At 42.4% G+C, this 121896-nt stretch overlaps 1 protein-coding gene across 1 annotated transcript; it reads right to left on the bottom strand.

Annotated features, from left to right (window-relative positions):
- Positions 1 to 4056: 4056 nt before the first annotated feature.
- LOC120064038 (E3 ubiquitin-protein ligase MYCBP2-like) lies at positions 4057 to 111233 on the bottom strand. The gene is made up of 27 exons (XM_039014348.1): positions 110632 to 111233; positions 107812 to 107887; positions 90277 to 90489; positions 84470 to 84623; positions 81427 to 81623; positions 76374 to 76616; positions 64325 to 64424; positions 63469 to 63542; positions 52835 to 52973; positions 52355 to 52431; positions 42178 to 42382; positions 36028 to 36192; positions 35500 to 35658; positions 35058 to 35262; positions 33069 to 33214; positions 27405 to 27491; positions 22267 to 22386; positions 18150 to 18231; positions 17868 to 17985; positions 17253 to 17457; positions 16686 to 16839; positions 15564 to 15736; positions 7647 to 7772; positions 6802 to 6929; positions 4394 to 4620; positions 4219 to 4302; positions 4057 to 4066 (listed from the first exon to the last, which is right to left on the bottom strand). The coding sequence occupies exons 1-27, from the start codon at positions 110895 to 110897 to the stop codon at positions 4057 to 4059; spliced, it is 3933 nt and encodes a 1310-aa protein (XP_038870276.1). The 5' UTR covers positions 110898 to 111233.
- Positions 111234 to 121896: the final 10663 nt, after the last annotated feature.

Here is a 121896-nt window from a genome sequence, read left to right as displayed (position 1 = left end):
AGTCGCAGAGGCAGGCCCACTGCAGAGCAGGCTTGGGGTAGAAGGAGTGGAAGCAGGAGGTAAAGGTGTTGTGGCACTCCTGCAGCACGGCCTCCAGCAGGGTGAGGGGCTGGGACAGGTAGCCCTGAGGGTCGTTGTCCAGCTTGGTCAGGCAGTTGTCCATGCCCTCCGAGAGGATCTTCTTGAGCAGGCTACGGGTGTTGCCGACGCACTCCACCAGCTTGCTGGACTCTTCCACCACCGCCTTGGCACTGGCTGCAGAGGAGGGAAGAACAGTAATAGGACAGAGGCCTGGGGGTTTAGCCATGCTGTTACATTCAGTTGACAAGAAACTTTACTTAACACTAGAACCGCTGGGACTTGAGGGACCCCCCTTAAAACTAATGAGCAGTCATTCTGATTTCATGTATGCCATCGCAAAAATAATTTGGTTGTGTTTATGAAGGCCTTTGGAAACAGAATACAATTTGATTTTGTATTTTAAATAACAGAATAGCATTTTATTTTGTATTTTAAATAACAGAATAGCATTTTCATTCATTTATGCTATTGTAGGCTACATGTAAAAGCAAAAAAACTAAAATTCAAGTGTTCAATCAATTTTTATTCATGGCGTGCCATTGTTATAACTATGAAACAGAAAGCATGTGTGTTGGAACACGGTAACAGCTTATTTTTAAAACGACAAAATAAAAAAATACCCCAACCACCAAGACGCACGGTCAAGATTCATCAAATGATGAAAACATCAGTAGCCTTAAACTCTTATAAGCGCCAAGTGGCCTTGATAAATAGTTAAACACAGCACAAAAGCAAATCAAATGTTATTGGTCACGTACACATATTTAGCATATGTTATTGCAGGTGTAGCGAAATGCTTGTGTTCCTAGCTCCAACAGCGCAGTAATATCTAACAATTCACAACAATACACAAATCTAAAAGTAAAAGAATGAAAGAAATATAAATATTAGGACAAGCAAAAATAGAGTAGAATAGAATACACTATATACATGAGATGAGTAAAGCAGTATGTAAACATTATTAAAGTGAATAGGGTTCCATTATTAAAGTGGCCAGTGATTCCATGTCTATGTACAGTACCAGTCAAACGTGTGGACACACCTACTCATTCAATGGTTTTTCTTTATTTTTACTATTTTCTACATTGTAGAACAGTGAAGACATCAAAACTACGAAATAACACATGGAATCATTTAAGTTACCTGCACCTCAGACTGCATCCCAAATAAATGCTTCACCGAGTTCAAGTAACATCTCAACATCAACTGTTCAGAGGAGACTCAAATTGCTGCAAAGAAACCACTACGAAAGGACACCAATAAGAAGAGACTTGCTTGGGCAAAGAAACACGAGCAATGGACATTAGACCGGTGGAAATCTGTCCTTTGGTCTGATGAGTCCAAATTGGAGATTTGTGGTTCCAACCGCCGTGTCTTTGTGAGACGCAGAGTAGGTGAACGGATGATTTCCGCATGTGTGGTTCCCACCGTGAAGCATGGAGGAGGTAGTGTGATGGTGCTTTACAAATTTCTTCAGCTTCCTGAGGTTGAAGAGGCGCTGTTGCACCTTCTTCACCACAGTGTGTGGTTGGACCATTTCAGATTGTCAGTGATGTGTACGCCGAGGAACTTGAAGCTTTCCTCCTTCTCTACTGCTGTCCCGTCGATGTGGATAGGTGCGTGCTCCCTCTGCTGTTTACTGAAGTCCACCATCAGCTCTTTCGTTTGGTTGACGTTGAGGGAGAGGTTATTTTTCTGGCACCACTCTTCCAGGGCCCTCACCTCCTCCCTGTAGGCTGTCTCGTCATTGTTGGTAATCAGGCCTACTACTGTTGTGTTGTCTGCAAACTTGATGATTGAGTTGGAGGTGTGCATGGCCACGCAGTCATGGGTGAACAGGGAAACAGGAGGGGGCTGAGCACGCACCCATTTGTAATTCATGATTGGCTGTAGACCCTGCCACATACGTCTAGTGTCTGGGCCGTTGAATTGCGACTCCACTTTATCTCTGTACTGACGTTTCACCTGTTTAATGGCCTTACAGAAGGAATAACTACACTATTTGTATCCAACAATATTCCCAGACACCTTGCCATGGTTAAATGTGGTGGTTTGCGCTTTCAGTTTTGCGCGAATGCTGCCATCTATCCACGGTTTCTGGTTTTAATAGATACCCCTATACACTTCCTGATGATCGCAGGCACCGTGTCCGTGTAAACGTCAATGTTATTCTCTGAGGCTACACGGAACATATCCCAGTCCGCGTGATCAAAACAATCTTGAAGCATGGATTCCCGACCGATCGGCGTTGAGACCTTAGCACAGGTACTTCCTGTTTGAGTTTTCGACTATAGGAAGGGAGGAGCAAAAGGGAGTGCTAATCTGATTTGCCGAAGGGAGGGCGGGGTAAGCCCTTGTAGGTGTCTCGAAAAGGGTGAGTAGCAGCTGATAATGTTTTTCCAAAGCGTTATGTCATTATAATGCAGTGAAAAATAGTTACTTATTGTCAGCTCGTGCGCGTCTTCATGCAGTTGCATTTCATTTAGCTCTTATCCCTTGTGCTAGCTGTTGACCATTTTTGTTACTTTCACTTGATTGACACACTTTGGTTGTAATGCCTAATAGTCTCCGGTTTTCACATTGTGTCCCGTCCTCTTGTCATCCTTCAGCACCGTTGTGGAGTACAACAGCTGCGCCGGTGCCTTGTTTTGCGCAGATGGAGGGAGCTCACATCTCACTTTGTTCTTGGTGCCGGCCAGACTTGTTTTCTTCGCAAAAAACTTGTTTGCCAATTACAGTGAAGTGAAGAAATTGGCCCATGGTGAAATTTCTCCCCTTGCCAAGGTAAGGTTCCACAAGCCTCATCACCACATTGTCCGACACTAGCTCACCTGCTGCCCAATGTGGATATTTTCCCAGATATTGAAAGTCGTTCAGCATGTACAATTATGCACGCTCTCACTGTGTAGCCTACTCTAAAAGTTGGACAGAGTAGGCATGACTTAAAAAATGGCAGTCAAAATTACTGTTTTAGCGGTTCTATTGTTAAAGCTGACAGGTATAATGGTTTTATTGCTTGCTATAAGCCTTTAAAATGTAAGGCTAATAATGTGTTAGGTCTCTCTACGTAGTAAAATCCTTGGCATCAACTTAGATATTTGTGTGTGTGTGTGTGTGTGTGTGTGTGTGTGTGTGTGTGTGTGTGTGTGTGTGTGTGTGTGTTCGTGCATGCTTCCGTGCCTGCCGCATATGTGTGCGCGTTTGTGCACGTGCATCTTTGTAACCCTACCAGATATGGGGAAGATCTCACAGATGTAGACGCGGAGCAAGCGCAGGCAGCAGGTCCCTACGAAGCGCAGGCGCTCCAGGTCCAGCAGGGTGGCCGTGTACTGGAAGCCTTTCAGGCCCCTCAGTTCCTCCACCCCCAGCACCAGGGTGGTCCAGCTCCAGTGGAGGATCCTCAGCAGGGACTCAAAACACTCCTACAGGGAGAGGAGGGGAGGACAACTTTGCTGCAGTTTTATTAAATGTTTACTACAGCTTTACAACCTATTCATGAAATCTTCACCAGCAACATCCTAACTACTATTGTATTACACTCCAGGGTGATGTTCATTATGGCATGCAATGGAAAATGTTTTAAAACATTTTGCAACTGAAAACTAAAACGAGTGTTTCTTATTGAACAAGTCCAGGTAGTCCCTCCCTGTTTAACTACATTTTATTCTGTTTGGTGACTGATGAACACAATCCAGGAGTTAAATTGGTAATTCCTAAATAAGACAGGCCTGTGTATTGTTTCTGGGGTCTCTGTGGCCTTCCTGGGAACAAGTCTAGCTAGGGGAAACACAGGCGTACGGTACGTACCACTGAGACGGTCCTGGCGAAAGAGCGTTTGAGGATGTGAACCGGCTCACTGTTCTGCTGTTTCCCTTTGGCTGTTTTGCCATCGTTCGACGGAAGCCTGGAATAGTAAAACAACCACATCACATTCCCATTACAAAGCTGGTTTCTTGAAGTTCATCAATATACATTTCATGGGTCACTATTTCAGACAACATGAGAATAATGGTGCCGACAGACATGGCAGCTCTGCTTCTATTCTCCTAAGCAACTTTTGCTACACCCGCAATAACATCTGCTAAATATGTCTATGTTACCAATAAAATGTGATTTGCATGTAGGAAAATGACTTGCCTGTACAAGAGGTGAGCTATTTGACCTGCGTTCACATCGGTACCGTTGTTTGACTTCTTGGAGCTCTTGAACTGAAAGACCACACTGCAAAAGGGTGTAGGTTGACATTATTCACAATGACAATGAGGATATCTTTTGAAGTAATATATGTATTTCTACGAACTACAATAGTTACCTGTCATCTGTGGTGATGGTGGCCTGTCCGTGGGAGCCACAGTCTGAGCTGGGCCCAGAGACCTGGGCCCAGGCCACGTACCACCAGCCCAGCTGCAGCTGTACCGGTTCGTCAAACATCATGGCGTACTTCTCCCTGGCAGCGCAGTCATAGGCCAGGACGTCAGTCTCAGCCAGGAGGTCCCCATCCGTCTCATGGTCTCCACCATCAGGCCCCAGCTCTAACAACTGCACAGTAACAACACAACAGTCAGCAATGACACACAACAGTCAACCTTACCAGCAGAACTTGAATAGACCTCTATTCGGGCTGTGGTATGATTTAAACTATTTGCTAATGTGTTCAATATCACAGAACCTAGCAATATAAAGGTTACATTAATACATTGATAAATAAACAAACAGTTGACGCTAGAATACCTACTAACCTTGATATTTGAAGTGTACTCAAACAACTGAGATTATAGGTTAAATATACAGGTATTGTAACTACCAAAATAAAGGAAACACATAAGTCAGGGTTCGTACAGAATGTGGCACGTTAAATTCAAGGACTTTCAAGTACTTTTCAAGCACTAATATTTATTTTCAAGGACCATCAATTTTTTAGTAGGTCATATTATGAAATTGTTTCTAGTCGCCACCAGATGGCAGTATATCTCCACAACCGCATGAAAAAAATAACTTAGTATTTATCACTACCTTACCTTACAAGTTATCCTCCATAATAGGTCATTTAACTACTTATTTAATACGAGTGGTAAGTCGGTACTGATCATTTGGTAATTTGAGTAGTGATGAGCAGAGTTTTGGGACATGCCTACTGATGAACACACATTTCCTATTTGCATTACAACACAATTCCTATTCGTATTACTACACAATTCCAGCTTAATGACTGTTTTTATTGGGCATTTGGGAATCTACTACTTAACAGCCACGAAAAATCTTCTTACTTCCGACTGGCAGCTTTAGTGTCGGCGGTCGTGAAAAGAGCGGGTGGGCTGTATTTGTATTTAATGGGATCCCCATTAGCTGCTCTCTTCCTGGGGTCCAAACACACCAAAGCACCCACATTACATATAAAACAAAATATAAAACAGTGAACTACGTTTGTACTGAATGAGCTAAAGATAAAACAGTACATCATATAACATCCCTACACCACCACATATCCACAACACAATGTTCAATACCACCATACAACAATATCACAATGTGTGCGTATGCATGCGTCTGTACCTTTGTGTGTGTGTCTCTTCACAGTCCCTGTTGTTACATAAGGTGTTTTTTTAGCTGCATTTCAAATCTGATTCTACTGCTTGCATAAGTTACCTGATGTGGAATTGAGTTCCATGTGGTCATGGCTCTATGTAGTACTGTGCACTTCCCATAGTCTGTTCAGGACTTGGGGACTGTGAAGAGACCACAGGTGGCATGTCTTTTGGAGTATGCATGGGTGTCAGATGTGTGTGTATTTTAAAACAGACAGCTTGGTACATTCAACACCTCTTACAAAAACAAGTAATGATTGAATTCATCTGTCTTTCACTTTGAGCCAGGAGAGATTGACATGCATGTCATTAATGTTAGCTCTCCGTGTACTTTTAAAGGGCCAGCTGTTGCTGTAATAGCTGACGTGTTGAGTCATCCGCGTACATAGACACACTGGCCTTACGCAAAGCCAGTGGCATATCGTTAGTTAAGATTGAAAAAAGCAAGGGGCCTAAACAGTTACCCTGGGGAATTCCTGATTCTACCAAGATTATGTTTGAGATGCTTCCATTACAGAACACCCTCTGTGTTTTGTTAGACAAGTAACTCTTTATCCACATTATAGCAAGGGGTGTAAAGCCATAACACATACGTTTTTCCAGCAGCAGACTATGATAGATCATGTCAAAAGCTGCACTAAAGTCTAACAAGACAGCCCCCACAATCTTTTTATCATCAATTTCTCTCAGCCAATCATAAGTCATTTGTATAAGTGCTGTGCTTGTTGTGTGTCCTTCCTTATAAGCGTGCTGAAAGTCTGTTGTCAATTTGTTTACTGTGAAATAGCATGGTATCTGATAAAATACAATGTTTTCCAGAAGTTTACTAAGGGTTGGTAACATGCTGATTGGTTGGCTATTTGAGCCAGTAAAGGGGGCTTTACTATTCTTGGGTAGTGGAATGACTTTAGCTTCCCTCCAGGGCCTATTAAGACACTGTGTTGGTGTTTCCTTTATTTTGGCAGTTACATTTACATTGGTGATAGCTTTTGGGTGTGAGAACTGTGTGGCAGCCGTCAGTGCTGTGGGTACACACATTGGTGGTAAATGGGATAAATTACCGTCAAACATGTATAGACCTAGCAAAAAGAGCTAGAGGAAATGCAGTCCATTTGCTAGTGTCCCTGCCACTGACCTTGAGCTTAGCGGTGTACTCCCCACGGCCCCCGAACAGGCCCAGTCCCCCCAGCAGGATGTCCGCATCAGAACAGAAGCGGATGGCCTCCACCGAGTGGGCCGAGTAACCCCAGCCACCCCCGTGACCTATGACATTACACATGAAGTTGCGATGACTCAGGCTCTGCAGCATCATCATCTGTGCTCATAACAATACAATGAGGTTAGTTTTACTAGAAGTGCCCAGTCACTGCAATATGATATAGTGGAACACAAGGTACTCTGCTGTTGAAATAATTTTGAATGCATCCTTGAATAATAATATGGGTTAACATTTTTTGTAGTAATTCTTGAATTTGAATTTATGTATTATTGGTGATAAAGTATATGTAATGTTGTCTCTGGCTGGAATATAATGTCATAAATCAATCAAACCAAAATCAGGAAAAAAGGATATGAGGAATAGCTGTGTGTGTGACAAATACTGTAGAACAGGGATCAACTAGATTTAGCCGCGGGCAGATTTTTTGTTGAGCGGCTGGTCGGGGGGCCAGAACATAATTACAAATGATGTGTAGACTGCAAATTGAATGCAAGAAGCCCAAACAGATAATGTTTTAATAAAACAATCATTTTAACTATTGCTTACATTTGCATTTGAGGGAATACTAGGGAACAGATTACTTAAATAAAAATCAATTGGAGCTGATTTCCTGGTGTTTTTAGAGTCTTATGTCGAACAATGACATTTTCAGAAAACTTGGGGGGCCAAATGAAACCACCCGCGGGTGTCCCGCCAGTTAGGGAACCTTGCTGTAGAAGATGAGAACTGAAACACATGAATGACTGAGTGTGTGGACTCACTCTCGAAGCGGTTGACCACGCTGTAGTCCTCCTTGGAGTAGACCTTCATAACGGCCTGAGTCTCCTCCTCTGTGCCGGCCACGCCCATCTTCAGCTCTGGCATGGCCGCCAGCGTATCCAGGCAACCTGGTCACAACACAGTTCGTGCTTAACATTATCATCAAACGAATTGACATACCTCTGTTTATCGTTTTGTCTGTTTTTGGTGTGCCTTTGTAAGTGCTTGACAGTACTTCTGTAAAAGCACTGTGCTAACGTGGTACACTGTGCTAACGTGGTACACTGTGCTAACGTGGTACACTGTGCTAACGTGGTACACTGTGCTAACGTGGTACACTGTGCTAAATTAGTACAGAAAAATAAATGTTCTTATTAGCTAGGCCTTTCTGCAAATACAGAGATGAATAATTCATTTTTGAAGGGGAAAAACAAGGACAAAGAGTGCAGCAAAATAGCCTCGAACATTTAGATAATGGCTGCCGTTTTACAAGCTCCTAACCAATTGTTTTTTCGCAATGTTTGTAACTTATTTGGAAACATAATGTTGCTGCTACCGTCTCTTACGGCTGAAGAGAGCTTCTGGACATCAGAACAGCAATAACACACCTCGAACTGGACAAAGATTTTTTCTTTAATGAGTCCGACGTGAAGGATATACTGCTTCCCCGAGACCAGGTCCAAATCCCCGTCATTCGCGTGAAGACGGAAAGACGGGGAGGAGATCGGGGTGCCTTGTGAGAATTCGTCGGCGAATGGGTAACCAGCCTCTATCATCCGTTCTATTGGCCGATCTCCATTCAAAATTATCCTACCAACGGGACATTAAAAACTGTAATATCTTATGTTTCACTGAGTCGTGGCTGAACGACAACACGGATAAAATAGAGCTGGCTGGCTTTTACGTGCATCGGTAGGACAGCTATGTCTGGTAAGACGAGGGGTGGGGGTGTGTCGAGGAAATGCTCGTCTGAGGTAGAGTACCTCATGATAAGCTGTAGACCACACTATCTACCAAGAGAGTTTCCATTTATATTATTCGTAGCCGTCTATTTACCACCACAAACCGATAATGGCACGAAGACCGCACTCAACACCACTCAAAGGCCATAAGCAAACAAGAAAATGCTCATCCAGAAGCGGCGCTCCTGCTGGCCGGGGATTTAAATGCAGGCAAACTTAAATCTGTTCTACCTCATTTCTACCAGCATGTCACATGTGCAACCAGAGGAAAAACATCTCTAGACCACCTTTACTCTACACACAGAGACGCATACAAAGGTCTCTCTCGCCCTCCATTTGGTAAATCTGACCATAATTATATCCTACTGATTCCTGCTTACAAGCAAAAACTAAAGCAGGACGTACCAGTGACTCGCTCAATACAGAAGTGGTCAGATGGCACGGATGCTAAGCTACAGGATTTTTTTGCTAGCCAGACTGGATTATGTTCCGGGATTCATCCAATGGCATTAAATGAGTATACCACCTCAGTCACCGGCTTCATCAATAAGTGCATTGACGACGTCGTCTCCACAGTGATCGTACGTACATTTGCCAACTAGGGCTATTGCGGTGAACGTATTACCACCACACCGGCGGTCACGAGTCTCGACCATAGTCAAATTCCACGTGACAGTTCAATCACGGTAATTATGGTTCGCCAAACTCTGATGCTGCTGATGGTCATTGGTATGCCTACCAAACTTGCTAACTGCCTGGTACTCAGCACTCTACTGTCCCTCTAATCACTCTTGACATAAAAACAAATGTATTTGAAAATCTAATCAAACACTTCATGAGAGCACATGAGCTCATGTTGCGCAACATTTCAATAGGCTATGCAATTGCGTGGGAAAAGAGTTTTGGCTTCTACTGAAAAAAGGAGGATCCGCTTCTATAGGCTAGTTCTACTTTATTTATCAACATTACTAATATTAAGCACATTGCTTATATTTACAACAGGAGTATAGCCTACCTGGCTAGCATGAAAACAAACCACAGGGAAAAGCGTCCTCCATTCGCTATTTAAGTGCATAGATGACATGTATTCTTTCCCCTGCCCCTGTTTCGATACAGGTGCATGATAATGGTCCATTCTAAATCAAAACAAATTTCACACACATATTATTTAGTATATGTAAATATAAGATTATATCAAGAATAGTCTGATGGGTGACAATATTAGCCTGTGGATTATGTATCACTTGTGAATGATGCCCAGCATAAGAAACAATTACTTTCGAATCATAGTCCATAGGCCTATATGTTTTAATAAGGTTTTTATGACAATTAAAGTGGCCAAATAACTCCTTAAAATGAAGCACATAAATCCACTTTACAAGGGGTGTAGAGCCTAACTGGCATACATACACGGCACGTGAGTTTCAAGTTTGGGGAAGATCATTTTCACCATAAAAATGCACCTTTATAATAAAAGCATTACAAGTCCAACGCTCTAACCACTAGGCTACCTGCCGCCCAATTTGCGCTTATAGCCTACTACCATGTGTGCATTGCTGCACTTATAATGTGAAGAAATAGCCTAATAGTTTATCAACATTTTAAGCTAAACGTTTTGATCTGCTGCATCAGTCACATAGTGTAAAAAAGTTTTTTTGTTGCTAGTGGTTGTATTTATTTGGGATCTTTCACATCCAACAACTGTCCCAGACTATGTTTGGAATATTTCTTCCTCACACAGAATAGGTCAACCTTTGTACCATGGGGGATAGTAGATTGATATAGGCTAGTGCTTTTGCTGTTCGTTGGCTGACAAAAAGTAAATGTGGACAGATCTTCCAATATCTTGAATATGCACCTCGGAATTGGATTAGGACGCGTGCAGTTGCATCCCTGATGTGTCTTCACTTGTTGCCTGTGAGAAAGACCCGGTCACGTGATGGGCCGCGCAGCACTCAGCGAGATTGGCACAACGGCCACTGGTAGCAAAAGGCATGGATTTTTTTAGGGTGCGTTACGGCCACACAAAGGGGATGCCGCCGTGAAATTCTCGGCATTATCAAGTGCTTGTCAAATTGTGAATGAAAGACTGTGCAGCCTGCTTAAAAATCAAAGCAAAGATCATGCCTTTCAAGCAACTTTTTTCAAAATCATCATTAGAGTTGCATCATGCAGCCTTACAATGCATTAGAAATCAAAACATATAGCCCAACATTTGTAGAACTAAATTTACATTATTAACTCTAAATGAAGTTAACCACTCAACTAGGGTTGCAAAGGGTCGGAAACGTTCTGGTAAATTTCCTGAAACCTATAGCAGTAGCCATTGCACGGATTGAGGGAGACAATGCCACCCTGTCTGATGTTCAGACTCTGCTTGCAGAGGAAATCCGTACTGCCCTGCTCACTTCACTGTTGCTCCATGCAGAGGAAACTGCAGTTCTGAAATGCATCCGAAAACGTGAAGACCACAGCCTGAAGTCCATACGTACATGTTGGACCCCAAGAATCCTGGCAAGAGCATCCTGTCTGGTGCAGAGATCAACAAGGCCTATGGTGTCATCATTACCATGTCTCACCACCTTGGCCTGGATGAGGGCAAGGTTCTTGGCAGTCTGGCAAAGTACACTTCCAAGCAAGGGCTTTGGGATAGAGATGCAACATGGCAGTCGTGCCAATATATCTCACCAGCCACTTGGTGGAAGGGACTTTGTGGATCTGAGGCTCTTTCCCCTGTTGCCTCCATCATCCTCCAAATCCCACCAACATCAGCCGCCTCAGAGAGCAACTGGTCCTTGTTTGGGAACACACACCAACGAACGCAACAGGCTGATCAATACAAGGGTTGAAAAATTGGTGGTTCTCCTGGTAAATTTGAGGCTTTCTGAGCCTGAAAACAAGCGATCCTCAACAAGGTTGGAAAGTGACAGTGAAGATGAGGCCTCAGAGCCTGATGTTCAAGAGGTGGACAATAAGGTCCAGGGAGAAGCCATGGAAGCCTGAGAGAAGGACAACCAAAGTTTTAGTTTCTAGACTATCATTTTACAGATGTATGTTGAAAACGTTTTTGGGAGACGCGATGGATCATTGGGAATCATTAAATATTCCCTTTCTTTTGTTGTTCAGTGAAATCATCCCATGTGAAGAGTCAACTCAATTAAAGTTCAATTCGTAACTAAATTGTATTTTTTATTTATATTGGAAGGATTTAATAATTTGCAATTATTTTACTTATGATAAGGTGAAAGGTTTATGTTTCTGTCGCCATATGATATGGTAAATATATCCAATGCAAAAAACATCTACATTTAAATGGTATTAATATTAATTTGCATATCTTCCCGTTAATTCCCATATATTACCGTTAATTCCCACCGAAAATGTCCAACTATGAATATTCCCCAAAATGTGCAACCCTATGCTCAACACAATGGCCGTGTGTGGCACTCCCTCAAATCGTTTGGAGGAAATATCCTTTCCATTTTATTCAGCTTTGTTCAATTGTATTCTTTATACTATAAAATAATGCCACGGAATTATCAGGCCCTAACATGAGGACAACTCAGAGTACGCTATTGTGTTCTTATGAAATAGACTACATTATCTTAATATCATGCTTCTTTAGACTTGTCTAAAATAAATAGTGGATTTACTGTGAAGGTGTAGGCTGTATTACATGGACTTATTACACTTATTAAAATGTAGATGCTCCAAAGGCCAGCATCAGTGGCTTGTAGGCTATGTGTGGAAGCCAGGAGATGCTAAGTGTGTTGATGTTAATTAACGGTCAATTACCGTGAGACCGACAATCACCGGGCTGACAACATTTTGTGACCGCCACAGCCCTAATCCCAACCAGAAGGATTACAGGCAACATCCGCACCGAGCTAAAGCTGACAATTTCAAGGAGCGGGCCACTAATCCTACTACACCGGCTCTTACGCTCGTCGGATGTGGCAGGGCTTGCAAACTATTACGGACTACAAAAAGGGAAGCACAGCCGCGAGCTGCCCAGTGACGCAAGCCTACCAGACGAGCTAAATTACATCTATGCTTTCTTCGAGGCAAGCAACACTGAAGCATGCATGAGAGCATAAGCTGTTCCGGGCAACTGTGTGATCATGCTCTCCGTAGCTGATGTGAGCAAGACCTATAAACAGCTCAACATTCACAAAGCCGTGGGGCCAGATGTATTACCAGGTTGTGTACTCGAAGCATGCGTGAACCAACTGGAACGTGTCTTCACTGACATTTTCATGATGATGAGCTAAATGCCTTCTATGCTCGCATCGAGGAAAGCAACACTGAAGCACGCATGAGAGCACCAGCTCTTCCAGACGACTGTATGATCACGGTCTCAACACCATAGTGCCCACAAAGCTCATCACTAAGCTAAGGACCCTGGGACTAAACACCACCCTCTGCAACTGGATCCTGAACTTCCTGACGGGCAGTCAACAGCTGTAGCGGAGCGGGTCGAGAGTTTAAAGTTACTTGGTGTCCACATCACCAACAAACTATCATGGTCCTAACACACCAAATAAGTCGAGAAGATGTAAAGACAAAATATTTTCCCCCTCAGGAGACTGAAAAGATTTGGCATGGGTCCCTAGATCCTCAAAAAGTTCTACAGCTGCACCACCGAGAGCATCCTGACTGAGCATCCTCACCGCCTGGTAAGGCAACTGCTCGGCATCCGACCGTAAGGTGCTATAGAGGGTAGTGCGTACGGCCCAGTGCCTCACCCAACTCAGACTGTTCTCTCTGCTACCGCACAGCAAACGGTACCGGAGCGCCAAGTCTAGGTCCAAAAGGTTTCTTAACAGCTTCTACAAAGCTAACTCTCTCTCCTCTGCTCTCATCCTTCTAGACCTATCGGCTGCCTTTGATACTGTGAACCATCAGATCCTCCTCTCCACCCTCTCCGAGTTGGGCATCTCCGGCGCGGCCCACGCTTGGATTGCGTCCTACCTGACAGGTCGCTCCTACCAGGTGGCGTGGCGAGAATCTGTCTCCGCACCACGTGCTCTCACCACTGGTGTCCCCCAGGGCTCTGTTCTAGGCCCTCTCCTATTCTCGCTATACACCAAGTCACTTGGCTCTGTCCATATCCTCACATGGTCTCTCCTATCATTGCTATGCAGACGACACACAATTAATCTTCTCCTTTCCCCCTTCTGATAACCAGGTGGCGAATCGCATCTCTGCATGTCTGGCAGACATATCAGTGTGGATGACGGATCACCACCTCAAGCTGAACCTCGGCAAGACGGAGCTGCTCTTCCTCCCGGGGAAGGACTGCCCGTTCCATGATCTCGCCATCACGGTTGACAACTCCATTGTGTCCTCCTCCCAGAGTGCTAAGAACCTTGGCGTGATCCTGGACAACACCCTGTCGTTCTCAACTAACATCAAGGCGGTGACCCGTTCCTGTAGGTTCATGCTCTACAACATTCGCAGAGTACGACCCTGCCTCACACAGGAAGCGGCGCAGGTCCTAATCCAGGCACTTGTCATCTCCCGTCTGGATTACTGCAACTCGCTGTTGGCTGGGCTCCCTGCCTGTGCCATTAAACCCCTACAACTCATCCAGAACGCCGCAGCCCGTCTGGTGTTCAACCTTCCCAAGTTCTCTCACGTCACCCCGCTCCTCCGCTCTCTCCACTGGCTTCCAGTTGAAGCTCGCATCCGCTACAAGACCATGGTGCTTGCCTACGGAGCTGTGAGGGGAACGGCACCTCCGTACCTTCAGGCTCTGATCAGGCCCTACACCCAAACAAGGGCACTGCGTTCATCCACCTCTGGCCTGCTCGCCTCCCTACCTCTGAGGAAGTACAGCTCCCGCTCAGCCCAGTCAAAACTGTTCGCTGCTCTGGCACCCCAATGGTGGAACAAACTCCCTCACGACGCCAGGTCAGCGGAGTCAATCACCACCTTCCGGAGACACCTGAAACCCCACCTCTTTAAGGAATACCTAGGATAGGATAAAGTAATCCTTCTAACCCCCCCCCCCCCCCCCCCCCCCCCTAAAAGATTTAGATGCACTATTGTAAAGTGGTTGTTCCACTGGATATCATAAGGTGAATGCACCAATTTGTAAGTCGCTCTGGATAAGAGCGTCTGCTAAATGACTTAAATGTAAATGTACCCCCAAGCCATAAGACTGCTGAACAATTAATAAAATGGCCAACCGGACTATTTACATTTGACATCCCCCCCTTTGTTTTTACACTGCTGATACTCGCTGTTTATTATCTATGCATAGTCACTTTACCCCCTACAAGTACATATTAACTACACTAACCTGTACCCCCACACATTGACTCAGTACCGGTCCCCCATGTATATAGCATCGTTGGTTATTTAATTGTGTTACATTTTTTAATTTAGTTTATTACTTTAGTTTATTTATTTACTTAACTAATTTCTTGTACTACATTGTTGGTTAAGGGCTTGTAAGTAAGCATTTCACGGTAAGGTTGTATTCGGCACATGAGACAAATTAATTTGATTTGAAAATTTGATTTGAATAGCCTAGCGATCAAGCTGGCTATCTTAGCTAGCTTCTTTACATCGATTTGATGCAGTAAAGACAGGCACTGCCAGATGGGATGATAACCTATGGCATTTACAGGTTTGTCTAACTGAAGTAAATAGTAACAGTATGAATCAAATAGCCGACTGTAATTCCTAGCCAACATGGCAAAAATACGGGTTAACTAAATCGCTAAATTGCTTATATTCATTAGTGCTCACCATAGCAAATCATAAGAATTCATTTTGCAACGGAAAACAAAAAAAGATAACCTTAATGGACAAGTTCAGGTAGTCCCTCCCCGTTTCAGCCTGACTGCTTCCGTTTCGTTCCTAGTGAATATGTACTTTCTACCATACGATTCCTCAGTAAATACCAGCAGAAACAGGTCCATAATATTAATATTATCATTGTGGTTATACCTAGTATGTGCAGGGCTACGTGGGAGCGGGTGGTGCGGGCATGGTCTCCATCGGGCAGTGCCAGCTCTGGGCTGAGGATGCTGCAGCGGGCCTCTAGGTTCGTGGCCGATGGCACACGGCCATCTGCTATAATGGCATTGTAGCACCACATCTCCTTTGACGCCGGCTGAAACCTACAGGTGAGAGATCAGGGAAGAGTTGAAAGGTCAATTAGAGGGTATTAAAGGATGTGTGTGCGTGTGAGGTTAAAAAGTTAGTGCATTCGGAAAGTATTCAGACCCCTTCCCTTCTTTCACATTTTGTTACGTTACAGCCTTATTCTAAAATTGATTGAATACAACATTATACTCATCAATCTACACACAATACCCAATAATGACAAAGTAAAAACAGGTTTAAACATATTTTTTGGGAAAATAAAAAAAATCGTATTAACATAACTATTCAGAGCCTTTGCTATGAGACTTCAAATTGAGCTCAGGTAAAACCCTGTTTCCATTTATCATCCGTAGAGCTCCGAGATAGGATTGTGTTGAGGCACATATCGGGGGAAGGGTACCAACAGTTCTGTAGCATTTAAGGTCCCCAAGAACACAGTGGCCTCCATCATCCTACAGCCCAGCTCTACAATTCTCTGTGTTAAAGTGTGTTAAACGTTGAAAAATAAGACCCTGATCAATTATATTCTTGTATTTTTGAATCAAAGAACAAACTACCTCTCACTGTTTGAAACTCCCTCCAGTACTATTCTTTACAGAGGGAAAAGAGAAAAAAAAAGGTAAAAGCGCTTATGAATATGGGTTTTGAAATTCCTGTCTGTTACATTTTAAAGGAGATTCAGTGAGCCTCAAACGATACCATACTCCCCATATAGTTCATGCTAGATTCACCCTATAGGGCCGACCCTAACCGTACTGATCTGGCTCTACTTTATATTTTCCCATTGTGCTTTACAGCAATTATGGTAACCAGGTTACGTTTCAGCTCGGTAGTGTGAAAACGGTAATAGTGCACTATATTTGCTACAAAGACGCAGCTAAACTCAGATAGGGAAAGAGGGAGGGAGGGAGAGGGAGTGTGCGCGAGAGTGAGTGTTAAAGATTGAAATAAAGAGAGTCTGACCTCCAGATGACGTTGTAGACGGGGTCGAGACAGAGGCCGAAGCCCCGCAGGTCCTCCTGCTCGGAGTCGTTGAAGGTGCGGCAGCTGCCATCTAGCTTGTTGATGAGCAGGCATTTAAAGGGAGGAGGCTCCGATACAGAGGTGGGGACTAAGCCTGGTCGGACACAAAGAAGAAAGGTTCAGGCTAATGCACTATTTTCGTTGGGTGGAATCTTTTGGCTAAAATGGCATTGTACATTTTTTATTATTAAATCTAAATATTATATCATATTTTGTGTAATACCTTCATAAGACATTTCCACATAGAGGTTTTGAGTGAAGGACCAATCCTAACTTGCATGGGAATCATACATTTATGTCAATGGAAGTTTTGCATGAAAGTTTGCTTTCACCAAGCATCTCAAGAGTAGCAGCGCTATTCTAGGATCAGGTCCCACCTGTCCATGTAATATAATCCATTAAGATCTACACCTCTAGATCAGCATTACTAATTTGAGACGCTTTATTAATGTGAGTCCTGATCTCAGGTTAAGGTTAGGACCTTAGAGCAGAAGGTGTGCAACTTACCGATGATGTCTTTGCTAGCGAAGATCTCGGAGGTAGCCAGGACGTGCGAGTTGATCAGGGCCTCGTCTATTCTCAGGAAGGTCTGGTCGCCGCTGGCCCCAATCCAAGTGGCCTTGCGGCCGTACTTGGCACCAATGTTGTGCATGGGGGAGGGCTTGGCGTTCCAGTAGGGCATGTCCAGGATTGGCCGACCCAGCTGCCCTTTCTGCGGAGACATTTATTTAATTTCAGTCCATAACGTTTCAGTCATTTTAGCAATTTTGTCATGTCAGTCATCTTATTTAGAATGACTTCCAAATCACTGCATTCAACAAAAGTAGGTAAAACAACCATGATCAGACAAGAGAGAGAAGTCAGTATCCTCAGTATGTGGTCCCCCACATTTCAAATACGATACAATATTCATCTCTACGCATTCAATAAAATTTTCAGCAATGGAAAAAGTAACATTGCAAAGATTTGACCAGTACAACAAGGTCAATAAGGAACATTTGGGATTCGGGTTCGGGGTTAGATACAATTCAATGGTTCTAGTTAAATCAGGAAAACAAAGTCAGAGAAAAATCACATCTGTGTAAAAAAAAAAGACATTGAACCCGTAGGGGCGTGGCGTACCGAGAAGCTGCCGAAGGTGAAGACCTGTCCGTCCATGAGGAGCACTGCCGTGTGGTTACTGCCAGCTGTCACCTGGACACACGGACCTGGGAGAGCCTGCACCAGTGTAGGAGATCCCCTACACAGACACAGAGAGAGGGGGGAAAGAGAGGGCGTTAAAACCCAGATTCATGGACAGCCTTTACCCCCAAACATCAAGGGACTAAATGATTGTACTGCATTACATGCATTTCTTTATCGTCTGTTTACTAATCATTTGTGTGCGTGCATGTCAGTGGGTACCTTGAGTTGACATCTCCGTGTCCAAGCTGGCCATGCTGACCGTAGCCAAATGTATAGACATCCCCATTCTCCAACAGCACCACTACAGGACAGGACCAGAGAAAAAAACATTTCATAACGTCATCATGACATATTAAATACCACATAATATCACTTATCGCAATGTGTTGTGTACATTCAGCATATTCAGATGCCCATCAACCTGAAGGTGCCCAAACATAGGCAACAACGCTTGATACTGAATAAACTATTGTAAAGGATTAATTGTATGTAGAAATATTTGTGGAAATATGATGAACAAAAATAAACGCAAACGTGTAAAGTGTTGGTTCCATGTGCTGAAATAAAAGATCCCAGAAATTCTCCATACGCACAAATGGCTATCTCTCCGATTTCTTTAATAAAATTTGATTACAGTCCTTTTAGTGAGCATTTCTCCTTCGCCAAGATAATCCATCCACCTGACAGGTGTGGCATATCAAAAAGCTGATTAAACAGCATGATCATTACACAATAAAAGTCCACTTTAAATGTGCAGTTTTGTCAAACACCAAAATGCCAGTTTTGAGGGAGCGTGCAATTGACATGCTGACTGCAGAAATTTCCACCAGAGCTGTTGCCAGATAATTTAATGTTAATTTCTCTACCATAAGCCACCTCCAACGTAGTTTTAGAGAATTTGGCAGCACATCTAACCGGCCTCACGACCGCAGGAACACAACCACAGGAACTCTACATCTGGCTTCTTCACATGCGGGATTGTCTGTGACCAGCCACCCGGGACAGCTGATGAAACTCTGGGGCTGCACAACTGTTGGTTTTTGCACAACATAACTTCTGCAAATTGTCAGAAACCGTCTCAGGGAGTGCTCGTCGTCCTCACCAGGGCCTTGACCGACTTTAGTGGGCAAATGCTCACCTTCAATGGCAATTGACACGCGGGAGAAGTGTGCTCTTCACGGATGAATCCCGGTTTCAACTGTACCGGGCAGATAGCGTGTATGGTGTCGTGTGAGCGAGCGGTTTGCTGATGTCTACGTTGTGAACAGAGTGCCCCCATGGTGGGGTTACGGCATAGGCAGGTCAATGAACACAATTGCATTTTATCGATGGCAATTTGAATGCACAAAGATACCGTGATGAAATCCTGAGGCCCATTGTCGTGCCATTCATCCGCCGCCATCCCCTCATGTTTCAGAATGATCATGCACAGCCCCATGTCACAAGGATCTGTACACAATTCCTGGAAGCTGAAAATGTCCCAGTTCTTCCATGGCTGCATACTCAGACATGTCATCCATTGAGCATGTTTGGGATGCTCTGGATTGACATGTACGACAGCATGTTCCAGTTCCCGCCAATATCCAACAACTACGCACAGCCATTGAAGAGGAGTGGGACAACATTCCACATGCTACAATCAACAGCCTGATCAACTCTATGCACTGCATGAGGCAAATGGTGTTCACACCAGATAGACTGGTTTTCTGATCCACGCCCCTACTTTATTTTTATCTGTGACCAACAGAGCAATCAAACTAGAGCCTAATGGATTTATTTAAATTGACGGATTTCCTTATTTGAAATGTAACTCAGTCAAATCTTTGAAATTGTTGCATGTTGCATTTATTGTTAGTCAGTGTATATCAAATGGAAAAAAATAAGTTATTTGCTTAGATCGAGTCAAGGATATGTTTTGAATAATTCCTAGAAAAAAACATATCCTATTTTCGTTTCCCTTACAATAAAGACATTACAGTATAATCCATTTGATCAACTTTATTTGTAGATTTGATTAGTAATAGAATTATAGTAATTTAGTCCAGTTACAGCTTCTTTAGACAAAGTAGAAACGGAAAAGATAATAATAGAACCAGCCAGGTCACAGGTCAAATTGTGAGCCGTATTCCTAAACAAAAGCACCAGTTCATTAATTATAAAAGATAAATTGCATAAATAAATATTTGTGGAAATATATTCATGACAACATACAATATAAAACAGACTTATTGATCCGTTGGCTCTGTTCTGGCTTTTCTGCGGTGAGGCTCAGGCATCGGAGGCAGAGGCTCGAAGTCAAGACTCTTATATCCAATCCTCCATCCGACTCAAACTCATCTAAAATCTGCCAGTGCGTCCATTCGTTTGGTTGATTTGATTGACATTGTGAACTACAAACATTGTATGTTGTACTTGGTTTCTGATTTGACTCATTTTCCAGCCTTTCATAATACAATAGTTAGTGTTCTAAATTCAATCAATCACTCTTCACCCTCATCATTCAGTTCATTGAAGTCACATGCGCCATAATCAATTTATATCTGCTTTCCATCGCCATTCATCCACTGACGACAGAATAACAGAATAGCCTATTTTAATTTGATTGCGTTACTAGTTTTTGCTTAGAAACCAGGGCAATGCTGCCGCGGAAGTTGTCATGTGCTGGATGCATGGACAGTATGGTTATTTTTGAAAAAGTGACATTTGGAAATAGAGCTGCACCTCTTGAACTTTGAGAGCTATTTGACAAAGGTAAGTGTCAATGAACCTGCAGAATATGCTCTTTCGGATACTATATAGAAATCAAAATGTTTACCTGCTTGTGACTCTGAAGGAGGATTTGATAAAGTGATGCTCTATTCCCTGCATCTGTCAATTACAAGATGCACCCATGTCTTCATGCACAACTTGACAACTGATAGGCCTAATTATTAATTTGACAATTGATGGGCCTCAGATTATTAGGCTAACTCGTATTATGTGTGAAGTTAGTTTTGGTATAGTTTCGATGGTCCGGCTGTGCAGGCTGACGGGGATCGTTTGTTTCCTGCTCATCAACTTGGATAGAGTCCAAGGATATGTTTTGCATTATTCTAAAGGCTTAATGCAACAAATTGAATGTTTCATTTCCCTTATATTACATTCAATTAGTCATAGAGCTACAGTCAATAAAACAGTCCTGTAATAGCTTATTGTTACAAATTAAAACGTAAAAGACTATCTAAAGTGGAGTATATATACTGGTAGTGGTGGAGAGAAGGAGGGGTGTCTAAAGTAGAGTATATATACTGGTAGCGGTGGAGAGAAGGTGGGGTGTCTAAAGTGGAGAGAACGAGGGGTTTCTAGAGTGTAGTATATATACTGGTAGCGGTGGAGAGAAGGAGGGGTGTCTAAAGTGGAGTATATATACTGGTAGCGGTGGAGAGAAGGAGGGGTGTCTAAAGTGGAGAGAAGGAGGGGTGTCTAGAGTGGAGTATATATACTGGTAGCGGTGGAGAGAAGGAGGGGTGTCTAAAGTGGAGAGAAGGAGGGGTGTCTAAAGTGGAGTATATATACTGGTAGCGGTGGAGAGAAGGTGGGGTGTCTAAAGTGGAGAGAAGGAGGGGTGTCTAGAGTGGAGTATATATACTGGTAGCGGTGGAGAGAAGGAGGGGTGTCTAGAGTGTAGTATATATACTGGTAGCGGTGGAGAGAAGGAGGGGTGTCTAAAGTGGAGTATATATACTGGTAGCGGTGGAGAGAAGGAGGGGTGTCTAAAGTGGAGTATATATACTGGTAGCGGTGGAGAGAAGGAGGGGTGTCTAAAGTGGAGTATATATACTGGTAGCGGTGGAAACATGTCTTGGTCTGAATACAGCTGTGTCGACCCTTTGGGAAGAATTAAACCTCCGTGAGTTATTTACTCTGAAAAATTAGAACCTAACACTAGGCACACCACAAACTTCATTTTACCAAGTTCCTGTGAAGCAATTGTAATCAGTCTGCCACAACATGCCCAAGAGTCTTCTCATTAGCAATGGTTAGTTTGTGTTTCATTTCATTGTGTATTAAAACACAATTTGATATCATTGTCAGGGGTTTTCTCAAATAGTTTGAATGGGGAATTGAGCTTCCCGGGAAAATGTTGACCAAGGAAGCAACCGTAACAAAAGGGGTGGGGCTTAGTGAAGGGTCAATTCCTTTCTATTGAAATACTTTTATGACCTGTGGCTATTTGATATGTGGCCAGAAGACACTCATCAACACAAATAGTCTTCCTCTTGTGATCAAACACCACCAAAAAAGAGATCAAAAAAGAAGCAAGAAGTGAATGACAGGAAGTGGCCAGGGGACCTACCTGAATGGTGGAGGCCGCAGCTGACCTGCACAGCTGTCATCTCGCAGTCGAAACGCACCGCCCCCGGAGGGTAAGTGGTGATCTTACTGACGTCCTTCTCCCCTCGCTCGTTGCTCCCTTCTGCAAAGGTGAACAGGCCGTCAGATAGGTGGAGAGAGGGAAGGATGGAGCAGGTAGGAGAGACAGAGGGGGTAGGGGTTAAGAAAGAGGGAGAGAACTCTGTTTGCAGCTTCAGAGATGGGTGTCTCAGGATCGGAACACCGACAGTCCTGGGGAAGCTGAAATGAGCAAGTGATTCCGAGAAAAAAAAGGAGAGAAGGAAGAAAAGGCAATGAAGGCATGCGAAAAGGTAAAAAAAGGTAAAAACTCTCAAAATCACAAACAGAGCAGGACTCTGGGGGTTGTTAACATTGCTCCATGTTCAATTTCAATGTGATGTATCGCTTGTAGGTGCTTGTGACACCTAACTACACAGCAACAGAATCCAGGGCTTAGTCCAGTTCTTTCCAGCATCCTTTTAAAACGTTCAGGAAAATACTGTCATACGTGTTCTGTATAAAAGTTTAAACTAACGTTACTTAAGTTTCAAGAGGAGTGCAAAATAGGGGTACAAGAACACACCCTCTCCCCTTGATGCTTTACCTCTATAGTAGCATAATATCCTATATTTGACCTTCAAAAACAAATGATATCAAATGTTAATTATGTCACGTGCCGAACACAACATCCGTAAAATTTACAGTGAAATGCTCACTTATAAGCCCTTAAACAACAAAGCAGTTAGGAAAAATAAGTAAAAAGTAGATAAGTAAAACATAATTAAAGAGCAGCAGTAAAATAACAGTAATGAGGCTACATACAGGGGGCACCGGTACTGAGTCAATGTGCGGGAGCACAGGTTAGTTGAGGTAATATGTACATGTAAATCAAATCATGATGATGATGTGGACGCCAAGGAACTTGAAACTCTCAACCAGCTCCACTACAGCCCCGTCGATGAGAATGGGGTAGTGCTCGGTCCTCATTTTCATTTAGTCCACTTTCATCTCCTTTGTCTTGATCACGTTGCGGGAGAGGTTGTTGTCCTTGCACCACACGGTCAGGTCTCTGATCTCCTCCCTAAAGGCTGTCTCATCGTTGTCGGTGATCAGGCCTACCACTGTTGTGTCATCAGCAAACTTAATGATGGTGTTGGAGTCATGCCTGGTCGTGCAGTCATGAGTGAACAGGGAGTACAGGAGGGGACTGAGAACGCACCCCTGAGGGGCCCCCGTGTTGAGGATCAGTGTGGCGGATGTGTTGTTACCTACCCTTACCACCTGGGGGCGGCCTGTCAGGAATTCCAGGATCCAGTTGCAGAGGGAGGTGTTTAGTCCCATGGTCCTTAGCTTATTGATGAGCTTTGAGGGCACTATGGGTTGAACGCTGAGCTGTAGTCAATGACCAGCATTCTCACGTATGTGTTCCTTTTGGCCAGGTGGGAAAGGGCAGTGTGGAGTGCAATAGAGATTGCATCTGTGGATCTGTTGGGGCATTATACAAATTTGAGTGGGTCTAGGGTTTCTGGGATAATGGTGTTGATGTGGGCCATGACCAGCCTTTCAAAGCACTTCATGGCGACACACTTGAGTACTACGGGTCGGTAGTCATTTAGGCAGGTTACCTTAGTGTTCTTGGGCACAGGGACTATGGTGGTCTGCTTGAAACATGTTGGTATTAAAGACTCAGACAGGGACAGGTTTAAAATGTCAGTGAAGACACTTGCCAGTTGGTCAGCGCATGCTCGGAGTACACGTTCTGGTAATCCGTCTGGCCCTAAGGCCTTGTGAATGTTGACCTGTTTAAAGGTCTTACATCGGCTACGGAGAGCGTGATCATACAGTAGTCCAGAACAGCTGATGCTCTCATGCATGCTTCAGTGTTGCTTGCCTCGAAAAGAGCATAGAAGTAATTCAGCTCGTCTGGAAGGCTCATGTCACTGGGCAGCTCGCGGCTGTGCTTCCCTTTGTAATCTGTAATAGTTTGCAAGCCCTGCTGCATCCGACGAGCGTCGGAACCGGTGTAGTACAATTCAATCTTAAGTGACATGCTTTAGAAAATCCATCCTCCCTTAGAATTTTTTTCTATCCAAAGTCAATACCTAGACATTCCCCTCGTCTCAACCTCAGAAACATCAATTGAGGGGGAGAAATTCGGGTAGAAGAGGGAAAGATCTTAGAATAGAATTATCTTAATGGGTAAACCAGTTTGACATATTATTAATCCTGATTAGAATAGTGGGATGGTTCTCTTTTACATCTTCTATCTGCATTTTCCTCTACAACATCTTAAAGCTGCAATGTGTAACTTTTTAGGCTACCCGACCAAATTCACATAGAAATGTGAGATATATATTTGTCACTCTCATTGAAAGCAAGTCTAAGGACCGGTGGATCTATTCTATGTGCACTATTTCTATGTTTCCAGTTACAGGTAGTTTTTGCGTCTTTTACGTTTGGTTTTGTACACCAGCTTCAAACAGCTGAAAACACAAAATATTTAGTTATTGAAAATATACAGTATTTTCCAACCTCCCGGGTGGCGCAGTGGTCTAGGGCACTGCATCGCAGTGCTAGCTGTGCCACCAGAGTCTCTGGGTTCGCGCCCAGGCTGGGCTGGGTTCGCGCCCAGGCTCTGTCGCAGCCGGCCGCAACCGGGAGGTCCGTGGGGCGACGCACAATTGGCATAGCGTCGTCCGGGTTAGGGAGGGTTTGGCCGGTAGGGATATCCTTGTCTCAGTATGTAAAAATGTAATATGTAAAAATGTAATAAAATGTATGCACTCTACTGTAAGTCGCTCTGGATAAGAGCGTCTGCTAAATGACTAAAATGTAAAATGTATTTCACAGGGGTTTAGCTGATACAATGTTTATCTACACTATAGATTGCTTGTTTTGTCAAACTGAAATTAGGAGAAATACTAGAATTTTAACAACCAGGAAATGGTGGAGCATATTGCACCTTTAATTTGTTGCTTCCAAATATAACCACAGGGAACAGACACAATCTATTTATACCAATTAGTTATTATCCATGAAGGATATTTTAAAATGTGCCCTGTTCAGATAAAAAAAAAAATATTGAATTATTTAATTTGTTACTATAAATACTAATTTGAAAGCCTGCACCGATGTCTAGGGTAACATAAAATAGGCGCAATTGGTGTCGGAAGTCTAGCCGTCACAACTTCCCTCCTCTCTGATCTATCCCATAATAATCTGCTTGTTAGTTGAGGCTAGGCACTTTGACAACGCCTGATGTTTCACATGCATCTAATTCTGCTGTATAAGTCGACGGCCACTGTAAGAAATCTACTCTGCTGTGCTTAGAGAGTTGTTCAATCGAGTTGGACTGTGATATAGATTTTTCTTTAACAAAAGTAGTGTCGCCGTCCAAGGACTCGAGTGCCAAAGCAGAAGAAGAATTAACATAGACTCCCAATTGTTTCTTATTCTCCGCACCAGAGATGCCCTAGAGAGAGGAAACCAATTTAGAATGGGTCTTTAATTAAAAGGGGAAGATCAAAAAAGTGCAAAGCTGTCACCACCCCACTGTTTCAGGAAACAGCTGGGGATGGGGCTGGAGAAATGTAACCACTGTCAAATTCATAGACAGAGCTATGGATGCATGGACTGACCATCCCTGAGATCAAAATTATAGTCCTAACCATGTTTTGAAGCTATATGGTGTTTGTTTACAATTGCATCGTTTACAAACGAGTAGAAAAAGCTTATATTTTCGGTTCTGATGGGGTTAGATAAATTATGCATTTATAAGTTATATTCTTCAAGAATCAATGGCTATACACCGTATATCATGAATATTTTTTTTTATTTTTTTGTAGCAATCGCATTGTTGCAATCACATTTAAAGGAGCTGTCCTAAAGAGGGAATGCACATTTAGGTTCCAACTCCAAAGAATGATGAAGGCATCTTGTACATATTCACGAATTGGGTGTGGGAATTTCCACGTGGCGTTGATAAACATCAACAAATAGGGCACTGACAGGTGTCAGCGTGGCTAACTGGCATGCTAACCTTATCTACATTCGGGAAGTATTCAGACACCTTGACTTTTTCCACATTTTGTTACATTACAACCTTATTCTGAAATTGCTTAAATTGTTTCCCCCCCTCATCAATCTACACACAATACCCCATAATGACAATGCATTTTTTTTTTTTACATGTATAAAAAAAAAAATGATATACCACATTCAGAACTTTGTTGAAACACCTTCAGCAGCGATTACAGCCTCGAGTCTTCTTGGCACAAGAGGTCGACCGATTAATCGGAATGGCCGATTAATTAGGGCCGATTTCAAGTTTTCATAACAATCGGAAATCTATTTTTGGACACCGATTTGGCAGATAATTTTTTTTTTTACACCTTTATTTAATCTATTTAACTAGGCAAATCAGTTAAGAACACATTCTTTTTTTCAATGACGGCCTAGGAACGGTGGGTTAACTGCCTCGTTCAGGGGAAGAACGACAGATTTTTACCTTGTCAGCTCGGGGGATTCAATCTTGCAACCTTACAGTTAACTAGTCCAACGCTCTAACCACCTGATTACATTGCACTCCATGAGGAGCCTTCCTGGTACGCGAATGCAGTAGAAGCCAAGGTAAGTTGCTAGCTAGCATTAAACTTATCTTATAAAAAACAATCAATCAATCATAATCACTAGTTAACTACACATGGTTGATTATATTACTAGGTTATCTAGCGTGTCCTGAGTTGCATATAATCGATGCGGTGCGTATCGTTGCGCCAATGTGTACCTAACCATAAACATCAATGCCTTTCTTAAAATCAATACACAGCAGTATATATTTTTTAACCTGCATATTTAGCTAAAAGAAATCCAGTTTAGCAGGCCATATTAACCAGGTGAAATTGTGTCACTTCTCTCACGTTCATTGCATGCAGTCAGTGTATATGCAACAGTTTGGGCTTACCAAACCCTTACCTGCCGACATCCACAAACCCACACCCACCACTGTAACCATGCTCAATATTTGATCCTCTGCCTTTTCTGCTCTCCAAACAAAAACACACAAACACAGATCTTCCCCTAACCCCTCCTAGCCCATACCTTGTCCCTCCTCCAGCCGGTGTCGGCGGTTGATCCGCTGGCGTTTCTCCTCCTGCCGGATCTGGATGTGCTCCTGGATGTTGACTCCTGGTGGGGGAGGGACAGGCACAGCTGAAACACACACCAAAGAGAGAACCAGGTGGAGGAGACAACACATAACATGGATGAATGATAGCAGGAGGAGACATGGAGAAGCGATGCGTCTATACATTTGCCTTGAAACTGATATGAGGTAATTTTACTGTTTCACTAGACTCAAAATTCTAACCAAATCCCACTTTCTCACTATTGTTTCACATTACTAATTCCTCCTAATAGAAAGGCATCTGGCCTGGTTAAAAAATCCTCTCAGAAATAATTTCAATTTAGCATTAACACTGGAGTGATAGATGTGCAGATGATGTGCAAGTAGAGATACTGGGGTGCAAAAAAACAAAAAATAAATAATATGGGGATGAGGTAGGTTGGGTGGGCTATTTACCGATGTGCTGTGTACAGGTGCAGTGATCGGTGAACTGCTCTGACAGCTGATGCTTAAAGTTAGTGAGGGAGATATGAGTCTCCAGCTTCAGTGATTTTTGCAATTCTTTCCAGTCATTGGCAGTAGAGAGCTGGAAGGAAAGGAGGTGTTGGCTTTGGGGATGACCAGTGAAATATACCTGCTGGAGTGCGTGCTACGGGTGGGTGTTGCTATGGTGACCAGTGAGCTGAAATTAGGCAAGACTTTACCTAGCAGAGACTTATAGATGACCTAGAGCCAGTGGGTTTGGCGACAAATATGAAGCAAGGGCCAGCCAACGAGAACATACAGATCCCAGTGGTGGGTAGAATATGGGGCTTTGGTGAAAAAACGGATGGCACTGTGATAGACTACATCCAGTTTGCTGAGTAGAGTGTTGGAGGCTATTTTGTAAATGACATCGCCGAAGTCAAGGAACAGTAGGATAGTCAGTTTGACGAGGGTATGTTTGGCAGCTTGAGTGAAGGAGGCTTTGTTGCGAAATAGGAAGCCGATTCTAGATTTAATTTTGGATTGAAGACGGCTTAATGTGAGTCTGGAAGGAGAGTTTACAGTCTAACCAGACACCTAGGTATTTGTAGTTGTTCACATATTCTAAGTCATAGCCGTCCAGAGTAGTGATGCTAGTCAGGCGGGCGGGTGCGGGCAGCGATCGGTTGAAGAGCATGCATTTCATTTTACTAGCATTTAAGAGCAGTTGGAGGCCACAGAAGGAGAGCTGTATGGCATTGAAGCTCGTTTGGAGGTCAGTTAACACAGTGTCCAAAGAAGGGCCAGATGTATACAGAATGGTATCGTCTGCGTAGAGGTGGATCAGAGAATCAGCAGCAGCAAGAGCGACATTGATATATACAGAGAAAAGAGTAGGTCCGAGAATTGAACCCTGTGGCACCCCCATAGAGGTCAGAAGAAAAGGCCTTCCGATTTGACACACTGAACTCTGTCTGATAAGTAGTTGGTGAACCAGGCGAGGCAGTAATTTGAGAAACCAAGGCTATTGAGTCTGCCGATAAGAATGCATTGATTGACAGAGTCGAAAGCCTTGGCCAGCTCAATGAAGACAGCTGCACAGTATTGTATTTTATCGATGGCGGTTATGATATCGTTTAGGACCTTGAGCATGGCTGAGGTGCACCCATGACCAGCTCGGAAACCAGATTGCATAGCGGAGAAGGTACGGTGGGATTCGAAATGGTCAGTGATCTGCTTGTTCACTTGGCTTTTGAAGACATAAGGCAGGGCAGAATTGACATGAGTTTGTAACAGTTTGGGTCTAGAGTGTCTCCCGCTTTGAAGAGGGGGATGACCGAGGCAGCTTTCCAATCTTTAGGGATCTCAGACGATACGAAAGAGAGGTTGAACAGGGGTTGCAACAATTGCAGCGGAGAATTTTAGAAAGAGGGTCCAGATAGTCTAGCCTGGCTGATTTGTAGGGGTCCAGATTTTGCAGCTCTTTCAGAACATCAGCTATCTAGATTTGGGTGAAGGAGAAGCGGAGGGGGCTTGGGCAAGTTCCTGTGGGGGGTGCAGAGCTGTTGGCCGGGGTAGGGGAAGCAAGGTGGAAAGCATGACCAGCCGTAGAAAAATGCTTTATCATAGATTAATTGGTGGTTACAGTGTTTCCTATCCTCAGTGCAGTGGGCAGCTGGGAGGAAGTGCTCTTATTCTCCATAGACTATACAGTGCCCCAAAACTTTTGGGAATTTGTGCTACAGGAAGCAAATTTCTGTTTGAAAAAGCTAGCCTTAGCTTTCCTAAATGACTGCGTATATTGGTTCCTAACTTCCCTGAAAAGTTGCATATCGCGGGGAATATTCGATGCTAATGCATTACACTACAGGATGTTTTTGTACTGATCAAGGGCAGTCAAGTCTGGAGTGAACCAAGGGCTTCATCTGTTCTTAGTTCTACATTTTTTGAATGGGGCATGCTTATTTAAGATGGTGAGGAAAGCACTTTTAAAGAATAACCAGGCATCCTCTACTGACGGGATGAGGTCAATATTTTTCCAGGACACCCGGGCCAGGTCGATTAGAAAGGCCTGCTCGCTGAAGTGTTTTAGGGAGCGTTTGACAGTGATGAGGGGTGGTCGTTTGACCGCGGACCCGTTACGGGCGCAGGCAATGAGGCAGTGATCACTGAGCTCCTGGTTGAAGACAGCAGAGGGCAAATTGGTCAGGATGATATCTATGAGGGAGCCCGTGTTTACGGATTTAGGGTTGTACCTGGTAGGTTCCTTGATAATTTGAGCTTGAGGGCATCTAGCTTAGATTGTAGGATGGACGGGGTGTTAAGCATATCCCCGTTTCGGTCACCTAACAGTATGAACTCTGAAGATAAATGGGGGGCAATCAATTCACATATGGTGTCCAGGTTTTTTTTTTAAAGTAGAAGCTCTTACTGTTTGGGCACAGACCTGGCGAGTATGACAGAACTCTGCAGACTATCTCTGCAGTAGATTGCAACTCCGCCCCCTTTGGCAGTTCTATCTTGACGGAAAATGTTGTAGTTGGGGATGGAAAATTTCATAATTTTTCGTGGCCTTCCTAAGCCAGGATTCAGGCGGCACGGCTAGGACATCAGGGTTGGCGGAGTGTGCTAAAGCAGTGAATAAAACAAACTTAGGGAGGAGGCTTCTGATGTTAACATGCATGAAATCAAGGCTTTTACGGTTACAGAAGTCATCAAATGAGAGCGCCTGGGGAATAGGTGTGGTACTGGGGAATACAGGGCCTGGATTAAAAACTCTACATCACCAGAAAAACAGAGGAGGAGTAGGATAAGGGTACGGCTAAAGGCTATAAGAACTGGTTGTCTAGTGCGTTGGGAACAGAGTAAAAGGAGCCGATTTCTGGGCGTGGTAGAATAGATTCAAGGCACAATGTACAGACAGAGTATGGTAGAATGTGAGTACAGTAGAGGTAAACCTAGGCGTTGAGTGACGATGAGAGAGGTTGCGTCTCTGGGGACACTAGTTAAGCCAGGTGAGGTCTCCGCATGTGTGGGGGGTGGGACAAAAGAGCTATCTAAGGCATGTTGAGCGGGACAGTGGGTTCTACAGTGAAATAAAACAATGAGAACTAACCGAGAAAGCGCTAGACAAGGAATATTGACATTAGAGACGGGCATAAAGCAATCACGGGTGGTGATCGGGAGAGCTAAGACAACAACGGGAAAATGGCGATGAATGGACAGAGCGTGTCATTTGGTACACACAGGGCCTGAGTTCGAGGCTGAGGCCGACAGATAAACCAAAAGAGGTACCCCTTTAGTGAACAGTCCAGCAGGCATCAGCAGTGTAGCCGAGTGATCATAGGGTCTAATGAGCAGCAATAGGGGAGTCAGGGAGCAGTTCAGTAGTCACTACTACGCTAGGCGAGCAGGACACACAGCGTTCAGAAAGCTAGCGGGCCGGGGATAGCGGATGGGTCTTCTGCGGAACCGCAACGGAAAAGCCTGTTGAAACCACATCAGATGATTACGTCGGCAGACCAGTCGTGATGGATCGGCGGGGCTCCGTGTCGACAATGAAGGGTCCAGGCCAATTGGCAAAATAGGTATTGTAGCCCAATAATTAGCTGGTCTATGGGCCTAGCTCAAATCTAACTCAAGGCTAACTAGTGCTTGCTTCGGGACAGAGGCGTTAGCTAACAGTAGCCACTCGGTTGCAGCTAGCTAGCTGCGATGATCCGGTGTAACGGCCCAGAGCTTGCGGCAGGAATCCGGTGATGTGGCAGGGAGAAGCAGTCCGATATGCTCTGGGTTGATATCGCGCTGTGCAGACTGGCAGGTATTGTCCGAGCTCAAGCTGGCAGGTGTCCGAGCTAAAGGTGAAGACCGCTAGCCATGGCTAACAACGACTGATCGCTAGTAGCTAGTTAGCTCCAGATGGAGGTTCCAGTTATAAGGAATAAAAATAGCAGATCCGTACCACATTGGGTGAGGCGGGTTGCAGGAAAGTATATTTAGTTCGTAGATAGAAAGTGAGATTAAAATATATACGACAAAAAAAAAAACGACTATTTACACAGGATGAGACAAAGACAAACACACTGCTACGCCATCTTGGATACAAATGTAGGAATTATATGATGAGAACATTACAATATTTTTATAGTCAATAATTCCCTTTTGCCCATACTTTTGATTAAGAATATTAATAAGCTCACCGTTTTGACACCACAAAATCAAACAAATTTGCTAAATAGCGCTGCTAATAGCTGAATTGAAAATACTGCGATGGAAGAAATTCCTTTATAACTTTCTACCACTTCCTGGATTTAGTCATTTAAGTTCAGACTGAACTATATTATCAATCAATAAAAAAAATATATCGTCTATGAACTAAGCAACTGACTACATGTTCTTTAACTAACCCACTCCTGGTCTAGGGAAAACACTGTGTGAGACATGTAGCAATGTTTAAGCAATGTGCTGACATGGAATGACTGAGACAAAAGATAAATAAAAGAAGCAGACAACATTGATGCCTTGTGGGTCATGACTGTTTGCAAATGAATACATCAAACCGGAACATGCAGATAGACTACATATGCAAATGTATATGGACACCTCTACAAATTAGTGGATTCTGTTATGCCAGGAGAACGCTACCTGCCCCAATGCATAATGCCAATTGTAAGGTTTGGTGGAAGAGGAATAATGGTCAGGGACAGTTTTTCATGGTTCGAGCTAGGCCCCTTAGTTCCAGTGAAGGGAAATCTTAACGCTACAGCATACAATGACATTCTAGACGATTCTGTGCGTCCAACTTTGTGGGAACAGTTTGAGGGAAGGCCCTTTCATGACAATGTCCCTGAGCACAAAGCCAGGTCTATACAGAAAGGTTTGTCGAGATCAGAGATCAGTGGATAAATTGGAACGCCGACTGCGAGCCAGGCCTAATCGCCCAACATCAGTGCCCGACCTCACTAATGCTCGTGGCTCAATGGAAGCCAGTCCCTGCAGCAATGTTCCAACATCTAGTGGAAAGCCTTCCCAGAAGAGTGGAGGCTGTTCAAGCTGCAAAGGGGGGACCAATTCCCTATTAATGCCCAAGACTTTGGAATAAGATTTGACAAACAGGTGTCCAAATAATTTTGGTCATGTAATGTATATTGAGCAACTGTTATTGTGTGTTATACCTAGTAGTAGGTCTAGTGGTATCATCTCCTTGACAGCGTCAAAGATGCCCCTCTGTCTGGCCTCCTGTCCATCCAGCTCCCTGGCGCAGGCCTTACAGCAGCCACACGCGGAGCAGCCAGACTCCCCCGAACCACAGCCACAGATACTGAGAGGGAGAGAGAGATACACACACACAACAAATTACACAAGTAGACACACACACATACAGAGAGACAAACATCAAAATAAACACGAGCAAACGCAGACATCCACAAAGACACAAGACAAACAAAATCACACAAACACATAGAGAAACAAATATTAGTGCATCTGATCAGCATTCTGACTCTGCAATAGTGATTAGTAAAGACAGATCACTGAGCACACTAGAAATAGCAAATAGACTTAACCATTTCCCCGACAACAACAAAAAAATCTTAGTCGAAATTTTAAAACGTGTATTTTCCCATATATATATATATATATATATATATATATATATATATATATATATATATATATATATATAGACACGATATGTTTGAATAAAATCAACTATATGTAGGCTACTGAGCTTGTCTGATGCTTTAAGCACTGCGATAAAAAATGAAGACAAATGACTAAAGAGGGAGCCAGAGATAGCCTAACCAGAAGAACCTGTTCCCGACCTTCATCCCTCTGCTGCTGGCCTTCGCAGATTCTGCCATTATGCTCCTGAAGTTGCCAGTAATAGGCTACACCGGCAGTCGGCAACCTTTTCCATTTGGAGTGCCAAGTTATCGTACCATTTCTACTGCCAGTTAAGATTTTCATATGCACAATCATTTATAATAACGTCTTCATATCTCAAAACCAATGTCATGTGGTTAATCAAAATTCTATCTAAATGAAATTGATACAAATCTAAAAGTAACTTCTATTGCCATTGCCAATATGTAAAAATAGCCTCAATACATGAAGCCAACAAATAAAAACATTGCAGCCCGCAGGTAGAAAATATCCTGCTAAAAACAAATATCCTATTAATGACATTGCATGGCCTGTCTGCAAGAAACTGGAAATTCTGCATCATCTATTGTATTAACTTGGTCGGGCCCGAAACTCCTGCTAGCAAACTTGCAACATTGTATAAAATATTCTAGGCCCTCAGAGTTTCGCGCCAGTGAATCTCGGTCGAACAACAGCCTATCGACCAAACAGTCGACCAGTCGACTAAATGGGGTAACTTAGACCCAAACATAAATGTACGTTCTCTTAACAAAGATACCGCAACTAGTGAATGGTGTGTGTGTTCTCATGTGGCTTGCTTGTGTGTGTGTGTGTGTGTGTGTGTGTGTGTGTGTGTGTGTGTGTGTGTGTGTGTGTGTGAGAGAGTGAATGTGAATGTGTGCGTATATGTCCCACTTCGTCAAGTTTTCCCAGACTAATTTTCATGATCGGAGTGGAATCCTATTAGCTTTTGCTAGGATCAGTATGCCGGGACTCGCATAGCTTGAGTGGGTCAAGGACACGCAGCTGTTTCGTTCTCCAGACCCTTGTCCGATGACTGGCTATGTCATAGATTTTGGTCGTGCATCTTGTAGTATAAGCAAAGTTATGACATTATTGGGAAAGGCTTGCCAATAGCCAGTGAGCTCTCAGCATGTGAGACTAAAACAATGATGGCGAAGAGGAAAGCAACAGCACACACTGTGTGGACCGAGGTGATGGAGAACAGATTGGTGGAGCTGTGGCCTTTTCAAAATTACCTCTGCGTCGTACCATGACACCAAAAAGATCATTTTATAAAATCATATTATATCCATATTCTGCGCCTCCGTCTCTTGACGTTTCTGCACATAATAATATTAGCTCGCTGTTTGCGCGTCTGCATTTCCTTCCTACGACAACCGAGAAACCTGGGGTTGAGGATGGACGGAATGAAAGATGTGTGACAAGGACATCCGGAAATGTGAGCATGTCCAAGTTGTTAAGGTTTTAGAAGTCATGTAGTGTATGCCCAGCATTACCCTCCGGGTACTCTGTCGGGCCGTCCGCTGCTGACACAGCTGGCTCCGTAGCCGGTGCAGTCTCCACACACAGTGCACACCATGCACTGGTCCAGCTTCCACTTGTGCATGCCCGGCTGGCACATCATGCTCTTCTCCTCCTTCTCCTCCAGCTCATCCTCCAGGTCCTCTTCCATGGCCGTCGCCATGCTCTCAATGCCAAATGCTACAGGGTGTAGAGAAGACATGTTTATTATATTTAAAGTGCGTTTTTCACACATGGGTGATACATGCAAAATACAGTAAATATACATGCCCACCCAAAAAATGTGGGTCTGTGTTTATGTGTGCATATGGTATAATAAAGTATGTTTGCGTTGGGGTGGTAATTGGTGTGCTCATGCGTGCATCTGTGTATGCGTGTGTATGTGCATAGTGTATGTGCGTCCATCATGCATGTTACCTTTCCCTGCCTGGTTCATGGCCCCGGTTTCTCGGCCACACTGGCCCTTGTTGTTTACCCCAAACGTCCAGACCTCTCCGATCTTGGTCAGGACACAGGTGTGGGCCTTCCCCATGGCTACCTGGGTTACAATGTGACCCTTCAGGTCTGAAACCTGGCCTGGAAGGGGCACAAGAGAGACGGCAGAACACATTGATACTGTATAGTGACTGTTGAAGACCGAGCCTCATCCCAACTGAATCATGCTACGTTCCACTTAACGGAGCAGAATTCAGTCTGAATTTCCAGGCTACAAAAGACCATTATCAAACCAACAAGGCTTTTAATAAAGCTGTCTTTGATAGCCACATTGTAACATGTCAGTCTAATATTTTTCATTTGTGAACATGTGCACGAATGAACACTACCCAGATAAAGCCCCTCTGTCCCAATCAAGCTCATCAGCATCGCTAACGCACATTAACAATTGTGAACATTTGCCAAACGCAACCCAAAATAAACCTGTTCCCCTGTCTCTACCCCACTCACAGGTGCTGTCGCTGTAGATGGCGTCCTTGCCGAACATGTAGAGCTCTCCGTCTTTGGTGACGATGCCGCTGCTGCCGTTGTTGCAGGCTGTGTTCACCGCCGTCTTGGTCTCCAGCTTCATCATCTTCTTGGGCTTGTAGGGCTTCGGTTGGCGCCGGCTTTTGGCTGGAGAGTAGACCGTAGAGATAAAACAGATGTCTCCGTGCAAAAGACAACACTGGTGAAGTGGTAGATAAATGTGATAGTGATAGGTCAAAGTTCGTTGGAATTTATTCTGAATAAAATGCTTTTCTCATTGAAGACCGTCATCCTTACCAAAAGACACAGAATGTTATTTTTTGTTGTTGTGTGTGTGTGTGAAAGCGATGTCTGTTCTCATCCATGTGTGTTCTCGTCTGTGTAGGTGTGAAATATATTTATCCCATGAGCCGAATACAAGGGCTGTAGACTTCACCGTGAAATGCTTGCTTTACGAGCCCTTACCAACAAAACAAATAGTAACACAAGAGGAATAAAATATTCCAGAATTAAGCTGTATACGGGGACTTTAATGAACCTTTATTTTAACGGGGTGTCATATTGAGCCCAAGCCTCTTTTTCAAATGAACCCTGCACAATACAAACACACAATTACTAAACTACATAAAAGACTAAATTACGAAACATGATCATAAAAAATAAATCTTCACTTAGAGCAATCCCCACTAATGTTTTAAAATCCCGAAAGGCCAACAGGCATTCAAGCCTGATCCTCCCTGCAACATTTGTGGAATATAAAAACCAAAAGCAGCTCTACCCAGATCAGAAGCCACCCTTGGAACCTCTAGCACTATCTTGTGCTCTTGTACTGTATTCTATTGTTTTGATCTTCACGAGTGTTTCTGCAGGAGCGCTTTGTAAATAAACTAAGCAACCTTTTTGAAACAATACACAATGGTGAGTTCTACAATTATCACCAGTAATGAATCAAAGGGCACAATGGAAAACAGCAGGTTTAAGTGTGGAAGCTTTTGCGGCCTATTGAGTACCAGTACCAGATCGATGTGCAGGGGTATGAGGTATTTGTGGTAGATATGCACATGAAGGCAGGGTAAAGTGACTAGCCATCAGGATATATAATAATACGAGTAAAATAAAGAACAGAGCATCAGCTTATAAAGAGTGTAAAAGTGTGTTTGTACACTACCGGTCAAAAGTTTTAGAACACCTACTCATTCAAGGGTTTTTCTTTATTTGTACAATTTTTAAACATTGTAGAATAATAGTGAAGACATCAAAACTATGAAATAAAACATATGGACTCAAAAAGTGTTAAACAAATCAAAATATATTTTATATTTGAGATTCTTCAAAGTAGCCACCCTTTGCCTTGATGACCGCTTTGCACACTCCCTTGGCATTCTCTCAACCAGCTTCACCTGAAATGCTTTTCCAACAGTCTTGAAGGAGTTCCCACATATGCTGAGCACTTGTTGGCTGCTTATCCTTCACTCCGCGGTCTGACTCATCCCAAACCATCTCAAATTGGTTGAGGTCGGGTGATTGTGGAGGGCAGGTCATCTGCTGCAGCACTCCATCACTCTCCTTCTTGGTTAAATAGCCCTTACACAGCCTGGGGGTGTGTTGGGTCATTGTCCTGTTGAAAAACAAATGATAGTCCCACTAAGCGCAAACCAGATGCGATGGCGTATCGCTGCAGAATGCTGTGGTAGCCATGCTGGTTAAGTATGCCTTGAATTCTAAATAAATCAAAGCGTCACCTGCAAAGCACCCCCACACCATAACACCTCCTCCTCCATGCGGGAAATACACATGCAGAGATCATCCATTCACCCACACCGCATCTCACAAAGACACGGAGGTTGGAACAAAAAATCTCCAAAGGACAGATTTCCACCGGTCTAATGTCCATGCTTGTGTTTCTTGGCCCAAGCAAGTCTCTTCTTCTTATTGGTGTCCTTTAGTAGTGATTTCTTTGCAGCAATTCGACCATGAATGCCTGATTCACGCCGTCTCCTCTGAACAGTTGATGTTGATGTCTGTTACTTGAACTCTGAAGCATTTATTTGGGCTGCAATTTCTGAGACTGGTAACTCTAATGAACTTATCCTCTGCAGCAGAGGTAACTCTGGTCTTCCTTTCCTGTTGCGGTCCTCATGAGAGACAGTTTCAGAGTGCCTGGTTTTTGTTACTGCAATTGAAGAAACTATCAAAGTTTTAGAAATTTTGCAGATTGTCTGACCTTCATGTCTTAAAATAATGGACTCATTTCTCTTTGCTTATTTGAGCTGTTCTTGCTATAACATGGACTTGGTCTTTTACCAAATAGGGCTATCTTCTGTATACACCCCCCCCCCCACCACCTTGTCACAACACAAATGATTGGCTCAAACGCATTAAGAAGGAAATAAATACTTTTAAGGAGACACACCTGTTAATTGAAATGCATTCCAGGTGACTACCTTATGAAGCTGGATAAGAGAATGCCAAGAGTGTGCAAAGCTGTCATCAAGGCAAAGGGTGGCTATTTGAAGAATCTCAAACATAAAATATTTTTTTGATTTAACATTTTTTGGGTTACTACATGATTACATGTGTTATTTCATCGTTTAATGTCTTCACTATTATTCTACAATGTAGAAAATAGTAAAAAATAAAGAAAACCCCTTGAGTGAGTTCTAAAACTTCTGACTGGTAGTGTATGTGTGTGTGCATTTGTGTTGTGTCGGTATAAAGTGCATTCGGAAAGTATTCAGACCCGTTGACTTTTTCCACATTGTTACGTTACAGCCTTAGTGTAAAATGTATTAAGTTTTTTTTTTTTTGTCTCTCATCAATCTACACACAATACCCAATAATGACAAAGAGAAAAGAGGTTTTGGAATATTTTGCAAAATAAACAAAAATACCTTATTTACATAAGTATTCAGACCTTATCTATTTGTACTCTTCCTGGGGTCCAGGAAAAATTAAGGCAGTTTATACAATTTTAAAACTTTACAATACAGTCACAGATTTCACAACACAGTGTGCCCTCAGGCCCCTACTCCACCACTACCACATATCTACAGTACTAAATCCATGTGTATGTATAGTGCGTGTGCCTGTGTGTCTGTGTGAGTGTCAATGTTTGTGTTGCTTCACAGTCCCCGCGTAGTCTGTTCTGGACTTGGGGACTGTGAAGAGACCTCAAGTGGCATGTCTTGTGGGGAATGCATGGGTGTCCGAGATGTGTGCCAGTAGTTTATACAGACATCTCGGTGCATTCAACATGTCAATACCTCTCATAAATAAAAGCAGTGATGAAGTCAGTCTCTCCTCCACTTTCAGCCAGGAGAGATTGACATGCATATTGTTAATATTAGCTCTCTGTGCACATCCAAGTGAGCTAATTGCAATTTTGCTAAGTCTTTTTTTGTGGCAAACTAGGGCCTGTAGGACCTTCCTTGTTGATAGGGTTGTTAAGAAGGCAGAGCAGCGCTTTATTATAGACAGACTTCTCTCCATCTTAGCTACTACTGCATCAATATGTTTTGACCATGACAGTTCAATTTAGTGTTACTCCAAGCAGTTTAGTCATCTCAACTTGCTAAATTTCCACATTATTTATTACAATATTTAGTTGAGGTTTAGGGTTTAGTGAGGGTTTTGTTCCAAATACAATGCTTTTAGTTTTAGAAATATTTAGGGCTGACTTACTCCTTGCCACCCACCCTGAAACGAACACATAACAAATACATCTTTCCAGCAGCAGACTATGATCAATAATGTTAAAAGCCGCACAGAAGTCTAACAAGACAGCCCCCACAATCATTTTTTCATCAATTTCTCTCAGACAATCAGTCATTTATGTAAGTGCTGTGCTTGTTGAGTGTCCTTCCCTATAAGCATGCTGAAATTGTCAATTTATTTACTGTAAAATAGCATTGTATCTGGCCAAACACCATTTTTCCCAGAAGTTTACTAAGGGTTGGTCACAGGCTGATTGGTCGGCTATTTGAGACAGAAAAAGGTGCTTTTCTATTCTTGGGTAGCGGAATGACTTTAGCTTCACACTTTAGCTTCACATCGTTTTATGTTGTTGTTATCCTGGCACCATACTGCTAAGTCTCCAACCTCCTCCCTGTAGACCGTCTCATAGCCGTCGGTGATTTGGCCTACCAAATTTGTGTCGTCAGCAAACTTGATGGTGTTGGAGTCATGCGTGACCATGCACCGAGCTTTAGTCTGTAAATAGCATTCTCACATAGTTATTTTCCCGCTTGTCCAAATGGGAGAGGGCAGTGTTAAATGCAATTGAGATTGTGTCATCTGTGGATCTGTTGGGGCGGTATGTGAATTGGAGTGGGTCCAGGTTGTCTGGGATGATGATGTTGATTGTGTCATCTGTGGATCTGTTGGGGCGGTATGTGAATTGGAGTGGGTCCAGGTTGTCTGGGATGATGATGTTGATTGTGTCATGTCCAGCTTTTCAAAGCACTTCATAATTACAGATGTGAGTGCTACAGGGTGAGTCATTTAGGCAGGTTGTTATTGTGAACAGTTTGAAACATGTTGGGTTTACAGACTGGAACAAGGAGAGATTGAAAACGTCAGTGAAGACACTCACCAGCTGGTCTGCCAATGCTTTGAGAATGTGCCCTGGTATTCCGTCTGACCCGGTGGCCTTGCGAGCGTTGTACTCACATTGGCCACGGAGAGCGGGATCATACAGTCATTTGGAAAAAGGGCTTTCACACAAGACTCAATGTTTTATGGCACTTAGCTCGTTTGGGAGTTCTCCATCACTGGACATGTCACGACTGGGTTTCCCTTTGTAATCCGATAGAACCTGCAAGCTCTGCGTCAGAGCCGGTGTAATTAGATTCCACCTTCCTCCAATATTGTCCTTTAGCATGTTTGATGTCTCGGAGGTCGGAGCGGGCTTTCTTGCATGTGTCCATGTCCCGTTTCTTGTAAGCAGTAGCTCTAGCCTTTGGCCCAGCGCGGATATTGCCTGTAATCCATGGTTTTTGGTTTGGATATGTTTGTATAGTCACAGTGGGGACGACATTGTCTATGCACTTATTAATGAAGCCCGTGACTGGTAAAGTGGTAAACTCCTCAATGCTATTGGGTGAATTTTGGAACATATCCCAGTCTGTCCTAGCAAAACAGTATTGTAGCCTTGCGTCTGCTACATCGGACCACTTCTGTATTGAGCGCATCACTGGTACATCCTGTTTGAGCTTTTGGTGTTTGCTGAGATTTGCTGAAAGGAGGGCCTTGTATGCGTTTCTGTGGGTAGAATAAAAATGGTCTAGAGTTTTAGTACCCCTAGTGGCTCAGGAGACGTGTTGGTAAATGTGAGGTACAACGGTTTTAAGTCTCCCAGCTTTAAAGTCTCCGCCCACCAGAAACATTGCCTCTGGGTGAGTGGTTTTCTTGTTTTTTTATGGCCCTATATATAGTTTGTTGAGTGCCTTAGCGGTGTAGGTTCTATGAGGGATTTAGACATTCGTGAAAATTACGGATGACAACTCTTGGTAGATTATGCAGCTTACCTAGAGGTATTCTTTATCAGGTGAGCAAAAGCTTAAGATTTTTCACAACGGAAGCAGCGCACTAGTTGTTTATGAAGAGGCACACCCCTCCCCTTTGGACTTGCCCGAGGCCGCCTTTGTCCAATCATGCCGCTGCATGGAGAAACCCCTGAGTTCTAGGTATAGTCATCCATCCACATCTCTGCAAGACATACAATATTGCAGCTTTTCAAGTTTGTCTGATGGAAGAGCTTTGTTCGAGAGTCTCTCATCTTATTCTCGATTGACTGGACATTTGCCAAAAAGAACAGAGGGGAGTGCCAGTCGATTTTCTCTTCGTCTCAGTCTCACAAGGAAGCCAGGTCGTCGACACCTGCAGCGTTTTGGTAGCCCACAAAACAAAGGCATGAACAAGGGAACAACTGAGTCGATGTTGAATTCGAAATCAAGGTTACCAACTGTCGATCTGATGTCCAGAAGTACTTGGCGGTCATGTGATAATAGTATGAACTTTCTGTACGAAAAAAATTAAGATAAACATGAAAAAAAAGTCACTAAATATCCGTCAGTGGCATCTTGAATCACATCCTTCCCGTCTGTGTAGGTGTGTGTTATCATCCATACTTACTGGACTCTCCATCCTCTCCCTTGCTGGCAGAGCCGGTGAAGAACACGCTGCCATCCTCGGCCACAAGCAGGGCGTGTGAGCCGTCATGGCCCACCGAGAACTGGATGATCTTAGGGGACTTGGTGACAGGCAGCTCCACCCATTTACCTGCCGACGGACCACCTTGCTTGATGCCAAGGCTCTGATACTTCCCTGTGTAGTAGATCTGAGGGAGGGAGGGGCAGGGTGGAGAGGGAGAGAGAGAAAATATTTTTTAAAGGAACTGTTATGAAAAACTAACTTTAACGGTTGAAAACCTCTAACTTTACCATGGTCTCACGCCGGACGCTTCGGCTGAAAAAGAGTTTTCTTATTATCACAACATCAGTGAAGCACAAAAGCTAATTGGCTCAAGTACCACCTCCAGACACAAATGAGAGCAAACCTCACTGGACCACTTTAGAGCTGCTTAGACTGTTTTCAAGTTGTTTAGACCGGTGAGTGTTTCCAGAAAGAATGTACATACACATCCCACGTGCGAAGACACACAAGAAACACTCACACCAAAGCATGCCTCCAAGTATCAAATCTCGTCTTTTCAGATGCATTTCTTAATGAGGAGGAAAACTGAGGCAAAAATCAGCCAATTCAGCCTCTCTAAAAAATTTGGCCAAATCACAACACTTGTGGGATGTTAAGGCCTATTTGGATAGGGCTAAATTGAAATGTTTCTTGCAGAAAATAAATGAAGAGCATATGCACAACCATTGTAGCAATTGAAAGGGAACAGTTTGGAAATAATGGGGAAATTATTAGACCAAAGTTTGACATAACAGTTCACCTGACACAAGACAATCCAAATATTACACTGTTGATTTTTTTTAAAGACTACTCCTGGAAAATGTGGGGTAGGTGCAAGTGGCCACACACCTCACTAAAGTGGGCATAGTTCCCTAAGCAATTTTAATGCACTTTTATGACTCAAAGAAGTCTTCAACTATAAGGTACTTTCAGCTCTACTAGCTGTGCCGTTGAGGAACTAGAGCAGGCACACAGTGCTTGGTAACACTTTGTCATAACCATGTCATAACAGCTAATATAACGTGTCATAACCTTTCATAATATGGTCAGAAAACTGTCATGACATATTTAGACCCTGTTGTGACACATATTTCCTTATTTTATGGCTGGTTATGATACCTACAAAAGAGTGTCAAAACCCACAAAACATTCCATTACACCATAGCCTACTTGTCAACAGGATGTTCATGTTACATAACATTTTATGAAACATAAGACAATATTACATTATCATTGTAATTGTGCACACATCGATGTCAGACATCTACCCCAATGCTCTATTGCTGATGACTAGGATGAATGAAGGAGAAGATTTAAGGAGCAGGACAAGACACCCTCTTTTTGACTGATGACTGACATAAGGGCATCTACGTGATGGGCCCATCTGGCTTATATGATTATGGTGGTCATAATGCTTCTTGACAGAGTCATAAGGTGTATTTTCTTAGTCCAAGTAAAGTGACAGGACGGTCATCATTTTTTAGGACAGTGTAATAAAGGGTATTTTCTACAAGTTATTTAAAATATGCTGAAAAAAATACATAAAGTAAATGTTAAGTTGTTTTTTCGTTTGGAACACAACCCTGCATCCCCCATCACACAATTACTGTAGTCAAAAAAAGTTCCATTATAAATCACAATCTGGGTCAGGTGGGCATGATTTGAAAGCCTGTTCCATTTCCAACATGACTAGCTAAGTTATGAAATACCATCTTGCAACGTTTTAGGCTTTCACAAAGCAACTCGGAGAAATGGATCGACATGTTGGCGCACATAGAAAGGAGTCACGAGTGCGTTCACGTGCGTGTGCAGCGGCTCATTTTCTTATAAGCAATAAACAAACATAGGCCCATTCTGTTCAAAACAAACCAGGGTATGACCACATACAAACATTGTGATCATAAAAGTTGACACTTTATAACATGAGGTTTATGATCTGGAAACGTGAAGTGCACATTTGGATTCACAGAGGTTTGGTTTATAACATCAAAGTGGTATTAATTATAATCCTCAACGTCTCATCATTCAGAATACATTGAGTGCTCTTAATTTACAGGATTTCCCTCACTCAGACATAATTTTTTTGCAAAAGTTGCCCGATTACCCGGGAGGGATGGGACTTGAAAGTAACTGTGAATTCAATGTTGCATGTGGGCCAATACCCCCCCGCCACATCTGGATGACATTTTTGCTGCACTAGCTGGTGGGAAACACTTCAGTAAAATTGACCTGAAACAGGCTTACCTGCAGCTACCTGTTGAAAAGAGCACCAAACAGTACCTGACAAACACACACAAAGGTCTATACAGGAAATACCGCCTGGTTTTTGGCATTTCATCAGCCCCAGCCATTTGGCAACAAACTATTGACCACATCTTTCAAGAAATCCCAGGAACCCAATGTGTCCTGGATGACATGATCATAACAGGATGCAGACACAAAGATCACATGGCTAACCTGGAAAAGGTCCTGAGAAGACTGAAAGAGTATGGACTACATGCAAACTTACAGAAGTGTGAGTTCTTAACAAGACATTTGTGGAGTGGTTGAAAAACGATTTTTAAATGACTCCAACCTAAGTGTATGTAAACTTCGACTTCAACTATATATGGAAAATAGTCCTATTAGATAATTACGGTGTGATAACTCTGTTTTGTATACATCTTTTTTTTAATGCTTAAATTCCTTTTCGTTTCATTTTCTTTGACACTTATTAGGAAGTGATAAAGCCATAAACAAGTTCCCCATACAACCATCAGTTAGTGCCACAACGCTGCTCATTTGTGAAGTAATTAAATATCTTGTGAGTGTGTGTACGTTGTTGACATCTGCCTAAGTTACTGCGCAGAGCTACCAGCCTGGACGTGCAGACGGCGTGTCCGGAACGGCCATCCGCTGCCCATTCTGGTGTTGGACTGCTCCGTTGGCAGAAAGCCTACCAGGGTAAACCACCAGAGGGGGACCGCAACATCAATCCCCAACCAGGACATCCCCTGGCCATTCTGGTGGTGGTTTGCAGCTTTTAGAAAGCCTACCAGGGTAAACCACCAGAGGGGGAACGCAACGAAAATCCACAACAAGGACATCCTGGTTATGGTGGTGTGCAACTTGCAGGATAATTACAAGACTGAAACCACCAGAGGGGGACGGTCATGACTCTCGTTCCTGGGTGAGGACTCTGGCTCCTGGGTGAGGAGGGGGTTGGGGCAATGTTATGACTTAACAACCGGTCGTAAAATTTCTCTCTTGCACTGCAGTATGGAGAAGTCAAAAATTGTGTGTGTGTAGAGAGAAACACTGCCAAAACATTATCAAAAGATTGGACATTGAAACAATATTTCTAACAAAAAATGTGGGAAATGGTTGGTGGGGATCCAAACAATAATCATGTCACATTATTTAGCATTTTGTGATGTCATTACAGATGGTATAACAAGATAACTAACTCTGAAAGCAGACATGTTCGCGTTACCAGGTTTGCATCTAAATGTTGTAATCATATACGTTTTAAGTTTTAGAACACTTTTGTGAAGATGAAATGTGATTTTAGCCTTCTAAATGAGAATTGTTTTTCATATAAACTTTTGCCAAGTCAGTAACCACGCCCACGTGAGCATAGACTTTGTGGCAACGTGATGGAGCCGCCCTCCAAGGCGAGTGCATAAAAGGAATGCTAACTAAATTTACATTAGACCAGCGTGACAGACAGCGTGAACTGAACGTTATAAAATGGTGGGAACCTCTGAAAACTAGACCAGAGAACATGAGGACGCAGTCCACACGCTGAAATGGTTGCAATTTAAATACAGACCAAGCAGGTGGACGGTGTAAGCCGGACGTCACGAATGGTTAGACTCTACCAGACCTAAGTGCAGCGCAAGCTGAATGTGACCAATGGTTTAAAACTACTACACCAGAAAATGGTAAGACCCTCTGAAACTCTTGACAAGTGAAGAAGATGAAGACTAGACTTTCACAGTCTGCAGCTGTATATGTAAAATAGTCTAGGAAACTCGACCAAAGACGGACGGCAAAGAACAGTTTCCTCTCCTCACCATCGGTACCTTTGAGGTATCTATTCTGATGAACAGGAGGAATAACAGACCCCTCAACACCGTGTGGTACGTTGGATGTAACTATTCTAACAAACACTCCAGAACAAAGAAGCCTACAACTACTAAGGACATTGTGACCTCTGGTGGACAAACCAGAGACTTTTGTCGAACTACTCCCCATAGAAGGACAGAGACATACATTGCAATTATTTTCAAATGAGCGGTCATTCATGTACAAAGTATTCATTCTCATGAGCATAGCTTCCACATGTATGTACAATAAGCCCACTGTCTATCCCGCTCTTTCTTTCCCCACCCCTTTCATTGTGTAACAAGCGGTCATATCGGGTTAGTCCACTATAGACTGTTTCATTGCATTATGTTAATAATCAATCATCTATACTGTGTGTGTGTGTGTGTTTATGTAATTCTGTGTGATTATTTAGTTAGTAAATAAATAATTAAGCAATTTGTGTATCGCTGATTCTACATTTAGGTTAGGGGTCGTGCAGATTTACGGTGTCAACGACGTTCAGAATGAAACTGATGAGGTAATGATACATTAATTGATGGCTGGTATGATAATGCTATATCCTGATATATTCTTGAGTTAATTCGGGAAACGGTAACTCATTAAACAAACTTTTCCCGGGGTGCCCCAAGTTAGTACTGAGTTAATTGTTACATGATTAATTGAATCACATAATAATTAAACATAGTTAATTGGTTTGATAAAATAACAGTCATCACATTAATGGTTGTCACGTCACGACAGTATTGTAATCTCCTGGCCCAAACTACTGTAATTTTAGACCCTGTTAAATCTAAAATACTGAACATATTTGTTAAGAAACTGAACCAAGCACTAGCAGTCATTTTGGCTCTGGCAACATTGGCTCGTCGATTTTGACTGGCACCATATGGGTGGGCCCAAAGCCATAGGGTATGGCAAGGGCTGGATCCCTGTGACAATATGTAGCATTTACAACTGTATAGGCACAGATAGATGCGTAGAACATCTTTGGTATCGGTTTGTTCCAATCATTTAATATCTATGAATTAGAATGGTGCTGGAGGGAATTGCAGCCGTTTTATGGGCTCCTAACCAATTGTGCTATTTTTTGTGTTTTTCCCTCGCTGATCAACTTTTTTTTGTACATAATGTTTCTATCCATTATTTCCTATGACTGAAAATAGCTTCTGCACATCAAAACAGCAATCACTAACCTCGAAAGGTATGAATAGTTTCAATGATTTGCCGGCGAAGGACATACTGTTCATCCGGACCAGGCCCAAATCCCCAAAACTCGAAAAGAGGCAGCGTTATAGAGGCCGTGCGTGATACCTGAGGTGGCTACATCGCCATGTGAATAAACAGCCTTTACCCCCCGTTATATTGACAAATTTGTTATAACTGGAGAATAAACTGGACGAGCTTCGCTCGAGACTATCCTATCGACGTGATCTGAAGAACTGTAATATCCTGAGTCGTGGTTGAACAACGGCACGACAGAATGGCAGCATATGGTAAACTCACTTCATTAACTTCTTGATGCACGGATCCCTTTAGCGGGATCATTTTCGTAAACAACCGCTGAATTGCAGAGCGCCAAATTAAAAAAAAAAAAATACCAAAAATATTTATAATCATGAAATCACAAGTGAAATATACCAAAACACAGCTTAGCTTGTTGTTAATCCACCTATCATGTCAGATTTTGAAAATATGCTTTACAGCGAAAGCAATCCAAGCGTTTGTGAGTTGATCAATCACTAGACAAAACAGTAAGAACAGCTAGCCGCAAATTAGCTTGGTCAGAAAAGCAATCAAATTAATCGCTTACCTTTGATGATCTTCGGATGTTTGCACTCACGAGACTCCCAGTCACACAATAAATGTTATTTTTGTTCGATAAAGATTAGTTTCATAACCAAAAACCGCCATTTGGTTTGCACGTTATGTTCAGAAAACCACAGGCTCGTTCCGGTCCTGAAGGGCAGACGAAAATTCCAAAAAGTATCCGTAATGTTCGTAGAAACATGTCAAATGTTTTTTTATAATCAATCCTCAGGTTATTTTTAACACACATAATCGATCATATTTCAACCGGACGGTAAACTATTCAATATTACAGAGAAAGAAAATGTCGAGCTACAACTCTCGGGCGCATGAACTAATCAAAGGACACCTGACGCGTTTTGATAAATCTCGCTCATTTTTCAAAATAAAAGCTTGAAACTATGTCTAAAGCCCGGTCACAGCCTGAGGAAGCCATTGGAAAAGGAATCTGTTTGATACCCCTTTAAATGGAGGGGCAGGCAATGGAACAGGGATTTTTCCAAATAAAAGCACTTCCGGGTTGGAGTTCCTCAGGTTTTCGCCTGCAAAATCAGTTCTGTTATACTCAGACAATATTTTGACAGTTTTGGAAACTTTAGAGTGTTTTCTATCCTAATCTGTCAATTATATGCATATTCTAGCATCTGGACCTGAGAAATAGTCCGTTTACCTTGGGAACGTTATTTTTCCAAACATAAAAATAGTGCCCCCTAGCTGAAAGAGGTTAATTAGTGCATCGATGACATCGTCCCCACTGTATATTTTCTGGGTGATTTAAATATTGACCGACTTTCATCAAGCTGCCCACTCAAGAAAACGCTTCAAACTGTAACCAGTACCTACAACCTGGTTCAAGTTATGAGTCAACCTACCAAGGTAGTTACAAAAAGGACAGGAATGAAATCAACATCTATTTACTAACGCTGCAGAAATTTGCTTTAAAGCAGTATCCAAATCCATCATATGTAGTGATCCCAATATAGTAGCCATATCTAGGAAAACCAAAGTTCCAAAGATTTTTTTGTTTGTTGCAGATTTACTTTAGTGCCTTATTGCAAACAGGATGCATTTTTATTCTGTACAGGCTTCCTTCTTTTCACTCTGTCATTTAGGTTAGTATTCTGGAGTAACTACAATGTTGATGATCCATCCTCAGTTTTCTATCACAGCCATTAAACTAACTGTTTTAAAGTCACCATTGGCCTCATGGTGAAATCCATGAGCGGTTTCCTTTTTCTCTGGACGCCTGTATCTTTGTAGTGACTGGGTATATTGATACATCATCCAAAGAGTAACTAATAACTCACTAATCACTAACAACTAACTAACTAACTAACTAATCACCATGCTCAAAGGGATATTCAATGTCTGCTTTTCTTATTTTTACCCATCTACCAATAGGTGCCCTCCTTGGCGAGGCATTGGAAAACCTTATTTGTCTTTGTGGTTTAATCTGTGTTTGAAATTCTCTCCTTGACTCTGGGACCTTACAGATAATTGTGTTAAGCACTATTATTGCACATAGAGTGATTGCATGTACTTATGTGACTTTCTCGCATATTTTTACTCCTGAACTTATTTGGGCTTGCCATAACAAAGGGGTTGAATACTTATTGACTTAAGACTTTTCAGATTTACATTTTTAATTACATTTGTCAATATTTCTAAAAACATAATTCCCCTTGACATTATGGGGTATTGTGTCTAGGCCAGTGACAAAATCAGAATTTAATCAATTTTAAATTCAGGCTTCCTGAAGGCACGAATACATCCACACTGAGCTTAAGGCTAGAGCTGCTGCTTTCAAGGAGCGTGACACTAATCCGGAGGCTTACAAGAAATCCCGCTACGCCCTCCGTCAAACCATCAAAAAGGCAATTCGTCAATACAGGACTAAGATCGAATCCTACTACACCGGCTCCGACAATTGTGGGATGTGACAGGGCATGCTAACTATCACAGATTAAAAAAGAAACACAGCCGTGAGCTGTCCAGTGACGCGTGCATACCAGACGAGCTACACTGAACAAAAATATAAATGCAACATCTAAATTGTTGGTCCTTTGTGTCATAAGGTGAAATAAAGCATTCCAGAAACATTCCATATGTACAAAAAGCTTATTTTACGCTCATGTTGGTGCACAAATTTGTTTACATCCCTGTTAGTGAGCATGTCTCCTTTGCCAAGATAATCCATCTACCTGACAGGTGTGGCATATCAAGAAGCTGATTAAAACAGCATGATCGTTACACAGGTGCACCTTGTGCTGGGGACAATAAAAGGCCACTCTAAAATGTGCAGTTTTGTCACACAACACAATTCCACAAATGTCTCAAGTTGAGGGAGCGTGCAATTGGCATGCTGACTGCAGGAATTTAATGTTAATTTAAACTAATCTGCGTGCTCGTCGTCTTCACCAGGGTCTTGACCTGACTGCAGTTCGGAGTCGTAGCCAACTTCAGTTGGAAAATTCTCACTTTAGATGGCCACTGGCACACTGGAGAAGTGTGCTCTTCACAGATTAAATCTCGGTTTCAACTGTAACGGGGAGATGGCAGACGTGTGGGTGAGCGGTTTACTTATGTCAACATTATAAAAAAAGTCTCCAATGGTGGTGGTGGGGTTAAGGTATGGGCAGGCATAAGCTACGGACAACGAACACAATTGCATTTTATCGACTGCAATTTGAATGCACAGAGATACCCGTGACGAGGTCGTGTCATTCATCCGCTGCCATCACCTCATGTTTCAGCATGATAATACACAGCCCCATGTCACAAGGATCTGTACACAATTCCTGGAAGCTGAAAATGTCCAAATTCTCCCATGGCCTGTATTACTCACCTTCCCGGCAATATCCATCTACTTTGCACAGCCATTGAAGAAGTGGGACAACATTCCACAGGCAGCAATCAACAGCATAATCAACTCTATGTGAAGGAGATGTGTCACGCTGCATGAGGCAAATTGTGGTCACACCAGATACTGACTAGTTTTTGGCTCCACGCCCCTACCTTTTTATTTAAGGTATCTGTGACCAACAGATGCATATCTGTATTCCCAGTCATGTTAAATTGACTGACTTCCTTATATGAACTTTAACTCAATAACATCTTAGAAATGTTTGCATGTAGCGTTTATATTTTTGCATTTTTGTCCTGCACTTGGCAAGTGTCCTGCACTGTTTAGAATAATGGTCTTTTGGGGCCTCCCGAGTGGCACCGCGGTTTAAGGCACTGCATCGCAGTACTAGAGGCGTCACTACAGACCGGGGTTCGATCCCAGGCTATATCACAACCGGACGTGATCGGGAGTCCTGGGCGGCGCGCAATTGGCCCAGCGTCGCCCGTGTTAGGGGAGGGTTCGGCCAGGGGGGGGCTTCACTTAGCTCATCGCTCTAGCGACTCTAGCAATCTCCCTTGTACCATACATAGTGAAGTGTCCAGAAGAGAAATGTGCTCTGAGCCAGAGCAATTCACACATCAACATATTTGAAAATGCCAATAAACACAAAGCTCTAACGGAAATGCGAGTCGTTTACTGTCATTCCAGGTGCTGAAGTTGGTTTGCTAGCTAGCAAGTGAAATTAACTTTACTCAGCCTACATAGCAACCACTCGTGAGAACAGACGACTAGACCTTTTGCATAACATAATTAATGACTGGTCGCGTCTGTGACAACATGACTAAAAGAACCAACAACCAGATTTTTTTATCAGACTATTTCCTCTAGAAGAAGAATGAAATAGTGTGAATTTACTTATCGAAATAATGGTTTTAGTCAAATTTGAACTGAATGTTGAGCCATGTGTCTATGTGTTCGTTTAAGAAAATAAGCATAGGAGGCAGTGCACCAAAAATATATAGCAACGGGTAACGCTTTGCAACGGAAAACTATTGGACAATTCCATGTTAGTCTATTCCCGTTTCGCCTCCATTTGGTTCTTAGTATATACACACTGGTGGTCACGTGACTGAAGTAGCTCAAATGTGTTAACTTCAAGCAGATGTTGTTGTGTTAGGGAGCTTTAATGGACTTGTGTGAGGCAGAAGGAGTGTGTGTTTGTGTGTGTATATAATGAGGAAGAACAGACCGAGCAGAGCCCTTGTGTCGCTGGTCACATCAGATTAGAATGACGATTGCCTGCTTCTCGAATTCAATCTTCTTTGCACCCACAGTAACACACATGCATCTCAGTTTGTACAGTTCTGGTGATCTTACCTTTCCTGAGGCCGTTTTCATCAAAGCAAACTCCCTGCCTGCTCCCAGCAATGCTGCCTCCTCGTCAAACCCTGTACCTTGAAAACGCAAAAACACATTTTGATATGAGAAACACAGACGCACAAATTCACACACCCAGAAATATATTACAGAAACTCACACGTGGAGACCGGTGCATTGCAATCCCTGGAATGGAATGAATCGAAAGGTATGGTGGTTTGTGTTTATTCCATTCCAGACATTACAATAAGTCCATCCTCTGATTCAGTGACAACAGTCTCTACCTAAAAACACACATATGATTTTGCCTCATGCCAATATTTGACAGAGTGAGATGGTGAAGTTTCCCTAGACACTGATCTTGGTTGAGACTAGCATTTCCCCCGCTAATGGTTAAGGTTAGGATTGGGGGAAGGGAAGCTGACCATAGATCTGTACCTAGGGGAAACTTTACCCGAGAGCATAGTCAGTAGGACTCACTGATGATGTGAAGGTCTTTCTCCAGGTCAAACAGAGAGATACCGCAGGCATGGAGACACTTCCTGGCCAGTTTCAGCTGAAGCTCCTGCTGCAGTGCTGGGTCTGTACTGGTCGCGTAGATCCGCACCACAAACCCATCCTGAGGGAAACATGGCAATTTCAGTAACTTTATCTCAAAATGTCCTGGTTTTTCAGAAATCCTGGTTGGAAGATTCCTAGAATCAGGAGAGAATAAGCAGGAAATCCAGAATCCGCCCACCCAGGATTTCTGGAATACCTGAGAGTTTTAAGGAACATTACTGGAATTTTGAAAACCTAGTCCTGAGTAACACACATAGAAACACGCAAAGTCAGGTATTCCTGACATGCAAAGAGATTTGGATATGACGATTTTGACAACCATACACTGTGTGTGTTCGTGCATGGAGACACACCCCTAGCTAGCTAGCTATGGCATCAGGTCACAACATACCAGTTGGGTTGGACCCTGGCTTAGGTTTGTGAAATATTGTATGTTTTGAGAGCAATGCATGGCCGTTGCTGTGGGGAGAGAAAAGTGTGTGCTTGAGATTCTATTTTTATGATGTCTCTCCCACTCTGCTCTGATAGCCTTGCAGGCTCATGTCTATCTCCATTATTGCACTTCATTACTTATTCAAAAGTATTTCGTATTTAAGTATACCATTAGTAGCCGTCTATTTACCACCACCAAACCGATGCTGGCACTAAGACCGCACTCAACGAGCTGTATAAGGCCATAAGCAAAGAAGAAAATGCTCATCCAGAAGCGGCGCTCCTAGTGGCCGGGGACATTAATGCAGCCAAACTTAAATCCATTTCACCTCATTTCTACCAGCAAGTCACATGTGCAACCAGAGCGGGAAAAAAAAACTCTATACCATCTTTACTTCGCACACAGAGATGCATACAAAGCTCTCCCTCGCCCTCCATTTGGCAACTCTGACTATAATTATATCCTCATTCCTGCTTACAAGCAAAAACTAAAACAGGAAGAAACCAGAGACTCGCTCAATACGAAAGTGGTCAGCTGACATGGATGCTACGCTACAGGACTGTTGTGCAAGCACAAAATTGGAATATGTTCCAGTCCGGGATTCATCCAATGGCATTGAGGAGTACACCATCTCCGTCACCGGCTTCATCAATGACGTCGTTCCCACAGTGACCGTACCTATATTTCCCAACCAGAAGCCATGGATTACAGGCAACATCTGCACCGAGCAAGAGGTTAGAGCTGTCGCTTTCAAGGAGCAGGACACTAATCCGGTCGCTTAAAAAAAAAAAAAACACTCGTCGGATGTGGCAGGGCTCCAAAAATATTACGGACTACAAATGGAAACCCAGCCACGAGCTACCCAGTGACGTGAGTCTATCAGACGAGCTAAATGCCTTTTATGCTCGCTTCAAGGCAAACTTCAGCATGCAAGAGAGCACAAGCTGTTCCGGACAACTGTGATCATGCTCTCCGTAGTCGATGTGAGCAAAACCTTTAAACAGCTCAACATTCACAAAGCCGTGGGGCCAGATGGATTACCAGGATGTGTACTCAAAGCCTGCGTGAACCAACTGGAACGTGTCTTCACTGACATTTTCAAGCTCTCCCTGACCGAATCTGTAATACCCACGTTTCAAACAGACCACCATAGTCCCTGTGCCCAAGAAAGTGAAGGTAACCTGCCTAAATGATTACCGCCCTGTAGCGCTCACGTTGTTAGCCATGAAGTGCTTTGAAAGGCTGGTCAAGGCTCACAACACCATCATGCCAGAAACCCACTCCTATTCGCATACCGCCCCAACCGATCAACAGATGACGCAATCTCAATCACACTCCACACTGCCCTTTCCCACCTGGACAAAAGGAACACCTATGTGAGAATGCTATTCATTGATTACAGCTCAGCATTCAAAACCATAGTGCCATCAAAGCTCATCACCAAGCTAAGGACCCTGGGACTAAACACCTCCCTCTGCAACTGGATCCTGGACTTTCTGATGGGACGTCCCCAGGTCGTAAGGGCAGGCAACAACACATCTGCCATGCTGATCTTCAACACTGGGACCCCTCAGGGGTGCGTGCTTAGTCCCCTCCTGTACTCCCAAGACTGTGTGGCCAAGCATGACTCCAACACCGCCATTAAGATTGCTGACGACACAACGGCGGTAGGCCTGATCACCGACAATGATGAGACAGCCTATAGGGAGGTCATCAGACACCTGGCAGTGTGGTGCCAGGACAACAACCTCTCCCTCAATGTGAGCAAGACAAAGGAGCGGATCGTGGACAACAGGAGAAGGAGGGCTGAACAGGCCCCCTTTAACATTGACGAGGCTGAAGTGGAGCGGGTCTAGAGTGTCCACATCACCAACGAACTATCATGGTCCAAACACACCAAGACGGTCCTGAAGAGGGCATGACAACACCGTTTCCCCCTCAGGAGACTGAAAAGATTTGGCATGGGTCCCATATCCTTAAAAAGTTATACAGCTGAACAATTGAGAGCATCCTCACCCCCCGGTATAGAAACTGCTCGGCATCTGACCGTAAAGCACTACAGAGGGTACATCACTGGGGCCAAGCTTCCTGACATCCAGGACCTATATACTAGTCGGTGTCAGCGCAAGGCCCAAAAAATGGTCAAAGACTCCAGTCACCCAAGTCACAGACTGTTCTCTCTGCTACCGCACTGCAAGCAGTACCAGAGCGCCATGTCTGGGACCAAAATGCTCTTTAACAGCTTCTACCCCCAAGCCATAAGACTGCTGAACAGTTAATCAAATGGCCACCCGAAATATTTGCATTGACACCCCCTGCTACTCACTGTTTATTATCTATGCATAGTCACTTTACAAATTACCTCTACAAACCTGTACCCCCCCGCACATTTACTCGGTACCAGTACCCCCCTATACAGCCTTGTTATTGTTACGTAATTTTATTGTGTTTCTTTTATTTACATTTTTTCGTTCACTTTAGTGTATTGAGTAAATATTTTCTTAACTCTATTGAACTTTATTGTTGGTTAAGGGCTTGTAAGTAAGCATTTCACAGTAAGGTTTACACCGGTTCTATTCGGCGCAAGTGACAAATAAAATTCAATTTGCATAGTGCCAACTGTAAAGTTTGGTGGAGGACGCATAATGGTCTGGGGCTATTTTTCATGGTTTGGGCTAGGCCCCTTAGTTCCAAGGAAGGGAAATATCGTTAAAGCATAGAGTACAATGACATTCTAGACAATTCTGTGCTTCCAACTTTATGGCAACAGTTTGAGTGTGGGACCTTTCCTGTTTCAGCATGACGATGCTCCCGATCACAAAGCGAAGTCCATACAGAAATGGTTCGTCGAGATTGGTGTGGAAAAACTTGACTGGCCTGCACAGAGCCCTGACCTCAACCCCATTCATCCTTAGGGATGAACTGAACGCAGACTGTGAGCCAGGCCTAATCACCCAACATCAGTGCCTGACCTCACTAATGCTCGTGGCTGAATGGAAGCAACTCTCTGAGCAATGTTCCAACATTTAGTTGGAAGCCTTCCCAGAAGGTTGGAGGCTGTAATATCAGCAAAGAGGGGACCAACTCCATATTAATGCCCATGATTTTGGAATGAGATGTTCGAGCAGTTGTCCACATACTTTTGGTCATGTAGTCTATGTGCGGTTGAATATATGAAACGTGGTTGCAGGTAGCCTACCTAAATGCATTATCAGGCTGGGCGATGTTATTCAGCAGCAGGGACTGGGAGACTAGTCAGGATCGAGGGAAAGATTAAAAGCGCAAAGTACAGAGACATGCTTGATGAAAACCTGCTCTAGAGCGCTCAGGACCTCAGACTGGGGCGAAGGTTCACCTTCCAACAGGACAACGACCCTAAGCACACAGCCAAGACAACGCAGGAGTGGCTTCTGGACAACTCAATGTTCTTGAGTGGCCGAGCCAGAGCCGGGACTTGAACCCGGTCAAACATCTCTGGAGAGACCTGAAAATAGCTGTGCAGTGACGCTCCCCATCCAACCTGACAGAGCTTGAGAGGATCTGCAGAGAAGAACGGGAGAAACTCCCCAAATACAGGTGTGCCAAGCTTGTAGCGTCATACCCGAAGACTTGCAGTTGTAATCGATGCCAAAGGTGTTTCAACAAAGTACTAAGTAACGGGTCTGAATACTTATGTAAATGTGATTCATTTTTTATTTATTTAAACATTTGCAAAAAAAATCTAAAAACCCATTTTTGCTTTGTCGTTATGAGGTATTGTGTGTTGATTGATGAGGGGGAAAAAACGATTTAATCCATTTTAGGATAAGGTTATAACGTAACAAAATGTGTGAAAAGTCAAGGGGTCTGAATACTTTCCGAATGCACTGTGTGTCATCCCCAACAGTGTTTGGGATTAGTTACTAGAAAAATCTAATTCATTCAAAAATAATCTTCAATCTGATCAGAAACATCTTGGTCACGGCTTAAATTTCCTAAATGGTTTGCAGTAAAAATAAGAGAGCAGGCTACACCATAGCCTGGCCCCTCTGCGACACGACAACATTTTATGCACTTGTGAAATGTAGGCTAAGCACCATTGTTTTCATCCACTTACGACTAGGAGAAAATAAAATATCAGCCTACCATTCTGTAATGTCAACCAATGAAATCAATAATTTGTCCCAATTGATAATCGAACACACTGCGGCCATGTGCCAGCGCATTGATCAAGAAATGTAAATCCTGCCTCTATACAATGCGTTATGAAAATGCATAATCTATATGAATATGCATACACAATTATGAGTAGGCCTAGACAAGGCTATTTGATTAATAATTTCATGATCATGGATCATCTGGAATGGGGAAATTATTTTCAAAGGGTCTGCTGTCAGAAATTCCCTTACGGTAGGAAAGGTAAACTAATGAATAATAAAGGTAGGGAACAGATTTGTTTCTATAAGTAGAGAATCCCTTTAGCCTATACTAATGTGTCATCCTGTGAAAGTGACATTGCTGCACAGCCTCATACAAATTTATTTTATTTTCATTCAAAATCTTTTCAGCTGCCAGTGTGACCCCGGCATAGAGATGAATAGCTAGATGGCACACTTGTCACTAGACAGTGGGCTTTGCTATCACAGAAGATATCAATGGCAAAGATCAGATGGGAACCCTCTACTCATTTTTATGGACAGCTGTCATGACAATTCTCCAAAACAGCTTTCTTCGCTCGCTCGAGAACTAAATGAGGAAATAAGTTGCTTCATTTCATAACGGGATGCTATCTGAAATAAAGTTCATAATGGGAGGATATTCATTCAACTTCGGCAACAAGTTTGCACGTTTGTCGTAATTAAAATGACTTCAGAAACTATTGTCAACTTTGATTTTTTTTTTTGTGCAATCCTAAAACGCTATTTTCCTACTTAGTTATTTTCCTGGCCCCTTGGTTATGCCCTGTTTACCTCCCGAATTTGTAGTCTGTTGCGTTTCTGCGAAAGTAGATAATTTCAATAGGAACCGTCTACAACGAAGTGGCATCGCAGGGCCACCTAGCATCCGAGGCTCCATTGAGAAAAGCATGCCGCATACATAGCATTTCTTCAAACTCTGCATCGTCTTCAGTCTGGCCAGAGTCCGTCAATAGGACAGGAAGTTACCAAAGCACAGAATGAGGTACTATAAACGAGTAGTCTTAATAGTAATGTTGAACAACGCAATGACAAGCCAATTACACTGAACAAAAATATAAACACAACATGTAAAGTGTTGGGTCCCAGGTTTCATGAGTTGAAATAAAACATCCCAGAAATGTTCCATACGCACAAAAAGCTTTGTGAAAATGCATCCCTGTTGATTAGCATTTCTCCTTTGCCAAGATAATCCATCTACCTGACAGGTGTGACAGAGAAGCTGATTAAACCCCATGATCATTACACAGGTGCACCTTGTAATGGGGACAATAAAAGTCCACAAAAATGTGCAGTTTTGTCACACAACAATGCCGCAGATGGCTCAAGTTGAGGAAATGTGCAATTGGCATGCTGACTGCAGGAATGTCCACCAGAGCTGTTGCCAGAGAATGAAATGATAATTTCTCTACCATAAGCTGCCTCCAATGTCATTTTAGAGAATTTGGCAGTACGTCCAACCGGCCTCACAACCGCAGACCACATGTAACCACACCAGCCCAGGACCTCCACATCCAGCTTCTTACCCCTGCGAGATCATTTGAGCTGAGGCGCATTTATGTCTGTAATAAAGCCACTTTGTGGGTAAAAACTCATTCTGATAGGCTGGGCCTGGCTGCCAAGTGGGTGGGCCTATGCCCTTCAAGTCCACCCATGGAACAACAACAAAAATGGGTGCACCCCTGCCCAGTCATGTGAAATCCATAGATTAAGAAGGATAAGGCCTGTGTGCGGAGATGGGATGACTGATAACGCTCGTAGAAGGGACTTTTCCGGACCATGGCTGATGTGTGGTGTGCTTTGCCGCCTCAGCTGCCAAGGCATCACCCAGCTGGATGCTACACTTAGGCCATTGAGGACTAGATACCTATGGAGCTGTTACTACAGAGGAACTGTGCACCGAGACAGCAAGGTGCCCGATGAAGACTAGAGCCCCTGACCTGTCTGTAAGACTGACCGTTTCTCTTGGCCATAACATCAATGCCCTCCCTCCCATTCAAGCCAACTGCCCAACAGCTCCACTCAGGCCAACAGCTGATGAACATTACCAGCCATTGTCATTGCTTATGACCGGTCGTTTTCTGTGTGGAATATAGTCACAATTCAGCTTGTTGTTGCCAGTTGTACAATGTATTTGTATTTATTATGGATCCCCATTAGCTGTTGCCAAGGCAGCAGCTAATCTTTCTGGGGTCCAGCAAAATTAAGGCAGTTACACAATAAAATGTAGGCCTTGAAGTAAATAAAACATTCTCATAGATAGTAGCTTAGGCTACCTGTTTGATTTGTCCGGCTACGCTGGTGTCTTGTGTTTTCTCATGCGTTCCGTTACCTCAGAGTCGCCCAGGTCACTCCCCAACCACCTCCCCCCTCTTGCGATCACTTTGCGTTTCGGTACCTCCCGATCTACAAATCAAGCAGTGGGAATAGGGATGGAGGCTAGCCTAGGGCTAGCGCTGGGGCTGAGCCATGATAGACAGCAGCTGGGCGGGGCCCACGACGGTGTGATGCTGCACTGTGTGATGATTTCACACTTTGATTCCTGCTGAGCACATGATCCTCTCTCCCTCCCCCTTCTCCCATTTCCGTAGCCTATCCACTGCCTAGCACCTCCTCTCCCCACCTCCCCTCTCTTTGTCAATACCATTCCCCCTCCCTCTGTCTCTCTCCTCCGCGGGAGGCAGGTTGCCGGCACTCGACAGGCTGCTCCTTGCCAGTACTGCTGATGCAGGGAGCATCTCAATTCAAAAGGGCTTTATTGACAGAGGAAACATATGTTTACATTGCCAAAGCAAGTGAAATAGATCAAACAAACGTGAAATAAGCAATCAAATTAACAGTAAGCATTAAAGTTTCAAAGAAATAGAAACATTTCAAATGTCATTATGGCTATGTACAGTGTTATAACAACGTGCAAATAGATAAAGTACAGAAGGGAAAATAAATCAACATAAACATGGATTAAATTTACAATGGTGTTTGCTCTTCACTGGTTGCCCTTTTCTTGTGGCAACGGGTCACAAATCTTACTGCTGTGACAGCAGTATTTCACCTAATAGATATGGAAGTTTATCAAAATTGCTTTACAAAAATAATCTTTGTGGGTATGAGTAATCTGAGGGAAATATGTCTCTCTAATATGGTCATACCTTTGGCAGGAGGTTAGGAAGTGCAGCTCAGTTTCCAACTCATTTTGTGGGCAGTGTGCACATAGCCTGTCTACCCATGAGAGCCAGGTCTGCCTCCCTCAATAGCAAGGCTATGCTTACGAAGCTAGTACATAGTCAAAGCATTCCTCAATTTTGGGTCAGTCACAGTGGTCAAGTATTCTTCCCACTGTGTACTCTCTGTTTAGGGCCAAACAGCATTCCTGTTTGCTCAGTTTTTTGGTAATCATGTGTCAAATAATAATATTTCTGTTTTCTCATGATTTGGTTGGGTCTAATTGTCTTGCTGTTGCTGTCCAGGGGCTTTGTGGAGTCTGTTTGTGAACAGAGCCCCAGGACAAGCTTTCTTAGGGAACTCTTCTCTAGCTCCGTAGGTGATGGCTTTGTTATGGAAGGTTATGAAATCACTTCCTTTTAGATGGTTGTAGAATTGAATGGCTATTTTCTGGATTTTGATAATTAGCGGGTATCTACCCAATTCTGCTCTGCATACTTTATTTGGTGTTTTACGCTGTACACAGAGGATATTTTTGCGGAATTCTGCATGAAGAGTCAATTTGGTGTTTGTCCCATTTTGTGAATACTTGGTTGGTGAGCGGACCCCAGATCTCACAACTATAAAGGGGAACGAGTTCTATAACTGATTCAAGTATTTTTTTGCCAGATCCTAATTGGTATTTCAAATTGTATGTTCCTTTTGATGGCATAGAAAGCCCTTCTTGCCTCGTCTCTCAGATCGTTCACAGCTTTGTAGAAGTTATCTGTCGTGCTGATGTTTAGGCAGAGGTATGTATAGTTTTTTGTGTGCTGTTGGGCAACAGTGTCTAGATGGAATTTGTATTTGTGGTCCTGGCAACTGAACCTTTTTTGGGACACGATTATTTTTTATTTTACTGTGATTTACTGTCAGGGCCCAGGTCTGATGGAATCTGTGCAGAAGATCTAGGTGGTGCTTTCGGACCTTCTTGGTTGGGGACAGAAGCACCAGATCATCAGCAAACAGATTCTAGTAGGGTGAGGCCAGGTGCAGACTGTTCGAGTGCCCTCGCCAATTCGTTTATATATATATGTTGAAGAGGGTGGGGCTTAAGCCGCATCCAAGGCTCAATCCACGGCCATGTGGAAAGAACAGTGTTTTGCCAATTTTAACCACAAACTTAGTTTGTGTACATGGATTTTATAATGTATGTTTTTCCCCCATCACCACTTTCTATCAATTTGTATAGCAGACCCATGCCAAATTGAGTCAAAAGCTATTTTGAAATCAATAAAGCATAAGACCGCCTTTGTTTTGGTTTGTTTCTTTGTCAATTAGGGTGTGCAGGGTGAATACGTGGTCTGTCGTACTGTAATTTGGTAAAAAGCCAATTTGACATTCTCTCTGTCCCACACCTCTCTCTACAACCCTACCTCCCACTTTTATCCAGGGACTGATCTGATACATCTGCCTCTGAAGCCTTACGGACATGTATGGCTGGCTGCCTGAGAAGGTGGCTGGCATACATCACCGTACCGGACTGAAGATTGTTTAAATAACTAAGGGTTTGTGATTTACAGGGCGAGTAGGTGTGTGTGTGTGTGTGTGTGTGTGTGTGTGTGTGTGTGTGTGTGTGTGTGTGTGTGTGTGTGTGTGTGTGTGTGTGTGTGTGTGTGAGCGAGAGAGAAATAGCAAGAGAGCGCAAGAGCGAGAATATTCTGCCCTGTGAATTTGAACAAAGTAGCCACCATCACTCCTGAATGACAAATAGTATTGTATATAGAAAAGCTAAACAATAGATTTAGGGGAACAAGTACAGTATGTGAAAGTCCCACAATATTATTTTAGGTGTATGTGACGTAGCTCGCTTTGCAGCCCCTGTCCCAGCTATTTTGCTGCTCTATGCAAGATACACATTCCCATAAATAGCTTAAGAAATCGGTTAAAATGCCAGAGAATCTCATGTGGCCCATTAGGCTGTATTATGTTATCGGTAGACTATTGTTGGGCCATATCAGCCAATTGACTGGATGTAGTTTGAAAGAGCCAGAGTGGAACAGGAGAGCAGGCACTTGACTTGAGCTACGTTTTGCTTTACTTTTAGGAGCAGGACAATTTGCAGGCAAAGACGGATAAATGTGTTATCAATATTTATTTCCAGTCAATGTAGCAGCCTAAACTATAGACTATCATATTTAGGAAGTTAATTTCCTTGAAAAGACAACTGCCTTGTGCTTCTCTGCCCATGCATACTATAGCCTACATGCTAATTAATTATAGACCACACATATGGCGCACTTGATGTTGCGAGCCCAACAAAAGAGACGAGAGGTAAACTACTGAACTTGAAGCAGTAAGAATTTCAAACGCACCTATTAGTGTGTTTGAATAAGGCGACAAAGAGGTGCCTTTAATATAATAGATAATCCATACGATACAAAAAGAATACAAATAATCTGAGGAATAAAAAAAACGTTTTTATCCTGAAATAGACTGTCACCCGCCCGTTCCCGCCAGCAGCATGAAAAATGCAGACCGTGCATCGGGGTCTGCAGGTCCGGCGGGAATGACTCTCTACATTATAGTATAATAGCAATCTCTCCCCTACATTAGGCACAGGACTACAGGACTTCAGTCTGTACCCATCCACTCCTCTCTCTCAAGAAAAAAAACAAATAAAATAATAATTTTAGCGCCATTGCAGCAGATTAATGTATGTGTGTGTGTGTGTGTGTGTGTGTGTGTGTGTGTGTGCGTGTGTGTGTGTGTGTGTGTGTGTGTGTGTGTGAATGGAGACTCACGTCTTTGCAGGCAGCGATTTGGTTGATGTACTCTCCGTCAGTGAAGACTACACTCTGGCCGTCTGCCTGTAGACCTGTGAAAAGGACAGAGTTCAAAAGAGAAGTGCATTTATAATATCCAAAGAATAGGGAGATGAATTTGTCCTGCTTTTGACAAAGAAATTCAGCCGAAACATTGTGCATTGGCCTCTGTTGAAGTTAATATAACATTATTCTCTATTAAATGCAAGTGTGTCCGTCCATGATATGGTACATTTTACTTATATTTTTGAAATGAATATTAACATAGCATACTGTAAAACAACAGGGCTAGCTAGACAGAGATTTAGTTCTCAATATCCTGAGGAAGTGCGTAAGTGTCTGCACATTGAATCGATAAAGCTATGTAGCCATCTTTGTCCTGTGGCCATTTGGTTCTGTTTCAATCCTTTCCTAGTTTAAATCAGGATTAATTCCTGGATTTCTGGATGCGGAATCCATTATTTATGATTATATCGAAATATGAATATTGAAAACATTGTAGTTACAAGCCTTAGTGTAGAGTATATTAATGATATGGCTGGCTAAAAGGTTTGGTCTATTGTCAATCACCGGGCGAGCGGTTTAAAAGCACCCAGAAGTTTTTTACGAGGATTAAATATGAATTATTAAATGTGTCCAAGTTAATCTAAAAAATAAAAAATGTATTTTCAGAGGCCAGGTTATTCGGTTCAAGACAACAGTAAGTAAACGGGTGATTACAAAAATATAAAAAACACACTAGCTTACAAACAGGTACATGAAAAAAATCCATGCATTGTTTATTATAACACACACTATTGGGAAGAAGGAGATGTTACTGTGTGTTATCATGTACCTGGCATAGTGATGGTTCCCTCATGCTCCAGAGTCTCTGGGTCGATCTTGATGGCCGACATACTGTGGTTGTTACTCATATCCCGGTACAACAGGCAGCCCTGCGCGCAAAAGCATCAATTTATCAATATTTGTACAACACTTTTAGGACTGCATTTGTCACAACTCACAAAAGCAACCCAGCCATTAGAGAGTTTGAATGTGTAGCACATTGGAAAGGAATACAAACAAGGCCAAGGCTGCAAATCCATAGGTAACCGCCCTGTCCCGCCACCTTGGATCACTTTTCCCCAGAGCTGAAGATCTGAATAACGTACTGCGCGAGTTTCTTTACCTTTACGCTGCACAATATGGGCAAATAATATGACTGCAATTTTTTTAAACAAATATTCCAAATGCAATTTTACTTGTGATTTAGATCAAAACACTTTCTCTGTTGGAATCATTTAAATAAAATGTGTATCCTGATTCTATGATTGGTGTTTGGCATGACAACGAATGAAAAAGCCAGATACAGTAGAAGTTGTGACAGGGTAGGAATCAAAGTGTTGGTCAGAGTTTCACAGGGGACCCTTATTACATTTGAATGTTACATTCATGGCATTTAAAAAAAATGTGCAGCCTCTTGTGATATGGATATTGCACATGACAATTGTGCAGACCTACTTTACGCACAAACCTTTGTGGTCACTCTCCCTTCACATTTCTCACTGACAATCGTGAGTTATAATTCAAGTTTCACCAGTGAAACATTCATGCATCATCTCCATGCCAACCATTTGATCTCAATCAGTTTCATGGGGATATGCGTTTAGATCTTCTTGAGTTATACAGTGTTGTTTGGAAGTAGCTTACAGTGTTTGTATTTATTATGGATCCCCATTACTGGGGTCCAGCAAAATTAAGGCAGTTATACATTTTTTAAAACATTACAATACACTTACAACAGCTTTCACAAAATATTAAGTGTGTACCCTCAGGCCCCTACTCTACTACCAAATATCTACAACACAAAATCCAGGTGTACGTGTGTGTATAGTGCATATGTGTTTGTATGCATGTGTCAGTGCCTGTTTGTGTTGCATCACAGTCCCTGCTGTTCCATGAAGTGTATTTTTATGTTTTTTTAAATCTAATTTTACTGTTTGCATGAGTTGCTAGATGTGGAACAGAGCTCCATGTAGTCATGGCTCTATCTAGTACTGTGCGCCTCCAACAGTCTGTTCTGGTGGCATATGCATGTGGGTCCGAGCTGTGTGCTAGTAGTTCAAACAGACAGCTCGGTGCATTCAACATGTCAATACTTCTCACAAATACAAGTAGTGATGAAGTCAATCTCTCCTCCACTTTGAGCCAGGAGAGATTGACATGGATATTATTAATGTTAGCTCTCTGTGTACATCCAAGGGCCAGCCGTGCTGCACTGTTCTGAGCAAATTGCAATTTTCCTAAGTCCCTTTTTGTGGCACCTGACCACACTACTGAACAGTAGTCTCGGTGCGACAAAACTAGGGCCTGTAGGACCTGCCTTGTTGATAGTGCTGTTATGAAACCAGAGCAGCGCTTGATTATGGACAGACTTCTCCCCATCCTAGCTACTGTTCTATAAATATGTTTTGAACATTAGTTTACAATCCAGGGTTACTCCAAGCAGTTTATCTCCTCAACTTGCTCAATTACCACATTCATTACAATATTTAGCTGAGGTTTAGGGTTTAGTGAATGATTTGTTCCGAAAACAATGCTTTTAGTTTTATAAATATTTAGGACTAACTTATTCCTTGCCACCCATTCTGAAACTAACTGCAGCTCTTTGTTAAGTGTTGCAGTCATTTCAGTTGCTGTGGTAGCTGACGTGTATAGTGCTGAGTCATCCGCATACAAAGACACACTGGCTATACTCAAGGCCAGTGGCATGTTGTTAGTAAAGATTGAAAAAAGCAAGGGGCCTAGACATCTGCCCTGGGGAATTCCTGATTCTACCTCGATTTTGTTGGAGATGCTTCCAATAAAGAATATCCTCTGTGTTATGTTATACAGGTAACTCTATCCACAATTAGCAGGGGGTGTAAAGCCATAACACACACATTTTTACAGCAATAGACTATGATTGATAACATCAAGTCACACAGAAGTCTAATAAAACAGCCCCCACAATCTTATCATCAATTTCTCACAGCCAACCATCAGTCATTTGTGTAAGTGCCTTGCTTGTTGAATGTCCTTACCTATAAGCGTGCTGAAAGTCTTGTCAATTTGTTTACTGTAAAGTAGCATTGTATCTGGACAACAACAAAAAATCCAAAAGTGTATTTTTTTTTAATTTATTGAATATCCAAAACATACAATATACTTGCAGTGAAGCCACTCAACAACATCATACCAGTCATCCAACAGATTCCCATTCAGAGCGACACAGAAGCATCCAGGGTCAATGGACAGATCTACCACCAGGCCAAAAAACGTGAACCCGACCCTCCAAGATCCCCCCCAACATTCCCCTATAGGTGTCCCTCAACCATTCGAGACACCTCCCACAGCCACCCCCAAGAAAAAAAATACAATGAATTCCATTCCCCACCCCCAATGCACCATCAACCAAGAGAATGGACTAGAGAGAAAAAAGGAAAAGACAGAAGAAAACAGCAAACAATGCAAAAAAAATAAAAAATGTAAAACAAAGGACATCAAGGACAACTATAATCATAACAGCAATGCCAACTGTATATGTTTGTGTGCATGTCTGGCACTATTACATGCATGTGTGTGTGTGTGTGTTCTTGTATGTGTTTATTTGAATGAGAGTGTGTGTGTATATGCATGTGTACAAACACCTGCACGGCATCAGCCTCAGGCAAACTGGCATTAGTTGTAAAAACACTGCCCCTCCGTGTCATTCAAACTGACTTATGTTTTATTTAGACTTTTTTTAAAAATTATTATTATCTTTGACCATCATTCTCTCCGCCACACAGCAACTCCACTCCCACTTGTCTCCAATTCCACATCCCAAACCTCATCCCATCCATCTCTGCTGGCCACCCACTTCAGGTTTCTACGCAACACATATCGATGACTTTATGCCCCAAATATTCCACATTAGCGGGTACCCTTGTTTAACTCCTCTTGACACTGAGAAGTAGCCGTTTACTATTTTACACCTGGGGTTGCTATACATTATTTTTACCCATTTTACCGAAATTGAAAAAATCCAGGCATTTATAAATAAAATCCAGCCTTACTTTATCAAATGCGTTTTCAAAATACGCTATAAATACCATTCCTGGCTTCTTATGTTTCATCATGTTATATTATTTCTAGTCTTTGTCGTATATTATCTCCAATGTATTGTCCATGTAAAAAACCTGTCTGATCAGGATGAACAATACCTGGTAAAAACCCTTTTAATTCTAAGTGTTATGCATTTCGCTAGTCTTTTTGCATCACAACATTGAAGTGTAAGGGGCCTCCAGTTTTTTAGATGGTCTGGATCTTTATATTTGCCATCTGGGTCTTGTTTTAATAATAGAGAAATCAGACCTCCCTGCTGAGTACCTGACAGACTACCATTTCTACAGGAGTAGTTAAGACAATCTAACAATGGAGCTTTTAGTATATCAAAAAAATACTTGATATACTTCTACCGGTATGCCATCAAGCCCTGGGGTTTTTCCAGACTGAAAGGATTTAATAGCCTATTCCTCTATAATTTGACCTTCGCACTGATCTTTCTGTACATTTATTATTTATTTTATTATTATTTGGAAAGAATTCCTCACCACCATCGTCATTCAGTGGGAGAGGATGAGATGGAAAAGAGAACATCTGCCTAAAATAATTAGCTTCCGCTTAAAATATCATTCGGAGAATCATAGATGACTCCGTCTTCAGTAACGAGTTTCTGTTAGCGTTCCTGTGTTGGAGATTCAGGAAGAATTTGGTGCATTTCTCCATTCAGTTTGCTTTATTTTTGTAATAGATTACATTAGATCGTTCTTGAATAAGTTCAAGTTCTTTTTGTTTTCCCTCTAACCTATTTTGTATCTCTGTAGTGTCGTTTTTATTGCTATCTACCTGTACTATTAGTTAATATATTTCCCTTGTTAGTCTTGTCTCTTTAGCCAGAAACTCTTTTTTATTATTGATGAATATTGAATTGAATGACCTCTGAAGGTACTTTTAAAGGTATCCCAAACAATAAGGGGACTTGCTGAACCTATTTTTTTATACTGGAAAAATTCAGATATTTTTAACTAAGACAAAATAAATTAAGTTGTCCTCCAGTAAACTTTGATTAAATTTCCAATATCCCCGTCCACGTGGAAAATCTATAAGAGTTATGTGAATGCCAATTAGATGATGATCCGATCGCATTCGGTCTCCTATTAAAACTTTTTTAACCTTTGATGCAAGAAAGAGACAAGAAAGTAGTCAAGACGACTAGCTTGATTAAGTCTCATCCATGTATATCTCACTAGGTCAGTGTTTTTTTTAGTGTCCAAATATACACTATTTCTAATGTGTCCATAATTTTGTGAATTCCTTAAAGGGCACGGTGATGATAGTTTGTAGAGTTATTACCTTTACGGTCCATTGAGGTACTTAACACGGTGTTATAGTCTCCTACCATAATGATTAGATCATTTGTTGCCTGTAAGTTCAATAAATTGGTATAAATGTCTTAGAAGTATGGATCATCCTGATTTCGACCATATAGATTAATAAGCCAAATCACTTTTTCATCCACTTTCATATTCAAAAGGATCCATCTTCCTTGCGAATCAATCCTGATTATTTGCACATTCAGATCGAAATTTTTGTTAATATCATCACACCCTTTGAGTTCCTTTGTCCATGACAGAAAATTATTTCACCACCCCGTTCCTTTTTCCATGAACTTTATCTAAGGATGTAGAGTGACTTTCCTGTAAACAGTATATGTTATATTCCTTTTTTTTTTGCCATGTAAAGACTGATCTTTTTTTATAATCTGCTAAACCATTACAATTATAACTAGCTAGTTTACTCAGAGTTGGTAACAGGTTGATTGGTCGGCTATTTGAGCCAGTAAAGGGGGCTTTACTATTCTTAGGTAGGGGAATAACTTTTGCTTCCCTCCAGGCCTGGGGGCCCACACTTTCTAGTAGGCTTCAATTGAAGACATGGCAAATAGGAGTGCCAATATCAGCCGCTAGTATCCTCAGTAATTTTCCATTCAAGTTGTCAGACCCTGGTGGCTTGTCCTTGTTGATAGACAATTTTTTCACCACTTCCACACTTACTTTACAGAATTCAAAATTGCAATGCTTGTCTTTCATAATTTGGTCAGATATACTTGGATGTGTAGTGTCAGCGTTTGTTGCTGGCATGATATGCCTAAGTTTGCTAATATTGCCAATTATAAAAAATAATAAAAATAGTTTGCAATATCAACTTTTATTTAACCAGGGAAAAACACATTTAGACCTAGGTCTCATTTGCAAATGTGACCTGGGAACAAAACAGAAAATACAATTATACACAATTTAAAACAAAATTAAGTAAAATAGCAAATATTAAATACACAATAAACAAACAAAAATGTATCAATATAAAAATACCTTTCTCCTAAATTGACCCAGAGACAACTATTTTTTTTAAATAATGTCAGAGTTCAGTAGAACTTCCTTGGGTAGGGAAGGAGTGGAATTTCCACGCTTCAGCAGAGAGGTTTGATTTAGCCTTTTTAACTAAAGAAGTGCATTTATTTCTCAGCTGCCTGAAAAGCTGCCAGTCCAAAACAGCATCAGTTAGTATAGCTTTGGCCCAGGCATGATTTCATGTTCTAAATATATCTGAAAGTGCAGTAGAAAAACAATGTTTCAGTCTATAGCAGTTTTAAAGAAGCGTGTTTATCTGCCAGTGATATAAAAATAGATAAATGCTCAAGAGCTAGTTCAGTGTCAGGTATACACTTGATGGAGGAAAGTTCAGAAAAGATGAAGTCATGCATAAACGCTTGGGGAGAAAAGTTGTTAAAATGTATCTTCCTAATACAAATATCAGAACTATGCTGTCTCTAATGCAGGCTATGGGACAATGATCACACCAAAATGCATATACTTATGGGGGTTATTTGTGAAAATTACATCTAATAATGAGGATCTATCTAGATTTTTCACATTTAACCGAATGGGTTTTGTGATTAGCTGGGTTAGATTAAGATCAAGACAAATGTCCTGAAAGTTATCTGAGATAGGTGCCTTTAACCTGGACTGGCTGGCACCGAAGACCACCAGTTCAGATGATAGAAAAGGTTTGAAATGCTCAGCTATGATACTAAATCACATCAACTAAAGCAGCAGGAGGCCTACACACTCCAGCAACAAATACATGCATGTTTTCACTCATGGTCACATCTAAAACCAGGATTTCACATTTCTGGGGTATAGTGATATTAAAAGCACATGATGCTACAAAAGTAGATGTCACATACATCGCCACCCCTCCACCTTTTCTCTGCCTATTACATCTAAAAATGCTGTAATTAGCTATGTCAATGTCCTTATCCACAATCGAATCGTTTAACCAAGTCTCTGAAAACAAGAATGTCTGTGTTTGTGTCATGCATCCAGATATCGATAAAGTCCATATTTAACATCATACTTCGCACAATTAAATGTAACAAACCCAGCCCTTTGCAAGACGTAAAAACAGCAGGGGTGTCCATATTTACCCTAAATAGGTCGTTATAAACTTAATCATTAAGTCAGGAGATTTCAAAGGAATAGAAATTAGGTTATCAAAGCCCCGATGGGCCTGTGGCTGCATCTATTTGGTTGCGGTTTAAATCTCAATTAAATTAAGACAGGGGTAATGTAGATTTCCTTGACTAGTCTTTAACATCAGAAACAGTTTGATGTGTGATGATGGTTGGGATAACCTGGGTAGAATGAGGGTTATATCCGTCAGTTTCTCAGAGCAGCCTTAAAATGGCCTTGCAATGTATAAGCCCTGAGACAGTTTTGGTGAATTCCATCTTCTTTGCAGAATATTTTCTCCCTCCAAAAAGTGTAAAAGTTAACAATAAAGACAACATTGACAGAGTTACAATAACTCTTTTGCCAGTAATTACTATTTTTTTAAGCTGCCAGTTGAGAACTTGTGAGGCATCTGTTTCTCAAACTAGACACTAATGTACTTGTCCTCTTGATCAGTTGTGCACCGGGGCCGCCCACTCTTTCTATTCTGGTTAGAGCCATTTTGCGTTGTTCTGTGAAGGGAGTAGTACACAGAGTTGTACGAGATCTTCAGTTTCTTGGCAATTACTTGCATGGAATAGCTTTCATAAGAAAGGTCTTTGTTTCTTACCATATTGAGCCTGTAATCGAACCCACAATTGCTGATGCTCCAGATACTCTAGTATCTAGTCTAAAGAAGGGCAGTTTAATTGCTTCTTTTATCAGACCAACAGTTTTCAGCTGTGATAACTGCAAAAGGGTTTTCTAATGATCAATTAGCTTGTTAAAATGATTAACTTGAATTAGCTAACAACGTGCCATTGGAACACAGGAGTGATGGTTGTTGATAATGGGTCTCTGTACACCTAAAATGAACAATATCTACACTATGATAAATTTGGTGTTATTTAATGGACAAAATTGCGCTTTCTTTTTTTTTTAAGGACATTGCTAAGTGACCCCAAACTTTTGAACGGTAGTGTACATTATCAAGCATTTCACACGTTATCCAGATACTTACTGTTAGGTCTACAGCAGCTTCCCACCAGAATAGGCTTTAGGTGAGGTAGATAAACCTGCAGCCATATTACGTCAACATCATTACAAGAAAGTGGTTCTCAATATAAACAGCCACACCTCCACCTTTGACATTTCTGTACGTTCTGTTGATCTTATGACCATGTATTGCTACCACTGTATCAAAGGTACTATCCAAGTTACTTTCAGAGAGTGTCCGAAAATATCATCTGTTAAGCTACAGTGGTATACGTGTGATATTTTTTACACTTTTCTGGGATGCTTGAATGTTTTTCTTGCTTTACTGGAAAGCTTAGCAGAGGTAGAGATGCTTGGGTTATTTATGTTAGTGCAGGGTGATCTGCACACTGGACATCCTGCTTGGGCACACCACCCCAGTGCCCCAGTATAACTCAGCTTCATAGGCATATGACTACTGCATACAATAGCTGTAGGGTCAGCAGAGGCATTCAGGGCAGTAAGCGGGACATAAATGAGGTTACTTACATTGTGTCTTCCAACGCCACTGGGATAATGTGCATTTGCTGAAGCATTATGACAACTCAGCGACACAATGCTAGGGATTAGATGAGCTGGGCGTGGGTCATTGATAAGTCTTTGTCTCAACGCAGCCTTATAATGCCGAGAAAGGATCAAGGAACGCAAATGATTTGGGTGGATCCCAGTGTTTTGAATGAAGTACAGTGAGGGAATTTTAGAGCAGATGTTGCTCAACTGTAGCATACCTGTGTTTAGTTTACATAAAAGCAAATGGTTTGCCTCGTAGTGCGCCCTGTTGAGTTATGGCCACCTGAGACAAAAGCGATCATTTGCACAATCATCCTCATAAGAAATGAGGTGGTGTTTGTCTTACCGTAACGGTACACTACGCTATTATATTCAGTTCTGTTACAGATGTAGGATCTTCATTTGGAAACTGTTGTTTCTGAGAAATGTCCTGTGCTGCAGGAAATGCAGATGAGTGTCGTGATTTACATTATTTCACAGAAAACCTGCACTAACACATGGTTATATAAACAGTATTGCACTTTTCATTTTCATGTAACCAAATTCTGGCCAGCTAATAGCCTAACCACCGATCAAGCAACATTAGGAACTAAACGTTCAAATCCTGATGCTGCAGGACTATTTGGCTGCGATAATACTGGTCAAATTAACATCCTACATCTGTATATAGAATACTATAATTATGTGATCTTGCAGACATTGATCCAAATCTGATCTAACTTTACTAAACGAGCACCATTAACCAGAGTCGCCTGTTCTCTGAGCAGCCGAACACGTAAAGAGGCGTAAAGTAGAGAATCTCGCACGAGCACAAACTTCGGACCTTCAGCTGTTGGGAAAAGAGATCCAGAAGTTGGATCCGCAGGAACTCCATAGAAACAAACAGTGACTCTCAATAGATGTTATTTTGGGGGTAAAAATATATTCCTTCCTAACCCCCTAAAGGGATTCAGTAGGAGCAGAATCGTTATCAACTTAAGCATTTACTGCATACAGATCAGCAACCATGTATATTGGGTCAAATAGGGGGTGATCCAAATCTATGCAGTGATGAAATAGAATTCCAAGTTCCCTATAGTCTTTATTGTTTTCGTAATGTGGAATCAAAATTAAGATTAACACAAAAATTGAAGTTAAATTACCTGAGCGAAGCCCAACCATGATCTCTTCTCCATCCGATTCCTGAAGCATGATGTGGAATTATACACATGGCCCTGGAATACACACACACTGATCCAATGTTAGAGTGCAATCCCAAACGCACAGCCAAATGTTCCCTTTCCAGATGATTCGATATATGTACAGTGCATTCAAATACAAAGTATTTAGGCTCCTTTACTTTTTTCACGTTTTACGTTACATTCTTTTTTTCACCTTTATTTAACCAGGTAGGCCAGTTGAGAACAAGTTCTCATTTAGAACTGCGACCTGGCCAAGATAAAGCAAAGCAGTGCGACACAAACACATGGAATAAACAAGCGTACAGTCAATAATAAAATAGGGGGAAAAAGAGTCTATATACAGTGTGTGCAAATGGCGTGAGGTGGTAAGGCAATAAATAAGCCATAGTAGCGAAGTAACTACAATTTTAAAAATTAACACTGGAGTGATAGATGTGCAGATGATGATGTGCAAGTAGAAATACTTGTGTGTAAAAGAGCAGAAAAGTAAATAAAAACAATATGGGGATGAGGTAGGTAGATTGGATGGGCTATTTACAGATGGGCTGTGTACAGCTGCAGCGATCGGTTAGCTGCTCAGATAGCTGATGTTTAAAGGTAGTGAGGGAGATACAAGTCTCCAACTTCAGTAATTTTTGCAATTCGTTCCAGTCATTGGCAGCAGAGAACTGGAAGGAAAGGCAGCCAAAGTAGGTGTTGGCTTTGGGGATGACCAGCGTGTGCTACGGGTGGGTGTTGTTATCGTGACCAGTGAGCTGATATAAGGCGGAGCTTTACCTAGCAAAGACTTATGACCTGGAGCCAGTGGGTCTGGTGACGAATATGTAGCGAGAGCCAGCCGACTAGAGCATACAGGTCGCAGTGGTGGGTGGTATATGGGGCTTTGGTGACAAAACGGATGGCACTGTGATATAATTTTGTCTATCACAGTATTATTCTAAAATTGATTAAATCGTCGTCGTCGTCCCCCCCCCCCCATCAATCTACACACAATACCCCATATTGACAAAGCACAAACTATTTCAACGTTTAACTTTTTTTATAAAATAGTATTCAGAGCCTTCGCTCAGTAAATTATTGAAGCATCTCTGCCAGCGATTACAGCCTCGAGTCTTCTTGCGTATGACGCTACAAGCTTGGCACACCTGTATTTTGGGGAGCTTCTCCCATTCTTCTCTGCAGATCCTCTCAAGCTCAGTCAGGTTGGATGGGGACCGTCGCTGCATAGCTATTTTCAGGTCTCTTCAGAGATGTTCGATCGGGTTCGAGCTCTGGCTGGGTCACTCAAGGACATTCAGAGACTTGTCCCGAAGCCACTCCTGCGTTGTCATTAAGGATCTCTGTACTTTGCTCCATTCATCGTTCCCTCAATCATGACTAGTCTCCCAGTCCCTGCTGCTGAAAAACATCCCCACAGCATGATGCTGCCACCAACATGTTTCACCGTAAGGATGGTGCCAGGTTTCCTCCAGAAGTGACGCTTGGCATTCAGGCCAAAGAGTTCAATCTTGGTTTCATCAGACCAGAGAGTCTTGTTTGTCATGGTCTGAGAGTCCTTTAGGTGCCTTTTGGAAAACTCCAAGCGGGCTGTCATGTGCCTTTTACTGAGGAGTGGATTCCACCTGGCCACTTCAATGAAGGCCTGATTGGTAGAGTGCTGCAAAGATGGTTGTCATGGAAGGTTCTCCCATCTCCGAGCTCTGTCAGAGGGACCATCGGGTTCTGGGGCCAGCTCAAGAGCGGGTGGACCCCGTAAAAACACTACACTCATGGAAATGCTTATACTTTGAACATGAACAACTGCTCAATCGACAATAAATTGCAATTTACTTTTTTTGTATTACTTTCAACCCTTTTTCTCCCCAATTTCATGGTATCCAATTGGTAGTTACAGTCTTGGAACCCCTGACCGAATCACAGTGACAAGCAGGAACACCAGTAGCCAAAACAAACCGACTACACCAAAGTCTAGAACTGAACGGTAAAGGAGGTCACCAATGCCATATTTCTGCTCATTCATTAATGAGTAGCTTTAAGACCGCAGGACATTATTGATTAACATCCATACACATATACACATTTATACACACACAAATAATATATACACACACACACACAGTTGAAGTCGGAGGTTTACATACACTTACGTTGGAGTCATTAAAACTCATTTTTCAACCACTCCACAAATTTCTTGTTAACAAACTATAGTTTTGGAAAGTCGGTTAGGGCATCTACTTTGTGCATGACAAGTAATTTTTCCAACAATTGTTTACAGACAGATAATTTCACTGTATCACAATTCCAGTGGGTCAGAAGTTTACATACACTAAGTTGACTGTGCCTTTAAACAGCTTGGAAAATTCCAGAAAATTATGTCATGGCTTTAGAAGCTTCTGATAGGCTCATAGACATCATGTTAGTTAATTGGCGGTGTACCTGTGGATGTATTTCAAGGCCTACCTTCAAACGCAGTGCCTCTTTGCTTGACATCATGTGTATCTTGCTCATGGATTAGTTGTATTGACTGCTATATGAGTGTAATAAATCACACTTGAAAAAAGTACTCTCTCAAGTAGACACCCACACGTCATCCCACCCTACCTACCCTGACGGTGCCATTGTAGCCGGAGCCCACTTTGTAGAGGCCATCCTTGCAGAGCAGGTAGAGGAAAGAGCCGTCGGTCTGCAGCAGGCAGCGCTCATCCTCATTGACGGTCACCTCCTTCAGTACCCACTTGTTCATCAGTGCCGCCCGCTTGATGCCGTTGCCGAACCAATCTTGGATCTGGATCTTGCCCACCAGCACGGCCTGCACGCTCCTCTGCAGCGCGTTCAGAATGGTCGGCACCTGGGACGAAGGTGAGGGAAGAATAAAGATTAAGAATGAAGAATTAATGGAAATTAACTAGAAGAGAAAATGAAAGGACCGTTTTGGCTGGACCGTGTGGAGTGTTTTGTAGAAAGGTCTGGTTTGAAATCAGGGCTCCAGAGTGCGACCATTTTAGGGCTGTCCCCCCCAAAAAATGTACTCTTGGTAGATCAAGAGTTGTCTGTTCTTTCGATTGCTCTGCATTTTTAAGCGTGTATTTTCCCACATCCTATGTGTTTTAATCAATTCAACTAAACTCAGCAACAACAAAAAAGTTCCACAGACATGCGACTAACATAAATGGAATAATGTGTCCCTAAACAAATGGGAGGGTCAAAACCAAAAATAACAGTCAGCATCTGGTGTGGCCACCAGCTGCATTAAGTACTGCAGTGCTCCTCCTCATGGACTGCACCATATTTGCCAGTTCTTACTGTGAGATGTTACCCCACTCTTCCACCAAGGCCCCTGCAAGTTCCCGGACATTTCTGGGGGGAATGGCCCTAGCCCTCACATCCAACAGGTCCCAGACGTGCTCAGGTGATTGCGATCTGGGCTCTTTGCTGGTCATGGCAGAACACTGACATTCCTGTCTTGCAGGAAATCACACACAGAACGAGCAGTATGGCTGGTGGCATTGTCATTCTGTAGGGTCAAGTCAGGATGAGCCTGCAGGAAGGGTACCACATGAGGGAGGAGGTCTTCCCTGTAACGCACAGCGTTGAGATTGCCTGCAATGACAAGTTCAGTCCGATGATGCTGTGACACACCGCCCCAGACCATGACGGACCTTCCACCTCCAAATCGATCCCACTACAGAGTACAGGCCTCGGTGTAACGCTCATTCCTTCGACGATAAACGCGAATCTGACCATCACCCCCGGTGAGACAAAGACGCGACTCATCAGTGAAGAGCACTTTTTGCCAGTCCTGTCTGGTCCAGCGACGGTGGGTTTGTGCCCATAGGGGGTGATGTCTGGTGAGGACCTGCCTTTACAACAGGCCTACAAGCCCTCAGTCCAGCCTCTCTCAGCTTATTGCGGACAGTCTGAGCACTGATAGAGGGATTGTGCATTCCTGCTGTAACTCGGGCAGTTGTTGCCATCCTGTACCTGTCCCACAGGTGTGATGTTCAGATGTACCGATCCTGTGCAGGTGTTACATGTGGTCTGCCACTGCAAAGACAGTCAGCTGTCAGTCCTGTCTCCCTGTAGCGCTGTCTTAGGCATCTCACAGTACGGCATTGCAATTTATTGCCCTGGCCACATCTGCAGTCCTCATGCCTCCTTGCAGCATGCCTAAGGCACGTTACATTCACGCAGGTAATCAGGGACCCTGGGCATCTTTCTTTTGGTGTTTTTCAGAGCCAGTAGAAAGGCCTCCTTAGTGTCCTAAGATTTCATAACTATGAACTTTATTGCCTATGTTTGGTGAGGACCTGCCTTATAACAGGCCTACAAGCCCTCAGTTCAGCCTTTCTCAGCCTATTGCGGACAGTCTGAGCACTGATGGAGGGATTGTGCGTTTCTGGTGTAACTGGGGCAGTTGTTGTTGCCATCCTGTACCTGTCCTGCAGGTGTGATGTTCGGATGTACCGATCCTGTGCAGGTGTTGTTACACGTGGTCTGCCACTGTGAGGATGATCAACTGTCCATCCTGTCTCCTCCCTGTCTTAGGCGTCTCACAGTACGGACATTGCAACATCTGCAGTCCTCATGCCTCCGTGCAGCATGCCTAAGGCACATTCACGCAGATGAGCAGGGACCCTGGGCATCTTTCTTTTGGTGTTTTTCAGAGTCAGTAGAAAGGCCTCTTTAGTGTCCTAAGTTTTCATAAGTGACCTTAATTTCCTACCGTCTAAGCTGTTAGCGTCTTAACGACCGTTCCACAGGTGCATGTTCATTAATTGTTTATGGTTCATTGAACAAGCATGGGAAACCATCTTTAAACCCTTTACAATGAAGATCTGAAGTTACTTGGATTTTTACAAATTATCTTTGAAAGACATGGTCCTGAATAAGTTTACTTTTTTTTGCTGAGTTTATAATCACTGAGCTTGTCTAATGCTTTAAGCACACGGTTTGATTAAATAATTAAGACACACAAATGACTAGAGGGACTCCGACCAGAAATTAAGTTGATTGTGCAGGGCCAGACTTGCACTTTGTGCGCTGTGTAAAAATAAATAAGACAGCGAGTGACTGACTAGCACCCGTTGTCACTCTCTCCTCCCTGCTGCAGCAACCACCACAGATCAAAGTGTTTATTCCTCTGTCCGTGTTACTGAAGCTACAACATAATTACAGCCATTTAACTTATTTTTCCCCCCTTATTTTACCAGGTAAGTTGACTGTGGACACATTCTCATTTACAGCAACGACCTGGGGAATAGTTACATGGGAGAGGAGGGTAGATGAACGATCCAATTTTAAGCTGGGGATGATTAGGTGACCGTGATGGTATGAGGGACATATTTTGTAATTTAGCCAGGACACCGGGGTTAACACCTCTACTCTTACGATAAGTGCCATGGGATCTTTAGTTACCACAGAGAGTTCGGACACCCGTTTAACGTCCCATCGGAAAGACGGCACCCTACACAAGGCAATGTCCCCAATCACTGCCCTGGGGCATTGGGATATATATATATATATCTTTTTTTTTTAATTGACCAGAGGAAAGGGTGCCTCCTACTGGCCCTACAACACCACTTCCCACAGCATCTGATCTCCCATCCAGGGACTGACCAGGACCAACCAAGCTTAGCTTCAGAGGCAAGCCAGCAGGTGGATGCAGGGTGGTACGAAGCTGACTGAAAAGTTCTGTAACCAAAATCCTTAATTTGTTTAGGAAAAACATTCCATATTCCTTTTAACCCTTGATCTCTTTAAATGTACAGTGGTTTTTCCTTTAAAGGTTGTGTCATACTGCAGCACAACTTGCGGCGTAATTGTATGGCATGTTAGCGTGGTTGGCGTCATTTTACAGTCAGCAATTGTTGCCATTAATGCTAGTTTGAACACCAGAGGACATCTTTGAGAAGTTATTGAAGTGACACGGAGCTGTAGGCCTAAGAGTCCTGTTTACTGTAGCTGTTTTAGCTTAACTTATTGGCATAAAGAACTACTACAATATACAGTAAGTATATCAATCAATGATTCATCTGTGCATGTCATCACACAGCATACAAATCATCCATGTCTTTAAATACAGTCAAGCATTTGTTAAAAAACGAAATAAAGGAAGCATTTAATTAAACAATGAATAAACCGCAACATCTCGGCTACAGCGATTGAATTCACAAATGCAGTTGACTGTTTTAAATATTGGCTGTACTAGAGACTAAAACTTTTGGTATTAATGTTCGTTAATATTATGGTGTTTCTATTCCAATAAAAACAAAAATGCATTTTACAGTAGCCTATGTAGGCCTCAGGGCTCTCTGTGTATTTTTAAGGGCCAGCCATGCTGCCCTGTTCGGAGCCAATAGCTATTTCCCAAGTCCCTTTTGTGGCACCTGACCACACTACTGAACAGTAGTCTAGGTGCAACAAAACTAGGGCCTATAGGACCTGCCTTGCTGATAGTGTTGTTAATAAGGCAGAGCAGCGCTTTATTATGGATAGACTTCTCCCCATCGTAGCTACTGTTGTATCAATATGTTTTGACCATGACATTGACCTCAACTTGCTAAATTTCCACATTATTCATTATAAGATGTCGTTGAGGTTTAGGGTTTAGTGAATGAATGGTCCCAAATACAATGCTTTAGTTTTGGTGACCGTGATAAATATTAAATAATATATATATTTTTAACCCCTTTTTCGTTGTATCCAATTGGTAGTTACACTCTTGTCCCACCTCTGAAACTCCCGTACGGACTCGTGAGAGGCGAAGGTCAAGAGCAGTGCGTCCTCAGAAACACAACCCAGCCAAGCCACACTGCTTCTTGACGCAATGCCCACTTAACCCGGAAGCCAGGCGCACCAATGTGTTGGAGGAAACACAGTACACCTGGCGACCGTGTCAGTGGTTTGGGCTTAGTGGGGCTATCGTTTGTTTTCAACAGGACAATGACACAACACACCTCCAGGCTGTGTAAGGGCTATAAGTAGAGTGATGGAGTGCTGCATCAGATGACCTGGCCTCCACAATCCCCCGACCTCAACTCAATTGAGATGGTTTGGGATGATTTGGACCGCAGAGTGAAGGAAAAGCAGCCAACAAGTGCTCAGCATATGTGAGAACTCCTTCAAGACTGTTGGAAAGCATTCCAAGCTAAGCTGGTTGAGAGAATGCCAAGAGTGTGCAAAGCTGTCAAGGCAAATGGTGGTTATTTGAAGAATCTCAAATATAAACTACATTTTGATATGCTTAACACTTTTTTGGTTACTAAATGATTCCATGTGTGTTATTTCATAGTTTTGATGCCTTCACTATTATTCTACAATGTAGAAAATAGTAAAAAGAAAAGAAAAACACTTGGAGTAGGTGTTCTAAAACTTTTGATCGGTAGTGTAGGTTGCCTAATCTATCTGGATGAGGAGGCGGGGTCGTACTTCTAGGATGTGTGTGTTGTCTCACCTATATGGGGTGCTATGGGGAGGTATAGTCTATGTCTAACCTGTGTGAGTTGGGTTGTACGTATAGGATGTGTGTTGTGTTAACTTAAAATGCATGGAGATGTATGGGGCAGGTCTAACCTGTGTCTAACCAAGTCTAACCTGAGTGGGGTTGTATAGGAAGTGTGTTGTGTCGTTTAGTGTTGTGTTGCGCCACGTTGTCTCACCTGGATAGTTTGGCAGGTGTGACTGCCGTTGTAAGTGAGGATGGCGGAGACGGCCTGCAGGGTCTTGCCTGTGTCTCCCCAGGACACCACCAGGCTGAAGAGGCAGGCGCAGGAGAGGGCGGTGAGGGCCTGCCCCATGGGGTCATTCATCCCTGTGCTGCGCACCGTTGTCTCCAGCAGCAGGTGGAACAGAGACTCTGTAGTGAGGAGACGGAGGGTTAGAAAAGGCTGTGTGTGCGTCTGCATACCTGTGTCTGCACAAGTGCGTGCGAGTGGGTGTCTATTTAGTAGTAAAACATGGTATTTCCCATGTCCCCATGAGGAAAAAGGCTATTTTTTAAGCTTATGGGTTACAATTAGCATAAGGAGTTAGGTTTAGGGGTTGGGGTACGGATTATGTTTATGGAAAATAGGATTTTGATAGGAAATTAATTTTAGGCCCTCACGAGGATTGAAAAACATACCATGTGTGTGTTCGTAAATATAAGCCTTCTACAACCCTAAGGCCCACTAATAATACAAGTTTTTCATAAAAATAACCTGCCTTTTTGCAGCAATCACTGATCTGGCTTTCAAGTCATTCTATGAAAATACCACTTTTGTTACAAATGTAACCAGAACCATGCATAATACACATCCACTAATAAATGACCAAACTCTACTGTAACCAGAACCATGCCTAATACACATCCACTAATAATGACCAAACCCTAATGTAACCAGAACCATGCATAATACACATCCACTAATAATGACCAAACTCTACTGTAACCAGAACCATGCATAATACACATCCACTAATAATGACCCAACTCTACTGTAACCAGAACCATGCATAATACACATCCACTAATAATGACCCAACTCTACTGTAACCAAAACCATGCATAATACACATCCACTAATAATGACCCAACTCTACTGTAACCAGAACCATGCCTAATACACATCCACTAATAATGACCAAACCCTACTGTAACCAGAACCATGCCTAATACACATCCACTAATAATGACCAAACCCTACTGTAACCAGAACCATGCATAATACACATCCACTAATAATGACCAAACTCTACTGTAACCAGAACCATGCATAATACACATCCACTAATAATGACCAAACTCTAATGTAACCAGAACCATGCCTAATCCACATCCACTAATAATGACCCAACTCTACTGTAACCAGAACCATGCATAATCCACATCCACTAATAATGACCCAACTCTACTGTAACCAGAACCATGCATAATCCACATCCACTAATAATGACCAAACTCTACTGTAACCAGAACCATGCATAATACACATCCACTAATAATGACCAAACTCTACTGTAACCAGAACCATGCATAATACACATCCACTAATAATGACCAAACTCTACTGTAACCAGAACCATGCCTAATACACATCCACTAATAATGACCAAACCCTAATGTAACCAGAACCATGCATAATACACATCCACTAATAATGACCAAACTCTACTGTAACCAGAACCATGCATAATACACATCCACTAATAATGACCCAACTCTACTGTAACCAGAACCATGCATAATACACATCCACTAATAATGACCAAACTCTACTGTAACCAGAACCATGCATAATACACATCCACTAATAATGACCCAACTCTACTGTAACCAGAACCATGCATAATACACATCCACTAATAATGACCCAACCCTAATGTAACCAGAACCATGCATAATACACATCCACTAATAATGACCAAACCCTAATGTAACCAGAACCATGCATAATACACATCCACTAATAATGACCAAACCCTAATGTAACCAGAACCATGCATAATACACATCCACTAATAATGACCCAACTCTACTGTAACCAGAACCATGCCTAATACACATCCACTAATAATGACCAAACTCTACTGTAACCAGAACCATGCATAATACACATCCACTAATAATGACCAAACTCTACTGTAACCAGAACAATGCATAATACACATCCACTAATAATGACCAAACTCTAATGTAACCAGAACCATGCATAATACACATCCACTAATAATGACCAAACTCTACTGTAACCAGAACCATGCATAATACACATCCACTAATAATGACCAAACTCTACTGTAACCAGAACCATGCCTAATACACATCCACTAATAATGACCAAACCCTAATGTAACCAAAACCATGCATAATACACATCCACTAATAATGACCAAACTCTACTGTAACCAGAACCATGCCTAATACACATCCACTAATAATGACCAAACCCTAATGTAACCAGAACCATGCATAATACACATCCACTAATAATGACCAAACCCTAATGTAACCAGAACCATGCATAATACACATCCACTAATAATGACCAAACTCTTTCAACAACTGAATACAGAAAATTAACAAAGATCTCAAACTCTCTCTCAAGCACAAGCTCACATGCTAGCGAGTTGCCATTTAGTCTTCATATTTCAAGTCTTGGCAACTTGGCTCTATTAGCTAGATAACAAGGTAGAATAGTTGAACTGTTATGAACACACTCCTGTTTGAACAAAGAAAAGGGTGCGCTCTTGAGGCTCATTAGCCGTTCTCAGCTGTTAGAAGTCTCGTACTGGCGTTAACAGACGATTGCGATACTTGTTCCATCTCTCAGGTATTACATTCAACAAAGCAAACATTGAAATACCGTTATAGAATGTAAAGTAGAAAATCCAAACTGGTACGTGCGTCAATACCGGTATAAAGTAAAATACAGTTTACCACCTAACCCTAGCATTGGGCTCCCGAGTGGCGCAGCGGTCTAAGGCACTGCACCTCAATGCCAGAGGCATCACTACAGAGACCCTGGTTCGAATCCAGGCTGTATCACAACCGGCTGTGATTGGGAGTCCCATAGTGCGGCGCACAATTGGCCCAGCCTCGTCCCGGGTTTGCCTAGGGTAGGCCGTCATTGCAAATAAGAATTTGTTCTTAACTGACTTGAAATGTTTTTAAATAAAAGCATGTGCATGAGTCTTCCCATGCATGTGTGCGCTAGTACTCACCCAGTACATCAGGAGGTTCGGTCTGGAAGCCCTCTGGCTGTTGTCCCTGCAGCATGTCCAGCAGGGCCTGTAGGCTGCGCAGGCACAGTGAGGGGTGGGAGAACAGTGTCTCCTTGATCAGCTCAAACACCCCACACAGACCAATGCCAATGATCTAGAGAGAAAACACAAACAATTATCAGATAACTGCTAATCTGCCTAACTAATTACAGCCCCGTAGCACTCACATCGGTAGCCATGCAGTGCTGTGAAAGGCTGGTCATGGCTCACATCAATAGCATCCTCAAAACCCACTCCAATTCGCATACCGCCCCAACAGATCCACAGATGATGCAATCTCTATTGCACTCCACACTGCCCTTTCCCACCTGGACAAAAGGAACACCTATGTGAGAATGCTATTCATTGACTCCAGCTCAGCATTTAACACCATAGTGCCCTCAAAGCTCATCACTAAGCTAAGGAACCTGGGACTAAACACCTCCCTCTGCGACTGGATTCTAGACTTCCGGATGGGCCGCCCCCAGGTGGTAAGGGTAGGTAACACATCCGCCACGCTGATCCTCAACACGGGGGCCACTCAGGGGTGTGTGCTCAGTCCCCTCCTGTACTCCCTGTTCACTCATGACTGCACGGCCAGGCACAAATGCAACACCATCATTAAGTTTGCTGATGACAACAGTGATCTGATCACAGACAACGATGAGACAGCCTTTTGAGAGGAGGTCAGAGACCTGACCGTGTTGTGCAAGGACAACAACCTCTCCCTCAACGTGATCAAGACAAAGGCGATTGTGGACTACAGGAAAAGGAGGACAGAGCACGACCCCCATTCTCATCGACAGGGCTGTAGGGGAGCAGGTTGAGAGCTTCAAGTTCCTTGGTGTCCACATCACCAACAAACTACTTTGGTGCAAGCACACCAAGACAGTCGTTAAGAGGGCACGACAAAACATCTTCCCGCTCAGGAGACTGAAAAGATTTGGCATGGGTCCTCAGATCCTCAAAAGGTTCTACAACTGCACCATCGAGAGCATCCTGACTGGTTGCATCACTGCCTGGTATGGCAACTGCTCGGCCTCTGACCGCAAGGCACTACAGAGGGTAGAGCGTACGGCCCAGTACCTCACCGGGGCCAAGCTTCCTGCCATCCAGGACCTCTATACCAGGCGGTGTCAGAGGAAAGCTCTAAAAATTGTAAAAGACTCCAGCCACCCTAGTCATAGACTGTTCTCTCTGCTACCGCATGGCAAGCGGTACCGGAGCACCAAGTCTAGGTCCAAGAGGCTCCTAAATAACTTCTACCCCTCAAGCCATAAGACTGAACAGCTAATCAAATGGCTACCCAGACTATTTGCATTGCCCCCCTCCCGCCTCTGGAATGCTGCTGCTACTCTGTTATTATCTATGTAGTGTCACTTTAATAACTCTACCTACATGTACATATTACCTCAACACCGGTGCCTCCGCACATTGACTCTGTACCGGTACCCCCTGCTCTTTAATTATCTGTTATTCTTATCTTACTTTTTTGTTTTAGGTATTTTTTTTAGCTGCAAAGGCCTACACCTGTTGTATTTGGCGCATGTGACAAATACAATTTTATTTGATTTTAGGCGTATGTCGCACGTCACTACTTCATAGGAGGCATTTGAACATAAAGTTGTTTTTTTTCAATCAATTTGTGTTTTGGCAGAAATGTCTTCTGGAACATGTGAACTTTCATGTGCCTTAACAACAAACTTGTATGCCATCTTTAAATACGAATACAACTGTTAAATTACGAGCCGAGTTGGTTCAGCCACAGAAAAAAGACAGGAACCTTCCCGCTAGCCATGATTGGCTGAGATAATGGATGGGCTGGACATGCCAAGAGAGGAGTTTGGATTTGTCTGCCATGTAGCAGGCGTCTATAACATGAGCTGATCAGTATGTGTAGGTATTCCTTTCTAACGCGGCTTTTTTGAAAGATATCACGTAGCAGAAATGCAAAAGTGTTGCTCTCCACATTCTGGAAGAGTATGATAGAGTATGATAGCTCAGGAGATGGAGAGAATTCTTGAGTTTGATTGCAAATATGCAGAGGGAGTCGAAAAGAGAACACACAGAAGGCTGTTGTATAAAACACCTGTCTCCGGATTACATCTTCAAACTGAGGGAAACCATGGCATTCGTGACAGAGGGAGAAACGTCCATCCATGTATACGGGTAAGAGACTATCTAGCTACATTTTCATATATTTTACATTTCTAATTTTGTCAGAAAGTCATTTTCATTTCAAGTTGAAGCGTACTGTTAGCTAGCAAGCTAACATTAGCTGGCTGGCTCTCTACCTAACGTTACGTGTATGATCTGTGTAGTAGTACTAGTCTTATCTCAGAGCAATTTGCATTGCTAGGTATAGCCTAATGTTAGCTAGCTAACATTAAACCTGGTTGGTTAGTTACCTGCAGATTCATGCAGGGTAGTAACATTATGAGTTGGGAGTATGGTTCATTGTTTAGCTAGCTAGCTAGCCAGCCAGCCATCTACACAAACGACTCCACTATGCAAGTAACCATTTCACTACACCTGCATCCTGTGTATGTGACAAATAAACAGATTTTATTTGATATGTGTTTACCAGAGACGGTAATGTGAAGAACGTGACCTGCACCAAAGTCAAATTAGGATATAACGGGTGTGTTCTTAAATTCATTCTGGAGTGCCAGAGTGTGCTCACGCTCAGGGTGGGCTCAGAGCATTTGTAAATTCAGAGCGCTTCACTCTCGGAGCGTTGAAAACGCACACTGGACGATTTGGCCGAGGAGTAGGGTTATTCTACGCATTCTGACCTCACACCGGCAGTCAAGCACCCAAGTTAACTTTGGCTACCTTGCTAGCTACTCCCAGACACAAATGAGAGAACACCTCACTGACCATTTTACTCTCCCTAGCAGAGCTGGTTAGGCTATGTTCATGTTATCCAGAGCGTTGGCGACCAACTAACTGTGCTGCTGGCAACAACTTCATTACGCTTTTTTTGCCCACGGTTACTGACACCGGCCATATTCAACAGGTATTGAGCGTTCGCAAATTCATCAGTTATTCTGAGCGAATTTACTGTGTCCAAGTGCTAAAATTCTCTGATAGAATGCCCTGCTTTTATTTCGTCACACTCACAACCGTAAGCCCCTTTCTGTAATTGGCTCGCCATTAAATAATGTTGAGTTTATTTTCCTGTAATAATGAAGACACATTAGCTAAAGTCTAGACGTCATCTATATGATAGTCATTATTTGAACTGGCTCGTCAGCTAACATTAGCTAGCTAGCTAACAAGCTAGAAACAAAACATTGTTTTTAAAGTTGCTTTTAGTTTGCTAGATTGACATATAACATTTAATTTTAAACGGGTGGGTTTATTGGTGTTAAAATACACTAGTTATGCTATTTTGGACTACCAGGCTGCTGTCATCATCCAGCCTGTAGTTTTTGTTTAACGACAATAACTACAATGACAAGTTTGAGGTTGGACGATTAAAGAATGTTCATGATGTTACTGCGACAACTGTCGATAGACGTAGTATAAACCAGCCTTTAGTTTAGAAATCTTTGGTTGTTTAGTGCATGGCCTCACATGTGAATCCTTAAAGAGATGGGTGGGGCTAAGGCTTAAGAGGGTGTGAACCATGCTGAATGGGTGTTGACAAAGAGCTCTCCAGTAGGTGTACCAAAACATGCAAGGGCCATTTTCTCAAAAGTGGAGGTTACAAGTTGATCAACATTCAAAGCAGAATTACTTTCCCATTGTTCCTCAACTGTAGAGTATGATACATCATTTTCTAGCTCTGAGTCTATACCTTTAGCCAAGAGTAAAAACAACATTTCAAATGTTGCTACATGAGACCAAATCGAGCCAGTCGGTCACATATGATGTGCAACTAACTTAGGATCAATGCTCCCTCTCAGCTGCCAGCATGCAGGGAGCACTCACACTCAAGCAGCTCCCAGGGACTGCCAGGCAAATAAATAAATCAGCCTTCAAAGTTTTCCCCGTTAGTTAACACTATCAACATTTCCCTTTACTGTGGGAATTGTGATCAAATCAATGCAATATTAGCCAATTTCAATGCAACATAACAAAACAAACTACACAACATATTTGGTTTAGGCAGAGGGCATCAGAGTAAGATTCTACTGCAGGCACGACTCAGGCCCGTACTCTACACAGACCGGTGCGCCATAACCAATCGGAGCTGTAAGTAGGCCTATATGCAAACAGACCACTGCCATATATGTGCCGTTCACTTTGAACGAGACTGTTTTACAGCATGAGTGGCCACGATTATTATGCCCTTGTTTTGAGATCAAAGCGAGAGATGCATGTAGTCAGTAATGTGGGAGTGATTGCTTCCTACAAGAAAAGCCTCGGAATATAGGCCCACATTGAACACCACATATTGGCAGCTACATCGGCATTTTCTCCATTGTTTTTTTTTAATGGTAGGCCACTCTGGTAGGCCTACAAATAGCCACAGTAGTCTACTTGGCCAATGTTAAAACAGTAAATTAAAGTGGGTACAGCCCCTTTTTTATTTTACCTTTATTTAACTAGGCAAGTCAGTGAAAAACCAATTATTATTTTCAATGACGGCCTAGAAACAGTGGGTTAACTGCCTTGTTCAGGGGCAGAAAGACAGATTTTTATCTTGTGTGCTTGGGGATTCGATCTTGCAACCTTTCGGTTACTAGTCCAACGCTCTAACCACTAGGCTACCTTCCGCCCCAGTATCTACAAACGTGCGCCAGAAGTTGCACAGAATTTTTACAACGTTCAAGTTTGCGCTCAGCATACCTGAAATTTGCTCAGTGCGGCCAAAACATTTGAGAACATTGCTTAGGAGTCCACCTTCCAACTAATATTTTGCTAACTGATTATTTATGTAAACTCAAGATGCATTTTATATTTTAGGACAATTGTGATGGATTTAGATTATCCCAATTTGTTCCATTCTTTCTGGCCTTGAGAAGCTTTATGGATCAAGGGTAGGATCCAACATATTGGAATAACAGGTGTAAGAAGACCTAAGCTAGATAGCCCAGTACACTTGAATATTTACCTGGCAACAGCAGCCATCAACTAGCCATCGATGACAGGCTGATTGCAGTCTGCAAAAGAAGACTGATCTGGCTCTCAGGCTAGACCATTCCCTGTTGGCACATGGGCTGCAGCCCAATTCTTAGATTTTTTTACACTAATTGGTATTTTAACCAGTCATATCAGATCTTTTTCAGAGAAGATCTGATTGGTTAAAAGAACAATTAGGGGGGAAAATCTGAATTTTCTAGTAATATGGTCAATTGTTGCAAAGAAATAACTAGTTAAGCTGCAGCTGGCCCAGAACAGAGTGGCAAGTCTTGCTCTTCATTGGGCTAATATTAATGCCAGTCTCTCTTGGATAAGAGTGGAGGAAAGACTGATTGCGCCACCTCTTGATTTTATATGACACATTAATGTGGTAGATATTCAAAATAGTTTGCATAGTCAACTTACACACAGCACTGGCACACACACTTACCCCACCAGACATGCCTCCAGGGGTCTTTTCCCAGTCCCCAAGTCCAGAACAAATTCAATAAAACGAACATTATTATACAGAGCTGTGAGTGCATGGAACTCCCATCTTAAATAGCGCAAGTGAACAGCAAACCTGGTATCAAAAAACAAGTAAAGCAACATGTCTGTCATATTCTATTTCTACCTTTCCACCAACCCTGTTCCCGTCACTCTGCTTCTGAAGTAACATAACAGATGGAATTGGTTACCTTCGGAAGCTTGATGGCGGGCTCACGGAACTCCTCCTCCTCGCTGTCCGAGTCGCCGCTCTGCACAGAGCTCCTAGAGGCCAGAGCCAGGGACGCCTCCCGCTGCTGCCATTCCAGCACGCAGTGGCGCACGTTGCAGTACACGTTGAACGCCGATGGGTTGCTATGCAGCTTGATTTCTGGCATGCAGAAGACCCCATCAAGGTTCTCCGTCTGTGGAAAAGAGAGAGTGAAAAATACAGCCATGACTCAAATGTGGAGTCAAATAAAAGCTGAGTCTATTTTTTAGAAATGAAGGCATAAATACATTTCAACCATTTTCTATCCCCCCCCAAAAATGGTCAAATAGAAGGAAAAGGTGTCTTAGAAAACATCTAGCAGAAAAGGTCGTATAAAGGGTACTAGAAAAACATCAACACAACAATGTTGAAGTAAAGACCCCTGCCAACTAATATAACATCGTTTTGCAGAACTTATTTGCCTTCTCTAAGTTTAAGAAATATTGCCTACGGTCTTTATAATTGTTACCAAAAACTCACATCTTTTAAGATATTTTCTCATGTCTCTCCCTCACGAGGGAGAAAAACGACAGTTCACAGAACTAACAACTAAAGTTTGATTTAACAATTCCTGTTTTTAACGATGACAACTTGGTTTATGATTTAAGTGAATAAAACACAACGTTACCAAATCAGTAACAGAATGACTGCAACTGAATTGGCTACAATGGGAATTCATAGTAGTCAAACTACAGTTGAGTCACCTGTTACCGTACTCCCTTGCACTGGCATACTGTTATGTTCAGCTCATAAGAGATTTTTCTCATTCTGTCGCATTGTTGTCAAAGCAGGAGTGTTAAAACAGTCTGGACAACCCCTCTCTCTCTCCAGTTAAATGGCACCACTCCTGGCTCTTACTGACACCATCCCATGTACATTACAGTACAAGAGATTAGAGTACAGTGCAATGTACTAAACTATATACACTTGACTGTACTATAGTTCATCCCCAATTAATTGCGGTTGTTCTGAGGGCAACTCAATATGAGAAAGGTATTAATGTTTCGTACACTGTGCATCTATATAAAACTATTAGATTATTTATTCAGGGAAACCCCATTGAGACCATGGTCTCATTCCCAAGGGTGCCCTGATCACAACAATTCAACAATCAATACAACGTCATACAAAACACAAACGTATGAAAAACCGTTAGTCCTCAGCCACTAGGTCCTCAATTAACACCCTAAACTGCACGAGTGGCAACAGAACACCTAATTGTAATGAGTTCCGAAAATGTATCCAGCAGTGAGGTGCATTAAAACAAAAGCGGATTGCCGGATTGGGTGGAGACCCGAGGAACCTCGAGTTAACCAACCCTGTGAAATGGGTTTGGTAACTCATGTCTTTATACCTCAACAACAAAGTTAGGTAGGTCGGAAGATTCTGTACTTCCCCAAAAAGGGAATAGTGAAGTGCTCTACAGTAGTGGTTCCCAAACTGTGGGGTGTCCCCCCCCCCTAGGGCACGTGGGTCCACAAAATGTTCTAAAGGAACTTGGTTGTAATAACAGAATGCACAAGGTGCAATTTCAAAATTGGGTAGTGCATCATCAGTTCCTCGTCATGTCAGTCATTGCATATATCAACTAGCCCAGGTCAGCTAAGGTTTTTTTATTTAGGTTTTTTTAGCCCATAGATATTGTTGTAATTTGTTGGTCACTCAAATATCACATGAACATACATTAGACATAGCAAAAAGTATAGAGAATTGCAGGAACATTTGCTTTAAAACTGCAACATTTACTTTGCACCCCATGACAAAATGTGTAGAATTGCAGCAAATAAGCTTTAAACCTGCAAAACTTTCTCCACCAACAAGAGGGGTGTGAACGGTTTGTGTCATGAACAGTGCTTGTGGCCATAGAAATAGACAAGGCACACGCAGTGGGGGGGCGGGACGTTCCCCAATGCTCTATTTTACAAAAAGGCCACTTTAAATCTTAGCTTTTTAACATGCTCATCAGTATGTCTTTTTAAACACTAAATCCTTGTCAATCCAAAAGCCCAGATATTTATAGAAGGGAACCCGATCAATGAGAGAACCTTTCAATGAATACATATCTAATCCATCTGAAAAACAAGCGAGAATTGGAGAACATGTATTTTGTCTTGCCTACATTAAGTACAGGTTTTAAACCAACCAGGGCATTTTGTAAGGCAACAAAGTCAGATTGCAGCTCTAACAATACCTGGTCTACAATTGGGGCAATGGCATACATCACAGTATTGTCTGCATACAAATGAACATTAAAAGTTAACAGATAGCCCAATATTATTTATAAAAAAATAGTCGAGAACAGGTTCCAATACCGACCCATAATATTGAGCAATCTAGACTAAACACCCTCAGAAATCACACTGTTCTGACAGATAATTCTCAAACCTTTGAATGAGTGTATGATCGTCAACAGTTTCAAAGGCCTTGGAAAGCACAATGATTATTATGATCTAATCAATTTAACATTAAAACAAGCATAGCAGTTCTAAAACCGGATTGGTGCACATTAAGAAGTGTGTGAGAAGTTTAAAAAGTTCTTAACTGACAGTTGGCCAGGGATTCTAAAACTTTGGAAAGGCAAGATAATTTGGAGATTGGACGGTAGTTATCTTAGTCAGAAGGATCTCGTCCTTTATGTAGGGGGAGACATGTGCCGCTCTCCAGATCTTAGGGATAACACCAGAAACAATTGTAACATTAAAGATATACAGAACCAGTCAAGTTTGGACACACCAAGTCATTCCAGGCTTTATCTTTATTTTTACTATTTTCTACATTGTAGAATAATCGTGAAGACATCAAAACTATGGAATAACACATATGGAATCATGTAGTACCCCCAAAAATATGAGATTCTTCAAAGTAGCCACCCTTTACATTGATGACAGCTTTGCACACTCTTGGCATTCTCTCAACCAGCTTCATGAGGTAGTCACCTGGAATGCATTTCAATTAACAGGTGTACCTTCTTAAAAGTTAATTTGTGGAATTTCTTTCCTTCTTAATCCGTTTGAGCCAATCAGCTGTGTTGTTAAAAGGTATGTGTGGTATACAAAAGATAGCCCCAATTGGTAAAAGACCAAGCCCATATTATGGCAAGAACAGCTCAAATAAGCAAAAAGAAACGACAGTCCATCATTACTATAAGACATGAAGATTAGTCAATTCGGAACATTTCTAGAACTTTGAAAGTGACTTCAAGTGCAGTCGCAAAAAACATCAAGCGCTCTGATGAAACTGGCGCTCATGAGCACCGCCAAAAGAAAGGAAGATCCAGAGTTACCTTGCTGGAGAGGATAAATTCATTAGAGTTTACCAGCCTTGGAAATTGCAGCCCAAATAAATGCGTGACAGAGTTTAAGTAAGACATCTCAACATGAACTGTTCAGAGGAGACAGCGTGAATCAGGCCTGCAAAGAAACCACTACTTTATATTTAACTAGGCAAGTCAGTTAAGAACAAATTCTTATTTACAATGACGGCCTACCAGAAGGCAAAAGGCCTCCTGCGGGTATGTGGGCTGGGATTAAATTTTATTTAAAAAACAGGACAACACACACATCACGACAAGATAGACACCACAACACTACATAAAGAGAGACCTAAGACAACAACATAGCATGGCAGCAACGAAAGGACATCAATAAGAAGAGACTTGCTTGGGCCAAGAACACAAACAATGGACATTAGACCAGTGGAAATATGTCCTTCGGTCTGATGAGTCCAAATTTGAGATTTTGGGTTCCAACCGCTGTGTCTTTGTGAGACGCAGAGTAGGTAAATGGATGATCTCTGCATGTGTGGTTCCCACCGTGAAGCATGGAGGTGGTGGTGTGATGGTGCTACAGCTAGTGACAATGTCTGTGATATATTTATATTTAGAATTCAAGGCACAGTTAACCAGCATGGCTACCACAGTATTAGGCAGCGATACACCATCTCATCTGGTTTGCACTTAGTGGGACTATCATTTGTTTTTCAACAGGACAATGACCCAACGCCTCCAGGCTGTGTAAGGGCTATTTGACCAAGAAGGAGAGCGATGGAGTGCTGCATCAGATGACCTGGCCTCCACAATCACCCGACCTCAACCCAATTGAGATGCTTTGGGATGAGTTGAACTGCAGAGTGAAGGAAAAGCAGCAAACATGTGCTCAGCATATTTGGGAACTCCTTCAAGACTGTTGGAAAAGCATTCCAGGTGAAGTTGGTTGAGAACATGCTAAGAGTGTGCAAAGCGGTCATCAAGGCAAAGGGTGGCTACTTTGAAGAATCTCAAATATATTTGGATTTGTTTAACACTTTTTTTGAATACTACATGATTCCATGTGTCATTTCATAGTTTTGAGGTCTTCACTATTATTCTACACAGGGGGAAAATAGTAAAAATAAAGAAAAAGCCTGGAATGACTAGGTGTGTCCAAACTTTTGACTGGTACTCTAGGTCAACAGTTCTGCAATTAGTGGGGCAGACAGCTGCAGTAAGGGATTAAGTGAATCCTCACATGGCCCAGGTGAAGTCATGGGGCTCAAACCTGAAAATCGTTGAGAGCCAGGTCTGGACGCGAGGGAAGCTGCGTTGGAATAATCCTTCAACTTAATCGATTCCACTTTGCTTCCGATGGAGTGCAGTGGGATGTGTTAGTACGGGAAAGTGGTCCAAGGTAGTATCCTCAGTAGCTACTGCAGATGAGCCCAGTCTCATAGACCAGTGGTTCAGAACCTTTTTCGATTACTGTACCACCAACTCCCGCCTAGTTAAATAAAGGTTAAATAAATAAATACAACTGAAGTACCCCCCCCATGTGCATTTTACCAGTAAGCCTATGGTCTCACGAGTTTAAGTACCCCCTACGAATAGGCCAAGTACACCCAGGGTTCCTAGTACCCCTGGTTGACAACCACTGACAGAGCATCCTGGATTTCCCCCTCGGTCATTTATATGTTATACATCTGGCCCTTCTTTGGACACTGTGTTAACAAACCTCCAAACGAGCTTCAACACCATACAACACTCCTTCCGTGGCCTCCCACTGCTCTTAAATGCTAGAAAAAACAAATGCATGCTCTTCAACCGATCGCTGGTACACACCCGCCCGCCCGCCTAGCATCACTACTCTGGACGGTTCTGTCTTAGAATATGTGGACAACTACAAATACCTAGGTGTCTGGCTAGACTGTAAACTCTCCTTCCATACTCACATTAAGCATCTCCAATCCAAAGTTAAATCTAGAATTGGCTTCCTATTTCGCAACAAAGCCTCCTTCACTCATGCTGCCAAACTTATCATCATAAAACTGACTATCTACCGATCCTTGACTTCGGCGATGTCATTTACAAAATAGCCTCTAACACTCTACTCAGCAAATTGGATGCAGTCTATCACAGTGCCATCCATTTTGTCACCAAAGCCCCATATACTACCCACCACTGCGACCTGTATGCTCTCGTTGGCTGGTCCTCGCTACATATGTTGCCAAACCCACTGGCTCCAGGTCATCTATAAGTCTTTGCTAGGTAAAGCTCTGCCTTATCTCAGCTCACTGGTCACCATAGCAACCCCACCCGTAGCACACGCTCCAGCAGGTATATTTCACTGGTCATCCCCAAAGCCAACACCTCTTCGGCTACATTTCCTTCCAGTTCTCTGCTGCCAATGACTGGAACGAATTGCAAAAATCACTGAAGTTAGAGACATATCTCCCTCTCTAACTTTAAGCGTCAGCTGTCAGAGCAGCTTACCGATCGCTGCAGCTGTACACAGCCCATCTGTAAATAGCCCATCCAACCAACTACCTACCTCATCCCATATTTGTTTTTCTGCTCTTTTGCACACCAGTATTTCTACTTGCACATCCTCATCTGCAGATATATTACTCCAGTGTAAATTGCTAAATTGTAATTACTTTGCCACTATTGTCCTATTTATTGCCTTACTTCATTTGCACACACTGTATACAGATGTTTCTAAATCAAATACGAAAAGATTTACAAAGACACAAATATGGCAGGGATCATCAAGCATATTTATTTTTGAGCAGATGTTCGGGGGGCCGGAACATAATACCAAATCATTTCCAGAGTGCAAATTGACCGCAAGAAACCCAAACAGAAATATTATTTTGACTAAAACATAATAATTTCAAACCTTACTTACATTGGCATTTTAGTCATTTAGCAGACTCTTATCCAGAGCGACTTAAAGTGCATTCATCTTAAGATAGCTAGGTGGGACAAACATCTCTCAGTCATCATAGTAAGTGCTGCTTTGGGATTATTTAAGATACCCTTGAAGAGGTAGGGTTTCAGATGTTTTCGGAAGATGGGCAGGTACTCTGCTGTCCTAGCTTCAGGGGGAAGCTGGTTCACCATTGGGGTGCCAGCACAGAGAAGTGCTTTGACTGGGCTGAGCTTACATTTGTATACCATCACGTCTCTGTATTATGCATGGGAATACTTGGGAACAGATTTCCAAAACTAAAATCAAAATTGGAGCTGATGTTTCCACAGTCTTCATTGTGCAAAAATATAAATACATTTTGCTCAGAAAACTTGAGGGGCCAAATAAAACCCAACGCGGACGAAATTCGCGAGTTGGGAGCAGTCGTGTCCCATATAGTGCCTTCTGGTGGAGAAGTTGATCACTTTCGAATCAAGGACACTGAGCAGAAAGTAACACAGACAGAAGCAGAAGCCTTAAGCATCGTTTGAGTGAGTTTCACCTGGAAGTTCACCCTTCTTACAGATCGTCCGCTGACATACTGGAATTCCGTCAATTGCAGAATGCCGTTGTGCTCCGTGTATATACACCTGCACTGCAACTCTGATGGGCTTTCCAGGTTACCTGTGGTCAAGCCAGCATCATACCAAGTGGACATCTACTTCTGACAAGTGGAAATTACAAGCACACTGAATACTCGTCTTTGTGTAATGATTTAACTCCCACCGCTTGTATGACATTTATTTTGAAGGCACGTATAAATAACTACAAGGACAGACTGACTGACACGTCACAATTACAAATAGTAGCTAGCTAGAAATTGCGCAAAAATTTGACAATGGATGTAGGGTGTTCCAGGAAGAGTGGACATCGAAATATTTATTTGAGGCGTCAGGGAAAGCTGTGTGCTTAGTATGCAAAGAGAGCATTGCTGTCTTGAAAGACTACAACTTGTCCCGAAACTTCCAGACGAAGCATGCAGAGAAATATAGGAATGTCTTCTGAGCAGAGGGCAAGTGAATCGAAAGAGTTGCTTTCTCTGTTGCAAAAGCAGCAAGGACTTTTCACAAAACTGCATTCAGCACATGACAGAATTGCGAGAGCTAGCCATGTACTGTCCCACAAAACTGATAAACAGAGCAAGCCAGGCCTCCTGAGTGGCGCAGTGGTCTAAGGCACTGCATCGCTGTGCCATTAGAGATTCTGGGTTCAAGTCCAGGCTCTGTTGCAGCCGGCCGCAACCAGGAGACCCATGGGTGGCGCACAATTTCGGAGGAACAAGATGCAGAGATGAGACAAGACTAACTACCATATAGGATCCCACGAAATTGAAGAGAAAACAGTGTAAAAGTGTAAAAAAATAATAATAAATTAAAAACATAGCAAGCCATTCGCTGAGGACAAATTCATTAAATAAATGTTTAATTGACTCTGCAGCAATACTTTGCCGTCAAGAAAGAGCTGTTTGATAATGTTTCCCTGTCAAGACAAACAGTGACACAGCGTGCAGAGAATATGGAACAGTTGAAAAACAAGGTAAAGGATTTTATCTATTTCTCCTTGGCCCTGGATGAGAGCAGTGATGCATGTGACACGGATCAGTTGTTGATATTCTTACGAGGCATAACCCCAGACTTTGAAATTACAGAGGAGCTTGCTACAGTGCAGTCAATCAAGAGCACAGCCACAGGGAAATATTTATTTGGAGGAGGTTAATAAGTGTGTGGCAAAGCTGAGACTGAGTTTTGAAAAGTTATCCAGTGTGACCACTGATGAGTGCCCAAACTTGACAGGAAAAAAACATTGACCTTTTGAAAAGGATACAAGATCAAGTAGCTGAGCTGAACCCAGATCAGAAAATGATTTTCCTGCATTGCATTATTCATCAGGAGGTGCTCTGTAAATGTATTCTGAAAATGAGCCATGTTGTGGATACAGTCACTAAAAAGTGGCAAACTTCACAAGAGCAAAATCTTTAAACCACATTGGAAGAGAGTCGGGTCATGCAGATCTCCCCTACCACACAAACGTGAGATGGCTGAGTTTGAGGAAGGTGCTTAAAAGGGTGTGGGACCTGAAGTTGGAGATTGCAGAGTTTTTGCAAATGAAAGGAAAATGTGTATTTCCCTCAACTGCAAGAAAGAACGGTTGGCAGATTATTCCCCTCACTGTGAACATCATGGCTCTCATGAATGAATAGAATTCAAACTACAAGGGAAGGGCCTTTTGCACATCAGACATACAGCCTTGTCAAAGCCTTCAAGGGAAAATGACCCCTCCTGACCCACCAAGTAGAAGCCAACAATCTCACCCACCTTCCGACCCTACTAGTCTGTTCCCTTTGAGATGACCAATTGGAGAAGTACACATGGCTGCTGCGTGCTTTGAACGGGTACTTCTCGTCATTTTGAGGATTTCAAAGTGTTGGAAAATGACATGCTGTTGGTTTCCTCTCCTCTCACCTTCAATGTGGATAACACTCCCACTGACCTGCAACTTGAGCTTATCGATCTTCAGTCTAATGCAGTGATTGGATAACTATTTAAAACAAATGTCACTGACGAGGTTCTATGCATCTCTCGATGAAAAGAACTTTCCAAAGATTAGGAGTCATGCTCAGAAGATGTTTGTACTGTGTGAGTCAAACTACACTGCTCAAAAAAATAAAGGGAACACTTAAACAACACAATGTAACTCCAAGTCAATCACACTTCTGTGAAATCAAACTGTCCACTTAGGAAGCAACACTGACTGACAATAAATTTCACATGCTGTTGTGCAAATGGAATAGACAACAGGTGGAAATTATAGGCAATTAGCAAGACACCCCCAATAAAGGAGTGGTTCTGCAGGTGGTGACCACAGACCACTTCTCAGTTCCTATGCTTCCTGGCTGATGTTTTGGTCACTTTTGAATGCTGGCGGTGCTTTCACTCTAGTGGTAGCATGAGACGGAGTCTACAACCCACACAAGTGGCTCAGGTAGTGCAGCTCATCCAGGATGGCACATCAATGCGAGCTGTGGCAAGAAGGTTTGCTGTGTCTGTCAGCGTAGTGTCCAGAGCATGGAGGCGCTACCAGGAGACAGGCCAGCACATCAGGAGACGTGGAGGAGGCCGTAGGAGGGCAACAACCCAGCAGCAGGACCGCTACCTCCGCCTTTGTGCAAGGAGGAGCACTGCCAGAGCCCTGCAAAATTACCTCCAGCAGGCCACAAATGTGCATGTGTCTGCTCAAACGGTCAGAAACAGACTCCATGAGGGTGGTATGAGGGCCCGACGTCCACAGGTGGGGGTTGTGCTTACAGCCCAACACCGTGCAGGACGTTTGGTATTTGCCAGAGAACACCAAGATTGGCAAATTCGCCACTGGCGCCCTGTGCTCTTCACAGATGAAAGCAGGTTCACACTGAGCACATGTGACAGACGTGACAGAGTCTGGAGACGCCGTGGAGAACGTTCTGCTGCCTGCAACATCCTCCAGCATGACCGGTTTGGCGGTGGGTCAGTCATGGTGTGGGGTGGCATTTCTTTGGGGGGCCGCACAGCCCTCCATGTGCTCGCCAGAGGTAGCCTGACTGCCATTAGGTACCGAGATGAGATCCTTAGACCCCTTGTGAGACCATATGCTGGTGCGGTTGGCCCTGGGTTCCTCCTAATGCAAGACAATGCTAGACCTCATGTGGCTGGAGTGTGGCAGCAGTTCCTGCAAGAGGAAGGCATTGATGCTATGGACTGGCCCCCCCGTTCCCCAGACCTGAATCCAATTGAGCACATCTGGGATATCATGTCTCGCTCCATCCACAAACGCCACGTTGCACCACAGACTGTCCAGGAGTTGGCGGATGCTTTAGTCCAGGTCTGGGAGGAGATCCCTCAGGAGACCATCTGCCACCTCATCAGGAGCATGCCCAGGCGTTGTAGAGAGGTCATACAGGCACGTGGAGGCCACACACACTACTGAGCCTCATTTTGACTTGTTTTAAGGACATTACATCAAAGTTGGATCAGCCTGTAGTGTGGTTTTCCACTTTAATTTTGAGTGTGACTCCAAATCCAGACCTCCATGGGTTGATAATTTTATTTTTATTTTTTTATCCCATTTTCTCCCCAATTTTTGTGGTATCCAATCGCTAGTAATTACTATCTTGTCTCATCGCTACAACTCCCGTACGGGCTCGGGAGAGACGAAGGTCGAAAGCCATGCGTCCTCCGAAGCACCACCCAACCAAGCCGCACTGCTTCTTAACACAGCGCGCCTCCAACCCGGAAGCCAGCCGCACCAATGTGTCGGAGGAAACACCGTGTACCTGGCCCCCTTGGTTAGCGCGCACTGCGCCCGGCCCGCCACAGGAGTCGCTGGAGCACGATGAGACAAGGATATCCCTACCGGCCAAACCCTCCCTAACCCGGACGACGCTATGCCAATTGTGCGTCGCCCCACGGACCTCCCGGTCGCGGCCGGCTGCGACAGAGCCTGGGCGCGAACCCAGAGATTCTGGTGGCGCAGCTAGCACTGCGATGCAGTGCCCTAGACCACTGCGCCACCCGGGAGGCCCCGGGTTGATAAATTTGATTTCCATTGATAATTTGTGTGTGATTTTGTTGTCAGCACATTCAACTATGTAAAGAAAAAAGTATTTAATAAGAATATTTCATTCAGATCTAGGATGTGTTATTTTAGTGTTCCCTTTATTTTTTTGAGCAGTGTATATACGTGAACACACATTTTCAGTGATGAAATATAACAAGTCAAGGCACAGATCCTCTCTTACTGAATCTCACCTCTCAGCGCATAGCGACGTCAGCAACTATACTGCCCATCAGAGACTTCACTCCTCACATGGAGTAGTTTAAATGTAATGTTGAGCTCTCTGTGTTTGCGCATATCCGTTAACTAGAATTCTGTCCGTGGTGCTGAATGCAGTGTACTTTTCCCTCCGTGTAGTTCATTGCATGTTTAATAAATACCTACCAAAAAGGAGAACATGGATGTGGTTTAGTTCTGTGCATTTAAAAAGTTAAGTAGCATATCTAGATGTGATTTACAGTAGATATAGCTGTCAACAGTCATACACATGATGTATAATCCTGTAATATGATTCTGGTTCACGATGGAAAAAAGATCTTCTAATATGGCCCTCCATGGAAAATAATTGCCCAGGCCTGGTATAGGGTTACTACGCAGTCCTCCAACCTCCGGATGGAGAATGTTTCATGCTATTGATTGTTTTCCCCTTGCCTTGCTGCGTTGTCATGTTTCTGGCATCGAAGCTACTGACGGACGGTGATGTCATACATTTAGGAAGGAGCGGTCCTTCATTTCTCACTGTACAACACCAGGGAGAGTTATCTACTCTCCCCTTCCACTTCTTTCCTCAGGGCGGGTAACACTCCCGGCAGCACAGCTAAGGCATTCAGCAAGGGACACGCTGTGCCTGTGTAAAGAGCTTAGCACTATTTACCACAGAAATAAGGTTATAATTAGAGGTCGACCGATTAATCGGAATGGCCGATTAATCGGGGCCGATTTCAAGTTTTCGTAACAATCAGAAATTGGTATTTTTGGCCGCCGATTTGCCGTTTTTTTTTTTTTTTAACACCTTTAATCTTTATTTAACTAGGCAAGTCAGTTAAGAACACATTCTTATTTTCAATGACGGCCTAGGAACGTTCTGTTGATTTTTAACCTTGTCAGCTCGGGGGATCCAATCTTGCAACCGTACAGTTAACTAGTCCAATGCTCTAACACCTGATTACATTGCACTCCACGAGGAGCCTGCCTGTTGGCGAATGCAGTAAGCTAAGTTGCTAGCTAGAATTAAACTTATCTTATAAAAAACAATCAATCAATGACTGTCATTGCTCCAATGTGTACTTAACCATAAACATCAATGCCTTTCTTAAAATCAATACACAAGTATATATTTTTAAACCTGCATATTTAGCTAATAGAAATCCAGGTTAGCAGGCAATATTAACCAGGTGAAATTGTGTCATTTCTCTTGCGTTCATTGCACGCAGAGTCAGGGTATATGCAACAGTTTGGGCCGCCTGGCTCTTTGCAAACTAATTTGCCAGAATTTTACGTAATGACGACAACATTGAAGGTTGTGCAATGTAACAGGAATATTTAGACTCATGGATGCCACCAGTTAGATAAAATACGGAACGGAATAAACGTTTTGTTTTCGAGGTGATAGTTTCCTGATTAGTCAAAGGTATGGTTTAGAGAGAAATAGTCGACGCGTTATAATTCCTGTAATAACTTGCGTCTGAATTTGAAAGGGGTTCCTTCGTTATTTTACCGTTCATGTCTTCCATAGAGAATGTCTTAATCTACTTCAAATAAGGTCTGTGTTTCGTGCAGGCTTAAACCGCCTCGACGTTTTGATACCCATGTAAATCTCACTAGGATAAGGTAACGTTTGTTAACATATTTTCATAAATCCACTCTACAAATGTTTTTATCTTCGCTTATATTTAGCCAATATTGATCAGAGTTACCTTGTCCTATGGATATCTACACAGTTATAAAATTGGCACGGTGATGTAAGCCTACACGAAACACAGACCTTATTTTAAGTGAATCTAAAAATATCCTATGCAATAAATGAAGGAACCACTTTTCAGATTTTGCTAGGTGTCATGGGAATTATGACTCGCACTTTGGTTGTCAATTCTTACCATGCCCATTATTAAAATAGGATTTCCTGCATATAGAAATTAAGGTTTTTGTTTTCAACATTCATCACAGGTAACTTAAACTCTATTTTTATTCAAACAGTTGAGAGTATTTGTCTCCTAAGCAGACTCTTCAGTATCATTGTCACTTCAGAGCTGTGTGCGTGTGTGTGTATTTATGTATTATATTAAGTTAAAATAAGTGTTCATTGTTCCTTCAATATTGTTAAAAATGTGTGTGTGTATGATATATATATATAATTATATATAAAAAAAATATATAAAATCGGCCGATTAATCGGTATCGGCTTTTTTTGTCCTCCAATAATCGGTATCGGTATTGAAAAATCATAATCGGTCGACCTCTAGTTATAATATGCCAATAAGGCTACAAAACAGAGAGAAAAGGGCTTTGTTTGGGAAAGGAGCACTAAAAGAGGAGGAAAAGGAGTGGAGACCGAAAAGTAAAACTATTATCTCTCTATTTTCTAATCAAATTAGATTTTGAGAGAGGAGCGTGTTGGGCACTCACTCTCACTGATCCTAGAGCTATAGAGATGCTTAATTCACTTAAGAGGATTCGAGCTGTAGTCAGGAGAATCTGTCGGCGGAAGATTTTTTTGGCAATGGTAACAATGCAGGCAGGTGTGCACCAAAAGCACCAGGGAAGACTAGGCTATAGCCTACCCCTACCCTGACTCACGTGTCAGCAGGGTGATGTTCTTACTGCTGCAAATACAGGGTTTGCCCCACTACCAGTGTAGTACTGTATCTTAGAGAAAAATGGGACATGTAGCCTATAGCTACGTCCCAAATGGCCCTAGTCAGAACTAGTGCACTGTGGGGAAGGGAAAAGGGTGCCATTTGGTACACAGCCTGTCTGCTGTGTAGGCCTAACCTACAGCTCTACTTTTGTCTTAGGGCCCATTCAGATTAACTAGACTTGTAACCAGTGTGCCTCAGTCACCAGATATTCTATTTTTGTGTGTTCCCATTAGCTTCACTTAGTGGCTTCGGCGAAGCTACTTTCTGCCTGCACACCTCTAGTACCGGAAATCTCACAGTAGACAGTTTGGAAGAATACCACGCGAGCTGCAATTCTCATCAAACCATTACATCACTTTTTTCGCCATTTCTTTATATCTGAAAGGTGTTGCCAGTATCAAAGTATACGACAGTCAGTAAAGTTCTGCCTACGACATAGTAGAAATGTAGCCGTAATGCTGAGGCGGCCTGGCACGCATTAAATCACGAACATTCTATTGTTGTCCGACATCAAACTTCTCCTTGTCAATCACAAAGCTTCACAGAAATGCTTTTAATGCGCCTTCAGAAAGTATTCACACCCCTTTGACTTTTTCCACATTCTGATTTTAACGATCTGCACCAAACTCGGTGGAAGAAAGTGGAAAATAAAACACTAAAATAAATTGATTATATAAATTTTCAACCCCCTGAGTCAATACATGTTAGAATCTCCTTTGGCAGCCATTACAGCTGTGAGTCTTTCTGGGTAAGTCTCTAAGAGCTGTCACACCTGGATTGTACAATATTTGCCCATTATTCTTTTTTTTTTTAATTATTCAAGCTCTGATAAGTTAGTTGTTGAACATTGCATTTTAGACAGACATTTAAGACTTGCAATAGATTTCAAGCCAAAATAAGTGTAACTAACTAGGCTACTCAGGAAGATTCAATGTCGTTTTGGTAAGGAATTCCAGTGTACAGTCATGGCCAAAAGTTGAGAATGACACAAATATTATTTTCCACACAGTTTGCTGCTTCAGTGTCTTTAGATATTTTTGTCAGATGTTACTATGGAATACTGAAGTATAATTACAAGCATTTCATAAGTGTCAAAGGCTTTTATTGACAATTACATGAAGTTGATGCAAAGAGTCAATATTTGTACTGTTAACCCTTTATCAAGACCTCTGCAATCCACCCTGGCATGCTGTCAATTAACTTCTGAGCCACATCCAGACTGCTGGCAGCCCATTCATGCATAATCAATGCTTGGAGTTTGTCAGAATGTGGGTTTTTGTTTGTCCACCCGCCTCTTGAGGATTGACCACAAGTTCTTAAATGGGATTAAGGTCTGGGGAGTTTCCTGGTCATGGACCCAAAATATCGATGTTTTGTTCCCCGAGCCATTTAGTTATCACTTTTCCTTATGGCAAGGTGCTCCATGCTGGAAATGGCATTGTTCGTCCGCAAACTGTTCCTGGATGGTTTGGAGAAGTTGCTCTCGGAGGATGTGTTGGTACCATTCTTTATTCATAGCTGTGTTATTAGGCAAAATTGTGAGTGAGTCCACTCCCTTGGCTGAGAAGCAACCCCACACATGAATGGTCTCAGGATGCTTTACTGTTGGCATGACACAGGACTGATGGTAGCGCTCACCTTGTCTTCTCCGGACAAGCTTTTTTCCGGATGCCCCAAACAATCGGAGAGGGGATTCAGAGAAAATGACTTTACCCCAATCCTCAGCAGTCCAATCCCTGTACCTTTTGCAGAATATCAGTCTGTCCCTGATGCTTTTCCTGGAGAGAAGTGGCTTATTTGCTGCCCTTCTTGACACGAGGCCATCCTCCAAAAGTCTTCGCCTCACTGTGCGTGCAGATGCACTCACACCTGCCTGCTGCCATTCCTGAGCAAGCTCTGTACTGGTGGTGCCCCGATCCCGCAGCTGAATCAACTTTAGGAGATGGTCCTGGCGCTTGCTGGACTTTCTTCGGCGCCCTGAAGTCTTCTTCACAACAATTGAACCGCTCTCGAAGTTCTTGATGTGATAAATGGTTGATTTAGGTGCAATCTTACTGGCAGCAATATCCTTGCCTGTGAAGCCCTTTTTGTGCAAAGCAATGATGACGGCATGTGTTTCCTTCCAGGTAACCATGGTTGACAGAGGAAGAACAAAGATTCCAAGCACCACCCTCCTTTTGAAGCTTCCAGTCTGTTATTTGAACGCAATCAGCATGACAGAGTGATCTCCAGCCTTGTCCTCGTCAACACTCACACCTGTGTTAACGAGAGAATCACTGACATGTCAATTGGTCCTTTTGTGGCAGGGCTGAAATGCAGTGGAAATGTTTTTTGTGGATTCAGTTCATTTGCATAGCAAAGAGGGACTTTGTAATTAATTGCAATTCATCTGATCACTCTTCATAACATTCTGGAGTATATGCAAATTGCCATCATACAAACTGAGGCAGCAGACTGTGAAAATGTATATTTGTGTCATTCAAAACTTTTGCCCACGACTGTATATTTGTGTTTTAGGTAATTGTCCTGATGAAAGATGCATTTGTTTCCCAGTGTCTGTTGGAAAGCAAATTGAACTAAGTTTCCCTTCTAGGATTTTGCCTGTGCCACAAACATAATATGTATTCCGTACAAAAAGCATATTTCTTTGCCACATTTTTTGTAGTATTACTTTAGTGCCTGGAAAATGGATGCATGTTTTAGAATATTTGTATTCTAACTTCTTTTCACTCTGTAATTTATGTGAGTATTGTGTAGTAACTACAGTGTTGTTGATCCTTCCTCAGTTAAGGTGCCGTCAGAAAGTATTCACACCCTTTTACCGTTTCCACATTTTGTTGTGTTACAGCCGGAATTTAAAATGGATTAAGTTGAGATTGTGTTTCACTGGCCTACACACACACACACAATACACCATAATGTCAAACAGATTCAAATACAGAAAACAGATTTTAAAAAATAACACCTTACGAAACAGCGGGGAGACACACCGTAATATTGTAGTACGGAAAGCCTAAATAAATTCAGAGAGCATACATTTAATTACAATACTAGTCAAAAGTTTTGAATGAGGTGTGTTAAGGGTTTTTCTTTATTTTTACTATTTTCTACACTGTAGAATAATAGTGAAGACCTCAAAACTATTAAATAACACAGCTGGAATCATTTAGTAACCAAAAAATTGTTTTAAATCAAAATATGTTTATATTTGAGATTAAACAAAGTAGCGACCCTTTGCCTTGATGAAACTTGGCACACTCTTGGCATTCTCTCAACCAGTTTCATGAAGAATGCTTTTCCTACAGTCTTGAAGGAGTTCCCACATACACTGAGCACTTGTTGGCTGCTTTTCCATCACTCTGCGGTACAACTCATCCCAAACCATCTCAATTGGGTTGAGGTCGGGTGATTGTGGAGGCCAGGTCATCTGATGCAGCACTCGATAAATCTCCTTGGTCAAATAGCCAGAAATCTCAAATTTGGACTCAGACCAAAGGACAGATTTCCACCGATCTAATGTCCATTGCTCGTGTTTCTTGGCCCAAGCAAATCGTATTGGTTTCTTTGCAGCAATTCGACCATGAAGGCCTGATTCACACAGTCTTCTCTGAACAGTTGATGTTGAAATGTGTGTGTTACTTGAACTATATGACATGCACCGAATACAACAGGTGAAATGCTCGTAGTAGCCCATCTTAGACCAAAAATAACTGAAGCAACAAATTTGCAATGAATCCATTATATTATTCGGAGAAAATTGAGTGACTCAAGGTCAGGTCCCTCTTGTACCAAGAAAATGTATCTTACCTTTGTTCCTGTTTTGACTTTAGACTTCAACTTTTGCCGCCGTTTCAGCTTCTTCTTGCTTAAAGCTTTCTTTCCCCTGAAACACATTGTAAAAAAACATGAGCAAATCCAGTAACAGCTGGGCCTATAGCCTATCACAACTATGTTAAGTTAATATTCTAACACATTGACAAAAAAAAAAGGGACAGAAAGAATACAAATAGTACAATGCCATAGCTTTATTTTGAAGGCTAACCCCAACCCCCCCAACCCCTCTTTACACTGCTGCTACTCTCTGTTTATCATATATGCATAGTCACTTTAACTATACATCCATGTACATTCTACCACAAATTGGGCCAACCAACCAGTGCTCCCGCACGTTGGCTAACCGACTTATCTGCATTGTGTCCCACCCACCACCCCCTATTTTTTTACGCTACTGCTACTCTCGGTTTCTCATATATGCATAGTCACTTTAACCATATCTACATACTACCTCAAATCAGCCTGACTAGCCGGTGTATGTAAGTAGCCTCGCTACTTTTATTGCCTCGCTACTGTATATAGCCTGTCTTTTTACTGTTTTATTTCTTTACCTACCTATTGTTTACCTAATACCTTTTTTGCAATATTGTTTATAGCGCGTGTAAGTAAGAAATTCACTGTAAGGTAACCTGTTGTATTCGGCGCACTTGACAAATTAACTTGTTGATTTAACCGCAAAGTGCACTATTGTGAAGCCACGCCCCTTTTTCTGAAGAATTGCATTGTGGGCCCTACAAGTACTGGTTCGAGCCAAGGTAGGAGCGAGGAGAGGGACGGAAGCAACACTGTTACACTAGCAATAACAAGCTAGATGAGTGACATGATTCTCGCTGGATTTGAATTCAGATATACAATCAAAAGTTGACACCTACTCATTCAAGGGTTTTTTATTTATTTGTACTATTTTCTACATTGTAGAATAATAGAAGACATCAAAACAATGATATAACACATATGGAATCATGTAGTAACCAAAAATACAAATCAAAATATGTTTGAGATTCTTCAAAGTAGCCCCCCTTTGCCCTGATGACAACTTTGCACACTCTTGGCTTCATGAGGAATGCTTTTCCAACAGTTGAAGGAGTTCCCACATATGCTGAGCAACTCCAATACCTTGACTTTGTTGTCCTTAAGCCATTTTGTCACAACTTTAGAAGTATGCTTGGGTCATTGTCCATTTGGAAGACCCATTTGAGACCAAGCTTTAAGTTCCTGACTGATGTCTTGAGATGTTGCTTCAATACATACACAATTTTTTCTTCCTCATGATGCCATGCATTTTTTGAAGTGCACCAGTCACTCCTGCAGCAAAGCACCCCCACAACATGATGCTGCTACCCCCGTGCTTCACGGTTAGGACGGTGTTCTTCAGCTTGCAAGCATCCCCCTTTTTCCTCCAAACATAACGATGGTCATTACGACCAAACAGTTCAATTTTTGTTTCATCAGACCAGAGGACATTTCTCCAAAAAGTACGATCTTTGTCCCCATGTGCAGTTGCAAACCACAGTCTGGCTTTTTTATGGCTGTTTTGGGGCAGTGGCTTCTTCCTTGCTGAGCGGCCTTTCAGGTTATGTCGATATAGGACTCGTTTTACTGTAGATATAGATACTTTTGTACCTGTTTCCTCCACAAGGTCCTTTGCTGTTGTTCTGGGATTGATTTGCACTTTTCGCACCAAAGTACGTTCATCTCTAGGAGACAGAACGCGTCTCCTTCCTGAGCAGTATGATGGCTGCGTGGTCCCACGGTGTTTATACTTGTGTACTATTGCTTGTACAGATTAATGTGGTACCTTCAGGCGTTTGGAAATTGCTCCCAAGGATGAGCCAGACTTGTGGAGGTCTACTATTTTTTTCTGAGGTCTTGGCTTATTTCTTTTGATTTTCCCATGATGTCAAGCAAAGAGGCACTGAGTTTGAAGGTAGGCCTTGAAATACATCCACAGGTACACCTCCAATTGACTCAAATGATGTCAATTGGCCTATCAGAAGCTTCTAAAGCCATGACATAATTTTCCAAGCCGTTTAAAGGCACAGTCAACTTAGTGTATGTAAACTTCTGACCTACTGGAATTGCATATATATATATTATATATATATATATATATATATGGTAAAAAAAAGGGACTTATCTGGGAATATATCCAAGATAAACACTGTTTGATCCACATAAACATATCTAGCTAAGCTGGCTAGTCAAAAATTAAGCAGCTACTGACGTCTTATTTGTTTATCTTTCCGAATTTACAGACTAGCTACCTACATATATTAACCCAAAAACAACCCCATACGAAGAGTAACTCTGACCTTAGTTACCAACCTTGTAACGTTACACCGCGTAAAAAAAATACCACTAACAACCAACACAACGAAGCTAGGGAGGAAATTTAGCTAACTGTGCTAACTAACGCACTAGCTAGAGGTTAGCTAGGGACTCATTAGCTGACGTTAACTAGCCAAGTTACCGATATAACTAGGTAGCACTATTGACGGGTTTCTGCAAACTAACCTACCCATAACGTTACCCCACAGTAAAAGTATTATCACGACTGGACACTAAAGACGATCATGTGGCCAACTAGTTGCTGAACCGCTAAGTTAAGCATCTTACTAGCAAACTAGCTAGGGAAGTTAGCTTGGCTAACTAGCTGTGTGAGCTTGCATTCAAACATTGGTGATGTGAAAACCATGCAGGTAGTTGGGCTAATTAACGTAGCAAGTTAGCTACGAAGGCTGCCAAATAGCTCAGACAAGCCTGCAATTTAGAATTTTCACAATTTCAACCTACCTTCCTTGGTTTATCCCTTGCTCCTTGTCATTGATAGCCGTGGAATAAATCATCCTGTATCTTTCCGCTAAAGCTCGCCCAGAGAGTAGAAGTTGGTATCGACTTCGGCAATCCGACTGGGTTCCTGGTGTTTGACACGAACCCATTCCCGACCCAAAAGAGGAGAAAGCGTCCCCAACTCCAGAAATTACGCTGATGCCGAGCCGCATCGAAGGTAATGGGGATGGCACAATCCCTCCATCACCGACTGCCGCAGCAGCACACATAATCGTTTTGGAGAACAATGCATATATTGCATCAAAAAATATAACAGCTACCTAGATAGCTTGCCGTTATATCACAACTGTCAATCGAAAATCCTACACCTCGTCATTTGTCCATCCTGAAATGCAGCCACATCCAGTGTATCTCCTAAAACGGCACAAACGGAGTCAACGCGGTGCAACTGCGAAATAGGCTTCCAATTCCAGACCGTGGAATCGGCACTTGTTTCCCTGAATTCCGAATCTCAAGCCATTTTGTCTTTGGAATTAAAGCAATAATCTTTTTTAAAAGTGTGTCTTCATTGTGTAGTGTTTCTTTACTCCGAATAGGCAGCACTTTCAAATGTGCTGCCATCTTAGCTTCTTCATCATCATCATCCTTCTTCTTCTGTGTGTTTTATGGTGGACTAGACACAAAAAGGTGTATTGCCGCCACCAACTGGACGATTTGAAACCAAAATAAATAAATCCATACATAATAGTGAAACTAACTTAATCTACCCCAATAAAAATAGTACATTATTTTAGTTCTCCATATCTCCTTTCTCAGGCTCTAGGACCTGAGAGGGTGGTACGGCTTGTGCCAATATTGCATGTAACTCCTTCGCTGAGAAATCTTTCAGCCCCAGGAACTCCTCCGCCGCAATTACTATGATTTATATCTTCCTGGACCTTCTCTCCACATTGGCAGTGCCATTAATTACCATAGCTATAAATTCCACAAAGTCCACCTTCCTAACCTTTAAAATGTCAGGATCCTGCTGGTGAAAGGCAACCCCTGCAGTGTAGGCCTATCCACTACCATGGACTCTTCTTGTGCACCATTCAAACCCTCAACCCATTTCACAACTGCTGCATATGAAATGCTCTGTACAACCCTGACTTTGGCCACCTCATTCTCTTTCACCCTTGTGGGGCATTCGGAAGACGTGGCTTCATGGTTCGCAACATGTCACATATTCATCACTTTTATAACACATAATATGACGCTTCATCATCCTTCCCTGCTGCTCGTTACCAGTTTATTTTTTTTTATTTTTTTTAAATGTCTGGGATCTTTTATTACAGCTCATGAAACACTTTACATGTTGCTTTAAAAAAAAATGTGTTCAATATATCTCAATCTCAAAAATAATTCAATATATGGAAAATTGTCAGTATAAAATCAAGACTTCTCTCAAACCTGTATGGCAGATTGAGGGCAAGAGGATGGTCAGTTTGCCAAGGCCGATAATAACCTTTTTTTTCTTTTTTTTAATAGTATTATTCATAATACAAAAATCAACTTACATTGCTACATCAAACATGTCTAACAAACAAACACAGGTATTAACAAGAAAATACTCAAACATACAAAAAATATCAATAAAATACAGAAAATAAACAATTTTAGTGCAATTGTATTCACTCTGAAAAAATCTTATTATAATGATTCAGGAATATGTTATTCTTGTTGTTATTCACTAGGGTTAATGTTTTAATGAGATAGTTGAATTCAATCAGAAAAATGTGTAATTTTGGTATAGAATTTTGGAATTTTTGTTTGAAAGATTTGGCAACAAGAATTTAAAAAATGTACAATCATTTCAGTGGTCTTGTTATCATTGCAATAGTAACATACTATATATTTTATGTAAAAAACATAGGCAGTGTTCATAATGGTAAATAAGTATTTCGCAAGGTTTTTCCAAAATTCTGACACAAATTTACATTCAAAGAACAAGTGAAACAGATTCTCACCTTCTGTTTCACAGAAAAAGCAGATATCATCAATAGCCACAAATTTGGATATCATAGAATTACATGGATATATCTCATGTAAAATGTTGAAGTGCACTTTGTTTGGTATACAGTATTGCTCGCTGCTCGTTACTAGTATTATGCTAGCAGCACAAATTATGACGTCAAGTGGTATGGTAATGATGAAACCTTCATAATAAAAGCCCGCATTGCAAAACTGAAATGTGGATAACTCATTCCGAAGACATTGAATTTTAATCAATGACCACTTTTATTGTACCAACAAGAAAAGAAAAGACAATAGGTAATTTATGAGGGGGAAAAGTATAATATGACACTGGTATGTTGCGCATGTTGGGCTGTAGAGAGAACACTGTTCTACCTGTCTCAGTTAAGTGGGGTGGAAAATACTCAGTAAGGTCTTTACTAACCAAATGTGTAGTTTTGGAGGGGGACTGTGTCGTACATATCCAGCAGCACTTCCTTCTCCACCCCCTCCATAGCCCACAATACAATACACTGTAATAGACTGTACATGGGATACATAATGGGATGTAGAGAGAACTTTATATATTGGTTTATATATTTGGTTAGTAGAGACCCTACTGAGTATTTTCCACCCCACCTTAGATGAGACAGGTAGAAAAGTTCTCTATCTACAAGCCAATATGTATCCCATGTACAGTCTATTACGGTGTATTGCATTTGAGGCTATGGAGGGGGAATAGTGAAAAGCCAGGAGCAGGCTGTGTGACACAACCAGTGGCGATTTTAGCATGTAAATCTTGGTCGGGCAAACAAACACTTTTGGGGGATGCATGCCAGCAAAGCCACTACACAACACAACACTAAACAACACATTAATTGCACTATACCGGTGACAAACGGTGCCCACAAACTGAATTCAGAACATGGGTCGTTCTTACAGTGTTCTCCCTGTACACCAAGTCAGAACCGTAGGATAAATAAAGGGGGCATATAAAAGAAAACAATTTTATTTGTCACATTTGCCAAATACAACAGTGAAATGCTGTCACGCCCTGACCTGAGAAAACTTTTTATTTCTCTGTTTTGGTTAGGTCAGGGTGTGACTAGGGTGGGTGGTCTAGTTTTTTTCTTTTCTATGTTGGCCTGGTATGGTTCCCAATCAGAGGCAGCTGTCTATCGTTGTCTCTGATTGGGGATTATATTTAGGCAGCCTTTTGCCACCTGTTGTGTGTGGGATCTTGATTTTGTATTGTTGCCTTTTAGCCCTACAAAGCTGTACGTTTCGTTTGTTACTCTTTCTTGTTTTGTGCCAATTATCATAAATAATAATGATTAACCTACCCCACGCTGCATTTTGGTCCGACCATCCTTCCAACAACAATCGTTACAAATGCTTACTTACAAGCCCTTATCCAACAGTGCCGTTTTAAGAAAAAATGTGTTAAGAAAGTATTTACTAAAATAAACTGAAGTAAAACATTTTTTTTTAAATATAAATAGTTATTAAGGAGCAACAATAAAATAACAGTAGCGAGGCTATATACAGGGGTTACCGGTACATAGTCAATGTGCAGGGGCAACCCTCCAGACTAGCTTCAATGCCATACAGCTCTCCTTCCGTGACCTCCAACTGCTCTTAAATACAAGTAAAACTAAAAAAAATTTTTATTTTTTTATTTTTTTTATTTATTTTTTATTTAACCTTTATTTAACCAGGTAGGCAAATTGAGAACACGTTCTCATTTACAATTGCGACCTGGCCAAGATAAAGCAAAGCAGTTCGACACATACAACAACACATAGTTACACATGGAGTAAAAAACAAACATATAGTCAATAATACAGTGAAAAAAAATAAGTCTATATACAATGTGAGCAAGTGAGGTGAGATAAGGGAGGTGAAGGCAAACAGATATATGTATAAATAAATAAAAATATAAAAAGGCCATGGAGGCGAAGTGAGTACAACACAGCAAGTAAAATAAAAACTAAAAAAAAAACACTGGAATGGTTGGTTTGCATTGGAAGAAAGTGCAAAGTAGAGACAGAAATAATGGGGTGCAAAGGAGCAAAATAAATTAATAAATAAATACAGTAGGTAAAGAGGTAGTTGTTTGGGCTATGCATGCTCTTCAACCGATCGCTGCCTGCACCTGCCCGCCCGTCCAGCATCACTACTCTGGACGGTTCTGACTTAGAATATGTGGACAACTACAAATACCTAGGTGTCTGGTTAGACTGTAAACTCTCCTTCCAGACTCACATCAAACATCTCCAATCCAAAGTTAAATCTAGAATTGGCTTCCTATTTCGCAACAAAGCATCCTTCACTCATGCTGCCAAACATACCCTCTAAAACTGACCATCCTACCGATCCTCGACTTCGGCGATGTCATTTACAAAATAGCCTCCAACACCCTACTTAACAAATTTTGATGCAGTCTTTCACAGTGCCATCCGTTTTGTCACAAAAGCCCCATATACTACCCACCACTGCGACCTGTACGCTCTCGTTGGCTGGCCCTCGCATCATACTCGTCGCCAAACCCACTGGCTCCAGGTCATCTACAAGACCCTGCTAAGTGTAACGGATGTGAAATGGCTAGCTAGTTAGCGGTGGTAAACGCTAATAGCGTTTCAATCGGTTACGTCACTCGCTTTGAGACCTTGAAGTAGTGGTTCCCCTTGCTCTGCAAGGGCCGTGGCTTTTGTGGAGCGATGGGTAACGATGCTTCGTGGGTGACTGTTGTTGATGTGTGCAGAGGGTCCCTGGTTCGCGCCCGGGTATGGACGAGGGGACGGACGTAAAGTTATACTGTTACATTGGTGCCGTGACCCGGATCACTGGTTGCTGCAGAAAAGGAGGAGGTTGAAAGGGGGGTGAGTGTAACGGATGTGAAATGGCTAGCTAGTTAGCGGTGGTACGCGCTAATAGCGTTTCAATCGGTTACGTCACTCGCTTTGAGACCTTGAAGTAGTGGTTCCCCTTGTAAAGTTATACTGTTACATAGGTAAAGTCCCCCCTTATTTCAGCTCGCTGGTCACCATAGCAGCACCCACCTGTAGCACGCGCTCCAGCAGGTATATCTCTCTGTCACCCCCAAAGCCAATTCCTCCTTTGGCCGCCTCTCCTTCAAGTTCTCTGCTGCCAATGACTGTAACGAACTACAAAAATCTCTGAAACTGGAAACACTTATCTCCCTCACTAGCTTTAAGCACCAGCTGTCAGAGCAGATTACTGCACCTGTACATAGCCCATCTATAATTTTGCCCAAACAACTACCTCTTCCTCTACTGTATTTATTTATTTATTTTGCTCCTTTGCACATTCTTCCACTGCAAATCTACCATTCCAGTGTTTTACTTGCTATATTGTATTTACCTCGCCACCATGGCCACCTCATTTGCTCACATTGTATATACTTATTTTTCTACTGTATTATTGACTGTATGTTTGTTTTACTCCATGTGTAACTCTGTGTTGTTGTATGTGTCGAACTGCTTTGCTTTATCTTGGCCAGGTCGCAATTGTAAATGAGAACTTGTTCTCAACTTGCCTACCTGGTTAAATAAAGGTGAAAAAAATAAAATAAAAAAGTTGAGGTAATTGAGGTAATATGTACATTTAGGTAGAGTTAACGTGACTATGCATAGATAATAAACAGAGAGTAGCACCAGCGTAAAAATGGCGGTGTGGGGGCCAATGCAAATAGCCATTTGAATAGCAGTTCAGGAGTCTTATGGCTTGGGGGTAGAAGCTCTTAAAGCCTTTTGGACCTAGACTTGACTTGGCGCTCCGGAACCGCTTGCCGTGCAGTAGCAGAGAGAACAGTCTATGATTGGGGTGGCTGGAGTCTTTGTAAATTTTTGGGGCCTTCCTCTGACACCGCCTGGTATAGAGGTCCTGGATGGCAGGAGGCTTGGCCCCAGTGATGTACTGAGCCGTACGCGCTACCCTCTGTAGTGCCTGTAGTACACATCCTGGTAATCTGTCTGGCCCTGCGGCATTGTGAATGTTGACCTGTTTAAAGGTCTTACTCACATCGGCTACGGAGAGCGTGATCACACAGTCATCCGGAACAGCTGGTGCTCTCATGCATGCTTCAGTGTTGCTTGCCACGAAGCGAGCAAATAAGTTATTTAGCTCATTTTATAGGCTGTTGGATTATTAAACTGTTGTTACTTCGACATTGTCTGCATCTGGGTCTTACCTTGAAACCTGATAGATTAGGCCAATCCAAACCATATACTGGGGTTCACTGGTTGCACAGGTTTTTTTTCCTTTGCTCAGTACTGACTTAAAGTTCGGAAATCAGGTTAGATTACCTCTTATACTGTATGCCTATTTACTATTTACCTGTCCATTCCCATGCAGGCCTATAGTTGCGTACCATTGTCCTCAAACTAAACATACCATAAACCATCCCCATATGGTGAACACAGGATTTGATCTCCCGACAACAACACTTTGTAAACCCCAAAATTATGTTCTTACCAACCACTGGTCAACATGGTAGACCGGTGGTGACACTACTTAGGAGAGGTGACATCATTGCACGATGTGCTAGCCATCACTGCCTAATCTGATAGTCAACATGAATCCGTAGAAACTTTTGTCTGAACTGTATAACTGTAATAACGAGTGTAATGGAGTGATGATTGTTTACCGGCAGAAAGCAATAGATCTTTATAATGTTCAATGCAATGCCTAGTTTATATGAATCAAGGTGGGTCTATAGTCTGCTTTTCAATCCATTCATGCTTTTTTGGGGGGGGGGATTTCCCTTAATTTTAAGGATACAGTCAGAAACCATGGCAACCGTATCAAATAGAAAATACTTCTCTACTTATCTAAAGGCCCTGAGATATATTTAATCTCAGACGGGAGAACATTAAAAAGCATCTCTATGCTGTTATTTCACAGTAAATAAGGATCACACAAAACAAACACAGTCTCACACACATATACAGCAAATGTACATACTCACAGTGCCAGACACAAAACTTGCACTCACACACACAACTTTTTTGGGACCTATTTTTGGAAGTTTGTAGGTAACAATGAAGTGACCTTGATATCCAAACACAATACTGTATGTCATACTACTGATATGAGGAAAACATATTCATCATTTTATTTGTCACTGCAATGCTGTGGAATGTGTGCTGTGCAGCGTGATTTTACAACATAGCCATGTACTCACACATGCACTTCAATGGCTGTTGTAAAATCACGCTGCACAGCACATGTAGCTTATTAGCTCCGGGCCAATGAGGACAGAGGGAAAGGATTTGACATTTTCATAGCAACCTAGGAAGCATCCCTAAAAACCCAGGCTATGTCACTACACGTGTCAAATCAAATTCTATTGGTCACATACACATATTTAGCAGACGTTATTGCGAGTGTAGCAAAATGCTTGTGTGTGTTACATCCATGCTGATCTTCCATCGAATAAGGACACTCAAAGGAGTAATCTTGATTTTTTTTAAATTGTTATTTATGTAACCTTTATTTAACTAGGCAAGTCAGTTAAGAACACATTGATCTCTCAATGATGAAAATGTGGGTTGAAAGACCAAATGATGTCATTCTACAATTAATTGAATAGAAATACAGTAGCCTCGCTTGCAGGTGTATAGAGTTGCTATTGACTGTAGGGAATACAGGGGCTACTGGTCACAACAAGACATGGAACAATCAGCTTTTTGCCTGGGGAATATCTTGTTATCGCCTATCCTCAGTATTCCTTGCGGATGTCCGGAAACGTACTTTCATAACATGCCAGCCCTACAGACAACTACAGAGGAAAAGACAGGGGTATGTTGTAATAACTAACCATATTATTCATGGATAATAAAAGACCACTTGTAACTAACTATACCCTTGACCTGCCACAAAGTGCTGATGCTTGGAGACAATTCTCTCTCCATGTCCGTGGGTAGAAGGTTGCAGAGAAAGAGGTGAGAGAGAGAGAGTGGGAGAGAGATATGACATTTGAAATGTCTTTATTCTTTTGGAACTTTTGTGAGTAATGTTTACTGTTAATTTTTTTATTGTTTATTTCACTTTTGTTTATTATCTATTTCACTTGCTTTGGCAATATGTTTCCCATGCCAATAAAGCCCCTTAAATTGAAATTAAATAGAAAAATGTTGATAGAGAGCGAAAGAGGGAAAAAGAGAGAGATTGTCTTCTGAGGAAGCCAAACATTCCCAAAGGTTCTCCAATTAACCCCTGTTAGCCTCAGCTCTGCTTTAGGGATGGTTAAAGTACGGAGGGATGCTCAGTCAAGAGTGACGAAATGATGAGCTGGATTGAGATGAGATGACAGGCAATTACCATTAACACTTCCAGGAGCTGGGCTTTATATGGTTGTGTCCTCTATGGTTGGATTGGCTGCTTTATTGCGATGTCAGTCATGCCACCACAAGTGGTGAGTGACCATAATCCAGTTTGCTTCCATTCTGCTCCTGAGGTGCATGTGCAGGTTTTGTTCCATCCCAGTATTAATTCAGCATCGTAATATTAAAGTTAAGGTGTCACACCCTGGCCTTAGTTATATTTGTTTTCTTTATTATTTTAGTTAGGTCAGGGTGTGACATGGGGGATGTATGTGTTTTGTATTGTCTAGGGTTTTTTGTATGTTTATGGGGCAGTGTTTAGTCTAGGTGTATGTATGTCTATGGTTGCCTAGATTGGTTCTCAATTAGAGACAGCTGTCTATCGTTGTCTCTGATTGGGAGCCATATTTAGGCAACCATAGTCATTAGGTAGTTTGTGGGTGATTGTCTATGTCTATGTCTATGTCTATGTCTATGTCGCCTGTGTCTGCACTTTTGTTTATATAGCTTCACGTTCGTCGGTTTATTATTTTGTCAAGTTTGTATAGTGTTTGTTTCGTTTTCGTCTTCATTAACTAAAGAAGATGTATTCATTTCACGCTGCGCCTTGGTCCTCCTCTCTTCCACCATACGACGAGCGTGACATAAGGTTGCAAAGGGAGGGAATACCACTGGTCATTTTCTAAATGTAAAAAACAAACATATTTTTGGGAAACATTTCATGTAAAATATAAAAAATGTTCTATCTGAAAAATAAATTCACAAAGTAAAACATTATCCTAAATATAACTCCTCAACTTAGTGAATCCTGTTGCTGTAATATGAGGGTTACAGAATGGAATATACTTGATTTTTTGGGGGTTTTAATTATTTTACTCTGCCAATATTAACCATGTACAACCATCCGGAAGTCTCTTGAGTGTGTGCAATCAGTCTGTTATATGAGACTATATAAATATGGGCGCATTCCTCTGCCCAGGCATTGCTGACGCATGCTAGATCTTACAACGCCTGGATAGGTATTTTACGTATCAGCTAACCACATCATATGTTATAGCAATCTGGTGCTTGACGGCACAGTCGATGACGTGGCACGCAACCATTGGTTGTTGCATGCAATGTCTGAGCAAGTAAACATGACCAATGATTGCGTGCAACGTCGTCGACTGTGCAGTCGGGCACCAGATTGCTGTAACATGGTTAGTTTATAAGTAAAATTCCTATCCAGGCATTTTAAGATCTAGCATGCGTCAGCAACATCTGAGCAGGGGAACATGACCAAGATGTTAAAGCAATCTAGTGCATGCAAAATTTGAGAAGGGAACACGACCAATGGTTGCGTGACAGATCTAAGCAGGGGAACGCTGCCTTTATCTTTGTTGGAAATGTTTTGGGGCCTAACTGGTGGCAGTTGTGAAAAATGTCAATAGTTGGAAGACGTCATTATTGATTCAATGTTTTTTACTTTATTAATGCTCGTCGGCTATTTTATCCTGAAACATACACTCAATGGTCAGTTTATTAGGTACACCCATCTAGTACCGGGTCGGATTCCCCTTGCCTTCAGAACCGCCTGAATTTTCCGGGGCAGGAAAACATTCCCCACACCATTACACAACTGCCACCAGCCTGTACCGTAGACACCAGGCAGGATGGGGCCATGGACCCATGCTGCTTACGCCAAATCCTGACTCAAATCAAAATCAAATCCAACTTTATTTGCCACATGCGCCGAATACAACGGTAAAGTGTACAAGTGTAGACTTTACCGTGAAATGCTTACTTACAAGCCCTTAAACAACATTGCAGTTCAAGAAGAAGTAAATATTTACCAAGTAGGCTAAAATAAAAAGTAATAATAAAAAGTAACACAATAAGAATAACAATAACGAGGCTATATACAGGGTACCGAGTCAGTGTGCAGGGGTACAGGCTAGTTGAGGTAATCTGTACATGTAGGTGGGGGCGAAGTGACTGTACATAGGTAACAAACAAACAGCGAGTAGCAGCAGTGTACAAGAGGGGGGGTGTCAATGTAAATTGTCCGGTGGCAAATTTTATGAATTGTCTAATGTCTTGGGGGTAGAAGCTGTTGAGGAGCCTTTTGGTCCTAGACTTGGCGCTCCGGTACCGCTTGCTGTGCGGTAGCAGATAAAACAGTCTAAAACTCTATGCCATTAGCATGACGCAACAGAAACCTAGATTCGTCGGACCAGGCAATGTTTTTCCACTCCTCAATGTCCACTGGAGCCACTTCTTCTTGCTTTTAGCTGATAGGAGTGGAACCCGGTGTGGTCGTCTATTGCAATAGCCCATCCGTGACAAGGACCGACGAGTTGTGTGTTTTGAGATGTCGTTCTCCACACCACTGTTGTACTGCACCTTTATTTGCCTGTTTGTGGCTAGCCTGTTGGCTTGCATGATTCTTGCCATTCTCCTTAAACCTCTCATGTATGAGCTGTTTTCGCCCACAGGACTGGATGTTTTTTGTTTGTCGCACAATTCTCTGTAAACCCTAGACACTGTCATGTGAGAAAAGCCCAGGAGGCCGGCTGTTTCTGAGATACTGGAACCGGCACGACTGGCATCGATGAGCGTACCAGGCTCACTGGTGTACCGGACACCCCCGCAAGGCGGGGGGGGGGCATTGATTAATGCGCATGGACAGTCAATAAATTGGTAGATGCAAACAGATTATCATCTTCAGCAGAAAAAGTTATTGAGGGCTTGATTACCAACAACGACGAGACAGCCTACAGGGAGGAGGTGAGGTCACTCGGAGTGTGGTGTCAGGAAAACAACCTCTCACTAAACGTCAACAAAGGAGATGATCGTGGACTTCAGGAAACAGCAGAGGGAGCACCCCCCTATCCACATCGAAAAGGACAGCAGTGAAGAAGGTGGAACGTTTTAAAACCCTTTAGGGCTA

The sequence above is a fragment of the Salvelinus namaycush genome, chromosome 19 (genome assembly GCF_016432855.1).
Source record: "Salvelinus namaycush isolate Seneca chromosome 19, SaNama_1.0, whole genome shotgun sequence".
NCBI classification, from domain to species: Eukaryota; Metazoa; Chordata; class Actinopteri; order Salmoniformes; family Salmonidae; genus Salvelinus; species Salvelinus namaycush.
Note: the sequence above shows the minus strand (reverse complement) of the source record. Positions and strands in the feature narration are given on the sequence as shown.

Bases quoted from the DNA above. Each gene is read 5' to 3' on its own strand.
- LOC120064038 (XM_039014348.1), bottom strand. From the start codon at position 110,897: ATGTGTGCTGCTGCGGCAGTCGGTGATGGAGGGATTGTGCCATCCCCA. The intron at 52,974-63,468 runs GTGAGTCTCCAT...TGTTTCCCTCAG, and splicing joins AAATCGCTGCCTGCAAAGAC to GATGGGTTTGTGGTGCGGAT. The intron at 33,215-35,057 runs GTAATGCTGGGC...TCTCCCTCTCAG, and splicing joins CCCGACAGAGTACCCGGAGG to TATCTGTGGCTGTGGTTCGG.